Genomic DNA, 143,176 nt, shown 5'->3' on the forward strand with positions numbered 1-143,176 from the left:
AGGTACCTGGTAGGTTCATTGATCATTTGTGTGAGGTTGAGGGCATCAAGTTTAGATTGTAGGATGGCTGGGGTGTTAAGCATGTTCCAGTTTAGGTCGCCTAGCAGCACAAGCTATGAAGATAGATGGGGGGCAATCAGTTCACATATGGTGTCCAGAGCACAGCTGGGGGCAGAGGGTGGTCTATAGCAGGCGACAACGGTGAGAGACTTGTTTTTAGAGAGGTGGATTTTTAAAAGTAGAAGTTCAAATTGTTTGGGTACAGACCTGGATAGTAGGACAGAACTCTGCAGGCTATCTTTGCAGTAGATTGCAACACCGCCCCCTTTGGCAGTTCTATCTTGTCTGAAAATGTTGTAGTTTGGAATTAAAATGTCTGAATTTTTGGTGGTCTTCCTAAGCCAGGATTCAGACACAGCTAGAACATCCGGGTTGGCAGAGTGTGCTAAAGCAGTGAATAGAACAAACTTAGGGAGGAGGCTTCTAATGTTAACATGCATGAAACCAAGGCTATTACGGTTACAGAAGTCGTCAAAAGAGAGCGCCTGGGGAATAGGAGTGGAGCTAGGCACTGCAGGGCCTGGATTCACCTCTACATCGACAGATGAACAGAGTAGGAGTAGAATAAGGGTGCGGCTAAAAGCAATAAGAATTGGTCGTTTAGAACGTCTGGAACAGAGAGTAAAAGGAGGTTTCTGGGGGCGATAAAATAGCATCAAGGTATAATGTACAGACAAAGGTAAGGTAGGATGTGAATACAGTGGAGGTAAACCTAGGTATTGAGTGATGAAGAGAGAGATATTGTCTCTAGAAACATCATTGAAACCAGGAGATGTCATTGCATGTGTGGGTGGTGGAACTAATAGGTTGGATAAGGTATAATGAGCAGGACTAGAGGCTCTACAGTGAAATAAGCCAATAAACACTAACCAGAACAGCAATGGACAAGGCATATTGACATTAAGGAGAGGCATGCTCAGTCGAGTGATCAAAAGGGTCCAGTGAGTGGAGAGGTTGGTTGGGGGTCACGGCGATTTAGACAGCTAAATCGGTAGCAAGCTAGCATAGGATGGAGGTCTGTTATTAGCCAACTCTTGCGTTCCGTCAGTAGATTAGTGGGTTTCCGTGTGGTAGAGGGGATTAATCCAAATCACACAACAACAACAAAAATAAAAACAATAGATATAGTTATAGAGGCCCAAGAAGAAAAATAAATAAATAAATAAAAATAAAATAAAAATTGTCCGATTGTCTATTCAGATAGCAGCCGATAAGACGGCAAATGGCATTCTAACACCTGGATATGTTTATTTTTGAACCATTCCATTGTAGATTTTGCTTTATGTTTTGGATCATTGTCTTGTTGGAAGACAAATCTCCGTCCCAGTCTCAGGTCTTTTGCAGACTCCATCAGGTTTTCTTCCAGAATGGTCCTGTATTTGGCTCCATCCATCTTCCCATCAATTTTAACCATCTTCCCTGTCCCTGCTGAAGAAAAGCAGGCCCAAACCATGATGCTGCCACCACCATGTTTGACAGTGGGGATGGTGTGTTCAGCTGTGTTGCTTTTACGCCAAACATAACGGTTTGCATTGTTGCCAAAAAGTTCAATTTTGGTTTCATTTGACCAGAGCACCTTCTTCCACATGTTTGGTGTGTCTCCCAGGTGGCTTGTGGCAAACTTTAACCGACACTTTTTATGGATATCTTTAAGAAATGGCTTTCTTCTTGCCACTCTTCCATAAAGGCCAGATTTGTGCAATATACGACTGATTGTTGTCCTATGGACAGAGTCTCCCACCTCAGCTGTAGATCTCTGCAGTTCATCCAGAGTGATCGTGGGCCTCTTGGCTGCATCTCTGATCAGTCTTCTCCTTGTATGAGCTGAAAGTTTAGAGGGACGGCCAGGTCTTGGTAGATTTGCAGTGGTCTGATACTCCTTCTATTTCAATATTATCGCTTGCACAGTGCTCCTTGGGATGTTTAAAGCTTGGGAAATCTTTTTGTATCCAAATCCGGCTTTAAACTTCTTCACAACAGTATCTCGGACTTGCCTGGTGTGTTCCTTGTTCTTCATGATGCTCTCTGCGCTTTAGACGGACCTCTGAGACTATCACAGTGCAGGTGCATTTATACGGAGACTTGATTACACACAGGTGGATTGTATTTATCATCATTAGTCATTTAGGTCAACATTGGATCATTCAGAGATCCTCACTGAACTGAACAGGGGCTGAATAATTTTGCACGCCCAATTTTTCAGTTTTTGATTTGTTAAAAAAGTTTGAAATATCCAATAAATGTTGTTCCACTTCATGATTGTGTCCCACTTGTTTTTGATTCTTCACAAAAAAATACAGTTTTATATCTTTATGTTTGAAGCCTGAAATGTGGCAAAAGGTCGCAAAGTTCAAGGGGGCCGAATACTTTCGCAAGGCACTGTATCTTACGGTTCTGACTTGGTGTACAGGGAAAATACTGTAAGAACGGCCCATGTTCTGAATTCTTTGGCTCTTCATTTCAAAATTGCTGAACAAATAGTTATATTGATGCCATCCATCTTAGCTCACTCATTAATGTCTTAATCGAAATTACGATAGCCTCTTATCCGCTTATCGTTCCCTTATGCCATAGTTTGTACATCTCAATTGTCAGTAGAAACCATATTTGTATAAACAAGTCAGCCATATCAGCTATGTTTTTTTTAAAGGCAGTAAATTAGGCTGAATTAACTTCTTCGCTGCCAGACAAGGCACAGCTGATAGCCAGGTGTTACGGTCGTAAGGATTCACTCCATGGTGCTGAAAGGAAGGCTCTGCTATTGGGACAGCTTTATGTAGGCCCTAACAGTTTTTGTGGCACCGTTTGTTACCATTATAGTGGAATGAATGTATTGTTAGTGTTTTCTTGTGTTGTGGCTTTGCTGGCATGCATCAAAAACATTTTTGGGGAGTTTGCCCCACCAAGATTTACATACTAAAATTGCCACTGAGCCTACTGTCCAAACTCCAGCCACTTGCATTGCTGAGCCTGAGCATTATTATTGCAATTTCAGTCATGCAATATCAATACTATACTACGTATCATCATGTTTACTTCTGGTGTAATGGTGATGGGTATTTACCATGGAGAATGATTGAGGCTTCTAGTGGCCAAAAGGTTGTATTAATTTAACACAGGAAGCGCCATAGAGCTCGCCAGCTTGTAATCCTCAAAAACAGAAATGAGTTACCTCAGGTTCCTTGAGCCATTTCTATTGGGAAAATGAATGGGGAAAGGATAAGGTTTTGTAATAAATGCCGAAAATAAGGTTAACACAAGCTTTGAAGATCAGAGATCTTATACTTTTTGTTCTATGAGATATCAGTCAGTTAACACGACCTTTATGAATTATGAAGTCTTTTATGTGCTTGAAGTGCATTTTTGATCACATAAATGCTTCAAAATTCACAAAAAGTGCCGTTAGCTGATGAAGATTACCTCATAGAACAAAACGTATCAAATCTCCTAAGCCTGTATTTACCACAGACCTTATTTTTCGTAAATGTGTATTTTTGCTGTCTTATGTTATTTCCCAACACCCGGGGCTATGAAACAGTTAATTAAAACAGAAAGAAAAACTGAAAACTCTCTCTCTGTCCTCTCTGTGGTTGTCCTCTCCTCATGATAGGACAGCAAACATTATCTGTGTGCATCTGTTTGTTCGACTCTCACTGTCTGTTTTGATGTTGTGCAACATCCTCTCTCTCTCTCTGTCTCTCTCGCTCTCTCAACTGTGTCTCTCTCTCTCTCTGAACTGTGTCTGCAGAGGTTTATCATAGTTTCTCAGAAAGGCTGATGCTCATTCTGCTGCCTCTACATTTACAAAAGGAAGTAAGCCATGCATTGGGGGTATTGTTGTCCGTCTCTGAGCCTTGCTTTTTAAAGTTTTTGTGCAAAGAAAGCGCCTGGCTGAGTTTAATGGAAGTTCTGCTTTAAGCAGGAAAAAAGGGGCTCCTTCTTTTTGTATCAAATATTTTGCAAGTGTTCTGTCTAAAGTGTGTATGTGCATGTGCATGTCTGGGTGGGTCAGGGTGCGTGCATGCATGGGCATGAGCGATTTGTGTTTGTGTGAGAAGAGCCCCTATAATTGAGTTGTGAAGCTACATTCCATCCAAAGTGCTTTACCAACAGCCTATTTCTTCAGCTCTGCAGCTGCAACTGTTCAGTCAGTGTGTTACTCACAGGAATCAGTCAGGAAGCTGAGCAGAGAATGACACTGTCACACCCTGATCTGTTTCACGTGTCTTTGTGCCCCCCTCTGGGTGTCACCCATCTTCCCGGTGCATTTATACATGTATTCTCTGTTTGTCTGTTGTTGCCAGTTCATCTTGTCTCGTCAAGCCTATCAGCGTTATGTCAATGTTGCGGCTGCACTCTGGATGTGGGTTGAGGCCAATCTTCCACCGCTCTCACCTTGTCAGGGTCCATCTGAATATTCCCTGCAGTGATGATGTATCCTAGGAAGGAGATGGTGGAGCGATGGAACTCACATTTCTCCGCCTTCACGAAAAGCTGGTTCTCCAGGACACGCTGGAGGACCTGTCGGACATGGAGGACGTGTTCTTGAGCTGACCGGGAATAAATTAGGATGTCGTCGAGGTAGACAAACAAAAATCGGTTCGCAACATGTCTCGGATGCACATCACGGACCAGGGTCTGGAACACTGCGTGACAGTTGGTCAGTCCAAATGGCATCACCAGGTACTTACAGTGCCTTGCGAAAGTATTCGGCCCCCTTGAACTTTGCGACCTTTTGCCACATTTCAGGCTTCAAACATAAAGATATAAAACTGTATTTTTTTGTGAAGAATCAACAACAAGTGGGACACAATTATGAAGTGGAACGACATTTATTGGATATTTCAAACTTTTTTAACAAATCAAAAACTGAAAAATTAGGCGTGCAAAATTATTCAGCCCCTTTACTTTCAGTGCAGCAAACTCTCTCCAGAAGTTCAGTGAGGATCTCTAAATGATCCAATGTTGACCTAAATGACTAATGATGATAAATACAATCCACCTGTGTGTAATCAAGTCTCCATATAAATGCACCTGCACTGTGATAGTCTCAGAGGTCCGTTAAAAGTGCAGAGAGCATCATGAAGAACAAGGAACACACCAGGCAGGTCCGAGATACTGTTGTGAAGAAGTTTAAAGCCGGATTTGGATACAAAAAGATTTCCTAAGCTTTAAACATCCAAAGGAGCACTGTGCAAGCGATAATATTGAAATAGAAGGAGTATCAGACCACTGCAAATCTACCAAGACCTGGCCGTCCCTCTAAACTTTCAGCTCATACAAGGAGAAGACTGATCAGAGATGCAGCCAAGAGGCCCATGATCACTCTGGATGAACTGCAGAGATCTACAGCTGAGGTGGGAGACTCTGTCCATAGGACAACTATCAGTCGTATATTGCACAAATCTGGCCTTTATGGAAGAGTGGCAAGAAGAAAGCCATTTCTTAAAGATATCCATAAAAAGTGTTGTTTAAAGTTTGCCACAAGCCACCTGGGAGAGACACCAATCATGTGGAAGAAGGTGCTCTGGTCAGATGAAACCAAAATTGAACTTTTTGGCAACAATGCAAAACGTTATGTTTGGCGTAAAAGCAACACAGCTGAACACACCATCCCCACTGTCAAACATGGTGGTGGCAGCATCATGGTTTGGGCCTGCTTTTCTTCAGCAGGGACAGGGAAGATGGTTAAAATTGATGGGAAGATTGATGGAGCCAAATACAGGACCATTCTGGAAGAAAACCTGATGGAGTCTGCAAAAGACCTGAGACTGGGACAGAGATTTGTCTTCCAACAAGACAATGATCCAAAACATAAAGCAAAATCTACAATGGAATGATTCAAAAATAAACATATCCAGGTGTTAGAATGGCCAAGTCAAAGTCCCGACCTGAATCCAATCGAGAATCTGTGGAAAGAACTGAAAACTGCTGTTCACGAATGCTCTCCATCCAACCTCACTGAGCTCGAGCTGTTTTGCAAGGAGGAATGGGAAAAAATGTCAGTCTCTCGATGTGCAAAACTGATAGAGACATACCCCAAGCGACTTACAGCTGTAATCGCAGCAAAAGGTGGCGCTACAAAGTATTAACTTAAGGGGGCTGAATAATTTTGCACGCCCAATTTTTCAGTTTTTGATTTGTTAAAAAAGTTTGAAATATCCAATAAATGTCGTTCCACTTCATGATTGTGTCCCACTTGTTGTTGATTCTTCACACAGTTTTATATCTTTATGTTTGAAGCATGAAATGTGGCAAAAGGTCGCAAAGTTCAAGGGGGCCGAATACTTTCGCAAGGCACTGTATACTTATGCCATGTTAAAGGCAGTCTTCCACTCATCTCCTTCCCGTAGCTGAACCAGATGGTAGGCGTTCCGAAGGTCCAACTTGGAGAAGATGATCGCCCCCTGGAGAGGCTCGAAATCTGAGGAGATGAGTGGCAGCAGGTAACGGTTTTTAACCATAATGTCATTGAGACCCCGGTAGTCGATACTCGGACACAAGATCTTGTCCTTCTTCTCCATAAAGAAGAACCCTGCGCCGGCGGTGGAGGAAGATGGACGCATATTCCTGCAGTGAGAGAGTCCTCAATATACCCCTCCATCGCCTTGGTCTCTAGACCCTAAAGGGAATAAAGTCTCCCTCGAGGCGGTGCGGTGCCCCGGGAGAAGATTGATAGCACAGTCATAGGGTTGATGCGGTGGAAGAGATGTGGCTTGGGCAGTGTTGAAAACCTCCTGTAAGTCCTGGTACTCCGTGGGAATGGCAGAGAGATCTATGGAGCTATTACCCACCCTACTCATTCTAGGGGCCAGTCTGTGGAGTTATAGCCCACCCTACTCATTCTAGGGGTTAGTCTGTGGAGCTAAGGTTTTTCCCAAGCCAGCAGGGAGATGTCCCGGGGCAGGCTGCGCCGACTTCAAACAATATACATGGAAAAGCAGGCTCCAACCCCTAATGGACCCTGTAGCCCAGTCAATAAAGGGATTGTGCCTCAGGAAACATGAAAACACAAAAACAATGGGTACATGAGGAGACTCCAGGAGCAGAAACTGCATGGATTTACTGTGGTTGCCTGACACTCGCTGGTGGATAGGAACCATACTGTGGTTTACTCTGCCAATAGAGCGCCCATCAGAATGGAAAGAGGTTGAGTGGAGATACCCAGCTCAGACACTCTCGTCGGCCCCAGAGTCAATGAGCTCCTGGATGGATTTGGACTGGTCACCCCACAACAGGGTAGCATGGAGAGGGGTACGAGCAATGGAAGATGGGAAACTCCCTGTATGGCTCACCAGCGTACTCGTACTAGTACATCCTTGATGAGCCTGGTTCTTTAATTGGCAGATAGATAAAAAATGTCTCGTAGCTCCACAATACAGACAGCTCTGGGTGTTAAGTCTGCGTAAGCGCTCAGCAGGAGACAATCTAGCCCTGCCCAGTTGCATGGGCTCTGGAGGAGACGACTCGACAGCCCTCGGTGCCCTCCGAGAGACTTCGTCCGACATCGGATCCACTTGGAAATGTGGGTTTTGGGATTTCCGTGATTCCTCGGAGGCGAGGTAGAAATCAAGGACGCGCGTCAGTGACAGGGAGCTGACTCCCTCTCCCTCCTACGTTCCTGTAACCACCCATCGATCCGTATGGTCAAGGCAATGAGGGAGTCGAGGTCCGGGGGTAGCTCCCGGGCTAAGAGCATGTCTTTAATCACCTCCGACAACCCGTGAAGGAACTCGTCGACGTCAGCGTTATCACGTACGCTATCCTCGAGTGATCTGAGGGAATTGAAGAGGGTCACAGCTCAAAGATGAGAGAACACTGGGAGAGAGATGGATCTCCGGGATCTCCAGCATAGTGCTCAGGAGGAGGTAAGAGAGGTTCTTGGGAAGCCAGGGTAGATTGGGGAGAAACGCCACTGGTAGTGGGGTAATTGACAGTTTGGGGGGTTACTGTAGTGGCGGGCTGCATCACAGACAATCCTCGGAATTGCTCCAGCAATATGTTGAAGGCACAATCCTGGCATTCCGCCAAGGTCTAGAATCCTTCCATAAGACCTTGAAGTAACTCCTTGTGTCTTCCAATGGTGGCTCCCTGGGAGGAGATGGCGTTGCGGAGCTGATCGGAGTCTGCTAGGTCAGTCATGGCCAGTTTGTACTATCACGACTCAGGATATGACCCAGATGCAGACACGGGAGGCGGATAGTACAGTTCTCACATGATTCATTAGAAACACAGTTTGTGTTCAGGTTAGAGTCAGGCAGATACAGGACGCTAGGCAGGCTCAGGGTCAAGGCAGGCAGAATGGTCATAACCGAGGAACAGGAAGAGGAACAGGAAGGTGAGAAAGAATGCTGGTAAGACCTGACAAGACAAGACAAACTGGCAAACAGAGAATACAGGGATAAATACACACAAGATAATGGGAAGATGGACGACCCCTGGAGTGGGGTGGAGACAAGCACAAAGACAGGTGAAACAGGTCAGGGTGTGACAATTACTCAGGGTGTATGCAGGTACAAAAGGATAGCCACAATGTTCAACTCACAAGCAGGAGAATCCAGAGTGGGAAAGGAACAAGTGGTTTTCTGTATGTGTTTGTGAACAATGCCCCAGGACCAGCTTGCTTAGGGGTCTCTTCTCTAGCTTAATCTCTATGTAGGTGAAAGCTTTGTTATGGAAGGTTTGGGAATCACTTCCTTTTAGATGGTTGTAGAATTTAACAGCTCTTTTCTGGATTTTAATCATTAGCGGGTAACGGCCTAATTCTGCTCTGCATGCATTATTTGGTGTTTTACGTTGTACATGGAGGATGTTTTTGCAGAATTCTGCATGCAAAGTCCCATTTTGTGAATTCTTGGTTGGTGAGCAGACCCCGACCTCACAACATTGAAAGGCAATGGGTTCTATAACCGATTCAACAATTTTTAGCTTGATCATAAATGGGATGTCGAATTGTATGTTATTTTGATGACGTAGAAGACCCTTCTTGCCTTGTCTCTCAGATCGTTCACAGCTTTGTGGAAGTTACCTGTGGTGCTGATGTTTAGGCCGAGGTAGGTATAGTTTTTCGTTTGCTCTTTCGTGTGTCTAGATGGAATATGTATTTGTGGTCCTGGCAACTGGACCTTACTTTAAAACACCATTATTTTTGTTTTACTGAAATTTACTGTCAAGGCCCAAGTCTTTCTTTTTTTTAACCCCTTTTCTCCCAAATTTCGTGGTATCCAATTGGTAGTTACAGTCTTTTCACATCGGGAGAGGCGAAGGTCGAGAGCCGTGCGTCATCCGAAACACAACCCAGCTTCTTGACACAACGGGCCGCTTAAACCAGAAGCCAGCCGCACCAATGTGACGGAGGAAACACCTGGCAACCGTGTCAGCGTGCATTGCGCCCGGCCCGCCACAGGAGTCGGTAGTGCGCAATGGGACAAGAACGTCCCTGTCGGCCAGACCTTCCCCTAACCCGGACGACGCTGGGCCAATTGTGCGCCGCCCAATGGGTCTCCTGGTTGTGGCCGACTGCGACAGAGCTTGGACTCTAACCAGGATCTCTAGTGGCACAGTTTAGACCACTGCGCCACTCGGGAGGCCAGGGCCCAGGTCTGACAGGATCTGTGCAGAAGATCTAGGTGCTGCTGTAGGTCCTCCTTGACTGGGTACAGAAGGGTACCAGATCATCAGCAAATAGTAGACATTTCACTTCAACTTCTAGGAGGTTGTCTGTTTGACATTTTTAGATTTGATAGGGAAGCTGAAAGGTCAAATATACTGTTTAGGCTTTCTACTGCCGAGTTCACACCTTCACCATTACTCTCTCAACTGTGTCTGCAGAGGTTTATCATAGTTTCTCAGAAAGGCTGATGCTCATTCTGCTACCTCTCCATTTACAAAAGGATGTGAGACATGCCTTGGATGTATTGTTGTTGGTCTCTGAGCCTTGTTTTTTAAAAGTTTGTGTGCATTAAAGAGAGCACCTGGCTGAGTTTAATGGAAGTTGTCTTAAACAGCAGGAAAAAAGGGGCCCCTTCTTTTTGTATCAAAGATTTTGCAAGTGTTCTGTGTGTGTGTGTGCATATATTGGCATACATACAGTGGGGCAAAACAAGTATTTAGTCAGCCACCAATTGTGCAAGTTCTCCACTTAAAAAGATGAGGCCTGTAATTTTCATCATAGGTACACTTCAACTATGACAGACAAAATGAGGAAAAAAATCCAGAAAATCACATTTGTAGGATTTTTAATGAATTTATTTGCAAATTATGGTGGAAAATATGTATTTGGTCACCTACAAACAAGCAAGATTTCTGGCTCTCACAGGCATGTAACTTCTTCTTTAAGAGGCTGCTCGGTCCTCCACTCGTTACCTGTATTAATGGACCTGTTTGAACTTGTTATCAGTATAAAAGACACCTGTCCACAACCTCAAACAGTCACTCCAAACTCCACTATGGCCAAGACCAAAGAGCTGTCAAAGGACACCAGAAACTAAATTGTAGACCTGCACCAGGCTGGGAAGACTGAATCTGCAATAGGTAAGCAGCTTGGTTTGAGGAAATCAACTGTGGGAGCAATTATTAGGAAATGGAAGACATACAAGACCACTGATAATCTCCCTCGATCTGGGGCTCCACACAAGATCTCACCCCGTGGGGTCAAAATGATCACAAGAACGGTGAGTAAAAGTCCAAGAACCACACGGGGGGACTTCGTGAATGACCTGCAGAGAGCTGGGACCAAAGTAACAAAGCCTACCATCAGTAACACACTACGCCGCCAGGAACTCAAATCCTGCAGTGCCAGACGTGTCCCCCTGCTTAAGCCGGTACATGTCCAGGCCCGTCTGAAGTTTGCTAGAGAGCATTTGGATGATCCAGAAGAAGATTGGGAGAATGTCATATGGTCAGATGAAACCAAAATAGAACTTTTTGGTAAAAACTCAACTCGTCGTGTTTGGAGGACAAAGAATGCTGAGTTGCATCCAAAGAACACCATACCTACTGTGAAGCATGGGGGTGGAAATATCATGCTTTGGGGCTGTTTTTCTGCAAAGGAACCAGGACGACTGATCCGTGTAAAGGAAAGAATGAATGGGTCGTGAGATTTTGAGTGAAAACCTCCTTCCATCAGCAAGGGCATTGAAGATGAAACGTGGCTGGGTCTTTCAGCATGACAATGATCCCAAACACACCGCCCGGGCAAACGAAGGAGTGGCTTCGTAAGAAGCATTTCAAGGTCCTGGAGTGGCCTAGCCAGTCTTCAGATCTCAACCCCATAGAAAATCTTTGGAGGGAGTTGAAAGTCCGTATTGCCCAGCAACAGCCCCAAAACATCACTGCTCTAGAGGAGATCTGCATGGAGGAATGGGCCAAAATACCAGCAACAGCGTGTGAAAACCTTGTGAAGACTTACAGAAAACGTTTGACCTCTCGTCATTGCCAACAAAGGGTATATAACAAAGTATTGAGATAAACTTTTGTTATTGACCAAATACTTATTTTCCACCATCATTTGCAAATACATTCATTAAAAATCCTACAATGTGATTTTCTGGATTTTTTTTCTCATTTTGTCTGTCATAGTTGAAGTGTACCTATGATGAAAATTACAGGCCTCTCATCTTTTTAAGTGGGAGAACTTGCACAATTGGTGGCTGACTAAATACTTTTTTGCCCCACTGTACATATAGTTGATGTGTGTAATTAATATGAGTGATTTGGCTCAGTTGTAGGCCTACCCAGTAGCTGCAGACATAAATATTATATTGAACTACAACTTACTTATGACAGAAGTCTTCCTGTAGGAGACAGAAAGAAAAAGGATAGCTGTTGAGAATCAGGCAGCAGTGCAGCTCTGCAGCAATTGCAAAATACTCCCCACACTGGGGATGGTAACAGTCAGCACTCAGGGATCTCTACACAAGACTACATCAGAGAAACTCATAACGGCTGCATGGTTTTTATTTACAAGATGCAGTATGTACAAAAGTTCATAGAAAAAAACAACATTCATTGAAGACCAACAAATAAACAAATATTCAAATTCCACTGCATTGTAAACATCATATGAATTTGATCAGAAATATTGGACAATAATTTATGTTCTGTATCTTGCTCAATATAAAACACTTGTTAGTGTTTAGTTAGCTTTCATAGAATATGGCTTTTTATACATATGGCTATGTTGTATAACGTAATAGTTTCTTATGGCGATAATAGAACTCTGGTGTGCAGACAGTAAATTAAAAGGTTGTTATTCTATACATAATCTTGACTGCAGTTGTACATTCAGTGCAACAATTAAGTGTGCATGTCAGTCACTTGATTGACAAAGCTTACTGTATTAGAACAGCTAGAATGGACAGATTGAGAAGAAAAAGCCAACAAGTGCTCCAAACCATTTTGTGTGCGCCATTAGAGATCCACTTCAGTAACTTTAGCAACAGCTCTACAGTAGCATCCAGGCAGTCCACATAACAGGAGGCTCCAATGTAGGCCGTCATTGTAAGTAAGAATTTGTTCTTAATTGACTTGCCTAGTTAAATAAAGGTTTAAAAAAAAAGACCCAGAAAGAACTAATAGGAGCCCACCTTTGGATGGTGGGCTCCTATTGGTTGGTGGAGGTGTGTGTAACCTCATCCCTATTTCCCCTTCATTCTCCATGTGAACTGCTCGTGTGGTTAATAACCTCACTTTTTTACTTTCCAGAGCTGCCCTTTCTTCCTCCCCAGTAGGAGAGGCCAGAGTGGGGAAAGGACAAGTGTCCACCGGGGTCGAGCACCCCAGCTCCAGCCATTTGGAGAAAACAGATGAAGTGAAGTTGAGAAGTTTCTCTGGAGAGGAGGAGACAGAGGGAAGAACTGAAGGGTCAGGATCCTCAAATCTCTGTGAGAGAGGGATGTGATAAGGGAGGAGAGGAATGGGGGATAAGGGAGGAGAGGAGTTGTTATTAAACAAACATACAGAGCAAGCACTGTCATTGATTGATAGTCGGTTCTCTGGGGAGTTAACCTCTGTGATATACATTGCATACATTATAGGTGACCTAAACAGGAAAACTATGCACTGGTCATTGCATAGTCAAGCCACATGGTCAGGAGAAAAAGAGGGATGCAAACTGGTGAGGGCCCAAAAAGGTGAAACTTTCCCCCCCTCCCTGAAACATGCAAAAAAAATCCCTGCTAGGGGGAAATGCAGGTTTTAACTAATTAAACAACAAATAATATGATCTACATGATCAGTCACTGTGTGCAAAATAAAAAAAGTGGTTAAAGTGAACCTAACTCACAGCTAAAAAAATGTAAAGCAAGAAATCCAATGTTATTTGTTGCCTAGACTTTACTGCAAATGACACTTATGTCTTGAGAAAAAAACAATCTACTAATATTGCAGTTAGCCATGACAGCCTTTATAATGGAATGCTTGTGACCACACACATCTAAATATTGCACTTGGGAAAAAAACAAACATATTTAGTACAAATAGAAAGAAACAAACAGGCATTATATTTTTGCTCTATTATAGCGGCCACTATGGTAGACATTGATCCAGTGCACAAGGCTACATGTGTGCAAAAATAACATTCACTGAGTAAAAAAAATAAATAATCCCCACTCACTCACACACGTGTTACTGTTAAATTCAACACAACAAAAGCAATATCTTTGGGCTACACTGCACATTAATACACTGTACACTTTCTGCCTGAGTACATCTGTTCTTCAATGTGCCAGCAGAGCATGATACCTTTTGTTGGCAGAATTGATCTCTTTCAGGCAGAGTACTACACCTGGCATAGCCCTTTTTATCCACTGGCGCCGGATTGAAAAAGTGAGAAAGTGTGTGGTGTTCCATTCACCTCTATAGTGACATCCAGTTTAACCCAGGCCCAGCTTCAGCTCCACTTAACTGCTTAATTAACAAGCAGCGCCTCATTTTCACCTAATTCTCCCATTCTGAAAATTAACCACATACTGTACTGTAGAGGGAAAATATTAGTTCACAGATAGTAGTTAGTTCGTTTTCTAGTTAACGATAACGTTTCAAATTGCCAGAGTCCAGTAAGCAACTAACGCTTTATAACTTGAGGAACGGCAAGGAGTCGTATAAAGTTACCAGTTAATACTGGTAACTGGTTAGGTTACTAACGTTAGCTCATCTGATGTTGTAGCTGTCTGACTTCATTAGCCAGCTAATTTTCACACCATAAACTCAATTATTTGATCAGTTAAGTTGGCTAATGTTGCTCAACATTTCCCTGGCTAGCTAACGGGTAATTCGATACAGCTAACGTTAGCAAGATACTTAAAATATTTGTTTCACCACACTTTCTCCCTCACCTCAAACTTTCCAAATACCAGTTGTTTTTCGGTTACAGCTCATGAAGTACACACTTCATCACCTTCTCACCCCCGTCTCCGTGGTCAGGCTTCTCACCTACATCTCGTTATCGTTCAGGGGATGCGCTGCTGTAAATGAACTTGCAACCTCCCTTCCACTCTCTTTCCAGAGCGCGCTGTTGTTGTCTCTTCTCTCTTCAGTCGGGTGCTGCATTCTGTTGTTATGTGAACGGTTGGCTAAGCCTTGAAAAAACGTTATTCTCCCCTGTTTTAACCATTTTCTGTCATGTTTTTTACTACAACAACATGGCATCTTTATATTGTTTTGTTGCATTTGCTAGGGCATAGTTGTTTTATGTTTTACATAACTTAGTCCAAAATGTTTAAGGCTGCTGTGTCCGTCTCTTTTGAGTACATGCTGCTACTTGTTCACCCCCACTGGCAACCTACAGTACACTATCTATCCAAAACAGTTCATATAGACTACTAGAGTCATAGCCTCGGAAAGTAGTTTGGGGAAGAAAGATTTTCCGGCAATACAGACGGCTATATTGTTTCGCTAATACAGGACCAATGCACGACTTTAGTGAAAAAGTTACATTTTGGGGGGGGGGGGGGGACCCTCGGCCCCAAACATCCCGCGGCTATGACTAGAGTATGTCCACGACATGGTAAGGTAATACCTACCCATTTTGTCATACCCCTGTCACCCAGGGCTTGTATAAGGTTGGAGATGAATTCGAAGCTATGGTGCTCTGGCCACAGCTGGCTGCGGAGCTGGAGCCAGGAGTCAGAGAGAACAGTCGCAGCTCGGAACACACAACACTGGAGGGGCAGCCGAGGCAGAAGCAGAATTTTAGACACAGAGGTTACGCTGATGATTTGAATAGACAGCACCACACAGAGCTGATCATCATTGTGCTAATCAGAGGTTATTGATGATCCTGCCCAGTAACGCTGACAACAACACAAATTTAGACTTTAGAGTACTGGAACCAGTGGAGGCTGCGGGAGGGGAGGACGGCTCATAAAATGTTTGGAAGGGAGCGAATGGTTGATACCATTCCACAAACTCCGCTCCAGCCATTACCACAAGCCGGTCCTCCCGCATTGCTCAACAGAGAATCAGAATTAAGGATTTAATGATAGACATAGCAGATACACTAAGTGTGACATGTTTGTATAAAACACGAGAATAAATTATTTATTAAAATGGTGTCATTTAATCAATAGATGGTGCCTCACCGGATCAGTGTTGCACAGCAGGTTGACATTGTAGTGGTGGGAAATCCTATAGTCTTTAGGGAACACCTTACGCTTGGAGGAAAAAACTGGTTCAGGAATCACAGTATTCACAAGAGTATCTATGCCAATAGACAAAACATCGAATTGATAAAAAAAATGTAACCACTAGGAAGTGAACGCATATTTGTTTAAACCACTGTCATTACTCAGGGTGCATGCAGATACAAAAGAATAGCCACAACGTTCAACTCACAAATCCAGCGTGGTCTGAGTTAAGGGTGGTTTGAAGATTATCGACAACCCCCCTCAAAAAGTAATCACATCCGCTACCTTGGAGTGTCAATATTGATAGCAACAGAAAAACTGTGAGAGATCGAAGTAAAGAGAGAGAGAGAGAGAGAGAGATGCAGCAGGTTAATGGATGAAAAATGTATGTGTCCTGCCCATGTGGTTCCAGCCACATGCTTAATGAGAAACATCATGACTTCATGTTAACTTGTTGCTTTAATTAATAGTTTGAGCAAATTAACTACAAATCCAAATTACAGAACCACTATATGAATTACAGTACAATGGTAATGTTGTCAAATTAATTAAACAAATACAAATCCACTAATCTGGTCAAATGAATTAAACAAATACAAATCCACGAATCAATCAATTAACTTTTGCATACTCTGAATTTATGTCATCACTGAATTTCTCTTACCTGATCGTAACATCCTTTTATCTTCATGAGAAAGGCCACTTCTCCATTTCTGTGTTTGAAAGCATGCAATACGCAGCTGAAATAAATCCTCTGGTCTGACTAGGCAAAGTTTCCTCAGCGGTTCCGTCAAGTGTGTGTCTTTTCTTTTTCCTCTACTGTTGAGACTCCAGCTTAGTCGACCTCTTTTTTAGAATTCCTCCTTTTGTCTCCCTGGTACTTTCCAAATCTCCACACCCCCTTCTCTCATTCAATCTGCACTGTGCTCTCACTTTGGATTTTCCCACCTCCCAGTTTGTCAAACTGCAGCCTTTCCCTTTCTTTCTCCCCCTCCCTCTCTGTCTGTCTGTCTGTCAGTCTCTCTCTCTCTCCCCTGTTGACCCAGTATATTACAGACCTCACTCTCTTCTCACCCTTTAAATGGCTAATGGACAGAGTGAGAGAAACAGACCCACTATCTCTCTCTCGCCCTCTGGGCAGTCTGTCTGTGTGAGCTCAGGCAGAGGCTAGCCTGAAAGTGAAAGTGCTTGATATCTGCTCCCTGTAAATCTCTCAGCCCCTCCCACCACCAGTCATTTCACCTCCCTATTGACTGACCAAGCCCCCTCTCCCACGCAATTAAATGAAATTAAATTCAAGGGATTTTATTGGCATGGGAAACATATGTTAACATTGCCAAAGCAAGTGAAATAGATAAACAAAAGTCAAGTAAACTATACAAAATAAACAGTAAATATTACACTCACAAAAGTTCCTCTCTCTCTGTCACCCCCAATCCAAATGAGTCCCCAGAAGGTTTAAGTCATGCCATATGTTTTCAATCCCCCCTATGTGTGCCTGAGTGTGTGCCTGCCTCCTTGTCTCCAGTGAGCCAGTTAGTAATACTCACCCTGTTGAGTCACCAGAGGATCTCATAAATCAAGAATTATCTTCAGGTCAGTTTAGCATATTCTTCATTTATGGTTCAGGTTAGGATGTGGTAAGGATAAGATGGTCCTAGATCTGTGTCTAAGAGCTTCTATCCAGAGTGTATATACAGTGCACTCCGTAATTATTGGATCAGTGATGCATGTTTTCTTTTGGCTCTATACTCCAACACTTTGGATTTGAAATGATACAATGACTATGAGGTTAAAGCGCAGACTGTCAGCTTTAACTTGTGGGTATTTTCCTCCATATCGGGTGAACTGTTTAGAAATTACAGCACTTTTTGTATATAGTCCCCCCATTTTAGGGGACCAAAAGTATTGGGACAAATTCCCTTATGTGTATTAAAGTAGTCAAAAGTTTAGTATTTGGTCCCATATTCTTTGCATTCAATGATTACAAGCTTGTGACTTAACAAACTTGTTGGATGCATTTGTGGTTTGTTTTGGTTGTGTTTCAGATTATTTTGTGCCCAATAGAAACGAATGGCAAATAATAATGTTTTGTCTCATTGAGTCACTTCCATTGTAAATAAGAATATAATATGTTTCTAAACACTTCTAAATTAATGTGGATGCTACCATGATTACGGATAATCCTGAATGAATTGTAAATAATGATGATTGAGGAAGTTAGACGCACAAATATCATACACCCCAAAAATGCCAACCTCCCATGTTATTGTAATGGTGAGAGGTTAGCATGTCTTTGGGGTATGATATAAAATGCTAACCTCCCATTTTATTGTAATGGTGAGAGGTTAGCATGTCTTGGGGGTATGATATAAAATGCTAACCTCCCATTTTATTGTAATGGTGAGAGGTTAGCATCTCTTGGGGGTATGATATAAAATGCTAACCTCCCATGTTATTGTAATGGTGAGAGGTTAGCATCTCTTGGGGGTATGATATTTCTGCATCTGTAACTTTGTTTTATTGTCTACTCTACTATATTATATGACCTAACGTTCCACCAGTGGGCTGGCCTACAGTTTACAATATCAAATCAAACATCGACTGGGTCATGTGTAACCAACTGTATTTCTTTGTTCTGTGTTGAAAACACACTTTAAGTAGGTATGATTCACTGGTACATTCTATTTATAATACTCCCTAATTTGCTCAATCATTATATACATACACAGTATAAAAAAAAAAACACAGGGCATGAACTTGAACAAAGCCTCGTGGTACTGGATTTTACAAGTCTGCAGACTTCAGCAAAAGCCTTCTGAAAGGGATCAAATAACTGCAAAAACACAAAAAGCTTTGCAGTTATTTCGTTTTAATAATGAGTTACTAGCTCGTTAGTGAAGAAGCCCCCTGCTGATGTGGTAGTATACAACACAATGATATGTTGAGGGACTGAGATCTCATTATGCAAGGGTTTTTATGTTGCGTGTCACCCGAAGACCTAGAACTGTTGTTTTACACCAATTGAGGTCTCTTGGCTGACAGCCACTCATTGTAAAAAAAGCATGTGAGAGGGAACTGGCAAAGGACACACGTTTTTTTCCCCTCCACTCTTTTTCCTTCTCCCTTCTTTCTTAGATTTAATGATTCTCCACAAGATGGTGCCAGTTGGGAAAAAGGATGAATGCCACACCAATATTTCAGTTTCAGCTCAAGCAGTTATTTTATTTGAATATCTCTGTACAATGTGTTAACAAAACTATTGAAACTTTTATAATAATTTAGACATAAAATTGTGGACAGTGTTCCTATAATAATTCCCATTTGATTACTAAAAAAAAGATACAAATTACTTATTACGTAATGTATCTGAATGAATTATTAATTTAAAACCGACCCATGGAGTGGATTTTTGTTCTTTATGGTGAAGGATGGGTTTTAATCAAGTCAGCACCTGGACACAAACATATCCTTCAGTCTATCTGTCATTACTCACTCATTCACACTCGTTTTCTTTCCCTTTCTCTCTGTCTGTTCAAATACAGTAGTAGATGCACAGAGGGTGCTGGGAGGAGCTATAGGACGGGCTCATTGTCATGGCTGGAAAGGTATAAATGGAACAGTGTCAAACACATCAAACATATGGAAATCACGTTTGATTCCGTTCCATTTATTCCATTCCAGCCATTACAATAAGCCCACCCTCCTATACCTCCTCCCACCAGCCTCCTATACTGAGATACAGTATATTTCACTCCAGCTGTATGGTCTCTCCCGCTACCGCTCATATTCTCCTCCACTGCTCTCTCACTGGCTAAGGGGCCTCTCCCCTCCTCTGACAGCGGTCATCAGATGGCTCTTGTAGGTTTTGCTGAGTCCTGTCATCCAGAACTTGAGCAGCCTGACGTTGTCCTCCTCCCCAGGCCCCGTGGCACCCAGCAGGGCCAACACCTTCTGGGTGTCCTCCCTCCCACGCCCATCTACCTTGGAGAACTTAAACAGCACCTTCACTTTACTAAGGAATTGAAGGGATAGAGGGGGGGGGGGGGGTTAAGGGGAGGGGTATGGATAGAAGTGGGAGAGAGAGGAGTTATTGGAATTTCCCAATGATTCTGGACTACATTAAGCATTCCACATCATCCTGTACTGCACAGCCAATGTAACCAGGCTGGGGCTTTGGGGGGTTTCATAGGGGGACTTGTTTGACTCTTTAATGCCCCACTATCTACAGTTGCATACCTACATACCTCTGTTTATAAAAAGCCAAAGAAATGAAACTTCAAAGTTGAGGGAAATTCCCTGCTTATCAGAGGGGTTGTTGTTACTCACTTCATCCACTCCTCCTTCAGACACAGCAGACAGTGAGAGACCACGTCCACTGACAGGTTCTCATTGGACAACGCCACCTCCATCTTATTCAACAACGTGGGACCTGAGAGGGGTGGGGGGGAAGAGAGAGAGAGGACGGGAGGGAAGGATAGAGAGCAAGGGAGGGAGAGTGATAGGGGTGACGAGAGACAGGGAGAGATGCAGGTCAATAGATTGAAACTGGAAAGTTAATGGAGGGAAATTTCACACAACTAATTGTCTTTGACCTTTGCCATGATTGTTAACAACTACAGGTGCCTTGAAGAAGACATGTATAATGTATACCTTCATGTTGACGATGTATATAGTATATTGTCCAGATGGGGTATATCCTCACCTTTATCTGTAGGCTGTGAGTTGGTACTGCTGATGTTGAACTGATAGAGTGAGAGGATGTCTTCACCACAAGCAGCAGAGTACAGAGAGCCCCTCTCCAGACTGACCACATCCACCAACACTGAGAACTCTGGGAAGGGACACAGCAAGATGGACATATTTTATGGATATTTTAGGATTCAAAACCTTATGAAAACATTTTATTTGTAAATTGTTCTGTTCGCACTTATAACTAATATCATTATCATACAGTATTTTATTATTAGCATATTACTATCATATGTAATAGTAAGCAGACCTCCAAATAAAGCAGTAACCACAGTGATGTATTCTGGGTTTGTGTACCTGAGGAGCTGACGTGTGTGGGGATGGGCACGTCAGGGCTGAGGCCCAGGAAGTTACATCGGTATGCTTCCTCATACTGGGCGCTGTACGTCACAGAGCGGACACAGCCCACCGGGAGCAAGGCCTGATGGGACATATACCAAACCATGTGATTAGCGATGAATGTTAGGAGGAATATTCTTTAAAGGGGGATACGATGAGTAAACTTTTGATTGGCTGACCTTCAGCATGGTGAATGCTGAATGGATGAGCCCTGGGTCAGCCCCTCTCAATATGACCTGATTTCCCATGAGCACATGCCATGCTAGCTGGCGGAAATTAGTGGTCCCGAGCACCTGCGTACCAATCAGATAACAGATATCATCACAAGGAAACAGACAAGAAATGCATTCACAAAATAAGACGATATTGGTTTCCCTTTTTAACCAATTGGCTCACAAAGTTAATTTTTTTTAAACCAAGTGGTTAACAGAATTAAGTATGGCGTATGATGTGCTAGAAATGAAAGTGTTCATGATGTGGTAGGGAGAAAGGCACACCAATGTTTACCTGTCTTAAATGTCTCAAGGACCTGAACTTTGGACCAGGATACCCCTCTGCTTTCCCCTCGTCAAACAAGAAGTCTCTGTACAGCTCGCTTTCCGATTGGTGGTACTGGGGTCTAGACCCGCCCCCTTCTGCTCCTTCCCAGCAACTCATTTCCTCCTCTTGCTCTGAGAAGACAACAGGACATTGTTAAAAAGACATACAAAACACCCAATATCGGGACTAATTCCCAGATATATACTGTATATATACTGTTATTTTATTTAAATTTATTTAGCCAGGATAGTAAACAAAGTAACAATTGCAACTATTTTCCTGATTGGAAGTATTCAAGTGTCATAGCGACTTGCAATATCAGAGCTGAACAGGGGGAGCAATGGAAAAAAATTTAGTCCCAAAAATGGTAATCAGAATGGAATTTGTGTGATATGGTTGAGTGAGTCACATCGTAGCTCTCTGTCCTCGTGGTCTAACCGTGTTAATCACACGTTTACTGTAGACACGGACTCCTGTTCCACTCTGACACACTGGGCAAACACATGACTTCTCATGATAATGCTGTCAGGAACGCTTTACCCAGATATCAGATCACAATATTTTTATTCACTTCTTTTAACTTGAGCCATATGGGATAATATGTCTCTGACTAGTTTAAAACTGGTCTCACGGTGTCTCCCACCTCTAGAGTTATCCTGTCTGTCTGCATGTCTGTCTTTCTAAGAACACCAGTGTGTACCTGTCTACCCGTTTAACATTCGGGCTACCTGTCTGTCTCTCTATGAGCATCAGCACATACCTGTCTGTCTCTCTATGAGCACCTGTGCGCACTTGTCTGTCTCTCTATGAGCACCTGTGCGCACTTGTCTGTCTCTCTATGAGCACCTGTGCGCACTTGTCTGTCTCTCTATGAGCACCCATGTGTACCTGTCTACCCGTTTAACATTCGGGCTACCTGTCTGTCTCTCTATGAGCACCAGCACATACCTGTCTGTCTCTCTGAGCACACTTGTCTGTCTCTCTATGAGCACCCATGTGTCTGTCTGTCTCTCTATGAGCACTTGTCTGTCTATCTATGAGCACCTGTGCGCACATGTCTGTCTCTTTATGAGCACCTGTGCACACTTGTCTGTCTCTCTATAAGCACCCGTGCGCACATGTCTGTCTCTCTATGAGCACTAGTGTGTACTTGTCTGTCTCTCTATGAGCACTTGTCTGTCTCTCTATGAGCACCTGTCTGTCTCTCTATGAGCACCCGTGCGCACCTGTCTGTCTCTCTATGAGCACCTGCGCGCACTTGTCTGTCTCTCTATGAGCACCCGTGCGCACCTGTCTGTCTCTCTATGAGCACCTGTCTGTCTCTCTATAAGCACCCGTGTGCACCTGTCTGTCTCTCTATGAGCACTAGGGTGTACCTGTCTGTCTCTCTATGAGCACCTGTGAGCACCTGTCTGTCTCTCTATGAGCACCTGTCTGTCTCTCTATGAGCACTAGTGTGTACCTGTCTGTCTCTCTATGAGCACCTGTCTGTCTCTTTATGAGCACCTGTGCACATTTGTCTGTCTCTCTATGAGCACCTGTGCGCACTTGTCTGTCTCTCTATGAGCACCTGTGCGCACCCGTCTGTCTCTCTATGAGCACCTGTGCGCACATGTCTGTCTCTCTATGAGCACCTGTCTGTCTCTCTACGAGCACCTGTGCCCACTTGTCTGTCTCTCTATGAGCACCCATGTGTACCTGTCTGTCTCTCTATAAGCACCCGTGGGCACCTGTCTGTCTCTCTATGATCACCTGTGAGCACCTGTGTCTCTCTATGAGCACCTGTGCCCACTTGTCTGTCTCCCTATAAGCAACCGTGCACACCTGTCTGTCTCTCTATGAGCACCTGTCTGTCTCTCTATGAGCACTAGTGTGTACCTGTCTGTCTCTCTACGAGCACCTGTCTGTATCTTTATGAGCACCTGTGCGCATTTGTCTGTCTCTCTATGAGCACCTGTGCGCACTTGTCTGTCTCTCTATGAGCACCTGTGCGCACCCGTCTGTCTCTCTATGAGCACCTGTGCGCACTTGTCTGTCTCTCTATGAGCACCTGTGCCCACTTGTCTGTCTCTCTATGAGCACCTGTCTGTCTCTCTATGAGCACTAGTGTGTACCTGTCTGTCTCTCTATGAGCACCTGTCTGTATCTTTATGAGCACCTGTGCGCATTTGTCTGTCTCTCTATGAGCACCTGTGCGCACATGTCTGTCTCTCTATGAGCACCTGTGTGCATTTGTCTGTCTCTCTATGAGCACCTGTGCGCACTTGTCTGTCTCTCTATGAGCACTTGTGCACACCTGTCTGTCTCTCTATGAGCACCCGTGCGCACCTGTCTGTCTCGTTATGAGCACCCGTGCGCACCTGTCTGTCTCGTTATGAGCACCTGTGCGCACTTGTCTGTCTCTCTATGAGCACTAGTGCGTACATGTCTGTCTCACTATGAGCACCTGTCTGTCTCTCTATGAGCACCTGTCTGTCTCTCTATGAGCACCCGTGTGCACCTGTCTGTCTCTCTATGAGCACCCGTGCGCACCTGTCTGTCTCTCTATGAGCACCCGTGCGTACCGGTCTGTCTCTCTACAAGAACCAGTGTGTCCTCTGTGGGAGCTCCCTCCAGCAGCTTCTCTGTCAGACGACTACCACAGGCCTTCAGTAACCTGCAGTAGAGGAGAAAAACACAATAGAGTGTATCAAACAACTGGGATAGACAGATAGAACACTGCCCGACCACCCCTGATGTTGACTGTATGTCTGCTATTGTTTAGATTAGTAACCTTAGTGATCGTTAGCGACAGTTAGCCGTCTCACCAGCTGAAGGAGGAGTGTAGGCTGGCCCAGAGTTTGGTGTGCTGGGTGAGGGAGGGCAGGGAGCGGGCCGCGTTACCACTCCTCTGGTGGGGGAAGACAGCAGGAGAGAACACACTGTTCATCCTCACCGCCCTCTGAGGACACACACACTGCTCACTGTCAAACACCTGTAGAGGATAGGGGGAGGGGGGAGAAATAAGAGGGAGAGAAGTCAAACATTGCCCACCTTTTCTGTCTGGTAGTAAGAGTTAGTGTTCATGTTTATTTGTCTTATGTTTTATGTTCACGTTATGAATAGTAAGTGTGTTTTAATGTGTGTGTATATATCTATGTCCCATACATTTAACATGGTGTGTTAGTTTGTGTGTGTGTCCTTACCTTCAGTGCTGTGCTCTGTAGACTCTGTATAGTGAGTCTGAGGTGGCGCAGCAGGAAGGGCCAGGAGTTGATGAGGTAGATCCTGTCCATGGCTACCATGACGATACTGTACCACCGCTGAAAGCCCCGGGCCAGGCTGTCCTTGATGAAGAACGTGTGAGAGAACACAAAACCATGCTGCTCATCCCCAAAGAAGATAGGACCCTCACGACCTGGACACACCTAGAGAGGCAGGGAGGGAGAGAGGGAGGGTACTGAGGGGAGAACAGACATTAGGAACAGAGCAAATGGAATGGCATCAAACACCTGGAAATCATGTTTGATGTATTTGATACCATTCCACTGTTATGACATTGGCCTGGGGGTAGGTTTATGACAGTCATAAATACCTCTTTCCTCCCTCTACCCTACTGATGTTACATTTGCAAAACCCTTGGTTAACATAGAGATTCTGGGAACATCAGAAGGTGGGGGGGAAATGAACTATATTCTGGTAATCCGACCAATATGCGATGGTACTTAATGAATATGATGTCATTTCGGTTGTCATCTGAGACATTCTCATCAATGATAAGATGACATAAACTCTACAGTGGAAAGTCTACACATCAGAGTTATCGGATTCACATGGAATTGTTGTTCAATTCAAATGTTTGAATATGAAATTATTTGTGATGGGATGAAATGTGATTTTAGCTTCTAAAATGTGAGATTTGGGTTTTCATAAGATAGGGCTCTGCTCAATCAGTGGCCCACCCCTGTGAAGGGACATGGGCTATAAAACTTTTCAAACACACCCTCCTCTCCCTTCCTATATAAGCCCTTGACGACAATATAAGAGAGAACTGACTGACATCGGACCGTCGTCCTCGGAACTCAACGACTAGGAGGTATCACTTCTGTAGTGAATAAGAGTTTAAAGTTCATACCATTCGCAACCAAAGCTCACGCTGATGTTGGCTTCGTTCTGTAGTTATTATCTGAACCATTCTGACATCGGACCGTCGTCCTCCTGTTCTGAGGATGTGAGGACGACGGTCCGATGTCAGAATGGTTCAGATAATAACTACAGAAAGAAGCCAACATCAGCGCGAGCTTTGGTTGCGAATGGTATGAACTTTTAACTCTTATTCACTACAGAAGTGATACCTCCTAGTCGTTGAGTTAGCAACAGCCGCTGCAAACGAGGTTTAGAAAGGAACAGACAGAGTATCCCGTCTACCACACAACGACGTTACTACAACGTATTCAATTTACCAGCAGAGACATTCTTCAAAGGACAAAGGACTCGGTTGGGCAACACGGCCTTCCATCTACCACCAACCTGTCACGCCCTGACCTTAGTATTCTTTGTTTTCTTTATTGTTTTGGTTAGGTCAGGTCAGGGTGTTACATGGGTGATGTATGTGTTTTTGTACTGTCTAGGGGTTTTGTAGGTTTTATGGGGTTGTTTACCATCTAGGTGTTTATGTATGTCTATAGTTGCCTAGATTGAGAACCAATCAGAGGCAGCTGTTTATCGTTGTCTCTGATTGGGAACCATATTTAGGCAGCCATCTTCTTTGGGTATTTCGTGGGTTATTGTCTATGTCTAGTTGCCTGTGTCTGCACATTTATATTATAGCTTCACGTTCGTTTTGTTTAGTGTCCGTCTTTATTAAAAGTAACATGTATTCATATCACGCTGCGCCTTGGTCTCCTCCATTCAACGAACGTGACACAACCTACTGAAGCGCAGCTCAGAGTAAATATTTATTGCATTTTCCTTTTCCAAATGGGCGGTAATTTAGAATGCATAAGATACTGTATTTACGACAGCACAGCTTCGCCCTTTGTTCCTCAGTCTTCCCGCTCTTTCACTCAAACCCAGCCCCTTTTCTTTTGTGTAACCAGCTGTCATATCTGTTCCGCCCGCTAGAGACGTTTTCCTTTATGACGTAATTTGTAATCAAGTTACGATTTAAGTATGTGTAATTCTGTGTGATTAGTTAGGTATTTAGTAAATAATTAAACCCAATTTTGTATTGCTGATTCAACTTGTTAGCCAGGGTTCGTGCAGATAACTAAGAATTTACAACTTTCAGATGAGACTGAATTAAGATGACGATTAATATTGACTGCTATAGATGTAAAATATTACTAGGTCTTTAAGAGTTTATTCGGAAGATAACAGCTCTATAAATATTATTTTGTGGTGCCCGACTCTCTAGTTAATTACATTTACATGATTAGCTCAATCAGGTAATATTAATTATGGAGAAAATATTTTATAGAATAGCATGTCATATCACTTAATCCGGCATAGCCAAAGACATGACACCACTGACCCCGCTCCAGTCATTACCACAAGCCCGTTCTCCCCAATTAAGGTGCCACCAACCTCCTGTGATATCTATTTATTTATCTATCTATCAGGGGTCTCCAACAGGTAGATCACGCAGTAGCTCTGAAAGTACATGCAATTTTCACGTGTTCGTCAGCAAACAAATCTCACAAGTAGACTCAGACACCACAAGCTCCCAGCTACTATCTAATCAATGCAACATTGACATTATCCCACCCCTGGTTAGCCACCAGGGCCTAAAGTCACGTTACCCTAAAGGTGCAGGTGAACATGTCTCATCTGTGATTATTTTGGTTAAAAGAATGAAATTAAACAATATAATTACTTCTTACTAGTAATACATTTATTGTTTTACAAACATTAAAAAGCATGTCATCTGTTTTTGAGCGTTTTGTTGGTGTAATTTTAGCGGGAGAAAAATATTTTGTCTGGTAAAAATTCTGAGTGGCTGGTAGATTTTATAATGTGATAACCATCTCGTGGGTTGATAGAAACACTTCCCCCAAAACCTTCTCAATTAAATGTTAACTGCAAAGTAGGCTTACCTGGCAGAAGTATATCATTTGTATCTATTATTTGGTTATTTGCAAACTTTGCCATGAAATGAGCAGCAGCAGCGCAGAACCATCGCTAGACCGGCACATTCCTCACTCCCTAGATGCACGATTAAAAGGGCCAGAGGCACAAGGTGGAACTACACTCCAAAATAATGAGTTTTTTTGTTTTCTTCCAGACCCCCCAAAAATTGTCTTCTGCTGTGATTTAGGCATTAACATGGATTCAGCACATCCAATTTCATTGTTTCTCTATGAACAATTGTAATTTTCAGAGTGAAAATTCAAACTGAGAACATCATTTGGGAATATACAGTTGGAAGTCAGAAGTTTACATACACCTTAGCCAAATACATTTAAACTCAGTTTTTCACAATTCCTGACATTAAATTCTAGTAAAGATTCCCTGTCTTCGGTCAGTTAGGATCACCACTTTATTTTAAGAATGTGAAATGTCAAAATAAGATTTTTTTTATTTCAGCTTTTATTTATTTCATCACATTCCCAAAGGGTCAGAAGTTTACAAACTCAATTAGTATTTGGTAGCATTGCCTTTAAATAGATTAACTTGGGCCAAACGTTTCAGGTAGACTTCCACAAGCTTCCCACAGTAAGTTGGGTGAATTTTGGCCCATTCCTCCTGACAGAGCTGGTGTAACTGAGTCAGGTTTGTAGGCCTCCTTGCTCGCACACGGTTTTTCAGTTCTGCCCACAAATTTTCTAAAGGATTGAGGTCAGGGCTTTGTGATGGCCACTCCAATACCTTGACTTTGTTGTCCTTAAGCCATTTTGCCACAACTTTGGAAGTATGCTTGGGTTCATTGTCCATTTGGAAGACACATCTGCGACCAAGCTTAAACTTCCTGACTGAGGTCTTGAGATGTTGCTTCAATATATCCACATAATTTTCCATCCTCATGATGCCACCTATTATGTGAAGTGCACCAGTCCCTCCTGCAGCAAAGCACCCAAACCACATGATGCTGCCACCCCTGTGCTTTACGGTTGGGATGGTGTTCGTCGGCATGCAAGCCGCCTCCTTTTTCCTCCAGACATAACGATGGTCATAATGGCCAAACAGTTTTTGTTTCATCAGACCAGAGGACATTTCTCCAAAAAGTATGATCTTTGTCCCCATATGCAGTTGTAAACCGTAGTCTGGCTTTATGGCGGTTTTGGAGCAGTGGCTTCTTCCTCGCTGAGCGGCCTTTCAGGTTAGGTCGATATATGACTCGTTTTACTGTGAATATAGATACTTTTGTACCCGTTTCCTCCAGCATCTTTGCAAGGTCCTTTGCTGCTGTTCTGGGATTTATTTGCACTTTTCGCACCAAAGTTTGTTAATCTCTAGGAGACAGAACGCATCTCCTTCCTGAGTGGTATGACTACTGCATGGTCCCATGGTGTTTATACTATTGTTTGTACAGATGAACATGGTAGCGTCAGGCGTTTGGAAATTGCTCCCAGGGATGAACCAGACTTGTGGAGGTCTCCAATTTTTTTTCTGAGGTATTGGCTGATTTCTTTTGATTTTCCCATGATGTCAAGCAAAGAGGCACTGAGTTTGAAGGTAGGCCTTGAAATACATCCACATCCAATTGACTCAAATGACGTAAATTAGCCTATCAGAAGCTTCTAAAGCCATGACATCATTTTCTGGAATTTTCCAAGCTGTTTAAAGGCACAGTCAGCTTAGTGTATGTAAACTCCTGACCCACTGGAATTGTGATACAGTGAATTATAAGTGAAATAATCTGTCTGAAAACAATTGTTGGAAAAATGACTTGTGTCATGCACAAAGTAGATGTCCTAACCGACTTGCCAAAACTATAGTTTGTTAACAAGATATTTGTGGAGTGGTTGAAAAACGAGTTTAAATGACTCCAACCTAAGTGTATGTAAACTTCCGACTTCAACTCTATATAAAATATTTGATAGGGCCCCTCTTAGAATTGTTTAACCATTATTTTACCAGGTATATTGACAGAACAGTGCACTCACTACTTGCCATTGTACACTAAGGACCCAGGGAAGAGTTGCAGAGGAGAGAAGAATGTGCCATTTTGAAAGCTTGAACAAAAACTTAGTAGCTTGCGATTAAAAAAATTAAAAAAAATAAAAAAAAATGTTAAGTAGCTCTCACGCTAGAGACCCCTGATATATATTGTTCCATACACCAGATAGCTGCAGTGAAATATCTTGTTTTATAGGATCAACCATAGTACAGCCATAGTACAGCCATAGTACAGCACCCCTGGTGAAAATTTGGGTTTAATGCCTTGCTCAAGGGCACATTGACAGATTTTTCACCTTGTCGGCTTGGGTATTGGACCCAGCAACCTTGTCGTTACTGGCCTAATGCTCTAACCGCCAGGTTACCTGCCACCCTTAACTAAAGGCTTATATATTGACAAACAGTTATGAGTCTTAATGCAAGAAAAATGGCAACACGCACACATACACATAGACGGGGGGTGCAGAGCCTCGGTGCAGAACAGGGTCCGGGGGCCATGGAGCTCACAGAAATGACAGAGAGCTACCAGAGCATTCATCTGAAGGGGGAGAGAACAGGGCCGGCCCTCCCGTTAGGCAGGATCAGGCGGCCGCCTACAGTGGCAGATTGACGAGGGCGTATTTTAAGCTAAACTGACCAAGATGTACCAACAGCACATAAAACGTCACATAATTCTGCCCAAAATGAATGACAATTTCTCACCCTTTGGCACATGGGCTATTCAGTTGAATGCCGATGCCGCCATGTGATAAGCAGTGCTCACTTTGTCAAAAGCAGGGAAGCTAAATATTTTTCTTGTCTCTCCAGTGTGCTGTTGGAGAGATGGGTGCTGTTGGCACTCCACCAACATTCAGTCAAAAACATAATCTAACACAAATCATGTAGCCTATAGAAAAGGTAGAAAGAGTATATGGCCTTTTCTGTAGAATACAGGCTGGAGTAGAGATCAAATTTATGACAATGTCATGAGACACTTTTTACACCATGCACGTTTCTCTGAATCAAATAGCATAACCTAAATTGCGCCCAATCAACAACAAAAAAAAGTGCATCGAATATGGCACATTAACAAACATATCTTTAAAAAACCTCTTAAAGATTAGCCCCTTTTTTAAAAAAAAATTTCGCCTAAAATGACGTACCCAAATCTAACTGCCTGTAGCTCAGGCCCTGAAGCAAGGATATGCATATTATTGTTACCATCTAAAAGGAAACACTTTGAAGTGTATGGAAAGGTGAAAGGAATGTAGTAGAATATAACACAATAGATCTGGTAAAAGATAATACAAAGAAAAAAAAGTTATTTTGTATTTGTTTTGTACCATCAATTCGACAATTTGTTTTGCCTGGCCTATTGCGGCAGAACGGCCAGCGCCTGGCCCGGGAGAGAAGGGCCAACACCTGGCACGGGAGAGAACGGCAAATACCTGGCCTGGGAGAGATGACTGGTGATCAGAGGTGCGTTATTGTCAATGCTTTGTCTTTGGATTCAGTGTAAACATTGATGTTGTAATGAAACAGCAGGGAGCAGGTCTCGAACCCTCAGCCTTCTAGCCCGAGGTCCAACGCGCTATCGACTGCGCTGCAAAAGCATGCTCGTGCGGCAGGATCGATTTCCCCGCTTATAAACCCAGGGTCGTTACACTACTCCCTCCTTTCAAAGAGCCTCGCGCTAGCTTGCGACTCTACGTCTTACAGGAACGCGCTCACCGGCCAAGCACACGCACTGTCGTGGATGCAAGGTCCGATGACTTCTGACACCAATGTAATGAAACAGCAGGGAGCAGGTCTCGAACCCTCGACCTTCGAGGTCCGGCGCGCTATCGACTGTGCCGCAAAAGCATGCTCGTGTGGCAGATTCGATTTCCGCGCTTATAAACCCTTTCTGTGTAATCAAATTTAATTGCTGGGGAAAGTTTCCTACAACCTTTCTAAATGGAAACCTATAAGTCAAGCACACCTACCTTGATTAAAGCAGCGTGAACAATCACTGCAACAAATTACAGACGATCATATTGCATCACAAAATGACATTACTGACAAGCTAACCCCTAGCACAGCACGAACCAATGTCTCGAAAATAGATCATGATCATTTTTCTTACAAGCATGGGAAATACATCGCCAATGCACACGCAAATTCTAATTTCTAGTTAATTCCCAAAGTAGTCTTGTTGCTGTATTAGCTTTTGTTTATACTTTTTCACTGCTCTGATACGCTCGCTCTCTAGGTTCGTGGTAGTCGTCATGTGACGAGGAGAGTCACGCGCTTTGGATCCAGGAGGACCGCACAGATGACTCACAGTTTTGGTATACTCTCTTCGGTAAGAAATTATAACAAACTATTGTCAATTTATAAACGGCCTAGAATATAAAATATTATAGCATCAATTGTTTTGAGGATTTGAATGATTATTTAAACGAAGAGAAGAAAGCCTGTTCTCATCACTGAGGTACATAGACCTAGACCTACATTTCCCACAAGCCCCCTCAGTACAAACATAACAAAGGTCAAAGTACACATTTACGGTAGCTTCAGACAGAATCTGTGATATATCTGTTCATAAGTCAGAGGGTGTACATTCAGGTAACTAACAACAATAATGTATCATAATGCATATATTATACAGTACTACATTATCGTTTTATTCATGTTTAACATGTTGGTTGCATTGTATAACTTGTTATCTTGACTCTTGGGTGTGTTGTAGCTACATCCTCATTAGGGCAGGCTACCTCTCAGTTCTCCTTAGCTTAGGTAGCTACTATAGCTACATTGCACAACTTACCTCTAAATATATAGCTACTATATTTACAAAGTCTATTATTGCTTAATTTATTGATTTATTAACTGGTTGTGTTTGTATTGCCATGTTAACAGTGAGAAACAGAGTTAACACTTTTGTATAATAATCGTTTACCCCCACAGGTTGATTGACTATGGCGTCAGAGGAGACAGGTGTGCCTTTGGACTCAGCTGAGAACCTGGAGGACAGAAGAGCACAGGAGCATAGAGCTACAGAGGGGCCAAAGACAGAGGTCCCAGCCAGTCCCAGCCAAGATGGACCTCAGGTGACGGCAGGTAATTTTTTGTCATTCAGTTGGATTCTGTGTGCACTGCTGGTAGGTGTAGACATATGAGATGTAGGCCTAACTAGGGCATATACGCTTCTTTAGAGGCAGAGCAGAAATGACAGTGAAAGAGAACGTTCATATTTTGATATTTACACAACACTGAAGTTTATCAAGGTATGATCAAATTATGAAGGACCGTTTTTAATATCGAGGTACCGAGGAAGTTGGGTGTTCACCAGTCGAGGCTGGTGGGAGGAGCTATATGAGGACGGGCTCATTGTAATGGCTTCAATGGAATACATGGAACGGAGTCAAACGTGGTTTTCATATGTGCGATGTGCTTGATATCGTTCCAGCCTTTTCAATGTGACCATCCTATAGCTCCTCCCACCAGCCTCCACTGGTGTTCACCCCATCCTCATTTTCTCTGAAGGAAGTCTGGGTTTGCCTGAGTAACGATATGTTCCACAGAAATTCCACACTGATTGTATCTTAGCTACACTCGCAATAACATCTGCTAACCATGTGTATGTGACCAATACGATTTGATTTGATTTGTGTTGTTAGGTTCTAATTCTCAGAGTAAATAACTCATCGGACACCATGAAAGCTTAACCAAGTTTATTTCTTCCCAGAGGATCAATACAGCTGCATTAGACAAAACATGATTCTACCAACACAAGTATATATACTCCAATTTAGGCACTCCTCCTTCTCTCTAATCGTTACATCTTTTATGGTTCGACAGGAAGACGAAGTGATAGGGTAATAAACCATTGCTTCTCTCTTAAGGGGATCTGACCTGACCTCAACCCCCTTGATGCCTAATCCAAAGATCTCCCCCCGTATCCCCTATAGCAATCCTGTGACTTCCTCCTGTCCACCCAACACATTCCAAAGCCATCTGGCTCCTACAGATAACCATTAACTTCTGATGTAAAAACCAGTCTCCATCACTCCTCAGATACTATACTTCTGAGTATAACAATGTTCCAAGTTTAACCCAGAATCTAACAGTGTATTCATCAGACAGTATGATCTCTCTGAGATCTGCTTGTATTATTACCTGTTATTACTTTTCTATTATCTCTCTATTTTCTTTCTCTCTGCATTGTTGGGAAGGGCCCATAAGTAAACATTTCACTGTTAGTCTACACCTGTTGTTTACCAAGCACGGGACTAATAACATTGGATTTGATATTTGGGAGAAAGCAGTGTTTTTCCCACTTGTTACTCCCCCACTCTCTCTGAAAGCTCCTGGTAGAAGTTGTTCTGAAGCACAGATCGAGTACCAGCTCACTGTCTCTAACTTCTAAGGAAAACACAGAACTAACCTAGGTCAGTGTCTAGGGCTGAGTTCTTCCTACTCCTACTTTTGGGAAAGGGAGAAACCAACCAAACTGTCAGTGTACCCCCTCTAGTGTCATTCGGTTGCAAGCCAAGTCAGTCCAGTCCAAATGTTGTCAGTGCCAAGAACGGATGGAATTACACGTGCAATGTTTTATGCACTATCATACTTCTTATGGGAAACCCCTCCTAAGGACAAAATATGTGCCTTTACACACAAGTAATGCTGCAGATGTGTGTCATATACGGTGTAACATTCATGTTGGGAAATCAGTGACAGCTAATACGTTGGGAGATTTAAGGAATAGAAATGCAATAATGCACTTGTCAAACTCGTTCCAGGAGGAACAAGTGTCTGCAGGTTTTCACTCCTCCCTTGTTGATGAATTAAGGTCACTGATTAGTAAGAAACTCCCCCTCACCCTGTTGTCTAGGTATTAATTGAAAGGAAAAACCAAGAACCAGCAGACACTAGGTCCCCCATGGATTGAGTTTGACACCCCTGACATAATGACTCCTGGTTGTCCTAATCAGAAGTTGCACAAAAACAGGCTCATTAAATCCTCAACTATGACATCATTCAAGGTATGTGATTTAGATTAGATATCACTCCCATCAGTTTTCAGAAATATAATTGTATTAAGAGTTTTCATTGGTAGTTAAATAGTTTTATTGGGCCTATGATTTGAATTGATTCCCCTCACATAAGGAAGAGCAGGAAGCCACTGTTGGCGTTGAGGTTATCTGAATCATCATACAGCCCCGTGCCCGAGGGGGGAGTCATGTAGACCACATCCACCTGCAGCTCTAGAGTCACTGAATTTACCACAAATCTACCATTTCCACCAGGACTGTGTGCATAATTAAACAAGATTCTCTTGTAATTCTTGTATATGTAAACACCAATGTCTCCTGGGCTAGGGGCATCACTGGCAGTGAATCTGATTTAGTCGACTTTTATCACTTATATCTGCATCAGAGCAGAAACTGATCCAGGAAGAGATTAGCAATTTCCATCAGCACTCAGTAACATTAGCTGGCCCATAATGTACTCTCATGTCCATACATGTAGGTAGTTGTAGCTTTTACCTGTAAGTGAGTTGTAGGCCTTTCCGATTTGTTGGGGAAGACTTTACTGTAGACCAGTGGGATGTCAGCATTGAAGGGTCCTATCCTCCCAGAGTCAGTCAAAGCAGCATAGAATGCCACTTTTTTGCCTGTCTGTGAATATAGTTTAATGTATGTTATTTCACATTATATGATATAGTATACACAGCAATCCTTCACCTGTGAAGATAATGTCAATGTGGCGCAGTGACTACATTTGTGTGTTTTCTAACCTTCAGCTCCTCCACCTCTCTCACTGGCACTCAGTCTGGCCTCCTGGGCTAGAGAGACATTTCAGAGCAAATATGAACTCTTCAATGATCTACTGGGGGAAATGAATAATCCTACCTACTGTAAACAAATTATTCATCTGTCGTCATTAAGCTCTTTCAATACTGTACCTGAGCTCTCACTCTCACTCTCTGTCCCTGGCCTGCATGGCTGACAGTTCTGCTGCTTGGCCTGGAATTAGAAAGAACAAAAACAGAGAACATGTTTTGAGAGCTGTACATCCTTAAACTGTTAGAATGATAAATAAATACAAATTCTATATTATCTTTTCAGCTCTTTAATATTTGTTTTGGAGACTGCAATAACATACAGAACAAGTCTTAATGACTCCACTCTCTGGTTCATCACCTCTCCTTTCAGCTCCTTCACCTGGCTGTCACTAGCTGTCACTCTGGCCCCCATGTTCTTCAGCTCCACTCTCTGTTCCACCACCATGTTCCTCAGCTCCACTCTCTGTTCCACCACCATGTTCCTCAGCTCCACTCTCTGTTCCACCACCATGTTCCTCAGCTCCACTCTCTGTTCCACCACCATGTTCCTCAGCTCCACTCTCTGTTCCACCACCATGTTCCTCAGCTCCACTCTCTGTTCCACCACCATGTTCCTCAGCTCCACTCTCTGTTCCACCACCATCTCTCTCAGCTCCTTCAGTTCAGTAAAGACTTGGTCAGGTTGGCTGGTCTGGCAGGTTGCGTGTCTGGGGCTCATTTCGGGGTCATCGTGTCCTTGTTGAGTGATGTCATTCTCCCTGACTGCTCCAATCTCTCCATGAGCCCATGAACTAATCTAGTCTACTGGGCTCAGCGACCCCCCCCCCCCCCCCCCCCCTACTTCACAGTATATACACACTGGTCTTGGTGGACCAATACATGGGAATTTAAAATGTGTTCTCAATGTAAAACCAGGTAAATCCAAGGACACTGATGTCATGACGTTTGCCTGGGGTAAGTTTATGACAGTCATAAATACCCATTTTTCCTCTCTCTACCCTACTGATGTTACATTTGCAAACCCCTTGGTTAACATAGAGATTCTGGGAACATCAGAAGGTGGGGGATAATGAACTATATTCTGGTAATCCGACCAATTGAACATATGCGGTGGTACTTAATGAATATGATGTCAGTTCGGTTGTCATCTGAGACATTCTCATCAATGATAAAATTACATAAAGTTTACACATCAGAGTTATCGGATTCACATGGAATTGTTGTTCAATTCAAATGTTTGAATATGAAATTATTCGTGATGGGATGAAATGTGATTTTAGCTTCTAAAATGTGAGATTTGGGTTTTCATAAGATAGGGCTCTGCTCAATCAGTGGCCCACCCCTGTGAAGGGACATGGGCTATAAAACTTTTCAAACACGCCCTCCTCTCCCTTCCCATATAAAGCCTTGACGACAATGTAACCTCCTGTTCCGAGGATGTGAGGACGACGGTCCGATGTCAGAATGGTTCAGATAATAACTACAGAACGAAGCCAACATCAGCGTGAGCTTTGGTTGCGAATGGTATGAACTTTTAACTCTTATTCACTACAGAAGTGATACCTCCTAGTCGTTGAGTTAGCAACAGCCGCTGCAAACGAGGTTTAGAAAGGAACAGACAGAGTATCCCGTCTACCACACAACAACGTTACTACAACGTATTCAATTTACCAGCAGAGACATTCTTCAAAGGACAAAGGACTCGGTTGGGCAACACGGCCTTCCATCTACCACCAACCTGCCTTTACGATAGCACAGCTTCGCCCTTTGTTCCTCAGTCTTCCCGCTCTTTCACTCAAATCCAGACCTTTTCTTTTGTGTAACAAGCTGTCATATCTGTTCCGCCCGCTAGGGACGTTTTCCTTTATGACATAATTTGTAATCAAGTTATGATTTAATTATGTGTAATTCTGTGTGATTAGTTAGGTATTTAGTAAATAAATAATTAAACACAATTTTGCATTGCTCATTCAACTTGTTAGCCAGGGTTCGTGCAGATAACCAAGAATTTACAACTTTCAGATGAGACTGAATTAAGATGACGATTAATATTGACTGCTATTGATGTAAAATATTACTAGGTCTTTAAGAGATTATTCGGAAGATAACAGCTCTATAAATATTATTTTGTGGTGCCCGACTCTCTAGTTAATTACATTTACATGATTAGCTTAATCAGGTAATATTAATTACGGATAAATTATTTTATAGAATAGCATGTTATATCACTTAATCCGGCATAGCCAAAGACACGACACTGATAACACAGAGAACACTGGGAAGGACAAACTACCATACAGATATTATATGTTGTTTTGTAACTGACTTTGGGTGAGACGGGCTGCTAAATAACTGCCCCCCCCCCCCCCCCCCTCCTCTCTCTCTGATGTTCCAGGCCAGGAGGAGGAAGCAGGTGTCTGTCAGTTCTTCCTGTTGGGAAAGTGTCGTTTTGGAAACGGGTGTCGTCGATCTCACAGGTCTGTAGCTAACACGATCACCACCAAAAACTATGGCAGGGCAATGGCTAAGTAACATTGCATTTTGACTTTTGATGGTGCCATGATGCCATTGTTACTGTGATGTCTAAACATGCATTCACACTCATGCAATTTTTTTAAAGCATGATTTAAATTGTCTGATGCATAATGTTTGTGCAGCCCTCGAACAACTGAAAATGCCCAGGGGTTAGGGGCTAATATTTACTCACAGTTCAGTCTATTTCAGACTTCTAACCACTTGAACAACTAAATAAGGCTGAAAGACAGAAATCTTCAAAGCATATAGCTGCCAGCCCTAAACAGATGGCCCTCAGAATCTCAGAGTCCTCCCTCTCATCACTAATCCTTCTGCCTGGCGACAGTGGAATCTTCAGAGGAAGACATTGTTTTTCCTCCTGTGAGAAGCAGCATCTGTGGTATTGGCTCTGTCTGCCCTCACAGCAAACAGAGCCTCTGAACCAAGTGGTAATCAAGTCATGTAGCACAGTAGAAATATAATAGATAGGTAGTTAACTCCATAGAATAAGAAAGTGAAGAGGTAGAATAGCAGAGTTAAATGAATGTATCTGTTTAGACATCTAGATAAACTTCTTAAAATACATCCATCTGAAGGTCACTGTCCTATCAGTATGAGGAAGACCTAACAGGTTAGCTCTTACATTGACCAGTGATGAATACAATCCCTTCTTCTCCTTCCCTCTTTCTCAGCACTCCAACATTAGACGACCCAGAGGCTGTTATAGACCAGGAAAACAGGAAGGAGGGAGAAAAAGAGGGAAAACTCAAGAAGAAAGCAATAGGGAATAAAACAAACCAGCCAAAAGACACAGAGGGAAAAGGTACAATTTCCCTCCATTAAATCTAACTGAAAATATGTGAACCCACTAAAATACCTGTTTACTGCAAACTAAGTATAACTAACTAACAAAGTGTTTCTCCCATCAGGATCAACCAAGAAGCCCCGCATGCGTACAGCTGATGACGTCATCTCTCGGATCCTGTGGGACCCGTCGGTGGAGCCGGCGGACTTTGTGGTGGGGTACGTGGACCGCTTCCTTGGGGTGCTGGAGCGGCCCTTCTCTGAGTTCAACTGGGACACCGACCCCTGCGATTGTGACTACTCCTCTGAGCTAGCCCTGCCCAGACACAGGATTCAGTACTTCACCCATAGAGGGCGTAGAGTGTGGGACCGCAACAACAGGACTGACAGGGTGTTTGGATCCACTGGACAGTGTCTGGCGCCCCCCTTTGGACAGGAGGAGGAGCAAGAGCAGGGTAAGAGAGGGCTAGGAGGAAGCAAGGGCGAGGGAGGGTGGAAGGTAGGGCGAGGGAAAGGAGGGCGAGAGGGCGAGGGAGGAAGGTAGGGAGAGAGGGCGAGGGAGGAAGGTAGGGAGAGAGGGCGAGGGAGGAAGTTAGGGAGAGAGGGCGAGGGAGGGAGGAAGGTAGGGAGAGAGGGCGAGGGAGGGAGGAAGGTAGGGAGAGGGAGGGAGGGAGGAAGGTAGGGAGAGGGAGGGAGGGGAGGAAGGTAGGGGGAGAGGGTGAGAGGACGAGGGAGGTAGGGAGAGAGGGTGAGGGAGGAAGGTAGGGAGAGAGGGCGAGGGAGGAAGGTAGGGAGAGAGGGCGAGGGAGGAAGGTAGGGAGAGAGGGCGAGGGCGAGGGAGGGAGGAAGGTAGGGAGAGGGAGGGAGGGGAGGAAGGTAGGGGGAGAGGGTGAGAGGACGAGGGAGGTAGGGAGAGAGGGTGAGGGCGAGGGAGGGAGGAAGGTAGGGAGAGGGAGGGAGGGGAGGAAGGTAGGGGGAGAGGGTGAGAGGACGAGGGAGGTAGGGAGAGAGGGTGAGGGAGGAAGGTAGGGAGAGAGGGCGAGGGAGGAAGGTAGGGAGAGAGGGCGAGGGAGGGAGGAAGGTAGGGAGAGGGAGGGAGGGGAGGAAGGTAGGGGGAGAGGGTGAGAGGACGAGGGAGGTAGGGAGAGAGGGTGAGGGAGGAAGGTAGGGAGAGAGGGCGAGGGAGGAAGGTAGGGAGAGAGGGCGAGGGAGGAAGGTAGGGAGAGAGGGCGAGGGAGGGAGGAAGGTAGGGAGAGGGAGGGAGGGGAGGAAGGTAGGGGGAGAGGGTGAGAGGACGAGGGAGGTAGGGAGAGAGGGTGAGGGAGGAAGGTAGGGAGAAAGGGCGAGGGAGGAAGGTAGGGAGAGAGGGCGAGGGAGGAAGGTAGGGAGAGAGGGCGAGGGAGGAAGGTAGGGAGAGAGGGCGAGGGAGGAAGGTAGGGAGAGAGGGCGAGGGAGGAAGGTAGGGCGAGGGAGGAAGGTAGGGAGAGAGGGCCGAGGGAGGAAGGTAGGGAGAGCGGGCCGAGGGAGGAAGGTAGGGAGAGAGGGCCGAGGGAGGAAGGTAGGGAGAGAGGAGCAAGAGCAGGGTAAGAGAGGGCGAGGAGGAAGCAAGGGCGAGGGAGGGTGGAAGGTAGGGCGAGGGAAAGGAGGGCGAGAGGGCGAGGGAGGAAGGTAGGGAGAGAGGGCGAGGGAGGAAGGTAGGGAGAGAGGGCGAGGGAGGAAGGTAGGGAGAGAGGGCGAGGGAGGAAGGTAGGGAGAGAGGGCGAGGGAGGAAGGTAGGGAGAGAGGGCGAGGGAGGAAGGTAGGGAGAGAGGGCGAGGGAGGAAGGTAGGGAGAGAGGGCGAGGGAGGAAGGTATAGGGAGAGAGGGCGAGGGAGGAAGGTAGGGAGAGAGGGCGAGGGAGGAAGGTAGGGCGAGGGAGGAAGGTAGGGAGAGAGGGCCGAGGGAGGAAGGTAGGGAGAGCGGGCCGAGGGAGGAAGGTAGGGAGAGCGGGCCGAGGGAGGAAGGTAGGGAGAGAGGGCCGAGGGAGGAAGGTAGGGAGAGAGGAGCAAGAGCAGGGTAAGAGAGGGCGAGGAGGAAGCAAGGGCGAGGGAGGGTGGAAGGTAGGGCGAGGGAAAGGAGGGCGAGAGGGCGAGGGAGGAAGGTAGGGAGAGAGGGCGAGGGAGGAAGGTAGGGAGAGAGGGCGAGGGAGGAAGGTAGGGAGAGAGGGCGAGGGAGGAAGGTAGGGAGGGAGGAAGGTAGGGTGAGAGGGCGAGGGAGGGAGGGAGGAAGGTAGGGAGAGAGGGCGAGGGAGGAAGGTAGGGAGGGAGGAAGGTAGGGTGAGAGGGCGAGGGAGGAAGGTAGGGAGAGGGTGAGAGGACGAGGGAGGTAGGGAGAGAGGGTGAGAGAGGGAGGGAGGACTGTAGGGAGAGAGGGTGAGAGGACGAGGGAGGGAGGGAGGGAGGGAGGACTGTAGGGAGAGGAAGGGAGGGTGAGGAAGGTAGGGAGAGAGAGGGAGTGAGGAAGGTAGGGAGAGAGAGGGAGTGAGGAAGGTAGAGAGAGGTAGGGAGGGATTTCCACAGCTCTAGAACCTGGATTAACATACTGTTCTACTTCACTTTGCTAGTCTATAACGTGTTTTTGTCATAATGTTTGGTTAACCTTCAAAATCTGCTTGTTTATTGTCAGGGACAGGGACACAAGATGTTGAACAACAAGACCCAAAAAACGACCACCGTGAATCAAGAGAAGAACAAGATGGAGTCATCACTACAGGGGAGGGAGAAGAGAGTGACGAGTCCCTGATAAAACAGGATGTTGAAAACGGACACTTGGAGGAAAGAAATCAGAGCAAGACAAGTGTTCAGATGCCTGAGTCGACCAGACCAGGCACAGGAAGTACTTCACTGAACCAACAGGAAGCAGGAAGAGAATCAGAACCCTTGGAAGAGGAAGTTGGGAAGGATTCCGTTTTAGTCGTCATAGCAGACCAGATGTCTCTATCCCAGAGAGAAAGCGAGAGCAGGGGGGATGAAGGTGAGAAGGAGGAAGAATGGAAAGATTACTGGGATGGAGAGAAAGGCCCAGACCTAGCCCAGTGTCCATCTGTGCCTGTGGAGCAGAGAACAGAGAGGGGTGGAGGCCGGCCTTCCAAACGTAAGCCCACCCACTTCATCACCTTCCGGGCCAACACTCCTGCCATCCTCTCCTCCTTCCAGCACCTTCAGGAGGAGCTCACCTCCCTCCTCCCCTCATCCGCCCCTCATTGGTTGCCCCCCTCCTCCCTCCACGTCACCCTGTGTCTCCTGGTCCTCCCCGGCCCAGCCGAGGTTACTGCCGCTGGGGAGATGCTCCAAAGCTTCGCCTACCTGGACCGCAACCCCCCTGTGGCCGTCTCCTTCCCCCTGAAACTGAAGCACTTTGGTGGGAAGGTTCTCTACCTGAGCCCCCAGCCTCAGCCCCACCTCCAGCAGCTAAATGCTGGCCTACAGGAGGCCTTCAGAGAGCAGGGCTGGCTGCACAGGGACTCCTTCAACCCACGCTACCATCTCACCCTGGCCAAGGTGAAGGACCGGGAGGAGGCGAGGGTGTTTGAGGGGGTGGGGGAGCTGAAAGTGGGTAAGGGGGTGAATTTTGGGCGACTGCCTATAAATAGGCTACACCTGTGTAGCATGGGGATGACTGGGGATGGGTTTTATGAGACACTGTGTGTGGTCAATCTCCGGTGAGATGTAGGTGTGTGTTTGTTTAGGTATGGAGGTGCTATTTTACAAAGCACAGAACCCACATTTCCACACCCCACAGTCTCAATAATTTTACATTTAAAGGTGCAATATGCAGAAATCGCTCCGCCATTTCCTGGTTGCTGAAATTCAAGTTTGCCTAAGTTCAGTTTGTGACAAAACAAGCAATCATTGCTGGTTTTGTGTAGAGAGTCATTGTACCATCTAAACCGCCGTGAAATATCTTTTCAATAACCAAAATATTGTATTTTCAGCTTTCTGAAGATGGTGTACAAAACCGGAAGTAAAAGACACAACAATGAAACTTAAGAACGGGAAGCATAGAAATAGCACTCAGAACAGATCTACCACTTCTTAGACTTCTTAGATTTCAATGACAATGACAGATCTATAACTCACATTTCTATGTGAATTTGGTCCGCTTCCTAAAAGTTTCGTATTGCAGCTTGAGAATTACTCCATTGATTAAAATATGAAATCCCAATGTTCCTGAAGTGCTACGGACCATGATGAAGTAGCTGTAATTGTAATGACTAATTTACTGGACCATGTTGTTTTAAGAAGAAAAATGCTATTGCAAACTCTTTGCAATAAGGAATTGAGACCAAAAGCTCAAGAGAAGTTTCAAGTGTTTATTACCAAGAGAATCCCCATCCATCTTCTGTTCTGGGCCTGACCCTGCTCTCTGATCCTAGGCAATTTCCTGTTATCTGATTAGGTCAACAACCTTTCTAAATGAGCATACACACAGTTTCATGGCCTGGACTCTATTAATACTCACAGTAATCATTCACTACACAGGATATAAACAAACTACAGTTTAACTTGAAACATGTTACATTTAAATAGAATCCATCAATGTCTATAGCTTTCACAGGGAGGAACACCCACATTACATTTAGCAGACTTTATTACTGATGTAATAATGTAATGTATTGAATATAATAATGGCTGAAATATTATCTTTCCATCATGGTAACTGCATCTCAACCAATCAACTCTTACTTTGTGGCTACAGAGATGATTTTATAATTGTAATATGAATATTTTAATATAATCCAACAGAAACCCACTGATCGCTGCTACGTTGATCATGTAAAATGTCTGCTTTTACAAAGAATTATGACCTTTTGGATTTGGATTGCCAAGGACATTAAATATTGAACTTGTAATTTTTGTGAATGTCTGAGTGGTGATATTTCTGTGTAACAGCAGAGGGATGGAGGGAGGATAGAGAGAGGGATAGAGAGCTGGATGGAGAGAGGGATGGACAAAGGAGAGAGAGGGATGGGGGAGAGGGAGGGATGGGGAGAGGAGCCCCGCTCCGATGAGAAAGGAGAGAGAGGGATGAGAGGAGCGAGAGATGGAGAGGGGAGAGGGGGATGGAGAGTGAAGAGGGATTGATGTCAAAGGAGAGAGAGGGACGAAGGGAGGATAGGATGAGGGGCTTGAGAGAGGAGATAGAGGATGGCTGCTACAGTATAGTGCTGGGTCTGAATGAGAGCCATGGAGGCACGGTTAACTCAGAGTTAACTCTCTTGCATACGTAATATTATTTTCTGTCTCTCCCCCCTTCTCCTAGATACACGCACACTAGTGTGTTCTCTCTCTCTCTCTCTCTCTCTCTCTCTCTCTCTCTCTCTCTCTCCCGTACGCTCCCTTGCTCACATTATCTCTCTGACTCCCTTCCCCCACTCCCTTTCAGTGACACAGAAAAACGAATGCCACCCCTCCCTCTCGCTCTCTCGTTCTCCCCCATCCTCCAATGGCACACAAACACCCTGGTCTCTCATTCCACCCGCTCTCACTTTGTTTTTATTGTTTATTTGTAATCCCCCTCTTTTTCAGTCAAATCACTCATGGTCATGGAAGATCATCTCTCATCTTTCCATCACTCTCATTCTCTCCATCTCTGCTTTTCGTGGTTGTTGTTGAATCATGGTGTTGATACTATTTTGCAGTCTCCACTCGAAACTGGTTTTGCAACTCCCCTCTCCCTCTATTCATCGCTCTCCCTCCCTCCCTCCCTCCCTCCATCCCTCCCTCTTTCTCTCACGCTCACTCACTGCCCAGTTGACAACCCATCTTTTTCCTATTCACAATATCTTTGTTGCACCCTCCATCCCTCCCTCCCTCCCTCCCTCCCATTCTCTCTTGCTCTCAGTATCCATCTAAGTGGTGTGCTTATTTGCTTCTGCCTAAATATATGTGCATCTCTACCTCTCCCGCTCTCTTCCTCTCTGCACAACACAGCCAAACACTGCCCTGCCTAACCACACAGGAGATTTCTTCAACAAATATTTTGTGGATTTTTTGTACAGAAATCTGAAATGTAACTCAAACTCGAATAATTGGACCTTTTCTCGTTTTGTATTTTTTTAATTTAGACAATCGTAGATTTTTTTTATGATGATTTGTTGATTTTGGTCAGATTTTTGCCTCCTAATCTGAGAGTGTAGAGATTGGTATGTTGTGTGTGTGACTGAGTGTTGATGGAGGTTTCAGTAAGAGCTTTGTCTGTATCGCCCAGCAGCATCATCATTTGTGTGAGCGGAGAGTGGATGGAGTCCTAATCCCCGTTAACAGATTCATTATCGCTGGGCACAATCGTGTCGCTGCCTTGTTGTGAAGTCTGGCTGAACGATCTGCTGCATGAATGGGGTTCTGACATGACGATAAGGGTCCCTCTGGGGTGTCTTCTCAATCCTAATCCCTCTCTCTCCTCCCTCTCTCTCCTCTCTCTCTTGCGCTGAGGGCTCCTCTCTTATCCATCAACCTCTCCACTGTTACCAGACAACCATCCAATCACAGGCTGTTTAATATTTCAAAAACAAAAACAGACCTTGTTATTTATTTACATTTGACGTATTTTTGGGGTTCATGTCCCCTAAACCTATATATTTCAGGATGAGTTTTTTTCCCAAGAGGATCCAGCAGTGATGGTTGGCAACGGTATACCTCAGTGAGTGTGTAGATATTTGACAGAACACCAGAGAAGAGCAAGAGATAGCAGAACACTCTCCCAACGCTACAGTCAAAGGTAAGAAACGGATCACTCTTCAATCACTCATTCACCATGGGTGAATTGTCTGTGTATTCTACAAGATGAATGGGCAGTCAAGTGAAATAGATTCATCATGCACTGTTAGACCATTGCAGTTTATGTTCAATGATGGAAAGGGGAGAGAAGCCTGGGTTTTACATCAAATGTTTGGAATTTTCGCAATGTCTGCATTGGCTGATGTTGAAATTAGGAAATGATTTATAAAACATTGAGGTTGAACCATGTTTATTTGATTCACTCTGTTTTAGATTGTTTTGTCAATCTCTCTACTTTATCATAGTTGATAAGATATATTTTATTTATATTAATAAAATATCACATTGTTTCTCACTGAATAGTTTGCTTAGCTTCATCTTCAGCAAACCTCTCTCAAATGCTACATTTGACTTTGTGCAAGCTTCTAAATGAGATTGTTAGTGTGGGAGCATTTGTCCATCCTCTTGGTACTGTATGTTATACTCTTGTACACTCCAAAGCTCCATGTTGGATTTATTGATTCTACAAGCACGGAGCAGCCTGCAGCTGAATGCACTCAATCTTTCATTGATTTGGTGAAATGTGTGTGTATGGTTTGGTTTAACTATCCTTGTATCCAAAATGTGGACAAGTGTGTACATTTTGCTGGTCCCCACAAGTAAAAAGGCTTTTAGGGTTAGGGTTACAATTAGGATAAGGGTTAGAGTTAAGGGTTAGGGTTAAGGGTTAGGGTTACAATTAGGATAAGGGTTAGGGTTAAGGGTTAGGGTTAGGGTTACAATTAGGATAAGGGTTAGGGTTAAGGGTTAAGGGTTAAGGAAAATAGGATTTTGAATGGATTTTTTTTCTTCGTTACCCACAAGGATAGTAAAACAAACATGTGTGCGTGCACGTACGTGATCCTGGTGGGACATTTTTTTTACACAAACATGAATTTCAACTGAAACTTAAATATGAATTTTATAAGAAACAATTCAACCTCTAGTAGAGTCTGGAAATGTGTATTTATACACTACCCTTCAAAAGTTTGGGGTCACTTAAAAATGTCCTTGTTTTTGAAAGAAAAGCTCATCTTTTGTCCATTAAAATAACATCAAATTGATCAGAAGTACAGTGTAGACATTGTTAATGTTGTTGGTTAAATGTTGTGGAATTACTGGTCATGCTCTAGATTGGTTTATAAATTACCTATCAAATCGTACACAATGTGTAATGGCAGATGGTTGTAAATCTGAGTCCATAGAGGTGTGCTCAGGTGTTCTATTTTGGGCCCACTGTTGTTCATTTTGTATATCAACAACATTGGGGATCTTATTGAAACAGTGGATGTTCATTTTTATGCAGATGATACTGTTCTTTATTCAAGTGGTAGTTTATCTTTAGCTTTTGAAAATGCCCAAAGAGCATTTAACATCATACAACAGAATCTGTATGATTTAAAGCTGATTCTAAATTCAGGTAAAACAAAATGCATGATATTTTCAAATGCCAGGCATGTTACAAATCATGTCATTGCTACATTGGCTGGACATACTATAGAGCAAGTTAAAGTGTACAAATATTTGGGTGTGTGGGTTGATGATAAGCTGAGCTTCACTTTGCATGTAGAGAACTTGATAAGGAAGCTCAAGCTGAAAATAGGATTTTATTACCGGCATAAGGCTGTTTTTGTTGTTGAATTTTACCCTCTTTTCGCCCCAATTTCGTGCCATCCAATTGTTAGTAGTTACTATCTTGTCTCATCGCTACAACTCCCGTACGGGCTCGGGAGAGACGAAGGCCGAAAGCCATGTGTCCCCTGAAACACAACCCAACCAAGCCGCACTGCCTCTTAACACATCCAACCCGGAAGCCAGCCGCACCAATGTGTCGGAGGAGACACCGTGCACCTGGCGACCTGCTTAGCTCGCACTGTGCCCGGCCCCCCACAGGAGTCGCTAGTGCGCGATGAGACAAAGATATCCCTACCGGACAACGCTAGGCCCTCCCTAACCCGGACGATGCTAGGCCAATTGTGCGTCGCCTCACGGACCTCAGAGTCTCTGGTGGCACAGCTAGCGCTGCAATGCAGTGCCCTAGACCACTGCACCACCCGGGAGGCCCTGCTTGTTTTTCTTTTGAGGCCAGGAATGAGCTGGTACGATGTACATTACTGTCGGTTTTAGATTTTAGTGATGTTATACAGTGGGGCAAAAAAGTATTTAGTCAGCCACCAATTGTGCAAGTTCTCCCACTTAAAAAGATGAGAAGCCTGTAATTTTCATCACAGGTACACTTCAACTATGACAGACAAAATGAGGGAAAAAAATCCAGAAAATCACATTGTAGGATTTTTTTATGAATTTATTTGCAAATTATGGTGGAAAATAAGTATTTGGTCAATAACAAAAGTTTATCTCAATACTTTGTTATATACCCTTTGTTGGCAATGACAGAGGTCAAACGTTTTCTGTAAGTCTTCACAAGGTTTTCACACACTTGCTGGTATTTTGGCCCATTCGTCCATGCAGATCTCCTCTAGAGCAGTGATGTTTTGGGGCTGTTGCTGGGCAACACGGACTTTCAACTCCCTCCAAAGATTTTCTATGGGGTTGAGATCTGGAGACTGGCTAGGCCACTCCAGGACCTTGAAATTCTTTTTACGAAGCCGCTCCTTCGTTCCCCGGGCGGTGTGTTTGGGATCATTGTCATGCAGAAGGACCCAGCCATGTTTCATCTTCAATGCCCTTGCTGATGGAAGGAGGTTTTCACTCAAAATCTCACGATACATGGCCCCATTCATTCTTTCCTTTACACGGATCAGTCGTCCTGGTCCCTTGACAGAAAAACAGCCCCAAAGCATAATGTTTCCACCCCCATGCTTCACAGTAGGTATGGTGTTCTTTGGCTGCAACTCAGCATTCTTTGTCCTCCAAACACGACAAGTTGAGTTTTTACCAAAAAGTTATATTTTGGTTTCATCTGACCATATGACATTCTCCCAATCTTCTTTTGGATCATCCAAATGCTCTCTAGCAAACTTCAGACGGGCCTGGACATGTACTGGCTTAAGCAGGGGGACACGTCTGGCACTGCAGGATTTGAGTCCCTGGCGGCGTAGTGTGTTACTGATGGTAGGCTTTGTTACTTTGGTCCCAGCTCTCTGCAGGTCATTCACTAGGTCCCCCCGTGTGGTTCTGGGATTTTTGCTCACCGTTCTTGTGATCATTTTGACCCCACGGGGTGAGATCTTGTGTGGAGCTCCAGATCGAGGGAGATTATCAGTGGTCTTGTATGTCTTCCATTTCCTAATAATTGCTCCCACAGTTGATTTCTTCAAACCAAGCTGCTTACCTATTGCAGATTCAGTCTTCCAAGCCTGGTGCAGGTCTACAATTTAGTTTCTGGTGTCCTTTGACAGCTCTTTGGTCTTGGCCATAGTGGAGTTTGGAGTGTGACTGTTTGAGGTTGTGGACAGGTGTCTTTTATACTGATAACAAGTTCAAACAGGTCCATTAATACAGGTAACGAGTGGAGGACAGAGGTGCCTCTTAAAGAAGAAGTTACAGGTCTGTGAGAGCCAGAAATCTTGCTTGTTTGTAGGTGACCAAATACTTATTTTCCACCATAATTTGCAAATAAATTCATTAAAAATCCTACAATGTGATTTTCTGGATTTTTTTTCTTATTTTGTCTGTCATAGCTGAAGTGTACCTATGATGAAAACAGATGATGATTACAGGCCTCTCTCATCTTTTTAAGTGGAAGAACTTGCACAATTGGTGGCTGACTAAATACTTTTTTGCCCCACTGTATATATGCAGGCCTCAGCCTGAATCAACTACCCTGAGAGCACTTGATTCAGTGTATCATGCAGCCCTCAGGTTAATTTCAAATCAGAAACGTCTAACACATCATTGTGATCTCTACAGCGCTGTTGACTGGTCCTCATTGACCTTGCGTAGGCTTAAACACTGGTATACACTGATTTATAAGGCCATATTGGGTAAAATTGAATTTTTATCTCTGTTCTTTTTTAGTCAGGTCAGTAAATAAATATAAATTACGGTCCCATTCTGATTTGCTTCTAACAGTACTAAAAATGAGAACAGGACATGGTAGAAATAGTTTTAGTTACTTAGCTCCGTTGTCCTGGAATTCTGTCATGAACATTTTAAAATGTGGTGATCTAGTTTTGTTGGTGGAGTTTAAACTTGTCTCAATGAGAAAAAACCTCTATAAATAAAGGTAAAATAAAAATGACTATTGTCATTAAATAGTACCCTCAAAACACCAGTCTCAACGTCAACAGTGAAGAGGCGACTCCGGGATGCTGGCCTTCTAGGCAGAGTTCCTCTGTCCAGGTTCTGTGATTCTTTTGCCATTCTTAATCTTTTCTTTTTATTGGCCAGTCTGAGATATGGCTTTTTCTTTCCAACTCTGCCTAGAAGGCCATCATCCCGGAGACGCCTCTTCACTGTTGATGTTGAGACTGGTGTTTAGCAGGTACTATTTAAGGAAGCTGCCAGTTGAGGACTTGTGAGGCGTCTGTTTCTCAAACTAGACACTAATGTACTTGTCCTCTTGCTCAGTTGTGCACCGGGGCCTCCCACTCCTCTTTCTATTCTGGTTAGAACCAGTATGTGCTGTTCTGTGAAGGGAGTAGTACACAGCGTTGTACGAGATCTTCAGTTTCTTGGCAATTTCTCGCATGGAATAGCCTTCATTCTTCAGAACAAGAATAGACTGATGAGTTTCAGAAGAAAGTTCTTTGTTTCTGGCCATTTTGGGAATGTAATCCAACCCACAAATGCTGAAGCTCCAGATACTCAACTAGTCTGAAGAAGGCCAGTTTTATTGCTTCTTTAATCAGAACTACAGTTTTCAGCTGTGCTAACATAATTGCAAAGGGGTTTTCTAATGATCATTTCGCCTTTTAAAATGATAAACTTGGATTAGCTAACACAACGTGCCATTGGAACACAGGAGTGATGGTTGCTGATAATTGGCCTATGTAGATGTTCCATAAAAAATCTGCCGTTTCCAGCTACAATAGTCATTTACAACAGTAACAATCTCTACAGTGTCTTTCTGACAATTTGATGTTATTTTAATGGACAAAAAATGTGCTTTTCTTTCAAAAACAAGGACATTTCTAAGTGACCCCAAAGTTTTTTAAACGGTAGTGTAGATACATTACAGTCCTCACACTGAATGGGCCGTTCATGTCCCCACTGACTGATGATAACTGGGCTGTGGTGTGTATCACAGGGCCATATAACTGTCTCATAAACGGCAATCATTAAGAGTGTCCTTAAGTGGTTGTTAGGGAGACCATTGGGCCTTAACGTGTGGTATGATTTCTGTTGCATGTCATTATTCATACCCAGTGGCCCAGAGGAAAGCTGTTGTTTGTGATGTGTAGTAATAAGAATATGTGGTGCAATACAGGATAAAGGAGAAGGTGGCTTTACTGTCCAAAGACGATTTTCTTCCCAGCTGCACATCCTCAGTCTTCCTCATTAAACCGCCTTACAAAATGGCCTCGTGGAGAAACATATTCTGGAGGCTCCCTCAATACAAATAGCTCAGTGACTGTTTCATAACAGAGCCATTCTCAGGGTTGAGTCAGTCAGCTTGGTTCAGTGACAGATAGTTGACGTCTATTCTACTGTATTCTATCCATTTCTCCTCGGCTTTTTTGTTCCTGAGTGTCTCTTGTTGGTTTTGAAGCAGCGCGTGCACAGCACAGAAGGCTGTGGTTTGTGTTTCCTTCTTCCGTCTCCCTCTCCTCTCCCCTTCTCCCCTTCTCTCCTTGCTCCCTGTTATTTGCCTTCAGTTATGCAATGGTAACCAGCATGATAACAAGCTGGCAGGAAGCATCACGTCAACTTGAGCCTGCCTCCCTCTGACAACTACTGCTGGACCACTGCTCAGCTCAGACTGCTCCCTCTATGGTGCTCCCTCCCTGGTGCCCCCTCAATCCCTTTCTGGGTTCATGTTAGCACTAGTTCCCATTGTTGACACCACATCTGGTTGTGGACAGACAGACAGATTTATGATAATTGCCAAAAATCGTTAATGTAGACTTTTGCAAGTAACATGAATTGAATTTCAATTCACACTATAGTCTAACCACACAACAACATTCCTATAATTCACCTAATCAGAGTCTGGCCATAACAATGTGAGACTACAACAATAACACCAGTCTGTTGACAGCCTCAGTGTGAGGGGATGGACGGACGAGTGTTGGCATTGATTTAGTTAGTGACAGTTGGGGGTTTGGAGCCATTAAGGTGAACAGGCTTATTCTAATGAGCTTGGGATTGACTGTCTGGGTTGTCTGTTTAACCCTCACACACACACACACACACACACACACACTTATTATGTCCGTTGAGGCGTCATTGATTTTAAATGACTGCTACAGTAAAAAGACGATTGATATTTCTAAAATAGATCAGATATGGTCATATGCGATTCTTGATCATATTTAGTATTGTGTAGTGCTTCTATTCAAATGTAGTGTCGTGTGCTCATACAGATGGATCATTAAAAAGGATGAGAATTCATGTGATACAATGCTGAATGTTCTAAACATTCAAAGACAGCAAAACCAAGATAGGAGCCTGGTGCAGAATCCAAATCTAAGAATCCCTCCCCCCTGATAGACGCTATCAAATACACTATTGTCTTTCCTCAACGTTCCTCTGTGTCTCACTGTATGTAGAGCAGTACTGTACAACCCCCTGTCTCTACTCCTCAGTACAACTCCTGTCAATGGTCTAGTCTGTGCTGATCTCATCTCATAGGCTCTCTTGAAACCCTCTTGTCTTCAACTGTAAAACCCTGGTATTCTCTTAATCTGCACAATCAGTGCCGTGGCCCCCTTTACCATCCCCCTCATCCCCTCTTCATAGCTCTGTGATTGTAATGTAGATTGCGGTGTCTATCTGGGATAACCGGATTTCTCTTTGTATTTCCCCTACTTTCTCCCTCTTGGCTGGGCTTGAGGAAGGGAGGGGGAGCAGAGTCTCTCAGCAGGGTGTGGTGGTGGAGTTTGGCTACAAAGACTGACCTGTTCTCCCTTGTTTCCCCTCTCTCCTTCCCTTTGGAGGGTGGTTGTGTGAAGTCTGCTACTGTGCATCATTGTTGTAGACATACTATCTCTTATAGTATCTTCTAATTTCCAGGATGGTTGAGGGGTGTTGTGTTGATAGTTGGTCTGATGGCGGTTGAATCTCCCTCTTGTATTGACCCAACTCTGCCTCTGTTATATAGTGCTGGTTGTGTGGTGTGGCTGAGATTGCCACTGGACCTCCCACTATCTCCCCTACTCTGCTCCCATAGGTTGAGGAGTATGATGAAGTAGGATGTTAGTAGAGACGACAGGGTAGTTGGTTTAGTTGATGTCCCCTGGATAAGAGAGGAATCGCGCACATCCAATCCAGGTTTTTGGCAGGTTCCAATTCTATTCAGTTCAGCCAGATGAATTTCACTTCTGTACTTGAATGAATTGGAATGGAATTGACCACAACCGTGATCCAAATGTAGATTAGAAGCTGAGCAAAAATAACTAGCAATGTCTGCTCTTGCTCTGTGGTTTCTGCTCCACAGGGTTTCACCCTGCATACCTCCTCGCTCCAGGTACAAGCCCTTAGGCATAGATAGCTCTGATCTAGGATTAGATTACCTTGACTTTCACAATTCCTTACTTTAAGCATTAGGAGGAGACCATGTAAACCTCACCTTTAGATCAGAGTCTAGGACAGGGGTGTCAAACTCATTCCACAGACATCCTAGTTTCTGCAGGTTTTTGTTATTTCCTTTCAATTAAGACCTAGACAACAAGATGAGGGGAGTTCCTTACTAATTAGTGACCTTAATTCATCAATCAAGTAGAAGGGAGGAGCGAAAACACTCAGAACTCCGTGGAATGAGTTCGATGTGGTCTAGGAGAAGACCATGTAAACATCACCTTAGATCAGAATCTAGGAAAAGACAATGTAAACATCACCTTAGATCAGAGTTTAGGAGAAGACAATGTAAACAAACTTCACATTGTGCTGACCCACCTACAGTACATTGATTGATGAAATAGGAAGTTTCATTAACCATTGGCTGGCTCTCCCACAGACTGGAGGAGGGTTGGTTGGTGAGTTGATGTCCCCTAGTTCCCTTGCTCCCTCGCTTCCTCCCTCGCTCCCTCCCTCCCTGCCTCCTCAGCAGGGTTGTTCTGAAACATCTTATCTTTCTTCCCTGGCTTCCAGTGTGTAAGAAGGAGTGGTAGACGGACAACATTTCAGTTGCAATAGCCATCACCCAGCACCACATACAGCATAAGGCTTTGCTTACTCATAGTATTTATCATTGGTCTGCCACTGGTGTGGAAATGTGGAATATGTCTATCACTTACACACCTTTGATATTTTAACCCTTCTCTTCACTTAGTTCCTTTCAACAGGGTGGAGGAGGGGGGGTTAGGCGATAGAGTATGGCTGCCATGGCGACCGTGCCCAGCTACACCCCTTCGCTATGGGTGAGGATGTGCCACGCCCTCCCCCGGCTGGACCTCACCATGACGATGAGAGACAACCTATTCATCCCCGACAGCTGGGAGTACCAACAGGTAACAGAAAATACCCACAGCCAATCACATCCATCCCAAACTACAACTGGCCAATCATACAGCACGACTGATTGATTCATATTTATCTCAAGTTTTCTCTTGGTTCAAACAACAAGATCGACAATAAAAGACAGCTAAGATTCAATGGAAAATATGTATTGCACTTGGTAAGAATGAGAACCAAGTCTGATCCAGAATCCCCCCACCCCTCTGTTTTGCACAGCGGCATCTGCAGAATCCTACTGGTATTATTAGAGCATTTAAACAGCTTATTCATGCTAGTGGTGCAAGTGGCCTAGTTATTGACAGGGAAACGAGCCCAGACCACTCAGAAGAATCTTGACCTGGATTTCAAGTCATCTGAAATATTACACCACCTGGCTGTCTCTCCTCAAAACTGTTAGCACTTAATTACACTGTTCTGTTCCCATCTCCACCACAGTTCAGTTTACATCCCTCAGCTCCACTACAGACTCCATCTTATTTCACATTCATTCTCATCATCGGCATGCAATTGTAAAAGTTCCACAGTACGGTTTGAGTAGGATTTGGTTTGAGTGTTTTAATCTGGAGACACTGTGGTAGTAGCAGCAAAATGTTGTATTGTCTTTGTGGTAGAAAACACACCATTTTGTTGTGTTGTTGTTCATTTCTAGGTTTCACCATTCCCTTCCAGTGGCTCTACGTCCCTACTCCCTACGTCACACACATTGCATGTTTACAACATGTCTACAGTACCGAGAGAGGGATTCTCAAATGATCCGCCAGTAGAGAAAGACAAAAGAAATGGAAAGCACATGGAGAGAGAATGAGAGGGAGAGGATGAGTAACGTGAGGAGGTCGTGGGGAACAGAAGACAGGACAAAAAGAGAGAGTAAAAAGGAGAGGATGAGTAACGTGAGGAGGTCGTGGGAACAGAAGACAGGACAGAAAGAGAGAGTAAAAAGGAGAGGATGAGTAATGTGAGGAGGTCGTGGGGAACAGAAGAGAGGACAGAAAGAGAGAGTAAAAAGGAGAGGATGAGTAACGTGAGGAGGTCGTGGGGAACAGAAGACAGGACAGAAAGAGAGAGTAAAAAGGAGAGGATGAGTAACGTGAGGAGGACGTGGGGAACAGAAGACAGGACAGAAAGAGAGAGTAAAAAGGAGAGGATGAGTAACGTGAGGAGGTCGTGGGGATCAGAAGACAGGACAGAAAGAGAGAGTAAAAAGGAGAGGATGAGTAGCGTGAGGAGGTCGTGGGGAACAGAAGACAGGACAGAAAGAGAGAGTAAAAAGGAGAGGATGAGTAACGTGAGGAGGTCGTGGGGAACAGAAGACAGGACAGAAAGAGAGAGTAAAAAGGAGAGGATGAGTAACGTGAGGAGGTCGTGGGGAACAGAAGACAGGACAGAAAGAGAGAGTAAAAAGGAGAGGATGAGTAACGTGAGGAGGTCGTGGGGAACAGAAGACAGGACAGAAAGAGAGAGTAAAAAGGAGAGGATGAGTAACGTGAGGAGGTCGTGGGGAACAGACGACAGGACAGAAAGAGAGAGTAAAAAGGAGAGGATGAGTAACGTGAGGAGGTCGTGGGGAACAGAAGACAGGACAGAAAGAGAGAGTAAAAAGGAGAGGATGAGTAACGTGAGGAGGTCGTGGGGAACAGAAGACAGGACAGAAAGAGAGAGTAAAAGGGAGAGGATGAGTAACGTGAGGAGGTCGTGGGGAACAGAAGACAGGACAGAAAGAGAGAGTAAAAAGGAGAGGATGAGTAACGTGAGGAGGTCGTGGGGAACAGAAGACAGGACAGAAAGAGAGAGTAAAAAGGAGAGGATGAGTAACGTGAGGAGGTCGTGGGGAACAGAAGACAGGACAGAAAGAGAGAGTAAAAGGGAGAGGATGAGTAACGTGAGGAGGTCGTGGGGAACAGAAGACAGGACAGAAAGAGAGAGTAAAAAGGAGAGGATGAGTAACGTGAGGAGGTCGTGGGGAACAGAAGACAGGACAGAAAGAGAGAGTAAAAAGGAGAGGATGAGTAACGTGAGGAGGTCGTGGGGAACAGAAGACAGGACAGAAAGAGAGAGTAAAAGGGATAGAGAAAGTGAGGGTGGCAGTGAATGTATTTAAGTAGGTCACAGATTATTAATAGAGTTGCAGTGGCGTGGATAGAAAGAGAGAGGAGAGGGGAGGGAGGGGAGGGGGGAGGGAGGGGAGGGGGGAGGAAGGGGGAGGGAGGGGGAGAGAGGGAGGAAGGGGGAGGGAGAGGGGGTAGGGGGAGCAGGAGTGGGGAGAGGGGAGAGGGAGTGTGGGGGGAGGGAGAGTGGAGGAGAGAGGGAGGGGGGAGAGAGAAAGGGGAACATGGATGGTTGGGGTGGCTATAGAGAGCAGGAGGCAGCGGAGAGAGGGATGAGAGATAAGGTGGAGGAGAGGAAAATGAGGGAGGGAGGGAGAGAGTGAGACAGGCAGATGGAGAGGGATAATGCTGTAGATATGCGTTCTGGCTAAATGCACTCTCCAGTAAAGTTGAGTATGATAGATGTTAGTATGTCAGAGTGCAGGCTGAAGATGAGATGCAGGAGAGATGTGACAGGGGTTTGTAACTTAATGTTCACTACAGCTTGCAGCTGAGGTAGTAGTGTGACGATACAAGGTAGCTTTTAACCCTTAATCATGTTCAGTATGTATGTTAAACAGTCAGGAATGATATTATTACATTCAATTACTGGTTAATGAATGCAGTAGGTATGCTCTTCTGAATGGAGTCATACAGGTTAGTTTGTGTGTGCGTGTGCCTGTGTGCCTGTGTGCGTGTTTGTGTGTGTGTGTGTGCGTGTGTGTGTGTGTGTGTGACAAATGCCTCCAGCTTTTTAGTTGATGTCCCCTGGATAACTTTATACACTTTATGTTCTAATCACCTTTCACTTCCACTGCTTGGCTAGGTAGGACTGTACGCCATTTGTCACAGTGGAATTATAGGACCAAAGAATGTTGTGGTCCTTTGTAGCTCATTTGGTAGAGCATGGCGCTTGTAATGCCAGGGTAGCGGGTTCGATTCCCGGGACCACCCATACGTAAAATGTATGCATGCATGACTGTAAGTTGTTTTGAATAAAAGGGTCTGCTAAATGGCATATACAGTAAATTAATATTGCGATTTTCAGTATCACAATATCAACCTGCTATTTTGCATAAATACACTGTATGGATTCTTGCAGAATATTGAGGTTCCCGTGATGAAGGCACTAATGTCCTCATGACTAACACGTGCACCTCCCAGCTGCTCTGAATCCCTGTTGTTATCCATAACACAGTATATTGATACATTTACCCAGCCCTAGCTGCTACAGTCTGGGCTCAATATTTGACTCTCATATGGTGTAGAGGAGGCTCATGGGAGTTTCATTCCTTCTATTAGTTAGACAGTGGTGCATGATGTGTCTCTGACATACAGTTCTATCCCACGTGCAAAAATATGTTGAACCAACATTTTATCAATGTCATCTGTTAACAATTTTAGATTATTTTTTTTTGTTAATGTTGATAATGTTACTTAGAAATGCATTTTCCATTATGCAATCAAGTACAATGACAGTGTTGCTCATCAGTCTGTAATGTGCTGTGTTTAATTTGATTTACTCTCTCAGACTCTACTGGTCCTCTCTAGTCTCTCGGCCATTGCTCTCGTTCTCTCCCTCCTCGTCATTATCTCCTTCCTTATACACTACTGCTGCTGTCGCCGTGGTGACCGGAGCGAGGGATCTGAGGAAGAGGAGGAGGATGAAGACGGCAGCACTGGCCATGGATACGGAGGCAAGAAAGGGCGGGGTATCTGCTGCGTCACCTGGGTGTCGGTGGCGGCTGTCACACTGTGCTGGTGAGTAAGAGAGGTTATTGTGACGTCACTGCCAGGGTCAATGTGATGTCATTATGAGGATCATTGTGACCTCTTTATGCGGGCCATTGGGATATTGTGATGTCCTGTCGTCTGTGTGACATCAGTGTCATGAGTGTTGTATTCATGAACTGTGACCAAACCATATGACCATTTGTCACAAGGATAGAGGAAAGGAAATCATTTTTATAATACAGAGGTAATATCTTCTAACTTTCATTATTTCCCAATGGTCCAATAACCATGTGTGTGTTTTGAAGTAAGTTATTTTCAGAGCACTGTAGAAAGTAGTGTCCAGTCCCTGCTTTACAATGGGTTAGTATTTTGCTCCCGGCAATATCTGACACAGACAGTTGACCTAACTGACCGTGGTCAAGTTATCGTTTGACCACATGTACCAGGCCACTGAGGTTAGGTGTTTGGGCTTGTGGCAGCATGTTTGTGGTTTGGAAATTGAATCGTGGTTTCCTATCACCGTGACGATGATGTCAGAAGTTCCATCTCAGTGTATTGAATCCTCTCTCCTCTGTTCCCTCTCTGGTGACTATGCTGTCATCCACTGTCATGAGGGTGTTTAGTCACATTGTGACAGGATGTTAATTTTACGTTTGCATGAGGATATTGCAGCAGGTATTCAAATCTGACCCTACGAGGTCCAGAGTACTGCTGGTTGTCTGTTCTGCCTGATTATTAATTGCACCCACCTGGTGTCCCAGGTCTTAATCAGTCCCTGATTAGAGGAGAAGAATGAAGTGGAACTGGTTTAGCGGTCCAGATTAGAATTTGCGGGGTTTACTGAGTCAGATTGGGTTCTCATATAGAAAACCCACAGTTGAACACCTTCAGCTCTGACACCGCATGATGTTGGATGTCCCCTCCTGTCTCAGCAGCATAGCGTTGTCATATGTCACATGTTATCGGATTGCATTGTCAGCCTGAGTTGATGTCACTGCTTTATCAAACAGCACAATGTGCTCCAGATCTGATTTCCGCTTCAGTGATGTCATCATTATGCAGGTGTTTGTGTTATGGTGGTCCTGTTCCCCCCTGCGGCCGTGATGATGTCATCTCTCTCTCTGATACACAACCTTCTTGCTGTTTAGATGAAAAAGGGTAGTAGACATCTTAGTTTTAGAAATGCATTGTGGGAAATATCAAATGACACCCTATTCTTCAAGTTGTGCATCAGAGCACATATATGACACATGATGCTGTCAGAGAAAACATACACGTTTGACTGTATGAAACACAACACTCCTCTTTTTCCGCCGCTTTCTAATCTGGGTCACATACTTTGTGGGAGATTGGGTCATACCATTGCTCTCGGGTGCGAGGGGATTTGGTGAACATCTGGCCTAAGCTTTAATCTGAATATTTGAATAACAGAGATTATAGATTATATATGTGATTATTTGTTATGTTTCTAATATCACTCCAACTGAAGACTGCAGATGCAGACGCTGCTAAAACTCTTCTAAGCTATCTTATGTTTTCTAGTTTTCCTGTGGTTGTTAGTTCGTTCGTTCATTCATCCATTTCTCACATTTCACATCACTCTCACCAGTTCCATCTTGTTGTGTCAAATTCATTTAATATGTACATACAGTACAAACTGAATTAAATATGAATCTCTCTCCCTCCCTCTCTCCCTCAATCCCTGTTCCCCTTTTCGCAGTGTTGCCATAGGCGTTGGTTTCTATGGCAACAGCGAGGCTAATGATGGGATATATCAGTTGACCTCATCTCTTCTCACAGCTAATTACACACTGGCTTCCATCGATCTGCTGGTGAGTACTCCAGCTCCTCCCTCCCAGCAAATTTCAGACATGCACAATATCTACCCTGCAGTGTGTGTGTGTGTGTGTGGTAGACATATTGGCGGAGAGGGAGAGAAAGTGGGGTGTAAACTTGTCAGGTGTGATATAGATCTGTCTGTCCTCATGCGGTCACTCAGTGGTTAATATGTCTGTTCCCACGCAGTCACTTAGGGGTTTATATGTCTGTCCCCACGTGGTCACTCAGTGGTTTATCTGTCTGTCCCCACGTGGTCACTTAGGGGTTTATATGTCTGTCCCCATGCGGTCACTCAGTGCTTTGTATGTTTGTCCCCACGTGGTCACTCAGTGGTTTATCTGTCTGTCCCCACACGGTCACTCAGTGGTTTATATGTCTTTCCCCACACTGTCACTCAGTGGTTTATCTGTCTGTTCCCACATGGCCGCTCAGTGGTTTATCTGTCTGTCCCCACACGGTCACTCAGTGGTTTATCTGTCTGTCCCCACATGGTCACTCAGTGGTTAATATGTCTGTTCCCACGCGGTCACTTAGGGGTTTATATGTCTGTTCCCACGCGGTCACTCAGTGGTTTATCTGTCTGTCCCCACGTGGTCACTCAGTGGTTTATCTGTCTGTCCCCACGTGGTCACTCAGTGGTTTATCTGTCTGTTCCCACGCAGTCACTTAGGGGTTTATATGTCTGTTCCCACGTGGTCACTCAGTGCTTTGTATGTTTGTCCCCACGTGGTCACTCAGTGCTTTGTATGTTTGTCCCCACGTGGTCACTTAGTGGTTAATATGTCTGTTCCCACGTGGTCACTCAGTGCTTTGTATGTTTGTCCCCACGTGGTCACTTAGTGGTTAATATGTCTGTTCCCACGTGGTCACTCAGTGGTTTATCTGTCTGTTCCCACGCGGTCACTTAGTGGTTAATATGTCTGTTCCCACGTGGTCACTCAGTGCTTTGTATGTTTGTCCCCACGTGGTCACTTAGTGGTTAATATGTCTGTTCCCACGTGGTCACTCAGTGCTTTGTATGTTTGTCCCCACGTGGTCACTTAGTGGTTAATATGTCTGTTCCCACGTGGTCACTCAGTGGTTTATCTGTCTGTTCCCACGCGGTCACTTAGTGGTTAATATGTCTGTTCCCACGTGGTCACTCAGTGCTTTGTATGTTTGTCCCCACGTGGTCACTTAGTGGTTAATATGTCTGTTCCCACGTGGTCACTCAGTGCTTTGTATGTTTGTCCCCACGTGGTCACTTAGTGGTTAATATGTCTGTTCCCACGTGGTCACTCAGTGCTTTGTATGTTTGTCCCCACGTGGTCACTTAGTGGTTAATATGTCTGTTCCCACGGGGTCACTCAGTGCTTTGTATGTTTGTCCCCACGTGGTCACTTAGTGGTTAATATGTCTGTTCCCACGGGGTCACTCAGTGCTTTGTATGTTTGTCCCCACGTGGTCACTTAGTGGTTTATCTGTCTGTCCCCACGCGGTCACTCAGTGGTTTATCTGTCTGTTCCCACGCGGTCACTTAGGGGTTTATATGTCTGTTCCCACGCGGTCACTCAGTGGTTTATATGTCTAGGTGATGGATGCCCTCTTTCCTCTGTATATGTTTTTCATTGTAATTCAATCTCCACCCACCACATGTTGTTGATTGTACAACTACAAACTCTCTATGATTACATGACCATGAGATTGATTGTATGACTCATGACCTCCACCTCTCTGTCCTGCCCCACCCCTCCCTCTCCGACTCCCCAGGTTTCAGACACAATTTCTGGGCTACAGCTGTCCATCGCTGGGCCCCTGACCACTATGGAGGAGCTGTTTACAGGCAGTAAGCCCTACTTGGTGTCCACCCGGAACTGTAGGAGACTGTCAGAGAACGTGGTGTCCCTGCTCACCTCGCTGACCATGGCTCGCTCCTCTGACGGGGGTGGCTGGAACAGCAGTAACAATAGGGGAGATCCTCCCATAGCAGCCCTCACCCCTGTGCCCCCCTCCATGGCCCCCACAGTGGCACCAGTCGGAGGGGTCATGCCAAGCCCCTTCTCCCCTGGCTGGGCAGCCAACACACTGATGGTCAACGAGGACTACAGGTGAGGGAAGGGAGTGGGAGTGTCTTCTTCTCCAATGTTTTAAATTGGGTGTTAAGAACACACATAGCGTGTGCCAGTATATCACTCCCTTGTGGTTTGCTGAAAGATTGAGTTTTGCGTTCAGCACCATAGAAATGTATTTGGAAGTGTACTCCCTGCATTGTGTGGTTCTATGGTGTCCTATTGCTGAGATGGCTGTTATCTCCTGGGCTGTAGATGGCTGTCCTACGTGCTGCTGTTGCTGTTGGACCTCCTAGTGTGTCTGTTCATCCTGCTGGGGCTAGCCAAACAGGCCCGCTGGCTCCTCATCCTGTAAGCACACACACACACACACACACACACACACACACACACACACACACACACACACACACACACACACACACACACCGACAGTTAAACCCTGTGTGTTGTATTGCATCGAACAACACTGAGTTTGTAATGCTCCGCGACTCTGTGACATGTAGGTTGTGTAATATATGATGGTTCCTAGGAGGTGTGTTTGGTGCTTCGCTGACCCCTATGTGTGTGTGGTTTCTCTCCTCCCAGGATGACGGTGCTGGCCTGGCTGGCTCTGTTCCTGAGCTGGGGATCCCTGGGCCTGGAGACTGCCACTGTGGTGGTGAGTATTGACTGATAAAGGGAGGAGGGGTGGTGTGTGTTGTTGAGGGGAAGGAGTTGATCGTTCATGGCTGGCTAGAGAGTATCTCAGGAATGTCTTAAAGAAGTCCCGGCCAGAGCAGAACAGAATGGCTGTGTACTTCTGTTGGTGTCTGTCTGCATGTGTGTGTATGTGTTTCTGTATTGCATTCAGTGTGTCTCTGTGCCCCTTGTGCTAAACTGTGAAAAGACTGGCCTCCTAGGGAACACTGCAGTCATGGCAGGGGACCAAGAAGGAGGGAAAATGGGGCAGAAATTAGTGTGTAGGTGTGTTCTGTGTATTTTCTGTGTGTTTGTGAGCAGTGTGTGTGTGTGTGTGTGGGCATGCATGTGTATGTAAGTAGTGCATGTTAATGCATGTTAGCTTGTGTGTGGGCGTGTGGCTTGGAGGGTGATGGAAGAAGAACACAAGTCCTTTTTGAGAGAGAGAGAGAGAGAGAGAGTGAGTCCCAGAGAGAGGGAGAGTTGAGAGGGAGAACTGAGGGAGAGAGAGAGGGAGGACTTCTCCAAAGACTCACCAGAACCCACAGAGAGAAAGAGAGGGGGTTGGAGAAGGTGTTTGTTTAGGGTGGTGTAGAAATGGGACTAGTGGGACAGCCAGTGACAGTAAAAACACAATTTGATTCTATGCTATGACACGATCTTGGCCATTCTATTGATTGATGCCTACCACAACACCACAGACCACAACCCCACAGACCACAACCCCATAGACCATAACACATAATTACAGTAAAAGCAACAAATTATTCTAGCATTTAAATAAAGGTTAAATAAAAACAAAATAAACATTTGGAGGGAATAGAGAACATAGAGATCTTTATTCAATATTGCATTGATAAAGAATTGGCAGCGAGCCAGGAATATAGAACTGTTGATGGCATTTGCTGAGAACTGCCAGGGAGTGTTCTTTCTTGCAATTGTCCCATTCCAAATCCAGGCCTTGGAAGTTTGTCAGGAGAGAGTGGCAGTGGGGGGGGGGGGGGGGGGGGACGACATTTGTGTGTGTGCGTGCCCCTGTGCGCGCCCCTGTGTCTATGAAAGAAGGTTGAAAGGCCTGGAGGGAGAGTGCTTCAAGCAGACCAGTGTCATGTGGAGCTGGCTGGAGATGTCTCAGAGTCCGTCCAGCAGTCCACACAGAGCCCTTCTGTCCCTGGCCACTGACAGACAAAACAAGACCCAGCTGTGGGTCTAAACAGCCCTGGACCGACTCCCTCTCTCTCTCTGTGTGTCTGGGTCTCTCACTCCCTCTCCTGGCCAGACTGCCCCTTGTTCTGTGTCTGTGTGCCTGCAGCTCTTTTTACAATGTGGCAGTCAGGAGGGAGGAAAAAGGAAGGGATCAATGTAAATGAAAAGAGAGAGAGGATGATAGTGATAGAGAAAGGGAGGGAACAGTTGAGAGAGGATGATAGTGATAGAGAAAGGGAGGAAACAGTTGAGAGAGGATGATAGTGATAGAGAAAGGGAGGAAACAGTTGAGAGAGGAGAAAAGCGGGATGAGAGAGGGAGAGAGCGAGATGGAAAGAGAAACGCAGAGTAGGTCTATACATTATGGAGAGGGACAGTAGATCTATACAGTATGGAGAGGGACAGTAGATCTATACAGTATGGAGAGGGACAGTAGATCTATACAGCATGGAGAGGGACAGTAGATCTATACAGTATGGAGAGGGATAGTAGGTCTATACAGTATGGAGAGGGACAGTAGGTCTATACAGTATGGAGAAGGACAGTAGGTCTATACAGCATGGAGAGGGACAGTAGGTCTATACAACATGGAGAGGGACAGTAGGTTCTATGCAGCATGGAGAGGGACAGTAGGTCTATACGGTATGGAGAGGGACAGTAGGTCTATACAGTGTGGAGAGGGTCAGTAGGTCTATGCAGCATGGAGAGGGACAGTAGGTCTATACAGCATGGAAAGGGACAGAAGGTCTATGCAGCATGGAGAGGGACAGTAGGTCTATGCAGCATGGAGAGGGACAGTAGGTCTATGCAGCATGGAGAGGGACAGTAGGTCTATGCAGCATGGAGAGGGACAGTAGGTCTATGCAGCATGGAGAGGGACAGTAGGTCTATACAGCATGGAGAGGGAGAGTAGGTCTATACATTATGGAGAGGGAGAGTAGGTCTATACAGTATGGAGAGGGAGAGTAGGTCTATACATTATGGAGAGGGAGAGTAGGTCTATACAGTATGGAGAGGGAGAGTAGGTCTATACATTATGGAGAGGGAGAGTAGGTCTATACGTTATGGAGAGGGAGAGTAGGTCTATACAGTATGGAGAGGGAGAGTAGGTCTATACATTATGGAGAGGGAGAGTAGGTCTATACAGTATGGAGAGGGAGAGTAGGTCTATACGGTATGGAGAGGGACAGTAGGTCTATACAGTATGGAGAGGGACAGTAGGTCTATACATTATGGAGAGGGAGAGTAGGTCTATACGTTATGGAGAGGGAGAGTAGGTCTATACAGTATGGAGAGGGACAGTAGGTCTATACATTATGGAGAGGGACAGTAGGTCTATACAGCATGGAGAGGGACAGTAGGTCTATACAGTATGGAGAGGGAGAGTAGGTCTATACGGTATGGAGAGGGACAGTAGGTCTATACAGTATGGAGAGGGACAGTAGGTCTATACAGCATGGAGAGGGACAGTAGGTCTATACAGTATGGAGAGGGACAGTAGGTCTATACGGTATGGAGAGGGACAGTAGGTCTATACAGTATGGAGAGGGACAGTAGGTCTATACAGTATGGAGAGGGACAGTAGGTCTATACATTATGGAGAGGGAGAGTAGGTCTATACGTTATGGAGAGGGAGAGTAGGTCTATACGTTATGGAGAGAGACAGTAGGTCTATACAGCATGGAGAGGGATAGTAGGTCTATACATTATGGAGAGGGAGAGTAGGTCTATACAGCATGGAGAGGGACAGTAGGTCTATACAGTATGGAGAGGGAGAGTAGGTCTATACGGTATGGAGAGGGACAGTAGGTCTATACAGTATGGAGAGGGACAGTAGGTCTATACGTTATGGAGAGGGAGAGTAGGTCTATACATTATGGAGAGGGAGAGTAGGTCTATACGTTATGGAGAGGGAGAGTAGGTCTATACGTTATGGAGAGAGACAGGAGGTCTATACATTATGGAGAGGGACAGTAGGTTATATGCAGCATGGAGAGGGACAGTAGGTCTATACAGTATGGAGAGGGAGAGTAGGTCTATACGTTATGGAGAGAGACAGTAGGTCTATACATTATGGAGAGGGACAGTAGATCTATACAGTATGGAGAGGGAGAGTAGATCTACACAGCATGGAGAGGGACAGTAGGTCTATACGGTATGGAGAGGGACAGTAGGTCTATACGGTATGGAGAGGGACAGTAGGTCTATACGGCATGGAGAGAGACAGTAGGTCTATACATTATGGAGAGGGACAGTAGGTCTATACAGTATGGAGAAGGACAGTAGGTCTATACAGTATGGAGAAGGACAGTAGGTCTATACAGCATGGAGAGGGACAGTAGGTCTATGCAGCATGGAGAGGGACAGTAGGTCTATACAGTATGGAGAGGGAGAGTAGGTCTATACGGTATGGAGAGGGACAGTAGGTCTATACAGTATGGAGAAGGACAGTAGGTCTATACAGCATGGAGAAGGACAGTAGGTCTATACAGCATGGAGAGGGACAGTAGGTCTATACAACATGGAGAGGGACAGTAGGTTCTATGCAGCATGGAGAGGGACAGTAGGTCTATACGGTATGGAGAGGGACAGTAGGTCTATACAGTGTGGAGAGGGTCAGTAGGTCTATGCAGCATGGAGAGGGACAGTAGGTCTATGCAGCATGGAGAGGGACAGTAGGTCTATGCAGCATGGAGAGGGACAGTAGGTCTATGCAGCATGGAGAGGGACAGTAGGTCTATGCAGCATGGAGAGGGACAGTAGATCTATGCAGCATGGAGAGGGACAGTAGGTCTATGCAGCATGGAGAGGGACAGTAGGTCTATACAGCATGGAGAGGGACAGTAGGTCTATGCAGCATGGAGAGGGACAGTAGGTCTATGCAGCATGGAGAGGGACAGTAGATCTATGCAGCATGGAGAGGGACAGTAGATCTATGCAGCATGGAGAGGGACAGTAGGTCTATACGGTATGGAGAGGGAGAGTAGGTCTATACAGTATGGAGAGGGACAGTAGGTCTATACGGTATGGAGAGGGACAGTAGGTCTATACAGTATGGAGAGGGACAGTAGGTCTATACAGCATGGAGAGGGACAGTAGGTCTATACAGTATGGAGAGGGACAGTAGGTCTATACGGTATGGAGAGGGACAGTAGGTCTATACAGTATGGAGAGGGACAGTAGGTCTATACAGTATGGAGAGGGACAGTAGGTCTATACATTATGGAGAGGGAGAGTAGGTCTATACGTTATGGAGAGGGAGAGTAGGTCTATACGTTATGGAGAGAGACAGTAGGTCTATACAGCATGGAGAGGGATAGTAGGTCTATACATTATGGAGAGGGAGAGTAGGTCTATACAGCATGGAGAGGGACAGTAGGTCTATACAGTATGGAGAGGGAGAGTAGGTCTATACGGTATGGAGAGGGACAGTAGGTCTATACAGTATGGAGAGGGACAGTAGGTCTATACGTTATGGAGAGGGAGAGTAGGTCTATACATTATGGAGAGGGAGAGTAGGTCTATACGTTATGGAGAGGGAGAGTAGGTCTATACGTTATGGAGAGAGACAGGAGGTCTATACATTATGGAGAGGGACAGTAGGTTATATGCAGCATGGAGAGGGACAGTAGGTCTATACAGTATGGAGAGGGAGAGTAGGTCTATACGGTATGGAGAGGGACAGTAGGTCTATACAGTATGGAGAAGGACAGTAGGTCTATACAGCATGGAGAAGGACAGTAGGTCTATACAGCATGGAGAGGGACAGTAGGTCTATACAACATGGAGAGGGACAGTAGGTTCTATGCAGCATGGAGAGGGACAGTAGGTCTATACGGTATGGAGAGGGACAGTAGGTCTATGCAGTATGGAGAGGGAGAGTAGGTCTATACGGTATGGAGAGGGACAGTAGGTCTATACAGTATGGAGAAGGACAGTAGGTCTATACAGCATGGAGAAGGACAGTAGGTCTATACAGCATGGAGAGGGACAGTAGGTCTATACAACATGGAGAGGGACAGTAGGTTCTATGCAGCATGGAGAGGGACAGTAGGTCTATACGGTATGGAGAGGGACAGTAGGTCTATACAGTGTGGAGAGGGTCAGTAGGTCTATGCAGCATGGAGAGGGACAGTAGGTCTATGCAGCATGGAGAGGGACAGTAGGTCTATGCAGCATGGAGAGGGACAGTAGGTCTATGCAGCATGGAGAGGGACAGTAGATCTATGCAGCATGGAGAGGGACAGTAGGTCTATGCAGTATGGAGAGGGACAGTAGATCTATGCAGTATGGAGAGGGACAGTAGGTCTATGCAGCATGGAGAGGGACAGTAGATCTATGCAGCATGGAGAGGGACAGTAGGTCTATGCAGCATGGAGAGGGACAGTAGATCTATGCAGCATGGAGAGGGACAGTAGGTCTATGCAGCATGGACAGGGACAGTAGATCTATGCAGCATGGAGAGGGACAGTAGATCTATGCAGCATGGAGAGGGACAGTAGATCTATGCAGCATGGAGAGGGACAGTAGATCTATGCAGCATGGAAAAGGACAGTAGGTCTATGCAGCATGGAGAGGGACAGTAGATCTATGCAGCATGGAGAGGGACAGTAGATCTATGCAGCATGGAGAGGGACAGTAGATCTATGCAGCATGGAGAGGGACAGTAGATCTATGCAGCATGGAGAGGGACAGTAGGTTATATGCAGCATGGAGAGGGACAGTAGATCTATGCAGCATGGAGAGGGACAGTAGATCTATGCAGCATGGAGAGGGACAGTAGATCTATGCAGCATGGAGAGGGACAGTAGATCTATGCAGCATGGAGAGGGACAGTAGATCTATGCAGCATGGAGAGGGACAGTAGATCTATGCAGCATGGAGAGGGACAGTAGATCTATGCAGCATGGAGAGGGACAGTAGATCTATGCAGCATGGAGAGGGACAGTAGATCTATGCAGCATGGAGAGGGACAGTAGGTCTATGCAGCATGGAGAGGGACAGTAGATCTATGCAGCATGGAGAGGGACAGTAGATCTATGCAGCATGGAGAGGGACAGTAGATCTATGCAGCATGGAGAGGGACAGTAGATCTATTTAGCATGGAGAGGGACAGTAGGTCTATGCAGCATGGAGAGGGACAGTAGGTCTATGCAGCATGGAGAGGGACAGTAGGTCTATGCAGCATGGAGAGGGACAGTAGATCTATGCAGCATGGAGAGGGACAGTAGATATATGCAGCATGTGATTCACTCAGTAAATCAATAGAACAGGCAGTGGGCCAAGTGCTGCAGTCAGATATCTGAGGAGAGACGTGTGTCATTCAGTCAGTGTTTCTCTGTTAACTTTTCCCTTGTGATCTCTCCCTCCATTTCTCTCCCCCTTTATCTCTCTACCTCTCTCTCTTTCTGTCTTTATTTCTATATCCCTCTCTTCCCCCACTACCTCTCTCTGCATCTCCAGTCTGTCAGTGACTTCTGTACAGATCCTAACACCTTTGTGCTCAACTCCACCCACTTCAACTCTGGGACCAGCTCAGGTACAGTAGTGCATCGCTGCACACTAACAAAGAGTCTCTGATTATTTCATTCATATAGCCGTTCATTTTGATGCTGAAATGCCCTGACACACTTTATTCATTGCTGATTGATGGTCTGCTGCTGTCCTCTGTCCTATCCAGACGTGTTGGATTATTACCTGACCTGCAGCAGACGTATGAACAGCCCTTTCCAGCAGGTAGTAACTGTTCTCTGTAGATGCTGTGTCTCACGTAGTGGTGTTAGGGGATCAGGGTTTCAATAACACATGGACTCTTCCGAGTGCCCTGAAATTAGTGGGCTGGACCAATGTAAATATATGGGGGTTTGTATTATTTCTGGGCAGCTGTAATTCCAACCCTGGTGCCACTGATATAGGACAGTAAGTAAACATGTATTTTCTGATAGGTACTGTTCAGGATGTTTATAGATTATACAGTGTTAGCATGATGATGATGCTTAGCTAAGCAATATTTTCAATGACCTGTTGTCTGCAGCTGCTGACCCAGTCACAGAGGTCCCTTTCCAGCATCCACACACACCTATCCAGCCTGGACCGGAATGCTCTCCCACAGGTCCCCAAGGCAGAGGTACATCACACTGGGCCAGGGTGCAACCCATGACACAAAATGGCTGCCAAATATATAAAGCACAGTGTCATGTTTATGAAACTGAGTGTGATATTATCCTTACCTATTGTCGTTGTAGAAGTCACTCAGGGAGGTTCAGCAGATTCTCAATGCCACAGAGGGCAACTTTCACCAGCTGGTGGCGCTACTCCACTGTCGAGGTCTCAACAAGGTAGGCCTGGTGTTTAACATGGGGTGTAATGGTCTCTGGTGTGTTCTTGCTGTTTTCTCAAGTCTTTTTGCTCTTTCTGTCTCTGTTTCTTAGGATTATATTGACTCTTTGAAAGGCCTGTGCTCTGATGGGATGGAGGGATTGCTCTACCTCTCTCTCTACTCTTTCCTTTCGGCTCTGGCCTTCACTGCCATCCTCTGTTCCCTGCCCGGCGCCTGGAGAAGCTTCCCCAGGTGTGTGTGTCTGTGTGAGCGAGAGATAGAGATATGTTATTGATGTCATGTTGTTGCTTAAGTTTTGTACATCATAGTTTAACATTTCCTCTGAACATGCTCAGCAGCAAGGTAAGGTTGTACTATATAGAGGTGCAGGTGTGGGTTGACGTACTGGATGGGCATGTAACTCACTACTGTACCTCCAGGTCTGTCAGAGCTTCTGTCTGTGTGTCTGTCTGTAGTAAACAGCTTCCAACTGTGTCACAGCCAGAAACATGAAGGGAAAAACAGATTCAGGGATCAACAAGGGGATTCATTTTTTTATTTGCGAATATCGATGTAAAATTAACAGGAGGTCTGTATTCCAGAGTACATTGCTGAATGCACCATCACAAACCCATTAATTGAACAGATAAAAACATATATACAGTGAGGGAAAAAAGTATTTGATCCCCTGCTGATTTTGTACGTTTAGCCACTGACAAAGAAATGATCAGTCTATAATTTTAATGGTAGGTTTATTTGAACAGTGAGACACAGAATAACAACAAAAAAATCCAGAAAGACACATGTCAAAAATGTTATAAATTGATTTGCATTTTAATGAGGGAAATAAGTATTTGACCCCTCTGCAAAACATGACTTAGTACTTGGTGGCAAAACCCTTGTTGGCAATCACAGAGGTCAGACGTTTCTTGTAGTTGGCCACCAGGTTTGCACACATCTCAGGAGGGATTTTGTCCCACTCCTCTTTGCAGATCTTCTCCCAAGTCATTAAGGTTTCGAGGCTGACGTTTGGCAACTCGAACCTTCAGCTCCCCTTTTCTATGGGATTAAGGTCTGGAGACTGGCTAGGCCACTCCAGGACCTTAATGTGCTTCTTCTTGAGCCACTCCTTTGTTGCCTTGGCTGTGTGTTTTGGGTCATTGTCATGCTGGAATACCTATCCACGACCCATTTTCAATGCCCTGGCTGAGGGAAGGAGGTTCTCACCCAAGATTTCATGGTACATGGCCCCGTCCATCGTCCCTTTGATGCAGTAAAGTTGTCCTGTCCCCTTAGCAGAAAAACACCCCCAAAGCATAATGTTTCCACCTCCATGTTTGACGGTGGGGATGGTGTTCTTGGGGTCATAGGCAGCATTCCCCCTCCTCCAAACATGGCGAGTTGAGTGGATGTCAAAGAGCTCCATTTTGGTCTCATCTGACCACAACACTTTCACCCAGTTGTCCTCTGAATCATTCAGATGTTCATTGGTAAACTTCAGACGGGCATGTCTATGTGCTTTCTTGAGCAGGGGGGCCTTGCGGGCGCTGCAGAATCTCAGTCCTTCACGGCGTAGTGTGTTACCAATTGTTTTCTTGGTGACTATGATCCCAGCTGCCTTGAGATCATTGACAAGATCCTCCTGTGTGGTTCTGGGCTGATTCCTCACCGTTCTCATGATCATTGCAACTCCATGAGGTGAGATCTTGCATGGAGCCCCAGGCCGAGGGAGATTGACAGTTATTTTGTGTTTCTTCCATTTGCGAATAATCGCACCAACTGTTGTCACCTTCTCACCAAGCTGCTTGGCGATGGTCTTGTAGCCCATTCCAGCCTAGTGTAGGTCTACAATCTTGTCCCTGACAACCTTGGAGAGCTCTTTGGTCTTGGCCATGGTGGAGAGTTTGGAATCTGATTGATTGATTGCTTCTGTGGGCAGGTGTCTTTTATACAGGTAACAAACTGAGATTAGGAGCACTCCCTTTAAGTGTGTGCTCCTAATCTCAGCTCGTTACCTGTATAAAAGACACATGGGAGCCAGAAATCTTTCTGATTGAGGGGGTCAAATACTTATTTCCCTCATTAAAATGCAAATCAATTCATAACATTTTTGACATGTGTTTTTCTGGATTTTTTTGTTGTTATTCTGTCTCTCACTGTTCACATAAACCTACCATTACAATTATAGACTGATCATTTCTTTGTCAGTGGGCAAACGTACAAATGCAGCAGGGGATCAAATATGTTTTCCCTCACTGTATACAGTACTGTGCAAAAGTTTTAGGCAGGTGTGAAAAAAGGCTGTAAAGTAAGAATGCTTTAAAAAATAGGCATGTTAATAGTTAACAAAATGCAAAGTGAGCGAACAGAAGAAAAATCTATATCAAATCAATATTTGGTGTGACCACTCTTTTTCTTCAAAACAGCATCAATTCTTCTAAGTACAATTGCAGACAGTTTTTGAAGGAACTCGGCAGGTAGGTTGGCCCAAACATCTTGGAGAACTAACCACAGTTCTTCTGTGGATTTAGGCAGCCTAAGGTGCTTCTCTCTCTTCATGTAATCCCAGACAGACTCGATGATGTTGAGATCAGGGCTCTGTGGGGGCCGTACCATCACTTCCAGGACTCCCTGTTCTTCTTAACGCTGAAGATAGTTCTTAATGACTTTCGCTGTATGTTTGGGGTTGTTGTCATGCTGCAGATTAAATTTTGGGCCAATCAGATGCTTCCCAGATGGTATTGCATGATGGATAAGTATCTGCCTGTACTTCTCAGAAATGAATTGATCATCATTACCACCTGTTTGGTATAATTGTTTAATCATACACCTGACTATATACCTACAAAATCCCTGACTTTGTGCAAGTGTACCTACAATAATTGATGCTTTGAAGGCAAAGGGTGGTCACACCACTTTTCTTCTGTTCATTCATTTTGCATATTGTTTATTGATAAATATAATCTTTTAACATGTCTATTTTTGAAAGCATTCTTACTTTACAGCATTTTCTCACACCTGCCTAAAACGTTCACACAGTACTGTATATTATTATTTTACAACAATTTTTTGTTGTTTTCTTGTACAGTAGGGTAAAAGTACACAGATGTTGTGGCTGTGTTCCACACATGAAGAGTGTGTTCCGTATCTGTTCCATAGGATTTAAAGGTTCATACAAAGTGTTACCAAAACCCCTAATTGTTGTTCTCATGAGTTCTCCTCTCCCCTCTCTCTGACGGCGACAGTGATTCCGAGGAGTATGAAGATTCGGACAGCGAGAGCGAGGACCCCTTCACTTCCCATCAGGCACGTAGACAGCCGGCCGTGGGGTCTCAGCGAGGGGCCTTGCCCCCCTTCTATAATTACCAGGGGGCCGAGTGGACTCCTCCATTTTCTAGCGCGCCACCCCTCCCGTGAGTAACACAGACACACAGACACACAGACAGACAGACAGACAGACAGAGTTGCCTCAGAGAGACCCCCCGGGAATAAGATGAAGTTTTTTACTATAGTGGCTGAGGATGAAGACTTGGTGGAGATTAAGCTGATCCTAGATCTGTGCCTTGGTGTAACTTCAACTCGAAGCTCCCACCTGAAGCCGACAAGATCAGGACACTCATATAGGCCCAGTATAGAGTAGTGGAGCGTGCATGAACACACACAGACCTACTGACTAAGTCTGCTATGTTAATGAGCATAAGTGAAGGATAGGTACAAAACAGAGACACACAGAGGTTTTAGATGCACAGCTTGAAAAGACACACATATTTACTTCACCACACCCTGTAATGTTAGCATACATGCACACATGGCAAACGTTTGACATTGGAAATACATTGGATATAGTTCTACCTCACACCTACCCAGACATGTACAGTGATGGAGTAGTCAGAACCACTCTGCCTCCATATAGACACATACAGATCACTTTGTCAGGGGAATCAAACACACGCAACGCAGACAGACACACAGACAGATCTACTGTGGACTGCAGGGTAGGCAGAGAAACAGACACACAGACAGATCTACTGTGGACTGCAGGGTAGGCAGAGAAACAGACACACAGACAGATATACTGTGGACTGCAGGGTAGGCAGAGAAACAGACACACAGACAGATCTACTGTGGACTGCAGGGTAGGCAGAGAAACAGACACACAGACAGGTCTACTGTGGACTGCAGGGTAGGCAGAGAAACAGACACACAGACAGGTCTACTGTGGACTGCAGGGTAGGCAGAGAAACAGACACACAGACAGGGCTACTGTGGACTGCAGGGTAGGCAGAGAAACAGACACACAGACAGGGCTACTGTGGACTGCAGGGTAGGCAGAGAAACAGACACACAGACAGGGCTACTGTGGACTGCAGGGTAGGCAGAGAAACAGACACAACTCCAGAAGTCTGTCTTTCTGTGTGTCTGTCTATCGGTCTGTCGCACCTTCCAAGACAGACATAGACCGGTCCGATCGATCACTCACAGATCTTGAGTGTGTTTCAAATGACACCCTATTCACCATATAGTGCACTACTTTGGGCCAAGTGTCCGAAAGTAGTGCACTATATGGGGAATAGGGTGTCATTTTAGACACATACATTAATACTGCGGAGATATGAGGCTCAGGTTGACCTAGGTAAAACCCCATCACTCCCACCCACCATCCACACTGTGGTGTCCCAAGTCTCATGTTATCAAGTCTCTCAAATTACTCTCACCTCTCTCTCTTTCTGTCTCTGTCCTTTATTATTTCTTTATCACTCTCTCTCGGTCTTTCACTCCCTCTCACTGTCTCTTCCTCTCTCTCACTCTCTCTCGGTCTCTCACTCCCTCTCACTGTCTCTTCCTCTCACTGTCTCTTCCTCTCTCTCACTCTCTCTCGGTCTTTCACTCCCTCTCACTGTCTCTTCCTCTCACTGTCTCTTCCTCTCTCTCACTCTCTCTCGGTCTTTCACTCCCTCTCAATGTCACTTCCTCTCACTGTCACTTCCTCTCACTGTCTCTTCCTCTCTCTCACTCTCTCTCGGTCTTTCACTCCCTCTCAATGTCACTTCCTCTCACTGTCACTTCCTCTCACTGTCTCTTCCTCTCTCTCTCTCACTCCCTCTCTCTGTCTCTTCCTCTCTCTCACTCTCTCTCGGTCTTTCACTCCCTCTCACTGTCTCTTCCTCTCTCTCACTCTCTCTCTCGGTCTTTCACTCCCTCTCACTGTCTCTTCCTCTCTCTCACTCACTCTCTCTCGGTCTTTCACTCCCTCACTGTCACTTCCTCTCTCTCACTCTCTCTCGGTCTTTCACTTCCTCTCACTGTCTCTTCCTCTCTCTCACTCTCTCTCGGTCTTTCACTCCCTCTCAATGTCACTTCCTCTCACTGTCACTTCCTCTCACTGTCTCTTCCTCTCTTTCACTCTCTTTCTATACTTTGCCAGTCCAGTTAATGCCCTAAGAAGTGTACTTTCCTACCTTATGCCTTAGCATGTAGAACATAACTAAATGCCAAGTCCAGTTGGTGTATTCAGGCGCTGTAAACACTGTGATTGTCAGTGGCCCTAGCCTAGATCTAATAGTAACATTATCATGACCAAACTGCCCAGAGTAAAGTAACTCAGATTCCAGGTACCCAATAAACAATAAGAATGCAGTGGACTCCTGATAAATGCTCTGGTTTGGGGCCGTCTGGAAAGCACACACTAAAGTGGAGCATGTGGATATCCAGAGCAATTAAAAATGAATGTATTTTGAATTGGGACTGGTGAAGTTTTAAATTGCCATGCACGTACACGTTGTACACAAATGTGCACTTCATCATTGTACATGACTTTGCATTTCCCAAAGTGGACTTATCAGGAGTGCACTGTGTGTATAATATCTGTGTCCCCCATGCTGAAACCTCCAGCTATCCCCCTGCCTACGTAGATATAGTGCCCTAATAACACTAATACCACCAGTTATAAGGAGGTCCGTTTCTACATCACCATTTCTCTAATCGCTCTTCCTCCCTTTCTCTTCTTACCCCACCTCGGTTCCCTCCTTTGGTCCACCTCCCTCTTTTCGTCTTTCTCAATGTGTCTCATCCCTTTTTCCCCTCTCTCTCACTCATTCTCCACTCCTTCTCCTCTTCCTCCTCTTCTGCCTTCCTGCTTTTCCTTTCGTTTCCTCTCTCTTTCTGTCTCTACACAGGACTCCAAACGTTTCCTCCAATGGCAACCCTGGCTATGAGAGCCTACCCCTGACTGACAGGCAGTCCCCACCCCCCTCTGTGAGTTCCTTTGTATTCGTGACATCCTAATCTGTGCCATTTGTCATCACTAGGCGTGTAAACCGTCACTCGAGGTGTTATTTGCCTGTACGTTTGTCATTAGTCGATAATAAACATTCTGGATCTAACTAACTGGTGGTGGTGATGGTGGTCATGGTGGCGATGGGGATGGTGGTGATGGTAGTGGTGGTGATGGTATTGGTGGCGATGGTCAAGGTGGTGATGGTAGTGGTGATGATGGTTGTGATGGTAGTGGGGATGGTGGTGGTGGTGGTGGTGTTGTGGCTCCAACCTTACAGGGCCCTGTAGGCCAGGAGTGTAGGCAAGGGTGGGCCTGGGTAGCGTTGACCCATCCAAATTTCTGTAGGCCCATCTACCAACTAAATTCTGTCTACACACCTGCTGTAAACTGGCATTCTTTTTTTATTCAACTAACCTAAAGTATGTGTACTATCGCTTGAATGGGAAAGCTCACTTTCTGCCCCTAACAACTAACTCTGTCGGTTGTCACCTCTCTGACTTTGGACATGCTAGAAAGGACGTACATACAGTGCTTTCTGATCACAAACCTGAGACCTAACCCTAACCATTACCCTACCTTTGTCCTTTCTAGCATTACCATCCCAGTCTTAACTTTTACAACAGTCCCTGGTGCTTGTGGTAGAAGTTGCCTCCATACACCTCTGATCTGGGGTCAGATTACCTGATTACCTACCCATTCCTAACCTTAACCATTTGGAGGTAAAGACCCTGGATCAGTGGTTGTGGATAACTTCTACCTCCTCTACCCCTGTTGTTAGGGGAATAATGTGACCACGTGAGTGCTCATCTTCCTACAAGAGATGATTTTGAAACAAATTTGAATAATGGAGATTTCTTGTTTTCTTGTCTTCCTTCTCTCTGCACACCCTCCTCTGTGGATCTTCAATGGCGGCTCCCCCATATCCAATCAAAACGCTGTTTCTGAAAGTACAGTACTCTCCCAGCATGCTGACTGGTTACGGGGGTAGTCAAACACACCCCAACTCCGCCCATTCAAGGAACCTGTATTCACGCTAATTTTTTTTTATGTTTAAAAAAGTATAGAATTTTTTTCTGTTTTCTTATGAATGGACACTTTATTGAGATGAAGAATAAATAACTAATCCCCAAAAATCGAGCTTTAGATGTAAATTAAAGGTGCGTAACGTCAGTATCAACAAGGTTGAATGGCCTGCTGTAGAACCTCACAGTAAGCTAATGTCAAATAGATACAGTAGGTAGCATGATTATGAAGAGGTCTGAACCAGGTTCACTTGGTCAAAGTCACCCCTTACAATCCCCCTTGTCTGTCCAGTGTCAACAGTTGCGCGGCGAGCCAAAATGGTATTGACGTTACAACATTGTAGTTCTATATTTTTTAAATGTAGCACCAGTTTATTTTCACGTTTTTATATCTATATCTTGTTGTAGAGAAACACTGACACGTAGAAACAAGACACATTTTTGAGTGAATGAATATGCAGTCTCCTCACTTGGTATTCAACGTGCAATTTTTATTTGATTTACTTTTTATAAGTGAAAATTCTGTATCTCCTTTGTATTACCTTCTGATACTATACATTTCACTGTTGATGACATTATCTAAATCAGGGATGGGCAACTCCTGTCCTTGGGGCCGGAGTGGTGAATAAACTAATTGCATTCTAAACTGAAGATCATGATTAGGCGATTATTGGAGTCAGCTGCAGAAGGGACACCAAGTCCCCAAGGACTGGAGTTGCCCATCCCCTCATGAAACTTTGCTCTTAAAAATAACATTCAAGAGAGGGCTATAGTACCACCTCTTTGTAGGCTGAATTGAGAACTACAACTCCCATCCAACCACGAGACCGTTAGAACTACAAATCCCATGCAATGACAGCAGGCACATAGCAATAAAACTCCTGCCACTGGTGCTGCAGTAGCTCTACCGTAAATAGCAATAATAACTATATAGCAGTGGGTTTCTGGGGTCTCTATAGGATGTTATGTACATATGTGATGTCAGATTTCATTGAACACCCTCCTTGTCTGACCTTGTTAACCCTTGAATTGCGTTTGTATGGTATAATCAATGCTCCTTTTGAATGGCATCCTTTTTCACTCCAGAGTCTAATATAAATAAAATAATAACAATTAATAAAGTTGCCTTGTTTAAGTCACTCAACTGTGAATGAACTGTGCTGCTGAACCTCTGAAAGACGAGACACATCGTTACATATAAATAACATTTTCTTTATATCCTCTGAGTGTGTGTGTAGTTGAGCGCGTGTAACAGAAAGACAGTGCTCCCATTAAACTTGGATATGCATAGTTAGATGTAGACGCAGACAGAACACAAACATAGAAGCATTATTTTCAGTCAGTTGTCAACATGACATCCAGTGCCACCTCTGTACCTCCTCAGTGCATAGAATAACAAAGACAAACTAGTTCTAACCGATCTACCTCGACAGTGCAGTGCATAGAATAACAAAGACAAACTAGTTCTAACTGATCTACCTCGACAGTGCAGTGCATAGGAAGAAGGAAGAGAGAGAAGGAAAAATATATAGATGCAGCTGTAGTATAGAAATCCAAACAACAGTCAGTAAACTGTTACAAACAAGTCATTTGGGACAGAAATCCCTCGTCATCTTAAATTATCTTTGGCACTTCGTGTGTCTAAGAGTGCCCACACTCCTCAGCAACCGGTAATGCATTTCCTGAAATATGTACTTTTTGTTAAGCGCCTCTTGTTTTCTAAAATGTTATTTGTTTTTCCAGAGTAGAGCAGGAGTTTGAGTCCCATGCTGAATGAATGAAGGAATGCCCAGGCCAGAGGAATCACTTCCTGAGGTCATCAGAGTTCAGCCAGGTTCCGTACTCCTCCACGTCCCTCCTCACAACCAGGAGCATCTCTGCCACGTCCGGAGACAGAACTTCACTGAGAAATGTACTGAGAAAGAGAGAAGAGGAGTGTGGTGAATGAGAGAGTACAAATGGGAGAGTGAGAGAGACTGGTTTACAAGAGTGCAAAGTACAAACTGTAACAAGCCCCATGTGACCACTCCTCGAACAGGATGAGATCAAACTCTGACTAGTAGTCTACCACAGTCAAATTGTGGGCTGCATTCAAGAGTTCCTGACAGGGTAACTATGTAAATAAAAATTACAGAGACATTTGTTTGCAAACAATTAAGCATGACAAATTTAGCATTTGCATATTTTTGCATTTATCACTATTTATTACAGCTGTAAAGTTTGAGATACTGTGCCTTTTGATTAGGAGTTGTACAATACATGTCTGCATAGTTGTCGTCCCTCCCATCACTCACCGGAGATCTGCTTCGTTCCCGATGCAGACAGGACTCTTTAGTTTGGAGTCGAGGTTGTAGTAGTGTCCATTAACCTGGCGCACTGCAAGCCAGTGCCGCCGCTTGACGGGGAGGGACACAATTCCAAGAGAGACACGTGACGGAACGTTCAGGATGAACCCCTGGACCTTGTCAACACAGAGACTCTGTACTGTTCTGAGGGAGAAATAGGAAAAGGGAAGGAGATTTTGGTTTAAAATCAACAGTCACTGTGGTGGTGAAGGGGAGGAACAGTGATGAACAGTAGGAGTAGACAGAATCTGTGGCGAAGTTTCCTTATCCAAATATTTTCTTTGGTCAATAAAACTAGCTCTTCATGACCTGTAGCGGTACTTGGTTGGATTTGAATTGACTACACAGGTGTATTTCATTGCCAATCATCTCTTCCGAATCTGTCTGGCCCTGAGGTATTGAAGACTGACCTGCGTTTGTCCCACCATACTGCAGCCAACTCTCTGCTCTGTAGGGCAGCCATGATGACGTTGACGTCATAGTTGCCTGTGCCCAGCATCGAGCGGTGAGGGTTCACTACACATTGTGGAGCTAGCCTGGGGAGGAAGGGGAAAGAGGGGAACATGGTAAAAACAGATTCACATGCTCTTGGAACTCATGGAAAAAGTGTGTGGTGGGTGCTCTTTGGATCACAAGCTTATAGCAGTACTTGATGATTTACATGCAGAGATTGCATATTGAAGAGCCTGTGTGTTATCATTGACACAAAGAACCCTGTTTAGCCAAAACACCGCCCCCTAAAGTTGACATTACACACACATCGCCTGACCTAAGTGACCTCACCGCTTGCAGATGTCATCTGCCGTCTCCTTGGTGAACACTTGTTCTTGCAGAACGTTGTTCAGAGCATGAATGGCGCACAACTCCAGTCGCTGCTTCTCATGGAATACCTCTCCTTCGCTCATAATAACCCTGTTGATAGACAAAATACAAACATGTTGACTGCAGCTGTTCAATACATTGTTGAATATGAACTTTCAACAAAACAGTGAAAAGGGAATGAATGAAACACTTTCCAAGGAAACAAAACAATAGCAATCTCCTCTGTAATACTCCAGAAAAAAAACACGTGCATTCGAAGTCCAATAGAATGATTAATTTCATTCAATTATTAGCTAACTAACTAGATCAGTCTTTACCGTATTGGAAGTTGCCCTCAGTGTAATGGTCAAATAAAGCAGTGTATCAAAGTCAGTAATAGCTCTTTCGGTGCTCTTATTCCACGACAAAACAAAATAATAAAATGTACCTAGCGTACACGTAAATCTATTATACATAAACTTGTTGATTTTACGCTCACAAGATCATGCTAGTGAACTCTCTAGTAAGAATGGGGGAAAACCGGAAGCTTGATTGTTGTTGTTCAACTGTCACGCCCCGTAAATTGGAATGAGCGTTGTTTTTGTCTTTGCTGAATTTCTCTGCAACGCACATCAGGCTATCCAATCAGTGATTAGTGCGCGCTGAAAGCCAGGAACTATGCGTGGTGCCAGCAAAGATGGCGCGCCTGGAAAAGCCCATAGACTTAGATAGACATCGCATCATTGTATATGTACTACAGTATTATGGCGTTTGTGAGAAAAGGGGCAGCGCAATTGAGGGCATCTCTATTTTGAAGTAATCCATTTTCTATGATTTGGTAAACAAACTGAATATGTGCATACCACGGAGATATAATAAGAACTGAAGACTACATCCAATATGTCCGCCCGTTGTTTTCAAGATAATCTACTCACTTTCGCATATGTTGATTCATTTCATGGGCCGTCTATATCTGAGATGCAACCGCACAAGGAGCAGCGCAAGCAGTGATCACGTCATCACATCGTCCAAAAACAGAGCAGACATTTGATGAATATAAAATGTTAATATCTTCGGTTGTGAGTGATGGATTTCAAAGATGATGGTACAAAAAAAACTAAAAAACACATGTTTTATATCTTTGTATTATCTTTTACTAGATCAAATGCGTTATGTTGTCCTACATTAATTTCACATTTCCACAAACTTCAGTGTTTCCTTTCAAATGGTATCAAGAATATGCATATCCTTGCTTCAAATCCTGAGCTACAGGCAGTTAGATTTGGGTATGTCATTTTAGGCGAAAATTGAAAAAAAAAAGGGTCCTGTCCTTAAGATTAAACTGCTGTACAGAAGCAAAACTGTGGGAGCAGTCAAAACCATTCTTCTAGACCGGGAACCCTGTCCTCTTGGTGCATACTGCCACCTGGAGTGCGTTGTTTGAACAGGTATAAAGCTTGCCAATGTACTGCCACCTGCAGTTATGGAATGTTTGTTCACAAGTATAATGCATTGGCTGATCCCTCCTGGTGACCTGGTTGGAATTATGTGATCCTTCCTTAACCCATAGGAAGTCCCACCCAGTGACTACTTCAAAATGGTGAAAGTGCTCAATGGCGCTGCCCATTCTATATTAGACATTTGGGCACTAGAGTCCTCTATCTATCTCAATGGGAAAAGCCACAAACATTGTGTCCAAATGAGCATTACTAGTTAGTGCCTTAGAAAAAAATACTGTTTAACTGTTTAATGTAAATAAAAATGATTTAATTACTTTATTGTATTTTATTGTATTTTTACAACATCACAATTAACAGCCATAAAAATCACATTTGACAAAAAAGTATTTGCACATGACACAAGCAATCATGTCATTAATCGAAAAACATTTTCTGATTGCAGAGGGCCACAAGGGAAATCCCTGTGCACTGTTTTCCTACAAATAATTCGAAGAAAACATCCAGAACCATAATCCCAAAATAGAAACACGCAGACAATGTAGTGATGAGGCGCACTCTAGTGGTCAATAGAAATACTGCAGGAAAAAGTCTCAGTGGGGGTTGGATGCCAAAACCTTCCCTTCCAAAATGATGGATACTAGGAATAATTTAAATGTAATGTTACTTGGAATGTACCTTTCCAAATCTTAGGTGTATCACTGTATCTTGAGGATGGCATTAATAATCACTCATCTACATTAATTTACTTTTAAATAACAGGGAAGTTTCTGTCTGGCACATGGTAGGCACTTTCCCACTCTGGCCTTTGTGACCATAGTTCTCAGGATGGTTGGTCAGGGCCAGGGGCTTTCAAATTCAATCTGAGCTGATGTCAGTAGACTGGGGTTGGCAGGCTGTGATGTTTTCTATTTTTTGTTTGTACAGAAGCAACACTTACATTAGATTTGCTGTGAGCTGTAAAAGTTTCCTCCATGCAAGTAATACATGTGATAAGAGTCTTACAGGTACAGATATTTATCCCCTTATTATAATGTTGGATGCCAGTGCTTGATGGTTTGGTACCTTAACCTTGAGCAAATAAATGTTTTACCTCATGCAACAAGGGGTTACGTACCCAGGTTTTATTGTGCTGCTCACCAAAAGTCATGAAGAGTGAAAAGTTGATTTGTGGAAGATCCTAAAGAATTATGTGGACAGGTTTGAGAAATAGCTACATTTGTTGTAAGGCCTTGGAATGGATGGCGTTATGTGTGAACATTAGAATGACGACCATATTGTTAGAAAAAGTTGCTATTGTAGTAATTCCCAAGCATATCTAACATTTTGACTAACAGTTCATGCTTCTGATATCATCAAACGTTCTAAATTCTCTCTGATTTGTTGCATTCTAGCCTGGTTGCCATCTCTGTGTCTCTGCTCAGCTATTACATTCCACTCCTTGCCAAACCCAATGACAGGAGTTGAATGTTAGCTAAAAAGACTGGTACCTCAACTAGTATTCAATTAAAATCAAATCAAATCAAATTGTATTGTATTTGTCACATGCTTTGTAGAAAACGGTCGTAGACTCACAGTGAAATGCTTACATACGGGTCCTTTTCCAACATAGTTAAAGATCAAATAAAATAAATAGAAATAAAATATAAATAGTAACACAAGGAATAATTATGTACCGATGTCGATGTGAAGGGGTACAACGTAATTTCAGGAAGCTATGTATTGTACATATAGGTGGGGGTAAAGAGAATAGGCAACAGGCTAGATAATATCAGGAGCATATGTGGTGATTGTGAAAGTGTGTGGCATCAGTATGCATATGTGAGTGTGCATAGTCACTGCAGGTAGTCAGGGTTGCCATTTCTCAATATTGTTTAGAAGTCTTATTTATTTTATCTAGGCAAGTCAGTTAAGAACAATTTCTTATTTACAATGAGAGCCTCCCAAACCCTAACCCAGACAACACCGCCCTACGGGACTCACAATCACAGCCAGTTGTGATACAGCCTGGAAACGAACCAGGCTCTGTAGTGACACCTCTAGTACTGAGACGCAGTGCCTTAGACCGCTGCACCACTCAGAAATGTATTTGGTTTGGGGGTAGAAGCTGTTCAGAGTCCTGTTGGTTCCAGACTTGGTACATTGATTTGATTGGTACCACTTGCGGCAGCAAAGAGAACAGCCTTTGATAATTTGTTGAGCCTTCCTCCGACACTGCCGTCTATAGGTATATTGTATGGTAGAGTTAGGTTAACTGGGATTAGGTTATATTGAAGTTTAGAAAAACGTTGTATTGTGTGCGGCTGTCTGTCAAGATGAAGGCCTACCCTCTGGGTGGGTATGAGTTTTTCAAACGCACCTATGGCTTGGAAGCATTTTTGACATTCTCGACTTTGGATGGTTGGTGGAAATGTCAAGTATGATGACGACGGCGCACCTACGATATGTGATTGGTCTTGTTGGTTAGGTTGTTTGTACACGTGATGTATGGCTAAAATACCGATTGGTCAAGACAACACAATTTCATTTGGGAGACGTAGTCGTGTTCCGTGTCAACGAAAATAGTAGCTGGCTAGCTACTCTAGCACTTGGCCACCACATAACTTTGGCTAAAAACACTTTCTTCCAGTAGCTCGCTTCCCTTCACTGTATACGTTGTTTACACCAAAAAAAACAGACTGGTTTTAGCAGAATAACGAATTGGGGTTTACGTGCTATCAGTGTGTCTGAACTTTTGAGGAGAAGAATTTCAGCTAGCAAGCTGCAGCTGGCTAACGCGTTAGCATAACTTGATCGCTTGCTTGGCATTCGAGATCTAAATAGTCGGCAATAACTGCATTTATTCATTTATTTGAGGTCTCGTGGACCACTTTCTCATCGATCAAGCATAAGCTGCAACTATTTATTAGTTGCTAGCTACCGTTGCTATTTAGACGAGGATCACAGAGTTAGCTAGCCCCAGTCACCTGAATAATAATATTTTTCGGAAGACATGGTAAGTTAAACTTTTCTACAAACACTTTCATAAATGGATACAATTATTGGTTATTTAGCTAGCTAACAAAGCAAGTCAAATTGTTTGCCAGCTGTTTAGCTAACGTTAACTAGCTAACTACAGTAACGTTACTTAGTCGAGACCTAACTTAGCTAACTAGTTAAGTTGGGTAGCTAACGTTGGTTGGTTATTTGCTTGCTATAGTTAACTAACTGATGTTCGCTGATATAACGTTAGCTACGATTTTCTTTTGCAGGCTAGTTCAGTGTTGACACTTCTCCCGAACACAATTTAAATGCGAAACTGTCCAACATAAAGATTAGTCACTAACTAACTTCTACACGGTTGTCAGCAAATTAACTATCATAACGTTAGCACACCCCAAAGTTGGCGTATGTAGCTACCTATGCAAGTTAGCTAGCTACCTAATGATGATTTGGCTGGCTAGCTACCTAATGTTAGCTTGCTAGTTGGATATCTTATTTCCTCTCTTTTAGCGAAATTGATGAGTTGTAATAAGAACTACATCAATATGTTACACGATTGGGCGATTTAATGGTAACGTTACATTAGCTATTTGACAATGATGTGAACTAGTCAGTAATTTTAGCCAGCAATGCTACCATTAGCTAGCTTTCGGCTAACTGTTAATTCGCTAGCTAGCTACAACCTAGCTTTATTTGGCAAAGACAGAATGGCTAACTTGATGTCCGTTTTGTATGGCTAGAAAATGCTTATACAATATCTTAACTTTGACCGGTTTGTACATTTATCAATGAAGTAAACTGCCAGACATTGGCTGAATTCGCAGTTGTCAGTTGTGACACACAGCTTATCCACTCACTCTCATGATATTAACGTACCACCTGGCCTGTACTGTATTCGACTCAACTCCACGATTTACGATGGAGTTGAGCAGCGACTAGTGTGGGCAAACTGGAATTCCTTAGTCCCATACAATTCCGTTTTTAGCAAAAACTTCGGATTATAGCATCCAAAGAATAGCCCGCAATTACACTTAAATGAAATCAGTAGTTTTTTATTCAAATTGATTTTGTGACTAAGGAGCTCCAGTCTGTTTACACTAATCGCAGCTCATCTCCATCATAAATCGTGGAGTTGAGTTTAATCGGCTACAGGCCTAAGGCTTATCAGACAGTAGATGGCTACATTGATTCTGAGCAACCATTTTGGTGACAGCTTTACTGAAATTGTCCCTTACTGAGATTTTCCTGTTATTAATGTGTTTGTGATCATGGGATGTGTGGTTTCCATATCTATAGTATTTACCATATTTGCACCTTTCTGTAGTAATGTATGTGTGTGCCCCATTTATAGAACTCCAATGTAGAGAACTTGCCGCCCCAGGTTCTGCGCCTGGTGTACAAAGAGGTGTCTGCACTAGCTGCAGATCCCCCTGAGGGCATCAAGATCTACCCCAGCGAAGAAGACATCACAGAACTCCATACAGCCATTGAGGGACCAGGTAACGCATACCTCTGTCATGGGAAATGTTTTGTCTGCCTAGGGAAGATGTAATGTAGAACATGCTGGGGTTGACATTAAGCTATCAAAGGTGCTTGTCCATCGGGCAAGTACAGGCAAAGGTCATAGTCACTTGCCCAAAAAACGAAAATGGTCTTTTACACATACAAATGTAAAAAATTTGAACATTGTTTGAATGAGTCAGCACACTTATGACACTTCAAACCTGTTTTTTCATACGTTTCATGCTAATTGTGTAAAGAAGTTCTCTTAAGGCGTCAGCATGCTTCAGTTCAGCTGGCGATTAGCCGAAGTCAGCTAGGCGAACCAGACGAGTGTGCTCGCATATTCCCTTAAAAGACCTTCGCTTGGAAAAACAAGTAAAAAGCAGAAATAGTATTGTTTGTCCATTTTTAAACGCCATAGCCAGTATACACTTCCTCAACATAGGCAGAATTAATCTAAGATAACTCAATAAATCTGTCAATAGTTTTGATGTTTTTGACAAGGATGTTTGCAGTATTTCGCAATTAAACATTTTCATGAAAATTAGTCTCTTGTTGAATGACAATCGACTTCATTGAAGAATCGCTACTGTTGGCCAATCACTGACAAAGGGGTGTAGACTTCGGATACGGACTCTGGCTACCAACTTTGGCTTGCTGCAAGAAAAAATTTACGCCCAAACAACAACACACAAAAATTACTGAAGTCCAAAACTAACAAAACGGTGCAAAATATTGTCTTAATATATGCACAAACTCTTCCGAACTGTTTTGGCTGGGAAGCATGCAGACGCCTTTACTCTGACAGACTTCTGATGAAAAGGGTTAAAGTGTGTGTTAAAGTATGAAGTAATGATCACACATGTAAAATACTCCATAGAGGCATGAAATTTAAGTCTCCGGTACTTTTGTGGACTTTTTAGACAATAGTTCTGAAAGTAAAGCTCAGCAGCCAAAAGTGGTACTTGGAAATTGCATACTATCGCTCTGCTGAGTGTATCTTGTTGGCTGTCACTCAAATGGTGAGGAGCTGAAGCACATTTGCTGAAACTAATTGCTATGGGTGGGCCCAGGGGCTGGGGCTGGCCCATGTAGGGGAAATGGTGCAGCACAGCTTCCAGAAAAGTCGCTTTCAAACTCTAGATTTTGTGGCTAATTCAGGTTAGACCTCAACTATGCTGAGATTACACACTGGCTAGCTAACACACTACTAGAGGCAGTTGGCACAAAGGCCTAAACATTTTATTTAGTTGTCCAATCTTCACTGTCTGAACTGGAAAACACTTAGGCCTACTTGAGTTGCAAGGTCATTTGTTAAATTATGGACTCCTACCGCCATTTGAGCACTGACATTTGCTACCGAAACAGGTGCGTCTTTCTCACTAATTTCACTGCACGTTTAGCCTACTCCTGTTTTAACAGGGTGTAATGAGCTTATTATTGGCTATTTGCCTTCATCAAAACAATGTTTTTGTTACATATGTCCATCCGTAACCTATTCTAAATGACAGACTAGCAGTTCGCTAAATGGACCAGATGCATAATTTTTTTTCAAATCTGCAGCTTGTAGTTGGAACACATTTCCCTACTTTAATCAACCAGTCCATTTTGAATTTGTGATAAAGCTGTCGTGATTTGGCAAGGAATGTAGCTTGTCTACAGTTTTGTTTGTGTATCCCATCTGTTAGATGCATTTTTATAGGCAGTAATTTCTATAGTCTTAATGGGAGCTTGGGTGCGCAACTCGTTTGTGTAGAGGGAGCGTTCGGATCTGAATGGAGTGAGACGAGTAACGGAGGTGAAAGAGAATGTAGGGAGAACTGTGTGATCACTTGGCTTGATTAATTTTTTTATTGAGTCACTTGTGCACATGAACAAATGGAACACGAGTCGACGTGAATGAACGCTAGTCTTCAGGACAAAAGGCAGATTCCACCTTACCGACTGTTCAGTTTACCTGCCCTGGACAACCAGTAATGTCAACCCCTGCTTGACGTGGTTTATTTATTGTGCTTCAATAGAAGGAACCCCGTTTGCCGGGGGTGTTTTCCGGATGCGCCTGGTCCTGGGGAAGGACTTCCCTGCTGCACCACCGAAAGGCTACTTCCTAACCAAGATCTTCCACCCTAATGTGGGCCACAAGGGAGAGATCTGTGTCAACGTCCTGAAAAGGGACTGGAGGGCAGAGCTGGGACTCAGACATGTATTACTGGTAAGAAACATTTAAGCATCTCTATAGGTGCTTCTTTTAATAATCCAAAATAGCAATGGGTGAAAGAAAATATTGTATCTGCATTTTCTATTCTCAACATTTTGTTTAGTAGTTCAAGGAAAACCTTGAAATATACCCTGATGACTCACTGGTGTTCTCTCTCTCCCCTCAGACTATCAAGTGCCTTATGATCCATCCCAACCCTGAGTCGGCTCTCAACGAGGAGGCGGGGCGTCTGCTCCTGGAGGACTATACAGAGTATGCGTCCCGTGCTCGCCTCCTGACTGAGATCCATGCCATGGGGGGGCATGGGGGGACGTCGGGGGTGCCCCAGGACCCCGCCGATGGCCCCCAGCCCAAAAAACACGCAGGGGACCCTACCAAGAGGGCGATGGGGCCAGGGGTTGCCCCCTCTGCTGCTCTGGGTAACGGAGCCAATGGAAGCAGTACTACCTCCAGCAGTAGTAGTAGCAATAGTAATGTTGTAGGGAAGAAGAAAACTGATAAAAAGCGAGCGTTGAGGCGACTCTAATGCTGTTTGGAGTCTTCTCTGTGTGTGTGTGTGTGTATACTGAATATTGTTCCCCTTCCCAGACTCTTTCTATCCCCCTGACTCTACTGTCCCTTTTGTACTCATTGCATCTTGTATCCCTGTTCATTCCTTGTTGCCATATATTCTCCCAATCCCCTGTGGATAAATCCATATACATTCAATGACTTTTTGACAGCACCCCTTTTTGATTTGAAGGAAACCTTCCATACATATTTGTCTGTTGTAGAAGTGGTTTGAAGGAAACCTTCCATACATATTTGTCTGTTGTAGAAGTGGTTTGAAGGAAACCTTCCATGCATATTTGTCTGTTGTAGAAGTGGTTTGAAGGAAACCTTCCATACATATTTGTCTGTTGTAAAAGTGGTTTGAAGGAAACCTTCCATACATATTTGTCTGTTGTAGAAGTGGTCAGAAAGTGACTTTTTGGACCTCCATGTCAAAACACAAAAGATGAAGGTCATCAAAGTTGACCCTTTTGCGAACCACACAATGATTTAGTCATTTCTTGGTTGGGTGGGGTATGCAAAATGAGGCAACTTTGAGCACCTTGATCTCCTGAATGTTTATGGCATTTAGGTCCAAAAAGTCACTACTTTCTGACCACTTCTTCCATGGTAAAACATGTCTGGAACGTTTAAAACAAAAGGGATGTTGTGAAAAAGTGACTGAATTCAAATGGATTCACCGCTGTGTGTTAGTTCTCTCCATGGTTCCTCGCTGTCATGATCAGAGTAAGGTTTATTGTGTTTCATACACAGCACTAGTGATTGTGTGTGTCATATAGTAGCTACCCAGCTCAACACTGTTCGAGCTTCAGTCTGACTCATCTCCCCTATCTGAAATGAGGCTTCTTTCTGTTCAGTGTTCACTAAACAAAATGTCTTGGATATTTTTCAGAAACAGAAAATGCCTCTTTCTTTCCCCAACCCCTTCTTGACGTGGCTCCTGTTGCTGAAATGGTACTGTGTACTGCCCAGCTAGCCTCGTGTTGGGAAACTGGTGAGATGTTTTGTCATGTCTGAGTTGAGTTACCTTATACGAGATCAGGTTGTCGAAAGGGAGTAAGGGTTGAGGACTTATTAGAAGATTATGCAATGTTTTTTATTCATAGAGTGAAACACAACATGATGAGATGGTCATTCATTGGGTAGTCAAATGAGGAAGCGGCAATGAGCAGTTTTCCTAGAAAATGTTTGTCTAGTCGTGGTCGAAATGAGATGGACACGAAGGGAGCAACATTTGGTCTGATTATTACTTCAAAAAATGATTTCACCCCTATTTTTTTGTAAATGTTTATCCCCATGTATGACTATTCTGTTTTTGCGTTTTTACAAAATTGTCATTGTTTATTCATTGTCCAGTATTTGCCAGAGTGGTTTTAAAGTGACATGCCTATATTCAGATGTCTTGGTGCGTGTATGAAGTAGGTTATTGTCCATACAGGATTAGGTTAGGGTGCAGGATTGTGCATATCATTGATTATTAATTATATCCCATATATAATTATGGATATTTATTTATATGGTCATAGTGGCACATCTGGTCTTTAGTACTGATTTGCCAATAGTGTACTTGTGAACCTTTTTATTGTAAAATGTTTTTCATTTGATTTGTATGGATCAAATACCTGCTCCGGTCATATGCACTATCCAGCTCCTATCCTGTTCAGAATTGGGAAAAAACAATGTATTTGTCAATAGGGAAGCCTCAACAGATTTGATAGAAAGGAACTCCCCAGTCGATATGCTCCTCTGGCTGGGTTTCCTGGGCATGTTTTCTCCCTCCGATCTAAATGCATGTTGGCGCCTACATTTCCCAGGGAAACAATCAACAGTTGTCTTTTACTTCGGTGGGAAAAGGTGCCTGGGAAACAGTCATTGAGCGAAACTTAATGGGTGGGTATTTTTGTGTCCATTTTAAGTTATTTAAATTAATAAATTAGAAAAATTTGGGAAAATGTATCATTTAGTTATTTCTTCAGTGTTGGTAAGATATTGAACATATTATGGTGTGAATACAGATTTTTAGAGAGCCCCCAATGTAGGTTGTTTATCTGGGGCATATTTCATAGTAAAAACAGGATTAATTTAATCTGTAAAGGTCTGAGTACACGGGATGGGTGAAAAAGCAACAGGGGAGACGAGTCGAAGGAGGGAGCCACTACACTCTTGAGCTCCACCCATTGTCATGAATTCCATACACACATGTTTAGTCTAGTGGAATGTGCCCCCAGCAAGCAGGCTGTCAGTTGACGTACGTAATGAAGCGCTCCTTCCTCTGGCTTGGCTGCAGTGAGCAGCATGCAGAGCAACCAGCTACCCATCTGGGTGGAAATATCTGCCTGATCCTGGTAGTTGCCCCCAGACACCTGGGTGTTGGGCTGGAGGTGATGCCAGGAAACCCCCCCTATAGAAAGGTTTTTCACCTTCTAGTCCCCATCAGTGGAAAGGTTGATTCAACTGTCTATCGGAGTACCCTACCACCTTGATTATGGGGATAAAACGTATGGAGTGGCTGCGGATCCAACTTTTCTGGCCCCATCTTCCCAACAGCTGAAGGTCCTGAAGCTTTTGCTTGTGTGAAATTCTCTACTTTACACTCAGTCTTGGCTTTACTCATAAAGAACAGGCTACTGTTGCGACTGGCGCTCGTTTAGATGAAGTTAGATCAAAGCTGAAACGATGTCTGCAAAAACACTGACGCTGGTCTACATAACAGAACCAAAAATAATAGCGTAGTATGTTACTGTGTAATTTCTTATGACGTTTTAGGATGGTTGTACAAATGGTCACATTTTTCTACAACACAACATCGTGCTCCATTAGGCTAAATATTTTATTTTATTTTGAACTAAGCGCAGCTAGGCTATGCTACAGTTTGTAAACTCTGTCTGCTTGTTAACACGTTCGCTCACTACATAAAACAACACTAGGGTTCTTCGTAACTACACTGTAGGGTACTTCGCAAGTACACTGACTCAAGATCAAAATATGCGTATCCCCCTGAAACAGACCATATGTTTGGTATGCAGATGCATGGATGTTTCACCGGTAATACTTGAGTTATCATAGAATTGTGAAGGGAGGTTCGTAGATCAGAGACCGTTAAGTACAGAATCTTGCACATGCACAAAGGCTTCGGGACCTTCAACTGTCCGGAAGAGAGGTCCAGAAAGTCTTATTGACAGCCACTGCTTAGAAAATGGGCGTGTTCCCCACTTATGAAGCCAACTAGACTTATGAAGCAAACTAGACAAAAGTCCTCGGTTGAAGTCTGGGGAGGTGCATCTGCAACAGCCGAAAGTTGGACACTAGTGGTTTTCCAACAGCAAGGCTCAGATCACATGGCAGTGTCAACATAGCTGCTGTTTGCAAAAGTTCTTCAGAATAAATGTAGAAGTTTATCACACACTCACAAACTGAAAACGTGTGTACATTTAAATGATTAGAAAGTCTCGTATCACTTTCATTTGTAACCCCTGGAGCTTTAGAGTCGTGGCAAGTTGGTAATGTCTTTGGTCACGTTCCCGTGGGTCCTTCAAAAACACCCTAATGATTGGTTGACAAATAGTGCCTCCAACAATACAGGTGATGGCTGCATGGTGCAGGTGATGAGAAGCAACTGCAACGACTTCTTCAAAAACTGCATGACGTTTGATCACATGATTCTTGTAAGGTTCATGCAGTCAACATGTAGGTGCAAGGCGGACAATTTTTATAACTATAATGCAACATACTTTCAATGGTAGTGACCAACGATGGTCACGATTTGGCAAAAGTGATCCACTTGAACGCGCCCAACTTTACATAAATCATGTGATCAAAGGTCATGAAGGTTTGACTGCAGTCGACAGTAAGTTTCTGCAGGTGCTCTTCACCAACTCCATCCTGCAGCCATCACCTGCATTGTGGGAGGCTCTATTGTCAACCAATCATTAGGTTATTTTATATGACCCACACCGATGTGACCAAAGACATGACTGAAACAGGAACCAACTTTGCCGCAATTCATGGATACAGTGGATATGTACACATTAATGTGATATTTGAGGCTCTCCTTTGCCAATTGATAGTCAAATGTACACACATAGTGGCAAGAAAAAGTATGTGAACCCTTTGGAATTACCTGGATTTCTGCATAAATTGGTCATTAAACTTAATCTGATGTTCATCTAAGTCACAACAATAAACAAACACAATCTCCTTAAACTAATAACACACAATTATAAGTTTTCATGTCTATTGAACACACCGTGTAAACATTCACAGTGTAGGTTGGAAAAAGTGAATGTGAACCATTGGATTTAATAATTGGTTGACCCTCTGGCAGAAATAAACTCAACCAAATGTTTTCTGTAGTTGCGGATCAGACCTGCACAACGGTCAGGAGGAATTTTGGACCATTCCTCTTTACAAAACTTTCATTTTAGCAATAAGATGTTCGGTGTGAACCGCTCTCGAGGTCATGCCACAGCATTTTCAATCGGGTTGAGGTCAGGACCACTCCAGAAGGTGTATTTTCTTCTGTTGAAGCCATTCTGTTGTTGATTTACTTTTGGGTCGTTGTCCTGTTGCATCACCCAACTTCTGTTGAGCTTCAATTAGCGGACAGATAGCCTTACATTCTGCAAAATGTCTTGATAAACTTGGGAATTCATTTTTCCGTCGATGATAGCAAGCTGTCCAGGCCCTGAAGCAGCCAGCAAAGCAGCCCCAAACCATGATGCTCCCTCCACCATACTTTATCGTTGGGATGAGGTTTTGACGTTTGTGTGCTGTGCCTTTTTTCTCCACACATAGTGTTGTGTGTTCCTTCCTTCCAAACAACTCAACTGTAGTTTAATCTATCCACAGAATATTTTGCCAGTAGCGCTGTGAAACATCCAGATGCTCTTTTGCAAACTTCAGATGTGCAGCAATGTTTTTTTTGGACAGTAGTGGCTTCTTTCATGGTGTCCTCCCATGAACACCATTATTGTTTAGTGTTTTACGTATCGTAGACTTGTCAAAAGAGATGTTAGCATGTTCCAGATATTTCTGTAAGTCTTTAGCTGACACTCTAGGATCCTTCGTAACCTCATTGAGCATTCTGCACTGTGCTCTTGCAGTTATCCTTGCAGGACGGCCACTCCTAGGGAGAGTAGCAACAGTGCTGAACTTTCTCCATTTATAGACAATTTGTCTTACCATGGACTGATGAACATCAAGGCTTTTAGAGATACTTTTGTAACCCGTTCCAGATTTATGCAAGTCAACAATTCTGAGATCTCTTTTGTTTGAGGCATGGTACACATCAGGCAATGCTTCTTGTGAATAGCAAACTCACATTTTGTGAGTTGTTTTTTATAGGGCAGGGCAGCTCTAACCAACATCTCCAATCTTGTCTCATTGATTGGACTCCAGCTTAGTTGATTCCTGACTCCAATTAACTTTTGGAAAAGGCATTAGCCTAGGGGTTCACAAACTTTTTCCAACCTACACTGTGAATTATGTATTATATATAGACAAGAAAAATACAATCATTTGTGTGTTATTATTTTAAGTACGCTGTGTTTTGTCTATTATGACTAAGATGAAGATCAGATCAAATGTTATGACCAATTTATGCAGAAATCCAGGTAATTCCAAAGGGTTCACATACTTTTTCTTGCCACTGTATATTTTCAGTTTGTGAGTGTGTGATATGGGGGCTGGAGACATGTTTATTTTGACATTGTAAAGAACAACTTTTCTAATCAATGGCAACACTGCCATGTTACACTGAGCCTCGCTGTAGGAAAACCACATCAGTGTCCGACTTATGGCTGTCGCAGATGCACCTCCCCCAACTTCACTCCTCAACCTTCGTCTACAGTCGGTTGCTTTCGCCTTACCACTCAAACGAGCCCAATATCTGACCCTGCTGTTTCTGTGGTTGGGGACAATGTCTGTATTCTCTCCCCTATGCTGGCTTCTGCCAGCCCTTTTTACCCACAACCTAATACTGTTATCTCTTTCTGGGATTTGCACAGCATGGGTTTATTCATTTGGGAAACATTTCAGGCTGTTCATAGAGGTATAGAACATACATATGTCATACAGGGCTATTATTGTTTTCTCTTATTATCTGTGAGGTTTAACACCACGAATAAGCCCCATGCTTTACTGTTGGCTGAGAGGCTACAAGAGCTAGTATTGTAATCTGGGAGTATGATGTGCTTTGTCGAAAATAAATGAACATAGTCATTATTCTATGAAATCTAATGAAACACATACAAAAAAATACCTTTATGTGTTATGCACACTACATGGAATTAGGGATTCAAACTTACTTACTTCTTTGAAGACATCAGCGTCATCACATTTAAAAATTGTAGGCCTATCCGTCATGGTTGACAGATTCACTCACGCGCATCATCAGTGTTCTGGCTTTGGATTGCTCCTGTCCTCTTCCCCCACCCCGTTTTCATCCTTTCATAATTGCCACCAACATAATTACACAGTTGCTGTGGCAACCGTTGGTGCACCCCTCTCTCTCTCTTTCGCTCTCTCTCGCTCTCTCTTTTAATACCGACATACACCAAAAAGATAGTGAGAGACTGTATCAAGGCAGAAAAATATCAAAGGCCCCCATTTTGATGTATTTTTACACATTATCATCTGATGACCAGCAGCATTATGATGACTGATGGCTGTCATGTTTTTCTTCTAACACCTGTGACACTGTAGAGCAGCAGGGCTGGACTACCTCATTTTGGGCCCCGGGGCCCCTACCTCCAGGGGGTTTTGTCATGAGGCTGTGAGAAAATGTTGCAGTTTTAAAGCTAATTCCATGCAATTATACACATTTTGTCATGGGGCAAAGTTAAAAATGTGCTGTTTATAGTTTATCTCATGCTATTCTTCACATTTGACCATGAGGCTGAGAGAAAAATGTCCACTTTTAAAGCTAATTTCCTGCTATTCTACACATTTTGGCATTATGCTGAGAGTAAACTTTGCAGTTTTTAAGCTGATTTCCTGAAATTCTACACACTTTGCCATTGCTTATGACGTGTTCATATGCTATCTTGGGGGCCCCCTGGAAGTCGGGGGCCCCGTGGCACGTTTGCCGTACATAATGGTCCATAATCCGGCTCTGCATAGCAGTTGCAGTGCATCATTGAGAAGGATAGCTCATGTCTTCTGTATACATTCTTTCTGGTATTGGAACCAATCGTATTGGAAGCATAATCACTTCCTTAAGCCAATTACAGACCATCATGGATGGGTTGGAATTCAGCATCCGAAAGCCCTGGAGAGAACTCTCATCAACACCAGTTCGAGCGACCAATGGGAGCGCACTTGAGCTTTGCGGACCTTAGTGAGACCAGTCGCACAATCCCATAGGCATTTTATGATCGGGGTCGGTCGGAATTTCTGACTGAACTCTTATATCAGCCTGGAATAAATGGAACGTAAATTTGCAGAGGAAAAATGTGTAGTTTAATTCAGGAAAAAAAATCTGGCGACCTTCCTTTTGCCGGTGTGATATACCTATTGTGCTGCACTTGCTTGCTATAGTGAGTTTCGTAGGATAGCTAGATTTGCGTTTTCTGGTACGGATTTTTTTTACCAGACAATTATATGTGCAACACATGGAATTTATGCACATCGTTTAGTTACAAAATGTATTTCACCGGGAAAAGTTAGACAATATTTCCATAAACTTGCCATTGCTATTCTAATAATAGTTTATTCCATCGATAGAGTCAACTAAAAGAGTTTAGCTCAGGCTAGTAAAAATAAATAGTGCAGATATGTCATATTGTCGACGGATATGCTGGTACACAACACTGGGCAGCAGTTTATCGACCACAAAATGAGGAGGGTTTGTCACAATAGTCTTCCTTCAACAGTTTATAAGACAGTCGTTATTGCCTAACCAGAGCGAATTTATCGCAGCAATCCAGTGCGCACGGTCTCCCCGGCTGTTATCCGGCAGAACGCGCAGGTAAGTCATGGCAATATATGAACCTTTTTTGATGCAGGAACATCATTAAACAAATGCTCAGTAATAGTTTAAATTGTCTTCGTGTTTCTCGTTACCTCGGGTTCCAGATATGGCACAAAGTGATTTGCTATCAATATGGATAAATATAGGATACAGCAATAAAGCGTATTGATTTGAAAGCTGCGCCACAGAAATCAATTTATCACACAAACACGCTTGTAAGACGCAGCTGATACACATTGACACAGTTTTTATACATTGATACTTCATATGTGATTAGACTACACACACGCCTCCAGTCAGTGTATACACACTCGGGTTATTATACACCCACGCACGCTTAATGATACATGCAAGTCATACCTCCGTAACCCACATGCAATAATGTATGCGTGCAGTGGCTGAGCTACAAGTTGTTAACCTGTAAAAGATATTGATGTGCCGGAATCCATTCATACACAGACCGGTTACAGCCAGATATGGGTACACAAGCAGCTGCAGGTTCATTGCGCAGTTAAACTCACTATGGGCATTTCAGATTTACGTCTGTTTGCACTAGGCTACTTCTTCTCTGCTGGCCTTTTATCAGAACTAAACCCATTTTTTTGTGCAGTGTGCATATTAGACTCTATTGTTGTTCAATATGGAATATGAAAGGAATGTTGTCCAAATGTGAGCATTTAACATTTTGCTCTTCACAGGGTGTGGAGATATTTCCCTCTCCACACCCGGATTGGATCAAAGCCACCTGAAACCAATGAGTCATGATGGACAAGTTTTGTTAACATCTTCTTCACACTATAGTATCGTAAATCAATAAGCAAGATGCTGTTGCTGTGATACAATGGCATGCAGGATTAGTCCTGTGTGTTTGTTCTGAATAAGTTTAGTGTCATGTCATGATGTCCTTCCTTCAGTGGACATGGAACTCATGGATACATCTTTCTGATCTGCACAGCACTGAGTGTTTTGTCCTTCACTTTTTATTCTCTCACTCCCTCCCTCCTTTCCTCTCATCCTTTAGCATGCAACAATGTATGTGAGGCAGCCTTGCCTCTGCCCCCACTCCTCATGCAACTGCAGTGCTTCTAGTCAGGAAGAGACATAACTATAGAGACATCTATAGAGAGACATCTATAGAGAGGAATCTAACTTACAATGTTACAGTATAAACTCAGTGGCCAGTTTAAGGTACACCCATCTAGTACTGTGTCGGACCTCCTTTGTCTCCAGAACAGCCTGAATTCTTTGGATCATGGAAACGTTGCTCAATTGGTGTCATGGGACCTAACGTGTACCAGGAAATCATTCCCCACACCATTATACCACCGCTACCAGCCTGTCCATGCAGGATGGGGCCATGGACTCTTGCTGCTTACGCCAAATCCTGACTCTGCCATCAGCATGACGCAACAGGAACTGGGATTCGTTGGACCAGCCAAAGTTTTCCCGATCCTCAATTGTCCAGTGCTGTTGATCATGTGCCCACTGGAGCCGCTTCTTCTTCTTCTTGTTTTTTTGCTGATAGGAGTGGAACCCGGTGTGGTCGTCAGCTGCAATAGCCAATCTGTGACAAGGACCAATGAGTTGTGCGTTCCAAGATGCCATTCTGCACACCATTGTTGTACTGTGCCGTCATTTGCCTGTTTGTGGCCTACCTGTTGCACGATTCTTGCCATTCTTCTTCGACCTCTCATCAGCAAGCTGTTTTCGCCCACAGGATTGTCACTTACTGGATGCTTTTTGTTTGTCGCAACATTCTCGGTAAACCCTAGACTGTCGTGGGTGAAAGCCCAGGAGGCCGGCTGTTTCTGAGACACTCGAAACCGCGCGCCTGGCACTGAATATCATACCATGCTTAAGTTGCTAATTTTGCCCATTCTAACGTTCTATCGAACAGTAACTGAATGCCTCAATGCCTGTCTGACTGCTTTATATAGCACGCCACTACCATGTGATTCAATCTGTAGTGGCAAACTATTTTCGTAAACTGCCCACTGATTGTATAGTAGTAACTATACAGATATAACAATAGAGACTAACTTACAGTATTTAGTGGTAACTATAGAGATATAACCATAGAGATATCTAACTTGTGATGTTACAGCATATAGTGGTAACTATAGAGTTATAACTATAGAGACTAACTTTAGGTGTTACAGTTTATAGCAGTAACTATAGATATATAGCTATAGAGATATCTAACTTACAGTATTTAGTGGTAACTATAGAGATATAACCATAGAGATATCTAACTTAAGATGTTACAGTATATAGTGGTAAATATAGAGTTCTAACTATAGAGACATCTAACTTCTGATGTTACAGTATATAGTGGTACCTATAGAGATATAACTATAGAGCTATAACTATAGAGATATAACTATAGAGATATCTAACTTACGATGTTACAGCATATAGTGGGAACTATACAGATATAACTATAAAGAATAACTTACAGTATATAGTGGTAACTATAGAGATATAACTATAGAGCTATAACTATAGAGATATAACTATAGAGATATCTAACTTAAGATGTTACAGTATATAGTGGGGACTATAGAGATATAACTATAGAGATATCTAACTTAAGATGTTACAGTATATAGTAGTAACTGTACAGATATAACGATAGAGACAAACTTACAGTATATAGTAGTAACTATAGAGATACAACTATAGAGACGTCTAACTTCTAATGTTACGGTATATAGTTGTAATTATAGAGATATAACTATAGAGACATCTAACTTATGATGTTGCAGAATATAGTGGTAACTATAGAGATATCTAATTTACTATGTTAAAGCATATAGTGGTAACTATAGAGTTATATCTATAGAGACTAACTTTAGATGTTACAGTTTATAACAGTAACTATAGAGATATAACTATAGAGATATCTAACTTATGATGTTACAGCATATAGTGGTAACTATAGAGTTATAACTATAGAGACTAACTTTAGGTGTTACAGTTTATAGCAGTAACTATAGATATATAGCTATAGAGATATCTAACTTACAGTATATAGTGGTAACTATAGAGATACAACTATAGAGATATCTAACTTACGATGTTACAGTATATAGTGGTAACTATAGAGATATAACTATAGAGATGTCTAACGATGTTAAAGCATATAGTGGTCTCTGTAGACATATCTAACTTCTGATGTAACATCATTATGTGGTAACTATAGAGATAGAACTGTAGAGACTAACTTACAGTATATAGTGTTAACTATAGAGATATAACTATAGAGATATCTAACTTCTGATGTTACAGCATGTAGTGGTAACTATCGACATCTAACTTAGGATGTTAATGCATATAGTGGTAACTATAGAGATATAACTATAAAGATATCTAACATCTGATGTTACAGCATATAGTGGTAACTATAGAGATATAACTTTAGAGATATCTAACTTATGAGGCTGTAGCATGTAAGGGTTATTATACAGATTTAACTATAGAGACATAACTACAGGGACATCTAATTTCTGATGTTACAGTATATAGTGGTAACTATAGAGATATAACTATAGAGACATCTAACTTCTGATGTTACAGTATATAGTGGTAACTATAGAGATACAACTATAGAGACATCTAACTTCTGATGTTACAGTACATGGTGGTAACTATAGAGATATATAACTTACGATTTCACAGTATGTAGTGGTAAGTATAGAGATATAACTATAGAGACTAACTTTCACTATATAGTGTAACTATGGAGATATAACTATAGAGACATCTAACTTCTGATGTTATAGTATATAGTGGTAACTATAGAGATATAACTATAGAGATATCTAACTTCTGATGTTACAGTATATAGTGGTAACTATAGAGATATAACTATAGAGACATTTCACTTCTGATGTTACAGTATAAAGGAGTAACTATAGAGATATAACTATAGAGACTTACTTACAGTATATAGTGGTAACTATGGAGATATAACTATAGAGATATCTAACTTCTGATGTTACAGTATAAAGGAGTAACCATAGAGATATAACTATAGAGACTTACTTACAGTATATAGTGGTAACTATGGAGGTTTAACTATAGAGATATCTAACTTCTGATGTTACAGTATATAGTGGTACCTATAGAGATATAACTATAGAGATATCTAACTTCTGATTTTACAGTATAGAGTGGTCCTATGGAGATATAACTATAGAGACTATCTTACAGTATATAGTGGTGACTATAGAGATATAATTATAGACATATCTAACTTCTGATTTTACAGTATATAGTGGTACCTATAGAGATATAGCTATAGAGACTATCTTCCAGTATATAGTGGTGACTATAGAGATATAACTAAAGAGACTAATTTACGATGTTACAGTCGTGGTAACTGTAGAGATATAGCTATAGCTTACTTACAGTATACAGTGGCAAATATAGAGATTTAACTATAAAGACATCTAAAATCTGATGTTACAGTATATAGTGGTAACTATAGAGATATAACTACAGTGACGTCTAACGATGTTACCACATATGGTGGTAACTATGGAGATATCATACTTCTGATTTTACAGCATGTAGTTGTAACTATAGAGATTTAACTATAGAGATATCTAAGTTCTGATGTTACAGTATATAGTGGTAACTATAGAGATATAACTATAGAGACATTTCACTTCTGATGTTACAGTATAAAGGAGTAACTATAGAGATATAACTATAGAGACTTACTTACAGTATATAGTGGTAACAATGGAGATTTAACTATAGAGATATCTAACTTCTGATGTTAGAGTATAAAGGAGTAACCATAGAGATATAACTATAGAGACTTACTTACAGTATATAGTGGTAACTATGGAGGTTTAACTATAGAGATATCTAACTTCTGATGTTACAGTATATAGTGGTACCTATAGAGATATAACTATAGAGACATCTAACTTACGATGTTACAGTATATAGTGGTACTTATAGAGATATAACTATAGAGACGTCTATAACTTATGAAGCCGTAGCATGTAATGGTTACTATACAGATTTAACTATAGAGACATCTAAATTACGATGCCATAGTACATAGTGGTAACTATAGAGATATAACTATAGAGACATTTAACTTACAATGTTACAGTATATAGTGGTAACTATAGAGATATAACTATAGAGATATCTAACTTCTGATGTTACAGTATATAGTGGTAACTATAGAGATATAACTACAGAGACATCTAACTTACAATGTTACAGTATATAGTGGTAACTATAGAGATATAACTATAGATACATTTAACTTTCGATGTTACAGTCGTGGTAACTGTAGAGATATAGCTATAGCTTACTTACAGTATACAGTGGCCCGTTCCAAGATGGCGTAGCAGTCAGACGTCTTTGTCCTGTCGTGTCCCTTGTATATATCGTTTTACATATTTTTCGTCACATATCCTTTAAAATATTTTGCTAATCCTCAACATCTAAATATTCTCCTGCAACCCGCCTCACCCAATGTGGCGTGGATCTGCTTTTTTTTCCCTAAAGTATTTATATTTACTTCGGATCTGGAATCCCTCAACTGAAGCTATCCAGCTAATTACCAGCTATCAGTCAGCAAACCGTTACCAGCGGTCATCAGCTAACCTTCAGCTCGGAAAGCTCTCGTCAGTTCGAACAACGTGACTCTAACCAGAGCATAACGGACCTGTTATTTTTATCCCCGGATTCCTACCGCAAACTGAACATTTTCATCTGGATCTTCACAACTAGCTAACCGCAATCCCGGATGACTACTCCCGGCTAGCCTTTCCATCCCAGAGCAAGCATAAATTAGCTTGAAGCTAGCCCGGCCAGCTCCTGTGCTACCACCGAAGTATACTCCTGGGCCACCACCGAAGTATACTCCTGGGCTACAATATCCGGACCCCTTCTACAGCCAGTATGGGAGATGGAACCCCGCAGATCCCCTACGACTGGAATACCTACATAATCTGCCTGAGAACTCCCAACAGGCCCCTCAGGCGACGCCCGCTGAAGGCCCATTATGCTAACCAGCTAGGCCTGCTAGCTACCGAGAGCTACTTGGAATCCTACTAATTCCACGACTGGTCTATCAACGTCACCGCACGAAGAGGCAAAAGCAGACTTACCCCCATCGCGACGTCCCCCAAAGGCTAACTTTCTAGCCCCTGCTATCTGCTTGCTTGCTAACCCGGCCGGCTAACTGCCAGCTTGCCAGCCCAGTCTGCTAACTGCTAGCCCTTGCTAACTGCTTGCTTGCTTACCCGGTCTGCTAACTGCTAGCCCCTGCTAACTGCTTGCTAACCCGGCCTGCTAACTGCTAGCTTGCCCCGGTCTACTAACTGCTAGTTTCCGGCCCCGGCCTGCTAACTGCTAGCTTACCTGCCCGGTCTGTAACTGCTAGCCCATGCTAACTGCTTGCTTGCTAACCCGGCCTGCTAACTGCTAGCTTGCCCCGGTCTACTAGCTGCTAGCTTGTTTAGCCCCGGCCTACTAACTGTTAGCTTGTTAGCATCGGCCTGCTAACTGTCTGAATCGCTGTGTCCCCAGCCAGCCCAACCCCTCGCTGGAGCCATATGTTCACTTGGCTACGCATGTCTCTCTCTAATATCAATATGCCTTGTCCATTACTGTCCTGGTTAGTGATTACTGTCTTATTTTACTGTAGAGCCTCTAGCCCTGCTTAATATGCCTTAACCAACCATGTTGTTCCACCTCCTACATATGCGATGACATCACCTGGTTTAAACATCTCTAGAAACTATATCTCTCTCTTCATTACTCAATGCCTAGGTTTATCTCCAATGTACTCACATCCTACCTTACCTTTGTCTGTACACTATGCCTTGAATCTATGCTATCGTGCCCAGAAACCTGCTCCTTTTACTCTCTGTTTTGAACGTGCTAGACGGCCAGTTCGTATAGTCTTTAGCCATACCCTTATCCTACTTCTCCTCTATTCCTCTGGTGATGTGGAGGTTAATCCAGGTCCTGCAGTGCCTAGCTCCACTCCCACCCCACAGGTGCTCTCATTTGTTGACTTCTGTAAACGTAAAAGCCTTGGTTTCATGCATGTTAACATTAGAAGCCTACTCGCTAAGTTTGTTTTACTCACTGCTTTAGCACACTTTGCCAACCCAGATGTCTTAGCCGTGTCTGAATCCTGGCTTAGGAAAACCACCAAAAACCTTGAAATTTCCATTCCTAAATATAACGTTTTCCGCCAAGATAGAACTGCCAAAGGGGGCGGTATTGCAATCTACTGCAGAGATAGCCTGCAGAGTTCTGTATTACTATCTAAGTCTCTACCCAAACAATTTGAGCTTCTACTTCTAAAAATGCACCTTTCCAGAAACAAGTCTCTCACTGTTGCCACTTGCTATAGACCTCCCTCTGCCTCCAGCTGTGCCCTCGATACCATATGTGAATTGATTTCTCCCCATCTATCTTCTGAGCTCGTGCTACTAGGTGACCTAAACTGGGACATGCTTAACACCCCGGCCATCCTACAAACTAAGCTTGATGCCCTCAATCTCACACAAATTATCAATGAACCTACCAGGTTCAACCCCAAATCAGTAAACATGGGCACCCTCATAGATGTCATCCTAACTAACTCGCCCTCCAAATACACCTCTGCTGTTTTCAATCAAGATCTCAGCGATCACTGCCTCATTGCCTGCATCTGTAATGGGTCTGCAACCAAACGACCACCCCTCATCACTGTCAAACGCTCCCTGAAACATTTCTGCGAGCAGGCCTTTCTAATCGACCTGGCCGGGGTATCCTGGAATGGCATTGCTGGCTATTCTTTAAAAGTGCCTTCCTCACCATCTTAAATAAGCATGCCCCTCTCATAAAAAGGTTGAACTAGGAATAGATATAGTCCTTGGTTCACTCCAGACCTGTCTGCCCTTGACCAGCTCAAAAACATCCTGTGGTGTTCTGCATTAGCATCGAATAGCCCCCGTGATATTCAACTTTTCAGAGAAGTTAGGAACAAATATACACAGGCAGTTAGAAAAGCTAAGGCAAGCTTTTTCAAACAGAAATTTGCATCCTGTAGTACTAACTCAAAAAAGTTCTGGGACAATGTAAAGTCCATGGAGAATAAGAGCACCTCATCCCAGCTGCCCACTGCTCTGAGGCTAGGAAACACTGTCACCACCGATAAATCCACTATAATTGAGAATTTCAATAAGCATTTCTCTACGGCTGGCCATGCTTTCCACATCGCTACCCCTACCCCGGTCAACTACCCGGCACCCTCCACAGCAACCCGCCAAAGCCCCCACCATTTTTCCTTTACCAAATCCAGATAGCTGATGTTCTGAAAGAGCTGCAAAATCTGGACCTCTACAAATCAGCCGGGCTAGACAATCTGGACCCTCTCTTTCTAAAAATATCTGCCGAAATTGTTGCAACCCATATTACTAGCCTGTTCAACGTCTCTTTCGTATCATCTGAGATTCCCAAAGATTGGAAAGCTGCTGCGGACATCCCCCTCTTCAAAGGGGGTGACACTCTAGACCCAAACTGCTACAGACCTATATCTATCCTACCCTATCTTTCTAAGGTCTTCGAAAGCCAAGTTACCAAACAGATTACTGACCATTTTGAATCCCATCATACCTTCTCCGCTATGCAATCTGTTTTCAGAGCTGGTCATGGGTGCACCTCAGCCACGCTCAAGGTTCTAAAGGACATCATAACCTCCATCAATAAGAGACATTACTGTGCAGCCGTATTCATCGACCTGGCCAAGGCTTTCGACTCTGTCAATCACAACATTCTTATTGGCAGACTCGACAGCCTTGGTTTCTCAAATGATTGCCTCGCCTGGTTTACCAACTACTTCTCTGATAGAGTTCAGTGTGTCAAATCGGAGGGACTGTTGTCCGGTCCTCTGACAGTCTCTATGGGTGTGCCACAGGGTTCAATTCTCGGGCCGACTCTCTTTTCTGTATACATCTATGATGTTGCTCTTGCTGCTGGTGATTCTCTGATCCACCTCTACGCAGACGACACCATTCTGTATACTTCTGGTCCCACCTTGGACAATGTGTTAACTAACCTCCAGACGAGCTTCTATGCCATACAACTCTCCTTCCGTGGCCTCCAACTGCTCTTAAACGCAAATAAAACTAAATGCTTGCTATTCAATCGATCACTGCCCGCACCTGCCCGCCCGTCCAGCATCACTACTCTGGACGGCTCTGACTTAGAATACGTGGACAACTACAAATACCTGGGTGTCTGGTTAGACTGTAAACTCTCCTTCCAGACTCACATTAAGCATCTACAATCCAAAATTAAATCTAGAATCTGCGTCCTGTATCGCAACAAAGCATCCTTCACTCATGCTGCCAAACATACCCCTAAAACTGACCATCCTACCGATCCTCGACTTCGGTGATGTCATCTATAAAATAGCCTCCAACACTCTACTCAACAAACTGGATGCAGTCTATCACAGTGCCATCCATTTTGTCACCAAAGCCCCATACACTACCCACCATTGCGACCTGTACACTCTCGTTGGTTGGCCCTCGCTTCATACTCGTCGCCAAATCCACTGGCTACAGGTTATCTACAAGTCTCTGCTAGGTATAGCCCCGCCTTATCTCAGCTCACTGGTCACCATAGCAGCACCCACTCGTAGCACGCAGATATATCTCACTGGTCACCCCCAAAGCCAATTCCTCCTTTGGTCGTCTTTCCTTCCAGTTCTCTGCTGCCCATGACTGGAACGAATTGCAAAAATCTCTGAAGCTGGAGACTCACATCTCCCTCACTAGCTTTAAGCACCAGCTGTCAGAGCAGCTTACATGCACCTGTGCACTCACTGCACCTGTACATAGACCATTTGTAAACAGCCCATCTATCTACCTACCTCATCCCCACACTGGTATTTATTTATTTTGCTCCTTTGCACCCCAGTATCTCTACTTGCACATTCATCTTCTGCCAATGTACCATTCCAGTGTTTAATTGCTATATTGTAGTTACTTCGCCACCATGGCCTATTTATTTCCTTAACTTACCTCATTTGCACTCACTGTATATAGACTTTTTGTTTTCTTTTGTTCTACTGTAATATTGACTGTATGTTTTGTTTACTCCATGTGTAACTCTGTGTTGTTGTATGTGTCGAATTGCTACGCTTTATCTTGGCCAGGTCGCAGTTGCAAATGAGAACTAGTTCTCAACTAGCCTACATGGTTAAATAAAGGTGAAATAAAAAATAAAAAATAAAATAAAAAACAGTATATTGTGGTAACTATAGAAATATAACTATAGAGATATCTAACTTCTGATGTTACAGTATATAATGGTAACTATAGAGATATAATCTATAGAGATATCTAACTTCTGATGTTACAGCATATAATGGTAACTATAGAGATATAACTATAGAGATATCTAACTTCTGATGTTACAGTATATAGTGGTAACTATAGAGATATAACAATAGAGATATCTAACTTCTGATGTTACAGTATATAGTGGTAACTATAGAGATATAACTATAGAGATATCTAACTTCTGATGTTACAGTATATAGTGGTAACTATAGAGATATAACTATAGATACATTTAACTTACGGTGTTACAGTATATTGTGGTAACTATAGAGATATAACTATAGATACATTTCACTTCTGATGTTACAGTATATAGTGGTAACTATAGAGATATAACTATAGAGACTAACTTTCAGTATATAGTGGTACCTATAGAGATATAACTATAGCGACATCTAACTTCTGATGTTACAGTATATAGTGGTACCTATAGAGATATAACTATAGAGACTAACTTACAGTATATAGTGGTAACTATGGAGATTTAACTATAGAGATATCTAACTTCTGATGTTACAGTATATAGTGGTACCTATAGAGAGACTAACTTACAGTATATAGTGGTAACTATGGAGATTTAACTATAGAGATATCTAACTTCTGATGTTACAGTATATAGTGGTACCTATAGAGATATAACTATAGAGATATCTAACTTCTGATGTTACAGTATATAGTGGTAACTATAGAGATATAACTATAGAGACTAACTTTCAGTATATAGTGGTACCTATAGAGATATAACTATAGAGACATTTATCTTCTGATGTTACAGTATATAGTGGTAACTATAGAGATATAACTATAGAGACATTTATCTTCTGATGTTACAGTATATAGTGGTAACTATGGAGATTTAACTATAGAGATATCTAACTTCTGATGTTACAGTATATAGTGGTAACTATAGAGATATAACTACAGAGACATCTAACTTCTGATGTTTCAGTATATAGTGGTAACTATAGAGATATAACTATAGAGACATTTATCTTCTGATGTTACAGTATATAGTGGTAACTATGGATATATAACTATAGAGATATCTAACTTCTGATGTTACAGTATATAGTGGTAACTATAGATATAGAACTATACAGATATAACTATAGAGATATCTAACTTCTGATGTTACAGTATATAGTGGTAACTATAGATATAGAACTATACAGATATAACTATAGAGACTATCTTACAGTATATAGTGGGAACTATAGAGATATAACTATAGAGATATAACTATAGAGACTACCTTACAGTATATAGTGGTAACTATAGAGATATAACTATAGAGACTACCTTACAGTATATAGTGGTAACTATAGAGATATAACTATAGAGATATAACTATAGAGACTACCTTACAGTATATAGTGGTAACTATAGAGATATAACTATAGAGACTACCTTACAGTATATAGTGGTAACTATAGATATAGAACTATAGAGATATAACTATAGAGACTACCTTACAGTATATAGTGGTAACTATAGAGATATAACTATAGAGATATAACTATAGAGACTACCTTACAGTATATAGTGGTAACTATAGAGATATAACTATAGAGACTACCTTACAGTATACGGTGGTAACTATAGATATAGAACTATAGAGATATCTCATTTCTTATGTTACAGCATATGTCATTTTTACATTTTTACTTGTAGGTGTGTTAGGATACTGGTGATACATTACAGGAATTATAACTGCACGATGTTTCACTCTAATTTGCGTCTTTAGTCGTGACAAGTCTTTTGGATTCGTTTTTCCTGCTGGAAAATGCAGGTTGGGATGCCTTTTCATGAGAATAGATGTTGTTAGTGGAAGTGACAAGGAATGTGGTGATGGAGATAGAACAATGTATAGATAGAGGATGAAATGGAAGATATTATGGTATCATGGACTACCAGTGATGATGGAGGTAGAAGTTTCAGAATTGGCTAATAGGTGTAGATTGGACTATACCTCATTTTCTCTCTCTCTCTCTCCATCTATCTCTCTCTCTTACACACAGACAGAGCTGCAGTGCTATTCTAAGAGAGTTAGCTGCCTCAACCCACGCACCAAATCTGAGAAAGAGAGAGGAAGGGAGAACGAGGGAGATGGGAGAAAGGAGAGAGCGAGAGGAATGAAAGGAGAGAGGGATAGACTACAGAAAGGTTCAGAATGCCTGTAGAGTATACTGCAGTCACACACACACACACACACAAACACACACACACACACACACACACACACACACACTATCTCTCTGACTGACGTACATGCTGCCACTTCAACAACAGCATTAACAGTGTTCATTGTGCAGATATCAGATCTTGCAAATGCAAGTGAAAGGACATCCAAATCACTCTCTTCCATCATATTTCATGCTAGTTGTGTCACCCTATCTTGTTATGTTGTTTGGGTTGTGCATTTGTGGGTCTGTCTAACTGTGATGTGCTGTGCTGTGCGGTGTTATATTGGTAAGTGCTGGGAGAAATGTACTTGATTCTGTGCCACCCACACACCGCCCTCCCACTCACGACCGTCTCTGCGTCTATACCTCTGGCTCTTCCCGCTCCCCACCAACTCTCTCTGCTCATTTAAATCCCGACCCTACATTTATCACCCTGCTCTCTCTCTCTCTCTGTTTCACTCTTTCTTTCACTCCCTCTCTCATCTGCTTTTCAGGAGCTGATGCTCCTGCAAAAGGCAGACACACTAACACACAGACACACCTAGCATACCTACATGCACTCACACCGTGAAGGAGTAGCTTTGTATGCATGGATTTATTGTGTATTTATTTATATAGTATCCTAAACTGTCAATGAATTATCACATCCTTCCAGTTAATTGATCTTTATTCATCAGCTCAACCCTTACCTGTTGGTTTGAACGTTAGAATGAGTGACATGCCCCTTTAATTGTGTGAGCTGACTGCGTTCAAGCTTTGTTAATTAGCTGATTGCACTTGCACACACCTGTGGCCTGCTGCCTGAAGCACTTCAGTTTGTTTAAATGGAGGATGGTGTTCTGTGTGTGAGTGGGACTGCTGGGATGTCTGCAAGTTTTTAATAAAACTACACTATTTATTACAATATCACTATCTCTGTCTCATCAATGTGAGGGCCAGCTATCTCACACACGCATAACAGCACACAAATTCAGGTGCATATGACTGGCTGCCCTGCACACACACACACACACACACACACACACACACACACACACAACAGCTCACAAATTCAGGGGGGGGGGCTTGAAGTCCATTCTCCTAATCAATTCTTTTTGTGTTCCATACAGGATCCACAAATCTGTGAAGACATTCCAGGCCTGATCCCCTTTTTCCAAATCTGAAGACGATACAGGAAATCAAGCAGAACTTTCAGGGAATAGAAGAGTTCTTTATAAAAACTTGGAACAACAGTGAGAACTGCTGGTTGTATTCTCCATTGTTTTTATTCACATGTATTGAAACAAGTAGAGCCATCAGTGATTTCAGCAGCCCCCCTGCCTCCCCTATCCATGCCTACATGCTCAGCAACAGATAAGAACTGTTTTGATAATTGTATGTAATTATAATTTGTGTGGGAGACGGAGCTGTCTCTGTCTATTATCACCTGTAACCTCAGACACAATAACTCCACGCATTTACATATTTCTCTCCAAAAATGCTTTTCTTTCAGTTTTAGGACCAAATCAGGAATAATCAGAGTTATTGAAGGAATGGCACATGTGAACTACAATGTGCTATTCAGTCCTCAACCATCATAATGAGACACAACTGAATTCAATCTGTAGAGTTACGTCTAAACCTCAAGCTCTTTTCCTTGTATATTCTATACTAGACCATACATACTAAGTTTGTACATCTAAAAACAGAGGTACCCATCCAGCCACTAGCTGTCTATTTGATATAATACGATTTGTCGTACCGTTTTATACTTTCTCCTCATTTGTGGTATTCACTGTCCTCTGTCCTTAATGTAGGGCGCTGGCTCTGTAGCCTTCAGCCCAATCAGAGGAACAGCAAGTGCCTATGCATTTTAGATAAGACCATAAAACATTTAAGTAAATAAGTGGCCAATGCATTATGTAGTTAGTGACCTGTGATGTTTATATGCCTGGAAGCGCAATGTCCTGCTTTACAGTCACACAGTATGTTTACACTACGCCACAGCCAATCAGTGCCCTGACCCGTCAAGAACCACAACCTCTCCAACTGCCATTCAAATGGTCCTCAACATCTAAAAGCACAGGAACACAAATGATTTAGATTTATTTAGCATGAGATTTATTTAGTACACATCTTTTATTTAGCATAATATTGAAACATTTACACATTTATATGTAGAGATTTTTCTACTTTTTCAGAGAATATTAGTTTACAGGTTGAGTCTAAGTGCAAACTTGGAATGTATCCAGCGCCAAAACGACATGATTGAATCATTAACGGTTTACATTTTAGGATTAATGTTTACAGAGGACTGTTGCCCTTAAAACACAGGCCTACGTGTCATTTTCTGACATATTATTTTACAAGTGCCATAACCGAAAGGAAATGTATAAAATTGCCATAACTCATTGAGGAAGCTTACTTCTTGTCTTCAGCTAAACAAAGCTCAACGTGTTCAGGAATACGTCATGGTGAAGGTAAAAACCCTCTGTTTGACCTTTCATCCAAGGAGATTCCATCTATTTTTGTATTTTTGCATGTGAATGTTATAACCTCAAACTAACTTCACATGATTCATAGCTAGGTTTTGTATAGTAGATAGATTCTAGAACTAGGAGAAGAAATAGACGATCTGGGTTTGATCAAGATCATCATTTTCAATTTACCCTTGTTTACTCTGTGAGGCTTACACAGATCTGATTTTACTGTAATGGTGTGCAGAATATTATCACAGAAGATGTTGAAGATAAGAGTAACAGAATGAAAGCCATGTAAATACCTCTGTCACCAATGGTTGACACTAACAACTGGTTGACACTCATGACTTCCATCTCTTAAAGCATATCTAGAATTAATTCACGAAGTTCATCAGACATATTCATTATTAAATTGAGATATTTTGAAACTATGAGTACCAAACAACTCATACCTGATACCTAAATGTTTCAAATAGTGTTTTAGTGGTTTAATTCTGAAAAAAGGACAGCATTGTAACAGCGTTGAGTCGACAACAGAAAATAGAGCTCTTAGTCATGTAAAGATGACGCCCACCACCAATCTCCACGTCTTCGCCGTCTCCCTCCTCTCTCTCCTTGCTGCCCCACTTACCACAGCTGAGGACAGCTCCCCCTCTCCCTCTCCCCTACGTATCGACCCCCGGACTCGCCAGGGGGGCTCCACCGACCCCCCTCAGTCCGCCCCCAGCCCCCCTCTCCTCCTCCTGACCATCCATGCCAACCTCCGCCCCGCTGCCCTCCGGGGCAGGCCCAAAGCTCCAGAGAAACTTCCAGAATCCCCTGGGGTTCTGGAGACCCCTCCCCGACCCCTGGCCCAGATCATGTTCCCCAAGAACGTGACGTCTGCGGCAGCGGGAGCCCTGGCTCCGCCGTTGGGCACGGCCCAGGTGGCTCCTCCTCCCCGCACACTGGTGGACGTGGACGTGTGCCATGGTTACTATGATGTCATGGGCCAGTTGGACAGCACCTTCAATTGTTCCAAGGACAGCTTCATCTACTGCTGTGGCAGCTGCCACTACCGCTTCTGCTGCCCCGACCCCACCCGTCGTTTGGAGCAGAGCAGCTGTACCAACTACGACTCCCCGGATTGGGCCAAGACCCCGCCACCAAACGCCATACTCCTGGATGATGATGAGCCGGAACTGGACCCTCTGCAGCCTCTGAGCCACAACACAGGCTTTGTGATTGGAGGTGTCATTGTGTTTATGGTAGCGGTTGCCGTGGGGATTAAGATAATGTTCAACAAGGTGTCGCAGCAGGCCAACAACGGAGAGATCAACATGCCAAGGTGAGGGGAGGGGTCAATCAGTCACAGACCAGACAGATGAACAGACAGAGAGTAAGACAGACAGACAGTCACACAGACAGATAGACAGATGGACAGTCAGACAGACAAACACAGATTCTTTAATCATTTCATAATGTTGTTATAACATGTTTATAGCATGTTTCATTCATAAGATCAGACAAGATATGATATCGTTAATGCCGGGGGGGGGGGGGGGGGGGGGGGGGGACGACTGTTATTACTCCAGGCAATAAAACACATTTTACACCACCTAATGACTTATACTTTTACATTTTTGACATTCTCTTTTTGGTTTCTCCTCTCAGAGCGCTGGTGGACATGTTGCGTCACCAGTCCAGTCCAGTGCAGCAGGATGAGAGGAACAACAGCGTGGCTCTGTGCGGTTCAGGGGAGGGACAGGGTACGCTGGGCAGACCTCCCAAAAACCTCTACGCTCCTGGCCTGCCCAGCAAGGACAACAGACGTGAGTGGCCAGGGGAGCATTCAGTTGGAACAAACATGAAACATGTTTTTTAAATGAAAAGGGGAAATGAGGACAAGCTCTAATAGTACACTTCTGTTTCAAAGTCGTTTCTCCTGTTTTGTGCTGTTGTTGGGCTTTAGGCTTATTTCAAACTGTCTTGTAAGAAAGGGGAAGGAGTAAAATGGATTAGATTAGATGAGGTTATTAGTCACATGCACAGTGTTGCCGATGTAATCGCAGGGCTCAGTGAAATACTTATGATCCGAGCTCCAACAGCGCAGGTCAAAAAAAGACAAGTGAATGAGACAATAATACAAATAATATTACAACTGTAGCAATGATAATGTCTATTGGGGGAAGGGGCAGGGTAAGTGTTATTGGGAGGGGGTAGAATATCCATAGGGGGAAAAGCAAGGGGGAGGGAGTAGGTAGCTCCCTAGTGGCTATTCAGCAGCCTGATGGTTGGTGGTAGAACCTATTGGCCAGTCTGACAGTTTTTGCCATGATACTCCTATACTGCCAGTGTCTGAGCGATGGAAGCAGGGAGAACAGGCCATGATGGCTTGGGTGCCATGAGGTCCCTGATGATCTTCTTGGCCTTCCTGCGACGCCTGGTGTTGTAGGTGTCCTGGAGGGCAGGCAGTGAGCACCTAATGGCTCGTTTGGCTGAGCGTACCACCCTCTGTAGAGCCTTGCAGTCAGCGGCGGTGGAGTTGCCGTACCAGGATGCAATGCAGACCGACAGTAGTCTCTCAATGGTGCTCCTGTAAAACACTGTGAGGGCCCTCGGAGACAGGACAAATGTATTCAGCCTCCTGAGGTAGAAGAGTCGCTGCTGTGCCTTCTTTACTACGGTGTCCCTGTGGTTTGACCATTTAATCTCATCGGAGATGTGTATGTCGAGGAACTTGGAAGTTTTCGAAGAGGGACAGTTATGTGTATTTGAAACACAGTGCAATTACCTGGTCGATTCCCACAGGCCCAATAAATGATAAGTGAGTGAGCGTGTAAAGGGGAATTGGCCCAGGTAATGTAAAAGAGGATGGATGCCTTGATCTTAATATGGTTAATAAACCATGAAGCTAGAAATCACCTGATAACATCCACAATTGAGCACATCATACAGTGTATCCCTCTGCTGTCTCACTCACGTACACACACATCATGTATACACATTATGTATACACTGTTGCTCCACAGCTGATGACTGTTTGTTTGTTTTGCAGTGGGGAATATTCAACACAATTTTATCCATTCAGGAACCAGTCCCAATCACACTGCTACCATCGGTAAGTCAACTGGTGGTGTAAATGGTTGGTTCCAGCGACATACTGTAATGTATGGATCTGGTGCCCTTCCATGTTTTACAGTTTTTCACAATAATGTCTTAGATGTCAATGATACCAACCTGGTTAGATAAAGGTTGTCCAAAAAACAACAATTAAGAAACAAACACACCATAACATAGCTGTCTTTTGACCCCTCAGAACACGCCCGTATGAACAACACCCAGCTGGCGGCAGGAGGCACTCTTCTGTCCAGCAAACACAACAATACTAAAGAGCAGCCCTCCTTCCACCACTCCCTCCACAACCTGGCACAGCTCCCCCCATCCTACGAGAACGCCACCAAGCCAGAGCTCAACAGATACTCCTCGCTCAAACGCCTGGGTGAGTAGTGTACCACGTAGCAACATAGAGATAGACCCCGTTACACAGAAAACAATAGCTCTGTGACTTATGTGTTTCACTATTCCTCTTCTGATTCCAGAGAAGAGTGGTCTTGATGAATATTCATCGGGCTACTGCACCACCAAGAGGCGTCCCCACACGGCCCAGCCCGCTCTCCAGTCCTCCAGTCACCACATCCCCTGTGGCGGAGACTACAACACCATGGGTGGGAGGGGCACCCTCCCTCGCCACGCCCCCCGCCCCTGGATTCAACCCACCGGCCTACCTCCCGTCTCCCCCACGGTCAACCCCTACCCCCTGGACCCAACCGAGCAGCACTACAACCTCAACTACGACACCCTGTCTAAGCCTGCCAGGAAGGTCATGTCGCAGGACCAGCTGCTCAACATGGGGGACGTCCCCGGGAACACTGGGACCCTCTCCAGGATGTCCAAGAACCAGCAGCACCAGTACTACAAAGCCATGGCTGCTGCTACTAAGAACTCCAACACCCAGACCCTGACAAGGAAGCCCCAGGATCGACCCCAGGAGCGGCCTCAGTCCAACACCCAGACCCTGACAAGGAAGCCCCAGGATCGACCCCAGGAGCGGCCTCAGTCCAACACCCAGACCCTGACAAGGAAGCCCCAGGATCGACCCCAGGAGAGGCCTCAGTCCAACACGCAGACCCTGACACGGAAGCCCAAGGATCGACCCCAGGAGAGGCCTCAGTCCAACAACCAGACCCTGACGAGGAAGCCCAAGGATTGGCCCCAGGAGCGTCCCCAGGATCGCCTACTCATGTCCCCAGATCACCTGGAGGAGAGCATGGGTAGGGGTGTCGGAGGGATGGGAGTGGGTGTGCAGGATCCATACGCCCATGGAGGCGGGGGAGGCATGGTCCCCACTCTCCCCCGGGGTGGTCTCACCCCTCAGCAGAAAGCCCAGTCCCAGCAGAATGTATGTGCCACGCCCTCCCTGGACCGCCACCACATGATCAAGATGAACTCTCACCCCACCTCGGGGAGGGAGCAGGAGAGAAGCCAGGGCATGACAGGGCATATGAGTGGAGGCATGGGGGGCTGGGGTGGTAGCGAGATGCCCGGGGCGGGGGTTGTCATGGGAACAGGGACGCTAGGGGGCCACAGCGCCAAGAGGATGGCTTTCGCTGCCAAGAGGCAGAACACTATCGAGCAGTTACACTTTATACCAGGAGGGGGCGACGGAGGAGCGGGAGGAGGAAGTAGAGGAGGAGGAAGTGGAGGAGGAGGGGGAGGCAGTCAGGGCATCAGGACAGGCAGTAAGAATGAGGTGACAGTGTGAGGGGCACCAGGTAGAAATTGCCATCAACTGCAGATCTAGGATCAGATTATCTCACCCCTAAACCCACCCTTAACCATTAGGGGGATGAACAAATATCTGACTCTGTATCAGTGGTTAGGGCAAATTCTACCTACTGTGTGTGTGGTCTTCATGAAGAGAGTAGACATTTGAGAATAGGAAGGGTAGAGAAGGAAATATGGTGAATCAATCTGTACATATAGGGAGATGAAGGACTTGCTTAGAGGTCAAAATGGTAGAGGAACGGAATTATCCTGCCATTTTTATATATGTGATACATCAGCCATATTTCATATCTAATGTGCCATATTACCATACACTGAATCCATGAATAACTGAAAAAAAACGTGGGAGAAATTAGATAGCTAGGACTTAGTTAAGGAACTGGTTTGTTCATGCATAACCTTGTGTTTTATATCAAATGTTTAACAGAATAAAGAAACTTTTGAGCCATATTAGAAAGGAGGGACCAAGATAATACATCTAAGTATGAGAGAGAGAGAAGAGTGGTGTACGGCCAGACTGTGTACTTCAGTGTTACATAGAAAAACAGGTTACACTTGTATCAAAGGATGCTATTTTCCTCATGAAGCATTGAACTGATGATCTTCATGACCTATGATGTGGAATGTCGGATTATGTAGGGTTTTGAATCCGGGGAGTGGTGTACGAGTGAGCCCGCCTCATTGTGACGCAGGAAAACAGAGCTGTCGATTGTTGCTTCTTGTGTGAATGAGTGAGTGACATTGGGAAAATTGCTTCCATACATTCTCTAGTTGCCCCCAGTAACTGATCTGAGGTCAGTTTTGCATCCCACCACCGCCTAATAGTTATGCTCAGCATTTGGGGAGGTTGAGTTGATCCTAAATCTGTGCCTAAGTGCAACTTCTACCTGGAGCTCCCCTGTGACCCACCTGTCTTCATAAGGACAACCAAATCTGATTGAGCCATGAGTCACTATGTTTGACGAGGAACTTCTGAGTTGATCAGCCTACCAATAGGAGGATTAGCTACTGCAACTACAGGGTATTTTCTTTCATAGAGCACAACAAGTACAGTATGATGCAGGTGTTGCACTTCATAATACGACTGACCTTCAAAGCCATGCATTGGGATACAAATAAAATACCAGAGAAAGCACGTCTGACAATCACCATTTTATTAATCTAAACCAGTGGAGAACTGACACAAGCCAACATTTCTACAGGACAATACAAATGATTGACTTCAGAGCAAGCCAAAGTGTATGTGTCTAGGGAATTGACTGTAACAAGGCAGTGGACTATAATGCATACTGTAGGACGACTCCAATGATGAAGCAGTCAGATATGAGGGTGAGACTCAGAAGAGACTTGGTTGGCTAGGATGCCCTTTATCAGAAGAGGACCTTGCTCGTTCGTAGTAACACACTCCAACCGTTCTCCATTAGGTAGAAATGTCATAATATCAATAATAATGCTTAATATTAAGGGCTATCCTATCCTACATGTGTGGCTTTGGACCATATAATACAGCATATTAATGCTTTCACTTAATTTGTGGTGTTGATATTGTCACTGACGTGTGAGTACTAATGTCCTGTAGATGCCTGGAGTCAAACTTGTAAAAAAAAACATGAGCAGTTTTTTCCCAGCCCAGCTCAAAGAGGGAAACACTAAGACAGAAACGTTTTTGCACAATCCCCTGATATTTGCACCAGATAAAGACAGACATATTTTGTATCACATCTTAGTGGTTTACATTCAGCAAAAAAGGACACTCAGTCACTGGTGATGCGCGGGGCTGTGTTTGATAAACTTAAGGGACTTCAGAAAATGAACAGACTTGTATTCGACTAAGAGGGAAGTATAACTGTATATATATATCATCTACAGTATACAAAGTGTCTCATATTGCTTACAAATGGACAGAAGAAAAAAATCTGACATAATTCAGGAGATAAAATGACTGACATGTTGATACAGATTTTCTTTTGACAATCTTCCTATACACAATGGTAACTTACCCAGTGAGCAAAATGGTATCTTTTAGACGTCCATGGACGTCGGCGTCAGACGGTGTTCACTGGGTAGTCCGTGTCGGTTATTGTCATGATTACAACAAGTGTTATTATTAATGATTATTATAATTGTTGTTATAATTAATGGTTATCTTATAGTAATGATGTTGGTGTTATTTTTCTTAGTGAGATTTGAAGTGTTTACATGTTTTTAGATACCTATCTTTCTCATGACATTTTGTTTGTTTTTGTTACATCTGAACACAAAATGGGGATTCAAACTAACACTGTCTAATCTTGATGCATGTCAACTCCATGGCTTGGTAATGCATTGACAACATGCCTGAATACAGGGCTTTATTACAGTATGTTTTGAGACAAAGGCCCAATTACAAACCTCTCCCTAGTCCCTTTCCCTAGATGGAGCCTTCTATCTAGACTATTTGAAAATATTGCATAGGTATTAGCAAAAGTTGTGTTGGTTCCACGTGTTGGGGGTGGATTGATTACACTCACCGTTCACAAGGTCATACAATATTGATAGGGACTAGGGAGGGGAAAGTTCTGGGTTTGGGACCAAATTGAAACACTTGCTAACACCACAGCCTAACCCAATAAAACCCAAAGGGTTAACACATGATGTCACAATGTATGTGTTTACATTAATGTCTTAAACACAGGTAGGTAAAAAAGGGTATAACAGTAACTACCTGAATGTTCAGTAACAGTGTATTTTTTCAGGGAATTAGGACAGCTAACCTAGTTTTAGATTTGTATTCAAGTCACAGAAAGTCTGTAGCAATGTCTGTACTATCGCCACAAGCCATAACCATTGAAACAGTCATTACATACACTTCTGCCATTATTTCATACATGGTAAACCTTTTTTTGTGTAAGTATATTGTATTTTGTATAGCTAGTACAATCAGAATATTCTAATGGGTTGTGGCTCTCTTATATAACATATTAATTTGAGGCTTCAACAAATTATATGTGAGTATTTAGTGGAATGTACAGTGACCACCCAAATGCTTAACATTTAACATATTTCTATATAGCCTATTATGTGGCAACAGGGATATTTTTGATGAGTAATGACACATAACACATGTAATAAATAGATGGTGAATAAAATAAGACACAAAGAGATGAATGAATAGGTGTGTTTCGATACCATCATTAATTCATTTAAACATATATAGAACGAGGAAGGATAAATCTAAATCTAGATTTGTATGAGATTATATAGATTTGTATGGGATGATATTTACAAGTGAACTTCATGAATGTTTTCATGACTATTATTAATTTTAATATACAAAGGCCTACTTTTAATTTCTCCAATGCATTTTGATCCCCTTGGATGCAGCAGTGATCAAACACTACATTTGTAAAATAAAGTTGGTGGAAAAGGTTGTCAGACTTGTTTCTTTCATCAGGGTCTTACTCAAGTACTGATGAAATTGTATGATATTAGTAGTGATAAACTAGCCATCCTACTCAACTATTCTCATATGAAGTGACTTTACTGACAGGTAAGATTGAATAAATGTTAGACATTCTGTGGGAAGTTGTTCCTAAATCTACAGTAGACTACAACTACATCACTAGCTAATATGGCAACCACCCCCCTGGAGAGCGACTGTCCTGCAAGCTTTAATTTCAACAAAATTATAACGGTTCCCCAGGACCTTAATTAACTGAATCAGGTATGTTACCACGGGTTTGGAGCAAAAGCATGCACCAATAGCCTTCAGGGGTTACCCCTGATCCAGGTATACATTACCATTTCAATGAAACCCAACATTTGCATGACAAAGCCTGCACCCCGCACGTGCCAGAATGACAAGCAAGTATGTCCAAACATCTAGGCATTTTTAAAAACTTTTATATGAATGATAATGAAATGCAATTTAGCAAATACACGGCAGCCATTTTAACACGTCTGGTTGGTGAATGCTATGCCCAGCTGCAGCATGAAGCCAGTTAAAATGGCTTCAACCTCCCGCAGAGTCTGAATCTATTTCTGACGGATTTTTATCACATTATTTGTCATTCGGATACCTATACGGGTGACTACTTGACATAATATACCATAAAAAATCTTTACTAAATGTAAATAAGAATAATTCAATGCAAAATATCAGTTAGCTATAGATAGCATGCTTGCTATCCAAAACAACTACTGAACCACAGGTTATGCTACCCGGAAATATTTCACGGGCCGGAAAGGACCAATGTTAAGTGAGCACACGTCATTCCCTTTTACCCCCCCAAAATTATAACCGACCGTCCAAAACATTTAAGCCGACAAAAACATCACCAACTCATCATTACCAATGGGGATTGATGCTGTCAAATGGCGAGGAAAAGGTTGCAGACTCAAATACTGAGTATTTAAAAGCGAAAGGGAGCCGAGCATTCACCTAGCTCAGCATCAGTGAACATGGCTATGGCTAACGAGTCGAAAACAGTACGCAGAAATGGAGAGCTAAGCGAATGATAGCTAGATGGTAGGAAGGCGTGACAGGCCTCATCCTGAACTTGTACTTGAATGTGTAGGTAAATAATCAATTTCGTATTTCATTCTGCCAAGAGGCATTCATTGACTTTTGAATGCATATTTTTTTATGCTATAGATAGCAAGCCGTGTGTGTTGTGTATTTGAATGGGTTGCATGCGATATCTGCTAGCTAAATAGCAGAATGTTATACCAAAAGCTGTCAGTTTTGCATGTAAGCGCTTCTTTGCAAAACCCCCAATGTTTGTCAAAGCAATGTGCAACCCAAAGTTAGTAGTTCCCGTAGCTAGTATTGTGCAATTATGCAATTTTTGCAGTGGCTGAATAACAGTTGCTGATTCTGAATTTCTGTCCTCCACACAGGATTGGTCATCTACACTACTAATGTGAAAGGTAATCAAAAAGATGCGATTGGGAAATAAAATCCATCTCCCTCCGCTGTCGGGGAAACATATTTTGACTCATTGACACCTGTCAACATTCAAAGGTAAGATTTTCCATAACTTGATCAATATTTCGCCGACGTCTTATAAACATGCAATAATAATTCATAATAATTAATGTTTTATTTACAGTTAGGGGGACTTAAAACATGTGACAGTGCTCACTCAGTTCATAAGAAACTATATGCAGTAGTAATACTCTAGTAATAAACAATAAATACATTAGAATAACAGTAGTAATAAAATAGTCATTCAGCATACTATACTTACATTTGGAAAACGATTAATTTTAGTAAGACTGACATTTGAAAAAATATATAATTACTACGTTTTATTTTATCTAACCTTTATTTTAACAGGTGCGACATATTGAGACCTAGGTCTCTTTTTCAATTGCGCCCTGGATAATACAACATAAATATACACATTGTTAACAAAACCATGTGTAATTTGTTTTGTGGCATCGATGAATGTGATGTTCAAGGTTCGTGATTGCATTTTCATCACCTACTTTATCCCTTTTCAATAATTTAAAAAATACATTGTTTAAAAAAATATCTCTCTCTATATATGTGTGTATATATTATATACCTTTTTTTGTTGTGTGAATTTATTTTAAGCTAAAGAAAATTGTATTTTATCCTACACACTTTGGTGTATCATAATGGTACAAATGTTGGTGTATTTACAAATGTAAGCTCTTTAATTTAACAGTTTTTATCAAACAGAAATATCTATTTTGACAAATGTAGTCTCTGTTTTTCAGTGAGGAGAAGAAAACATCATCTCTTCCCAGAGAATGAGTGAATAAACTGACGTGGATGAAGGGAAACGATGATATGGATGAAACACTGTAACTGAAACAGCCAACCAACAGCTGTTGACTGAAATGCTCTCTAATAAAGATTGTTCTGTACCATAAAATACCAAGAGACCAACAAACAACAACAATTGCACACCAAAACAAGGCCTTTTCTCCCCATGAAACTGTACAAAGTGTTTAAGACTAAATAAAATGGCACCAACCCATCAAGATAAAAAGAGAATACGGTATCCACGTTGAAAAGAACTGTGAGAACTGTTTGCGTTTGAGAAAAAATACCCTTTACACTAAATAACCCCATTCCCCACACACTTGCTCCCTCTCCTGTTGGATGGAGAGTGGGGGCAGTGGACGATCGGGCGGAAGTAGCAGCAGCCGAAGTGCGCGAACAGGGGGGACCGGCAGTGTTATTGGGCGGAGTTCGGGATCGAGCCGAGGCGACTCAGGCAGTTCCAGGTCAAATAGTGGCACTGCAGGATCCCTCGGCCGAAGCTCGTCCGTTGGCGGCAGTGGTGGGATCATTGTCGCTGCTCCTGGTGCTGGAGGTGTGGCTCCTGCACCCCCATGTGCCAGTGAGTGGGAGATGTTCCAATTTGGAAAATACAATTTGGACATAATAGAGATGTTAAGCGGACACCAGGCCCATCAGTTCAAAGGCCTTGGGTTAGAACGACAGCTACAGCATCAGCAGCAGGTGCAGCTTCACCAGCACCAGCTCCAGCAGCAACAACAACAGCAGGCCGAGACCTCAGGAGCTCTCCTGTCTGGGCTAGGCCTTGGGTCCCTCCAAGGGGCCAGAAGCAACGCCTTTTCCGATTCTGCCTCTATTTTTGCCAAAATGAGCGCCCCTCCTCCCCCTCTACAACAACAACCTTCTTCGTCCTCACAAAGCTCAAGATCCAAGTCAAGCAAGATGAGTAGCAGCAGCTCAAGCCATGTGTCGGGCTACCCACAGTTCCTGCGTTCCTTCCACCCGACAGAGGCAGCTCTGGCACAGGAGCAACTGCATTCTGGGGTCGGCCGCTTCGAGCACTTTTCTGGGGGTAGCAGTAGTGGGGGTGCTGGGGGATTGGGAGTTGCCCCCCCTCCACCACCCCCTCTGCATCCAGGCCTCTCTGTCCCCCAAGCATCACCTGGCCCTTCATCCTCTTCCCCCTCCCCATCCAGTTCAGTGGTAACTAACAATCCCCCCAGTAGCAGTACAGTCACCTCTCTGGGACACCAGCTGGTTGGGGCCCAGTCTGATGCACGGAGTCTTCATCAGCAGTTCAGTTGCATGCTAGCTGCTAATCAGTACTTTCTCTCTGGGGTGCCTGCTAACACTAGCTTAGAGCAGTTTCTGGTTCAACAGGGAACCCACAACCACCTGGGGATAGGTTTAGGTCAGAGTGAGGGATCCAGCTCAGGCCTTGCTCCGCCTCCAGCTCTGCATTCCTCTCATTCGCATTCCCTCTCTACCGCTCAGCCACAGCAACAGCAGCCTCCACAGCAGCAGCAGCTGCCTCCCCATACCCTGTCCCACCCCCACTCGCACTCCCACCCTCACCACCCCCTACACCCAGGCTCCCAGCCCTCTTCCCTGGGTGGTTTTGACTTCCAGGGCATCCCAGTGCTCTCCTCCAACCAGCTGGCCTCTCTGATGCAGCAGGAAGCAGGCCTGCCGCTCCCCCTGCCGCTTCATCTGTCCCTCTCCAAGGATGACGGCAAGGGGGACAGCAGTGGGGGCGGAAGCAGCAGCAGTAGAAGGAAGAAAGCGATGGCTGGCTACCTGCCACAGAGGAAGTCAGATGGCGGCAGTAACAGCAGCAGCGGCCACAGTAGTGGGAACCCCAATGCTAGCAGCAGTGCAGGGGGGCTGGGCCACGACCCCTCTCCAGGGCTGGTTGGGGGGGGCGGAGGGGTTGGCATGTCAGGTTTGGGAGGAGATCCATCCCTCCTTGCCTCTTCATCATCCTCATCTTCATCATCAGTTGTCTCATCCTCCTCTTCCTCTGGCCCCTCCTCCACTGCAGCATCAGTCCTGGTTACTAATGGTTCTCACCTATCCAAACCTGATAACATGGGCTCCATGCCATCTGCATCTACACAGGCTGACACTGAGCCCCTCTATAACTGTGGTGAGTGTGGAAAAACCTTCACTCACCTCTCCAGCCTTCGCAGGCACCTGCGTATGCATGAGTCTACGGCAGCAGGTACTAGCAATAATGCCAGCATTAACCCAAACCCGACTCATATCCAACCACTAACTGACCCCACTCTCCCACACTCCACCCAGGAACACTCCACCCAGGATCTGAACTCTCAGTCTAACTCACTGTCCTCCCAACAATCTTCCAACTCAGTCCAGGCCTCATCTTCCTGCCCCAGCCCTGACAAGACCTTCAATTGCTCAGATTGTGGCAAGCACTTCAAGAAAAAGGGGCACCTCCTCCAGCATGGCGTCATCCACTCAGAGGCTCGCCCGTATGGCTGCAGCATCTGCTCCCGGGCTTTCAACCGCCGTGAGTCGCTGACGCGACACGAGAAGATTCACCAGGACAAGCCCTTCCGCTGTCCAGCCTGCGGTCGATGCTTCCGTGAGAGTACCTCTCTACTCAACCATGCTGCCTCTGGCACATGCGGCAAGCCAGGTAGGGCATCAAAACAACAGGGCAGCAGCAAGGAAGGAGCTGTAGGGGAGGGCAGAATGGGAGGAGGGGGCGGAGGAGAAGGTGGAGGAGGTGGGGATTACCAGGGTAGTAGAGGGGTGATTTATGGGAAAACTGAGGAAGATGAAGAGGGTGTGATCATGGGAGGTGAGGGAGGTCAGAAGTCAAGGCTAGGGTGTGATGGTGGTCTGTTTCAGTCAGAGAGGGGAGGGAATGCTAACAGCAGGGACAGGCCAGATGGTAAATACCCCACTGATTACTCTCGGAATCGTTACACAGGCTACCATGACGACCACCGTTCTCAAGGTAACCCGTCTCCGTGTTACTCTGGAGCCTCCCCCTGTGGCAGTGGGATGGTGGGCCCGGCGCTGAGGAAGGCACCATTGGCCCCGACGCTGCACCCCCACCCTCAGAGTCAAACCCAACATCACCACCAGCAGCACCTCCCCCTGTCCTCTCTCCTGGATGACTCTGAAGACGACGTCACCAGCTCTGTCAACAACGCCATCTCAGCCATCGCCGCTGCAGCTGCCGCCAACTGTGATATGAACAGTGGGAACAGAGGCGACGATAGGAGGGATATCATCGGAGGGCTGTTGGGGGGGCTGGACTTAGGCCCCTTGGGGTCCCCTTCATCCACATCTGGGATGGATAAGACCTATAGAGGAGCAGGGAACCAGGATGGTATGAGTGGTAATATGAACCACAACCAACAGCAGGGGAATGATCCACAGAACCCTGCTGCCAAACCAAAACGTCCCCGGAAACCCAGAAAGCCCAAAGACCCCAACGCTCCCCCTAAACGCAGGCAGTACACCCCCAGAGCTCCCAGGGAGTCGAGCAACATCCCGCGGCCATATCTGTGCAGTGTTTGCGGTAGGGGGTTTGCACGCCGCGAGACCCTGCGTAGGCACGACCGTGTCCATACTGGGGAGAAGCCCCACCGCTGCAGTACATGTGGGAAGCACTTCAGAGAGGCCTTCCACCTCACCAAGCACCACACCGTTCACTCTGGGGAGAAGAACTACAAGTGCAGCCTGTGTGGGAAAGAGTTTGGTTACTCCCAGAGCCTCAAGAGGCACGGGAAACTCCATCAGAAAGGGGAGCTGGAAGAGGTCCCCACAACACCAGGAGGGGAGAACCTCAACAACTTCAACACAAACCCGTCATGTGGAATGGGCCAAGACAGGGAACAGAACCAAGGAAACAGCTCCTCCTCCTATTATTCATACCCCCAAGATGTCAAGCCTCAAGGCTCCAACAGCCAGCCCCCGCCCAGGCTCTACACCTGTGCCATATGCTGGAAGTCTTTCCGTCATCACTTCCACCTGACGGCTCATCACCAGACGGTCCATGAGAACGGAGGTGAGAAGCTGTTCAGCTGCGAGGTGTGTGGGAAGGCCTTTGCCTACTCCAACAGCCTCACTCGACACAGGCTGTCGCAGCACGGCCTGGCCCGCACCGGCCCTGACAACGCACAAGGGGACGGCAGTGGTTCAGGGGTAAACAGTGCAGCTGGTGGTGGAGTAAGTGGGACTGCGTCAGAGAGCGAGGCAGCCACCAACGCCCTTCTTCAGATGGCACCTTCCACTGAAGGCCACGGGGGGCAGCAGAGTCACAGTGTTGTCACCCACAGTCATCAACAACAGCCACCTCAGCCCCCAGCTGGCTACTCCCCCCTTTTCTATGATGCTGGTACGGCCCACTCCTCAGCCTCCAGCATCCCTCCCTACTCTCAGCCCCTGCCACCCAACTCCACAATCATGCCCCCTCAGCACCAGCATTCCCCAGCAAGGGTGAAAGGGGAGCACATTTACCCAGCTGGGTCCAGTAGTCACACCCTTCACACCACAGCTCCATTCCAGCCCCTCACGGAGCTGCCATCCGACCACCATCACCACCACCACCACCACCACCACCACCATTCTTCACATCACCTCCACCGTTCAGAGCCACAGTCCCAGCAACCACATCACAGGAACATCCAATCACACGATGGCATAAGGAGGCACAAGAAGAAGAGAAAGTCCGACAGGAGGGAGGGAAGGGGGGACATGTGGGGGGAGTCCTCAGGCTTCGTCAGAGACGAGGAGAGGAAAGACCAGAGGAAGAGGAGGTCTGTTTTGCAAAAACAGCTGAGGAAGAAAAAGATTCTGTTGAAGATTAGACGAGGGGGGGAAGCAGGAGGGGGAGGATATGAGCTGGTCACAACAAGAGGGATGAAGATACAAATCCTGTCATCTCTCAAAGTCCCAGTGAAACGTTTTGCCTGCTCCATTTGTCCCCACGCCATGTTCGCCCGCCAGGCCGGCCTGCTAGCCCACAGGGCAGCTAAACACACCCAGAGAGTCCTGTCCCCCCAGGAGCGTCTGTGCTGCGGTGTGTGTGGGAAGCAGTCTCACAGGCTCCTGGAAGCCTTCATCCACCGGGCGACTCATCGCGCCCGAGGGTCCTTCTCCTGCAGACGCTGCTCTGCTCGCTTCTGGAACGCCCCCCTCCTCCGCAGGCACAAGGTGACCTGCCGACATCGGGCCAAGGGACTTCCACGAGGTGGCGCTATCCGCCTGAAGTTGTCCAAGAGGGCGGGGGAGAGGAAGAGCAGAGAGGAGCAGGGGGAGATGTCGCACTCCCTGCTTACAGAGTACAGATACTGAGCTTGCTGAATTCTAAGGTAGTCGTGTTTAGATTTTCATTGATAGGAAAGGGAGAGGTTATCAGTTTTGGACTATACATAGAAGAAGATGGACTTTTAAAAACAAAAGCCTTTGGGGGGGGGGGGGGGGGTGTTTTAAATTGGTCTGGTGTCTGTCTGGACCTCATCAACTCAACTCACTGACTGTTAGAACAAGTGTTTTAACAACATGAACTACTGTAGATCAACCAAGGATCACCCTGAATTCTTCCATCCAACTGTATGGGAGGATGTTGAAAGACTTGACTGTTTTCATATGATCATTAACCCTTAAGTGCATTGACACTATGCTTGGCTGACACTGTGCAGTTATTAGACATGTTTAGGTGATTTGACCTGCTAATTTAACTCTACCCCCTCAGCCTTACTAGCATCCCTTCTATACCCCTAGCTGTATGATAACTCTGTCTCTGCTGTGTACTATGTCTTGTTGATGTTCACCTAGAGCCCCTTTGGGGATTTTTTAATGTAAAAAGTGCATTTAGTAGGAGTAGGGAGAGGGTGGGACACAGACTTCTGGTTGGTAGAGAGGCAGTCTGTTTGTCGGTGCATGTGTGTTTTTTGGTCAGTTTGTTGCGGAGGTTGTGAACTCACTATGTGACGATTAAAAAGGACGTGTTTTAACCGTAAGTTAACAAAGTCCTGAAAAATGTCCCCAGTGATTTAATCACGTCTTTAAAAATACATTTGAGAATCTTAATAGATTGAAGTGAATACCACTTCCAGACAAAAAAGTGTATCTTACAAAAAGCCTTGCTAATCATGACTTGATTTAATTTTCATGCCTGTGGAAACAATTGTAGCTTTTATACCAAGATATTGAGATCAAGACAGGATGAACACAGCTCACTGTAACGTATATTGTGTTAATATCTTATCACTGCTGTTTTTCTCTTTTCACAAAGTACTTTATTTAGCTTTCACTGTTCCTTCATAGTAGCAAAAGCAGTTATGATTACATGTATTAATGTGTGTTTAACTCTATCTGTCTACCTGCCAAACCTGGATTCTATCCTGTCCTCTTCTCTTATTTTTTGCTGAGTTGCAATCATGTTCATAACCCTGTCAGGCCTTGTTTTATCTTCTAAAGAAAAAGAATAGTTCTAAGTACATTTCTATCACTTTATTTACTTAAAACAAAGATAGTTGTTGATTATACTTCAGCATTGAATAAAACATAAGTGTTCTCTGCTGTGCTTTTTCTCCATGTATCATGTAAGGCTAATGATGAAGAACGGCATAGTTACTGATAACTAATCATGTGGGTATTGACTCTATAATGAGAAGAATTTTACAAATACCAAAATCAGTATAATAGTTTTGTCCCAGATATAGGTAAACAGCTGTGTGGGCCTGATGGATTTCAGGATGTCATCATGGATATACAAATACATTTCAACTTAGCACAACTATGGTTATCCAACACCACTATGGTTATCCAACACCACTATGGTTATCCAACACCACTATGGTTATCCAACACCACTATGGTTATCCAACACCACTATGGTTATCCAACACCACTATGGTTATCCAACACCACTATGGTTATCCAACACCACTATGGTTATCCAACACCACTATGATTATCCAACACCACTATGGTTATCCAACACCACTATGATTATCCAACACCACTATGATTATCCAACACCACTATGGTTATCCAACACCACTATGATTATCCAACACCACTATGGTTATCCAACACCACTATGGTTATCCAACACCACTATGGTTATCCAACACCACTATGGTTATCCAACACAACTATGATTATCCAACACCACTATGGTTATCCAACACCACTATGGTTATCCAACACCACTATGGTTATCCAACACAACTATGGTTATCCAACACCACTATGGTTATCCAACACCACTATAGTTATCCAGCACAACTATGATTATCCAACACCACTATGGTTATCCAACACCACTATGGTTATCCAACACCACTATGGTTATCCAACACCACTATGGTTATCCAACACCACTATGGTTATCCAACACAACTATGGTTATCCAACACCACTATAGTTATCCAACACCACTATAGTTATCCAACACAACTATGGTTATCCAACACCACTATGGTTATCCAACACCACTATGGTTATCCAACACCACTATGGTTATCCAACACCACTATAGTTATCCAGCACAACTATGATTATCCAACACCACTATGGTTATCCAACACCACTATGGTTATCCAACACCACTATGGTTATCCAACACCACTATAGTTATCCAGCACAACTATGAATATCCAACACCACTATGGTTATCCAACACCACTATGGTTATCCAACACCACTATGGTTATCCAACACCACTATGATTATCCAACACCACTATGGTTATCCAACACCACTATGGTTATCCAACACCACTATGGTTATCCAACACCACTATGGTTATCCAACACCACTATGGTTATCCAACACCACTATGGTTATCCAACACCACTATGGTTATCCAACACAACTATGGTTATTCAGCACCACTATGGTTATCCAACACCACTATGATTATCCAACACCACTATGGTTATCCAACACAACTATGGTTATCCAACACAACTATGGTTATCCAGCACCACTATGGTTATCCAACACCACTATGGTTATCCAACACAACTATAGTTATCCAGCACAACTATGGTTATCCAGCACCACTATGGTTATCCAACACCACTATGGTTATCCAACACCACTATGGTTATCCAACACAACTATGGTTATCCAGCACCACTATGGTTATCCAACACCACTATGGTTATCCAACACAACTATAGTTATCCAGCACAACTATAGTTATCCAGCACCACTATGGTTATCCAACTTATTGGCAGGTCAATCCAATTAATGTTGTATATTCGACCAGAAATGCTTTTTTTTGTTGCTTTGCTTTCCATGACCCCAATTTGAAACAGCCACAACTCACAACCACCCAAAATAAATAAATAATGGACATCTACAGCCTACAGTATTATGTTAAATCCACTAGATGGCATTAGGCACCTCATTTCTGCTCACTGTACTCTGGCCCCTGTGTTTTAGAGTGTGGCAGTCACATGGATTTTACACCAATAGGGGGTGGATTCAAGAGTCGGAAACGTGCAGTGTCCATGTCTGAGCTGTGTGTGTCAGTGAGTGCTAGTGTCAGTGAGTGCGCACGTCTGAGCCGTGCGTGCTTGTGAGTGACCAGTGTGTACAAATGTGTGTGTGTGTTTGCAGGCTCATGCTTGCATGCGAGTGTGAGATAAATCTATTTGTGTACGACACAGATAGAACATCAACATAAATGCATACATACATAGTCTTCATACAGAATTGCAAGGCAGTAATGGCTGCCCTACTGACCTAGTTCTGTTAGTTTGTGTGAATATAGGCTATTGTAATGTAGACTACAGTATTAGAGTTCACCTTAATGAAATATGACAGCTGTGGTCTGTTGTTCTGGTTTGACTTAAGTATTTTTTAGGTGGCAGCAGCACTGTCATACCTACTGCTATAGAGAGATATGCACATTTCGCTTCATTATACTTATTCCCGCTGTTTCAACACCAAATACTACTAAACATCAATAATTCATGTCTAAATACAAAAAGAAACATGAAATGCTAACTATCATTTTAATTTCTAGATACCATGGTCTGTTCGTGTGTTAGTGCATTTTCCACATGTCATGTAGGCCTACAGCCGAAGAAGCATATTATAGCCTACCTATCAAATCAGAGTCACCTTTGTTCGCTAAGTACATTTAACCTGGTGAGATGGTGCTGCCACAATAACAAGAGCCTACTATATCTTAAAGCAAAATTGATTATGATTTAAAATAGAAAACAATTTTTAGACCATGTGAATGTAATTTAAGGTCATTGTCAGTCTTTTCTATATTCTAACTACCTCTTCTGTAGGTCTGTTCTATGCTCTCTCAAACCTTCTCAAATTGTTCTAACAGATTAATTATCATGACTAGGTCAGGCATAAAGGCATGCAAGGTTCGTTTTGCAGTAAACACATGTATGATAGTTTATCATCAATCAGTGTATCAATTGTTTCCCCATTAATTATACTCATGCTGTTGGCATATGTCTATTTGTAAAGAAAACAAGTGTCTGGTACACACAGTAATATCCTCAGAAGGATGTATATTGTTCCTGGGATCTGTCTAAATATTGTTTTTCCAATGTCCGACTAGCAGTCAACAAAAAGGAAACAATTTCCTGTGGCTCTTTGACTGTGGGTTAAAATACAGTCCTGCAGACACCTCGCGCTGTTCTGCTTTGAATCGGTCTCACGCGGCCGTAGCATGGGGGGAATCCGTAGGGCGGGGCGGGTGGCCTAGTTATTTCCAATAAGCGCTCACTAGGGGAGGAGACATTATTTTCTCCAACCAATCGAAACTAGAGCAACATGCATAAGGGTTGCACCTCCTCGTGACTGGGCCATGTGCGCTATTACAGCTATTCTGCTTTTAGGAAGCAACGTGCTGCTGTGTTCCTTTCGCCTGAAAACCCGGCAGCCACTCACGTTTTCTCTGGATTACAAGCGGACTGGGAAAACTGTAGTCTACACTCAGTTGCTTGCTCATAGAATGGCGCAAGGCCCATTGCCATTATAATGAAATAATCACATTGGCATTCTATTTGGGCAATAATCTGTATGCCTAGATTAACGTTCTATAGAGGATATGTTTTAAAGACGTTCATTCAAAGTCATGATGATAACGGTGGCGGGTGATTGCTAACTGTCCATTTGTTGTCCGTCTGTCCATGAGCATACAAACAACAAGTGCTTGGCGTGCCCCCTCGAGGTGTGGCACGAGGGGGGTTGTGTGTTTGTCATGCATATTGAACAAATAAGCCAATCATGCTTTCTCTCGCGCCTTGCCCTATGAGTTGTGACGTCACGTGAACTGCCCGTGTTCGTTCCAGCTGAGAGGACAGCCGTCGCGCAGCCCAAATCCAAGCCCGTGCTTCAGTACGTTGGCTACACAAAGTACGCGGGTGAAAAGAAGACCCCCCCTCCCGAAAGAACGATAGAGCGACAGGAAAGCTTAAAGAAAAAAGTAATACAGCTTGTCACCCGACAAATAGTGCGCGTACTCAGAGCCTTCTCCGCTTTTCGCTCTTCATTATTTGTTCATTTGGCATTGTGGACTAGGACATTCTTTTTCCTTGCTTCGAGTTTCATTTTGATCATATTTGAATCGTCATTTTTTGGGGTGTTGATCAACTCAGGATATTTTTCGACAACAATTTATTGATCTCCAGCTCGGATTTTATTTTGTCCACCTTTGAATTGACCATGGGCACCAGTCATTAGTTTGACGTTTTACAACTGGTCTCTATTGGAGAATAACATCTTGATCTGCACCGGGGATTTAAAATAATATAGTGTTGCACCATATCTACTGGAATACGGTCTATTATAATGATACAACAGTGGATATAAGAACACTTCATAGCCTAAATAGAGGGAAAGGTAAGAACATGTTTATTGACATTCTAAACAAATCAAAGGGACACGTTTTGCAACTATTGCTTGTTATTATTAGGCTACACTGGTATACTGAGCCTGGGAGTCAAACTTTAATGTTCTCATATCTTGTCGAGATATGCACTCACATATGCGTTTTATATTACTTCAACAAGTTTGTAATGTCATTTCAAATAGACTATTCATATTGCACCTGGTTTATACCAAATTCTAACTATAATAAATGTTAATTCAATATTCTCGTTAATTAAATAGCGGTGATCAATCTGCCAGTCATTTCGACTCCGCCTGCGCCCCAGGATCCTAATCAACAACCAGGTCCGGCCAACTATGTCCAGGCAGCTCACCCAGCTCCTGACCCCGGACCTCCCAGCCGGCGCTAGCCCGCAGTTCGGGAATTGCAACCAGTCTGGTGGCTCCATCAGCGGTGGACACCTCAACTCCATGGCTAGTTTGAAATCCCTCCTGCAGCATCCGATGAAGGGAGACCGTGCAATTCTCAAAGACTGCTGCGACGTTAAAGGTGAGAACTTTGATGCACATTGTTATCATGCTGTTCCCACTAAAGGTTCTACAGTGCAAGAATGTTGCTGTGTGCTGCACTTACAACAGACACTGCATGCCAATGTTGTTTTTCTGTTATTTAAAAATAAAGGAGAGCCGCACACTCTACGAGCTCAGATGCAAAAATAATAATTTACCAACGTTTCGACAGCCAAGCTGTCTTCATCAGGGTACAATCCTATTTCTGTTATTTAGCATATTTTGTAACTGACATTCAATGAAATCATATCTACCAGTCTCTATTGTCTGCCTGACTCAATTGAGTACAGTACAGTGAAGACAGCTGTGCTCACCAGCATAACTTAATATCTGGCCCTGCCATTGTCACACGCACATGACATGACACATGCACCACAGTCAGACTTGTTGTTTGGAAACAAAACAGATAAGGTATACTGGTGTGGTTCTTCAGTACAGAGCTCAGCTCTGAATGATGATTCATGATTGACATTCTGCAACCAACACACACCATAGGATATACATGGTGGTGGAAGTTGTCCTTTAGAACTGATTCATGGTCAGTTTTGTATTTTCACTTCTGACAGTACAGGTCAGGACCACAATAGGAAACTTTGTCTCAGAACAGAACTTACACTCTTAGAAAAAAAGGTGCTAAAAGGGTTCTTCGGCTGTCCCCATAGGAGAACCCTTTGAATAACTATTTTTGGTTCCAGGTAGAACCCTTTTGGGTTCAATGTAGAGGGTTCTGCATGGAACCCAAAAGGATTCTACTTGCAACCAAAATGGGTTCTCCTACGGGGACAGCCAAATAACCCTTTTGGAACCCTTGTTTCTAAGAGTGTAGGATCAAATGCTCTTTGGAAAATGTTAATCGAATCCAACCACTCCTATAGTATAGAGCAGTAAACCAGAAAGCATATTATGGGATAGTAATCATGTTCAAATCATCTATAAGTGACTTTGTTGAGCTTCACAGTCAACTTGAGATACTTTTGGATGATTTGGACATGCTAATATCGGTCCCATGACTTGAATAGGATTTGTGCCACAAATGCTAAAACGTTAGCATGTGGAAACAGTGCCAGGGAAACTACAGTCATACCTTATCCATAGGCAGTTTACAGGGTAAGGAAACCAATATGCCATTACGTTATTACATGGTCATTAAGCATAACAAACACTTTTATCCAAACACAAAGGTCACTCACTGTCCAATTATGACCCCCAAATGTCCAATAGAATGATGGTGCCATCCCATGTTGCACTCTGCTGTGAGCTGAGCATGATGTTCTCATATGGATTATAATCTCCGCCCCTCCAATCCCCTGGCATAGTTTTAGATTAGCACGCAGATTAAGACCACATCTTTTGGTATAATATCTGCCATGCTAAACAGTACCAGCGAGGCCTGTGGCATGGATGCCTATATTACCACATTAATTTGTCTCACCAAGTATAGACATAGACATGCAGACATGTAGTAAAAATCATATTGCTTTTCATCCAGCATTCTGATTTGGATTCTTGTGCAGTTTCTTGTATGACCATCTGTTACGGTCTGACTGAAGCATTCAGTGGTGTTTGTGCGCAGAGCAGTGCAGCTGATGCATCCAACGGTCACACCATTCCACAGATATCATCTATCTCTCAGTATCTATAGAGTTGACACATCTATAGGATCATTGTGCCTCTGGACCTCAACAGCTATGAGGCTTGAGCCATAGCACCCTCTTGTCTCATTGAATTAAATTGAATAGGTTTACAAGAACGCCTACAGCTTTGGACATAAGATAATTATATCCTGTCATATGACCCTAATAAATTCCCCCCCAAAACTAAAAAGCAAAGAGTGTATGTAGATGGAAGAAACCTTGTGAGGAACCAGACTTGAGGGAGTGTATCTAGTGGGATACCATGACACTTAAAATTTTTTTTTTTTTTATAATCCCCAAATCACCTCTGACAGCACCAAGGGTCAAACATTTGATGCGACAACTACAACTCTTGAGAGTTCCAACCCCTGTACATCGTTTACTAACCAATAACCTCAGTTTTGTCTCTCTCCCACCATCCCAGACAAAGACAGAACCATCACAGACATGGATGAGGACTCCTTGGGTGGCGGGAACGGCGGCTGCAACATGCGTAGCGGCAGCAGCGGGGTGAGCAGCAGCAACAGTAACGTCAGCGGAGGAGGAGCTGGAGGATTTAACCAGTCTGCGTTCCTGGGACCCCTCCTGTGGGAGAGGACCCTGCCAGTGGAAGGAGGCCTCTTCCAGCTGCAGTACATGGACCTGGAGGAATTCCTCACAGAGAACGGCATGGGCGGAGTCCACGGCCAGAACAGTTCCAGTACAGCCCAGATCCCATCCCAGAGTTCCCAGTCGGCGGTGCCCAATCAGAGTTCCCAGTGTCCCCCCTCATCGCCCCCACCCTGCTCTTCAGCCTCCTCCTCGTCATCCTCATCTTCCCCGTCGCTCATCGGCCTGGAGGTGGCCCAGTCCAACATGCAGGGAGGACTTGACTATGGTGAGTAACCCGAACCGGTTGTCGGAGGAGGGGAGGGCAACATACAGGGATTTCTATGATGATTTTATCCCATGGATACAATACGGAACATTGTACATCTGTTTATTGTACACATCTTCAGTAGGAACATGGGGAGAGGGGTGGAGATGAGATGGTTAATGCTGATTCTATGGAAAGGGATTGTAGGGGTGGTGGGTGATTGGTGAATGTATCGTAGTTGACATGGTATCGACAATGTATTCAGTGGTCCAGTTTGGCCAAATGAAGCAAGGATTATGGTGCCATGTTGTTTTGGCCTTGTGAAGTGGCAACTAGATGAAGGACTAAAATGGAGGATCAGTGACATGGCAGTTACCATGGTGACCCTGTATACAGGATGGTTATGTCCTTAGAGAGAAGGCTGTAGTAAAGTCTGCACAAAGTCTTCATGTGATTCAGCTCTTTAAGTTGTCCTCAGTACTCATATTGAACTCCTCTCCTATGGTGACCAAGCATCATTTTCTGTGAAGCCAAATGGAATCCCTTAACGCTGAGTTAACTTGACAGAGAGGGAACAACAAGGAGGGGTTGAGAAAGCAACGACAGGAATTTCCTGTAGGCTACAAACTACCCTTCACACTGATCTAAGTTTAACATTTAGGCTGCCTGAGAGAAAGAGACAGAGGAGACATTTAACAAATGCATCTCACAGCACTGACAAAGGGGTTTGGTTTGGTTGGTTTATGTTCAATTCAGGTCCAACCAGCCATTTACTGAACACTACGGTCTTACTGTACACAGGGAGATCGAGACAGAGATAAGGAGAGGAAGTAGGTGTGTGTAGTGAATGCTTGTGATCGCGTGTCTTTAAATCTCTCCTCTCCTCACCTCACACGCTACAGCAATGTGCACGTGCAGCGTCCCTTCACGTGCCGAGGCTGTGAGCACTGGAGCAGGAGAACGAGAGGAGGGCCAAGCGGAGGACTGGGAGGAGCGGAGAGGCACGAGGGTGGGAGGGAGAGGGAGGGGGCGAGGGGGGAGGAAGAGGTTCCCATTGCCTGCTGATACTGAAGTTCAAATGGAATGTTTGAATGCAGAAGAGAGAGATTTACAGAGATAGTAATGATTAAGATGTGGTGCTGTACAGTAGATGGGGAATGTCAGTAGCCATTGTATTTAACCCTTCATAAACTGGTTGTTTTTTCGCTGCATTTCAGTTTTATTCCAATGTCACATGTCACAATAATACACTTTAGACAGTTTAGACATGAGTTAAGTACCACACTTTCACATTTACAAGACAAATCGGATATTAATGTAAAAGAAGAATTGATGGAGCCAAAATTGATATTGCGGGTTGGATGATGTGTTTGCTACATAGTCGTTACAGTGTAACACAAATTATGAGGCAAGACAGGAGAACGTATTTGTAATGATCTGATTTGAGTTTTCATTCAGACACCTGACCATTGACTTAACTGGAGGTGGGTGTAGTGTAGGCTGTGTTCTGATTGTGTTCTCGTAAAGGAGGAATAGGAAAAGGAAAAGGCTGGTTGGAGTCTTTATGATAGGAATGTCAAGGTGTTATGTGCATTAGGCCCCAAAGGGGATGAGTGAGCTTTAAAGAACTGATTTCAAGGGGTGGGGTGACAGTTGTATAACAGTTTTAGAAACATTTCAAGAAAACTGTCAAAACCAGCCTTATAGGAGTCTGGGCATGTTGATAATAATATTAAACCAGGATTGAAATATATACTCTGACTAAAAGGGTGATATTGAATGTTTATACACAAGAAAACTTGAGAATAGTGCTCTTGCATATGTAAAGTTCCCATTTGAGTTCAATTTCTCCATGATAATTGATTCATATTGAAGTGAAACTCATGCTCACGATACTTGGAAAGACGTTGGTCTGTAGAATTCACACTTGAATGCAGGGAGAAAAACGTTCCTGTTTATTAGTTTCTCAGAGCAGAGAGTAGCTCCCTTCCACCACCTGGTGGACATGGTCTGTAACTGCAGCCTATCAGCTCTACAGCTCTTTTACTTTACAGATTTTGACTTGCAGATAAATGCTGTGTGTTATTGCTTTCTGATGGACCTGAGGGGTCAGTGAGTTATAATGTATCTACATGGAATCTCCTGGTTCATATAAAGGTTTAATAAGAAAATAACAACCGATTCTCTCTCTTTCAGGAGGCAGTCAATCGAGCATGAACGACGACTGCGGCTCGCCTGGTTCCTCTGTCTCCTCTTCGTCCTGCACTCCTCTCATGACGCCCACATCCAACGGTCCAGATGTGATGGGTGGCTTTGAACCCGACGCGGCCGACGTGGCTCTGTCCAGCGTGCCCGGCCAGGACGCCTTCGACCCCCGCAGACACCGCTTCAGCGAGGACGAACTCAAACCACAGCCCATGATCAAGAAGGCCCGCAAGATGCTGGTGCCAGCAGACCTCAAGGTTGGTAGTCAGAGAGTAGGTAGAAGTATTAAGAGTTGGTAGAAGTTGTCCCTAACCTCTGGTCCAGGGTCAGATGATTTTCTACAAGGTAATGTCAGTAGCTCTGTATCTAACGGTGTCTCCCTTTTTCAGGATGATAAGTACTGGTCCCGGCGGTGTAAGAACAACGAGGCAGCCAAGCGTTCTCGTGACGCGCGGCGCTTGAAGGAAAACCAAATCTCTGTCCGCGCCGCCTTCCTGGAGAGAGAGAACCAGGCACTCAGACAGGAAGTGGCTGACATGAGGAAGGAGCTCGGTCGCTGCCGCAACATTCTCAACAAATATGAGAATCGCCATGGAGACCAGTGAAGAAGAGGAGGAGAAAGAGAAGAAACTGATGGGTGGAATGGGGTGACATGATGATGAAAACGATGATGATGATGATGAATGTATGAGACGATGACAAGGGTGATATAAAGAAGCTCAGGTGTCACATTTTGATGATGTCAGAGTGGGCAGGGTTAAAGGTTAGGGACAGAGAGATTACATAATCCGGAGGACTGTTGCCCCTTTAGACGAAAGAAGAGAAGACGTGACTTTGAGGATTTTGATATCGGAGAATTGTATATTTTTATATTAAGACTAGAGGGGGAGCAAATTTTGGAAATCATTTTTGTATATTTTCTATATGAATGGGAAAGATGTAAGATATAGAGAAATGGAGGGCTATGACAAAATATCTTTTTAAAGTAAATTGATAAAGGAGATGCTATTTTAGAGGTGTTAGACAGGGATTTTTAGACAGGATTCAGAGTCAGGGACTAGGAGGCAAGGTGGCCATTTTAAACTGTAAAATAGAGAGCAAAATGATTTTAAAATTGTACAGTTCAACATTTCTTTGTGGATTTTACTCAAGCACTTAATTTGTTTTCTTTGTTGTGTTTCTAACTGATGGGGTTTGGGCTGAAATGGTAGGAAAGTGAAAGAGAGAGAGAGCGAGAGAGAAATGGGAGAAACACTATTAACCCAGCACAATCTTCAGCACTTGTCCAGTGTTTGTAAATAACAAGTCCTTCATATTGTTACAACTTTTGCAACCTTTAACAGTTTGGACTGTTTAGTAGTTGTCTAGATGTCTGGGCTTTGGTGCAACAGCTCTTACAGCTGCACTATCTCCTCTGTCATATAGAGAATTGTATTATGTGACCCCAAGACTAGCAGGGCATTCAATCACACTACAGCTAATGGATGGGGCGACTGTTAGTTTTTATTATGTATACTATGAACTCATATTGATGAGCCCTTGGCCATCTCTCTCTCTCGCTCTCTTTCTGTCACTTTTTGTCCTTTTAGATTGCTGTCAGTTCTAACTGATATAGAATATCTTGCCCAAGCTGGGTTGGTAGGATTTTTTAGTTGTTCTGGTTACAGTGGACCGTTTTGATCTTCTCTCTGCATTGTGATGTTTTTTTCCTTCCTATGTTTTTTATATCGAATTGATCCAATCCCAACAAGGTTAATGTCGCTTACAACCAATCACGAAAAGGCTACTTTTACCTTTAACCAATCCTAACAACCGGTCTCTGTGGTTCTAGATTGTATACATAATACCACAATGTCTTCACACCCTCCTAAATAGTCCACCAACTACCCAGGAAAAAGCACACTTGTGTTATTGTACTATATTCATGATTTTAGATAGCATTCTTATTATTGGTAGAAGATAAATATTGTCTATATTGAATATACCAGTTTGTGTATTTTACATAGGTATATGCTAAGTGTGAATGTTGCAGAGATGAGATGCGTGTATGATTGCGTATATGCAAATGTATTCCAGGAGATGGGGTTTGTGGTAGGGTGTCATATCAAATGTGACCCTATTCTCCCATATACCCAGGGAATAGGTTATCATTCGAGATGATGCTATTATTACTCTCCCCATCGATCGGAATGGTGTTAAATTCTCAGATTTCTGGGACTAATAAAAAAGCCAAAATTTTAAATGTTGACTTATTAAGGTTGCTGATACTTTCTGTCAGTTCTCCGGCATTTCTGTGTTGTTGAGCATCGTCTTAGTATCCACATAGTGTCGTGTTTCCCTACCGACTCACTAAACCCAGGGGAGAGAAAGGGCCCAGTCAACCCAGTCATAGTGCTTCTTTTCCTCAACGACCATGTTATAAATAACTACCATTACTATTATAATGATTATTGTTACCCCCCTTTATTGTTGCTGTTATATATAATTGAATGATTTTATTTCTTTGGATGAACATGATTTGTTTTGTATTGAAGCATCTTTGATCTCAAGCTATCCTCACAGAGAGACTATTCAGACATGCATCCCGGTTTTTATGTCACTTCCTGCCCTGCACCATGTACATCCTGTTTTGGTCCGTCGAGGGCCGCTGGTTTGTTCATAACCCCTACGGACAGTTTCTATCCGGACTTCTCTGAAACACAGTTCCCAGAGGATGGCGGCCATCTTGGTTTCTCTGTTGATCATGGATTCCACAATCTCGCTGGCTCATCTCACGTCTGTTCAGTTCTCTAGTTGTGTATGGACTATGCACGCTAGCCACAGTTTTCCTCTTGGTTTTCTGCAGCCTATTTTCACCTCAGTGACTGTATGTATGCTCTCCCAACTGGATGTTGTTCCTGATCTCCCTGACGTGGATGATGATAACTCTTATAGTGACTTTTCTTGAACTACAGCTACCCATCTGCACCGGTGGTGTCCACTGTTCCAGCCCACTCAGTGCTGGCAATGGGGATGTCGTTGAACTTTCCCGAAAACACAAATAAAAGATTGTTCTTACTTACTGCTTCTCTGTTTTCTTTATATTTACTCACGTTTTACATTTACATTTTTGTTATTTAGCAGACGCTCTTATTCATCTTAAGATAAACTATATATACAAAAGTATGTGGACATCCATTCAAATTGGTGGATTTGGCTACTTCAGCCACACCCGTTGCAGACAGGTGTATAAAATCGAGCACAAAGCCATGCAATCTCCATAGACAAACATTGGCAGTAGAATGGCCGTACCGAGGAGCTCAGTGTCTTTCAACGTGGCACCGTCAGAGGATGCCACCTTTCCAATAAGTCAGTTCATCAAATTTCTGCCCTGCTAGAGCTGCCACGGTCAATTGTAAGTGCTGTTACTGTGAAGTGGAAACGTCTAGGAGAAACAACAGCTCAGCCGCAAAGTGGTAGGCCACACAAGCTCACAGAACGGGACCGCCAAGTGCTGAAGCATGTAACACGTAAAGATAGTCTGTCCTGGGTTGCAACACACTACCGAGTTCCAAACTGCCTCTGGAAGCAATTTCAGCACAACTTCGCCAGGAGCTTCATGAAATGGGTTTCCATTGCCAAGCAGCCGCACACAACCAGTGGAAACGCGTTTTCTGGAGTGATGAATCACGCTTCACCATCTGGGAGTCCGACGGACGAATCTGGGTTTGGCGGATACCAGGAAAATGCTACCTGCCCCAATGCATCGTGCCAATTGTAAAGTTTGGTGGAGGAAAAATTGTCTGGGCTGTTTTTATGGTTGGGGCTAGGCCCATTAGTTCCAGTGAAAGGAAATCTTAACGCTACAGCATATAATGACATTCTAGACTTCCAACTTTGTGGCAACAGTTTGGGGCAGGCCCTTTCCTGTTTCAGCATGACACTGACCCTGTGCACAATTTTTGTATTTATTTATTTAACCTTTATTTAACTAGGCAAGTCAGTTAAGAACAAATTCTTATTTACAATGACGGCCTACCCCGGCCAAACCCTCCCCTAGCCCGGACGACCCTGGGCCAATTGTGTACCGCCCTATGGGACTCCAGATCACGGCCGGTTGTGATACAACCCGGGATCAAACCCGGACCTTTAGTGAAGCTTCTAGCACTGCGATGCAGTGCCTTAGACCGCTGCGCCACTCATAATCCCGCACAAAGCGAGGTCCATACAGAAATGGTTTGTCGAGATCGGTGTGGAAGAACTTGACTGACCTGCACAGAGCCCTGAGCTCAACCCCATCGAACACAGTTGGGAGGAATTAGAACGCCGACTGTGAGCCAGGCATAATCACCCGACATCAGTGCCTGACCTCACTAATACTCTTGTGGCTGAATGGAAGCAAGTCCCCAGAACAATGTTCCAACGTCTAGTGAAAAGCCTTCCCAGAAGAATGGAGTCTGTTATAGCAGCAAAGGGGGGACCAACTCCATATTAATGCCCATGATTTTAGAATGAGATGTTCTTCGAGC

General features: G+C 43.8%; 9 protein-coding genes across 33 annotated transcripts; 6 read left to right on the forward strand and 3 right to left on the reverse strand.

Moving 5' to 3' along the window:
• Window positions 1-12,000: 12,000 nt before the first annotated feature.
• On the reverse strand, window positions 12,001-16,867 carry LOC110536908 (uncharacterized). The gene is made up of 5 exons (XM_021622588.2): window positions 16,351-16,867; window positions 15,895-16,004; window positions 15,642-15,713; window positions 15,084-15,221; window positions 12,001-12,942 (listed from the first exon to the last, which is right to left on the reverse strand). Exons 1-5 carry the CDS (start codon window positions 16,361-16,363, stop codon window positions 12,580-12,582), a joined length of 696 nt encoding a protein of 231 aa, XP_021478263.1. The 5' UTR covers window positions 16,364-16,867; the 3' UTR covers window positions 12,001-12,579.
• A 2,017-nt stretch (window positions 16,868-18,884) lies between these two features.
• Window positions 18,885-31,667, reverse strand: LOC110536927 (folliculin). 7 transcript variants are annotated; one of them, XM_036940644.2, is made up of 10 exons: window positions 31,379-31,667; window positions 24,503-24,724; window positions 24,125-24,291; window positions 23,882-23,973; window positions 21,285-21,448; window positions 20,957-21,070; window positions 20,736-20,859; window positions 20,392-20,520; window positions 20,016-20,118; window positions 18,885-19,701 (listed from the first exon to the last, which is right to left on the reverse strand). In XM_036940644.2, the coding sequence occupies exons 2-10, from the start codon at window positions 24,599-24,601 to the stop codon at window positions 19,494-19,496; spliced, it is 1,200 nt and encodes a 399-aa protein (XP_036796539.1). In that variant the 5' UTR covers window positions 24,602-24,724; window positions 31,379-31,667; the 3' UTR covers window positions 18,885-19,493. The 7 variants fall into 7 exon arrangements, with proteins under 7 accessions (XP_036796539.1, XP_090047408.1, XP_090047420.1 ...); XM_090191282.1 differs by having other exon boundaries at window positions 24,503-24,756; XM_090191294.1 differs by having other exon boundaries at window positions 23,850-23,973; window positions 31,379-31,514.
• Window positions 31,645-43,432, forward strand: LOC110536918 (leukocyte receptor cluster member 9). 3 transcript variants are annotated; one of them, XM_036940638.2, is made up of 6 exons: window positions 31,645-31,737; window positions 32,343-32,495; window positions 37,619-37,700; window positions 38,430-38,560; window positions 38,667-38,996; window positions 41,206-43,432. In XM_036940638.2, the coding sequence occupies exons 2-6, from the start codon at window positions 32,354-32,356 to the stop codon at window positions 42,243-42,245; spliced, it is 1,725 nt and encodes a 574-aa protein (XP_036796533.1). In that variant the 5' UTR covers window positions 31,645-31,737; window positions 32,343-32,353; the 3' UTR covers window positions 42,246-43,432. The 3 variants fall into 3 exon arrangements, with proteins under 3 accessions (XP_036796533.1, XP_036796526.1, XP_090047396.1); XM_036940631.2 differs by having other exon boundaries at window positions 31,687-32,000; XM_090191270.1 differs by lacking the exons at window positions 31,645-31,737; window positions 32,343-32,495 and adding an exon at window positions 36,629-36,747.
• Window positions 43,433-44,110: 678 nt separating this feature from the next.
• Window positions 44,111-78,249, forward strand: LOC110536937 (protein tweety homolog 1). Of its 9 annotated transcripts, none has more exons than XM_036940656.2 (16): window positions 44,441-44,592; window positions 45,167-45,300; window positions 53,734-53,911; window positions 57,534-57,763; window positions 59,457-59,568; window positions 61,325-61,662; window positions 61,879-61,974; window positions 62,212-62,284; window positions 68,974-69,049; window positions 69,191-69,246; window positions 69,545-69,637; window positions 69,756-69,848; window positions 69,942-70,081; window positions 73,075-73,242; window positions 76,006-76,084; window positions 77,060-78,249. In XM_036940656.2, the coding sequence occupies exons 3-16, from the start codon at window positions 53,777-53,779 to the stop codon at window positions 77,141-77,143; spliced, it is 1,773 nt and encodes a 590-aa protein (XP_036796551.1). In that variant the 5' UTR covers window positions 44,441-44,592; window positions 45,167-45,300; window positions 53,734-53,776; the 3' UTR covers window positions 77,144-78,249. The 9 variants fall into 9 exon arrangements, with proteins under 9 accessions (XP_036796557.1, XP_090047349.1, XP_036796575.1 ...); XM_090191255.1 differs by having other exon boundaries at window positions 73,075-73,135; XM_036940662.2 differs by having other exon boundaries at window positions 44,111-45,300; window positions 77,055-78,249.
• Window positions 78,250-78,322: 73 nt separating this feature from the next.
• Window positions 78,323-80,828, reverse strand: josd2 (Josephin domain containing 2). The gene is given in 5 exon segments (NM_001160513.2): window positions 78,323-79,043; window positions 79,423-79,617; window positions 79,884-80,009; window positions 80,257-80,385; window positions 80,613-80,828. Coding segments are annotated over 4 exon segments (555 nt in total). The 5' UTR covers window positions 80,379-80,385; window positions 80,613-80,828; the 3' UTR covers window positions 78,323-78,931.
• Window positions 80,829-83,760: 2,932 nt separating this feature from the next.
• LOC110536976 (ubiquitin-conjugating enzyme E2 S) lies at window positions 83,761-90,938 on the forward strand. The gene is made up of 4 exons (XM_021622663.3): window positions 83,761-84,726; window positions 86,065-86,212; window positions 88,238-88,428; window positions 88,601-90,938. Exons 1-4 carry the CDS (start codon window positions 84,724-84,726, stop codon window positions 88,958-88,960), a joined length of 702 nt encoding a protein of 233 aa, XP_021478338.1. The 5' UTR covers window positions 83,761-84,723; the 3' UTR covers window positions 88,961-90,938.
• Window positions 90,939-96,101: 5,163 nt separating this feature from the next.
• Window positions 96,102-120,206, forward strand: LOC118938256 (uncharacterized). Its single transcript, XM_036940705.2, has 6 exons — window positions 96,102-96,952; window positions 110,621-113,297; window positions 113,624-113,781; window positions 115,008-115,070; window positions 115,269-115,451; window positions 115,552-120,206. Exons 2-6 carry the CDS (start codon window positions 112,534-112,536, stop codon window positions 116,772-116,774), a joined length of 2,391 nt encoding a protein of 796 aa, XP_036796600.1. The 5' UTR covers window positions 96,102-96,952; window positions 110,621-112,533; the 3' UTR covers window positions 116,775-120,206.
• A 546-nt stretch (window positions 120,207-120,752) lies between these two features.
• LOC110534346 (uncharacterized) lies at window positions 120,753-129,105 on the forward strand. Of its 8 annotated transcripts, none has more exons than XM_090191314.1 (5): window positions 120,753-121,353; window positions 121,676-121,799; window positions 122,115-122,239; window positions 122,522-125,208; window positions 125,506-129,105. In XM_090191314.1, the coding sequence occupies exons 4-5, from the start codon at window positions 122,910-122,912 to the stop codon at window positions 127,878-127,880; spliced, it is 4,674 nt and encodes a 1,557-aa protein (XP_090047440.1). In that variant the 5' UTR covers window positions 120,753-121,353; window positions 121,676-121,799; window positions 122,115-122,239; window positions 122,522-122,909; the 3' UTR covers window positions 127,881-129,105. The 8 variants fall into 8 exon arrangements, with proteins under 8 accessions (XP_090047440.1, XP_036796584.1, XP_021474825.2 ...); XM_090191315.1 differs by having other exon boundaries at window positions 121,018-121,349; XM_036940689.2 differs by having other exon boundaries at window positions 122,522-129,105.
• Window positions 129,106-132,380: 3,275 nt separating this feature from the next.
• Window positions 132,381-141,725, forward strand: LOC110536998 (D-box binding PAR bZIP transcription factor b). Of its 2 annotated transcripts, none has more exons than XM_021622695.3 (5): window positions 132,381-133,415; window positions 133,686-133,953; window positions 136,032-136,484; window positions 138,660-138,940; window positions 139,058-141,725. In XM_021622695.3, the coding sequence occupies exons 2-5, from the start codon at window positions 133,761-133,763 to the stop codon at window positions 139,271-139,273; spliced, it is 1,143 nt and encodes a 380-aa protein (XP_021478370.2). In that variant the 5' UTR covers window positions 132,381-133,415; window positions 133,686-133,760; the 3' UTR covers window positions 139,274-141,725. The 2 variants fall into 2 exon arrangements, with proteins under 2 accessions (XP_021478370.2, XP_021478378.2); XM_021622703.3 differs by having other exon boundaries at window positions 138,660-138,925.
• The last annotated feature ends 1,451 nt before the right edge of the window (window positions 141,726-143,176 follow it).

This window comes from Oncorhynchus mykiss, chromosome 2 (genome assembly GCF_057628025.1).
Source record: "Oncorhynchus mykiss isolate SJ-2025 chromosome 2, ASM5762802v1, whole genome shotgun sequence".
NCBI lineage: Eukaryota > Metazoa > Chordata > Actinopteri > Salmoniformes > Salmonidae > Oncorhynchus > Oncorhynchus mykiss.

Coding starts and splice junctions, on each gene's coding strand:
- LOC110536908 (XM_021622588.2), bottom strand. Junction 15,714..15,894: donor ACTCAGACCACGCTGGATTT/GTGAGTTGAACG, acceptor TTTTCCTCCAAG/CGTAAGGTGTTCCCTAAAGA. Junction 15,222..15,641: donor TGCTGTGCAACACTGATCCG/GTGAGGCACCAT, acceptor CTGCCCCTCCAG/TGTTGTGTGTTCCGAGCTGC.
- LOC110536927 (XM_036940644.2), bottom strand. CDS start 24,601: ATGGTAGCCATGGACAGGATCTACCTCATCAACTCCTGGCCCTTCCTG. Junction 21,449..23,881: donor TCTTGTAGAGAGACAGACCG/GTACGCACGGGT, acceptor TTGTCTTCTCAG/AGCAAGAGGAGGAAATGAGT. Junction 21,071..21,284: donor CCTTGAGACATTTAAGACAG/GTAAACATTGGT, acceptor ATTGGTACGCAG/GTGCTCGGGACCACTAATTT.
- LOC110536918 (XM_036940638.2), top strand. CDS start 32,354: ATGGCGTCAGAGGAGACAGGTGTGCCTTTGGACTCAGCTGAGAACCTG. Junction 37,701..38,429: donor GGGTGTCGTCGATCTCACAG/GTCTGTAGCTAA, acceptor CCTCTTTCTCAG/CACTCCAACATTAGACGACC. Junction 38,997..41,205: donor GGAGGAGGAGCAAGAGCAGG/GTAAGAGAGGGC, acceptor GTTTATTGTCAG/GGACAGGGACACAAGATGTT.
- LOC110536937 (XM_090191223.1), top strand. CDS start 53,777: ATGGCTGCCATGGCGACCGTGCCCAGCTACACCCCTTCGCTATGGGTG. Junction 57,764..59,456: donor GCGGCTGTCACACTGTGCTG/GTGAGTAAGAGA, acceptor CCCTTTTCGCAG/TGTTGCCATAGGCGTTGGTT. Junction 59,569..61,324: donor TGGCTTCCATCGATCTGCTG/GTGAGTACTCCA, acceptor CCGACTCCCCAG/GTTTCAGACACAATTTCTGG.
- LOC110536976 (XM_021622663.3), top strand. Junction 86,213..88,237: donor TACAGCCATTGAGGGACCAG/GTAACGCATACC, acceptor GTGCTTCAATAG/AAGGAACCCCGTTTGCCGGG. Junction 88,429..88,600: donor GACTCAGACATGTATTACTG/GTAAGAAACATT, acceptor CTCTCCCCTCAG/ACTATCAAGTGCCTTATGAT.
- LOC118938256 (XM_036940705.2), top strand. CDS start 112,534: ATGACGCCCACCACCAATCTCCACGTCTTCGCCGTCTCCCTCCTCTCT. Junction 113,298..113,623: donor GGAGAGATCAACATGCCAAG/GTGAGGGGAGGG, acceptor TTCTCCTCTCAG/AGCGCTGGTGGACATGTTGC. Junction 113,782..115,007: donor GCCCAGCAAGGACAACAGAC/GTGAGTGGCCAG, acceptor TTTGTTTTGCAG/TGGGGAATATTCAACACAAT.
- LOC110534346 (XM_036940689.2), top strand. CDS start 122,910: ATGGAGAGTGGGGGCAGTGGACGATCGGGCGGAAGTAGCAGCAGCCGA.
- LOC110536998 (XM_021622695.3), top strand. CDS start 133,761: ATGTCCAGGCAGCTCACCCAGCTCCTGACCCCGGACCTCCCAGCCGGC. Junction 133,954..136,031: donor AGACTGCTGCGACGTTAAAG/GTGAGAACTTTG, acceptor CCACCATCCCAG/ACAAAGACAGAACCATCACA. Junction 138,941..139,057: donor TCAAGGTTGGTAGTCAGAGA/GTAGGTAGAAGT, acceptor TCCCTTTTTCAG/GATGATAAGTACTGGTCCCG.